This window comes from Phoca vitulina, unplaced genomic scaffold (assembly GCF_004348235.1).
Source record: "Phoca vitulina isolate PV1807 unplaced genomic scaffold, GSC_HSeal_1.0 scaffold9, whole genome shotgun sequence".
Taxonomy (NCBI): domain Eukaryota; kingdom Metazoa; phylum Chordata; class Mammalia; order Carnivora; family Phocidae; genus Phoca; species Phoca vitulina.
Window position 1 is genome coordinate 63382840 of NW_022589712.1, and position 144179 is coordinate 63527018.

The window sequence follows — 144179 nt, forward strand, 5'->3', positions numbered from 1 at the left end:
GTTGAGACTTAAAACCGTATATGCAGTTGTATTAATCAGAACACTTTCAGTTCCATGAATGAAATCTAACAAATTAGCTTAATCAAAAAGAAAGGTTTACTGACTAATGGAATGGAGCTGAAAGGCAGACATGGTTTAGGGTAGAATTTGAGGGTTCCAAATATGTTACCAAGGCTCCTTTTCTCCAACTCTTGCTGCCCTCTGTATATTTTTTTTCTCAGACCGAAGATTTCCATGTGGGACAAAATTTACCTATGGAGTGCCCCGAATCTATATTATTAGAGCACAACTGAGCTTGGTTCACTTGCCTGGCCCTGGAGCAATCACTGTAGCAAAGGGAGTAGATTCATTTGCTAGTTTATACCATATATTCAACCCAAAGATATAGGGATTAATAATCCCACCAGGACCACATAGAATAGGGAAAGGTTGTTCCTCAAATACAAAGGACAGACTTTTTATCCTAAGAGTTAAGGGACACTGGGCAGGCAGAAATGATGATTATCTTGTGAAGAAATTATTCTTTTGCTTATAACCTGTGAACTCCTTGGGCATGGAGATATTACCTTCATTTTATTTCCTCATTATCTAAAAGTGAGTACACTATATATGTGTGTTCAATGAAGATGGTGGGTATAATCTAAACTAAAATAGACTAGTCAAAGAAGGCCTCAATGGAAAGTCCTCACTGATATTTCAGCAAAACCTGAAGAAGGTAAGGGGCCACCATGGTATATTTGTCAAAACTAAGAAACTCACTCCAGTTACTTCAGACTTTGTATTCAGAGTTCAGCAGTTATTCCCTTAATGTCCTTTTCCTGTTTCAGGGTCCAGTCCCATAAATCATTTGCATTTAGTTGCCCTATTGCCTTAGTCTCTGCTGGCCTATGACAGCCAACCTTTCCTTGTTTCATGACCTTGACAGTTTTGTGTGGTACTGGTTAGGTATTTTGCAGAAGGTCCCTCAATTTGAGTGTGTCTGATGTTTTTTTCTCAGGACTAGACTGGGATTATTGTTTCTTGGAGAGGATACCACAGAGGCAGTATGTTTTTTGAAGTTAGAAGAAGACAGATCCTGTTTGCTGATGAAATGAGTCAGTAGAGAGGGGAGATTTAATGATGTTTGAGTAAGAGAATACTACTGTCAGAGTCACGCCTTTGAGCACACAAGAAGAAATAGGATTTAGAACCCAGAGGGAGAAATTGGCCTTAGATGAAACAAGGATGGTTTATTCATAATTAAAGGAAAGGTGGACAGCGTTTATGAGCACAGAGGGATGAAGGAGAGTACATGTGCTGGTAGCAGCTTAGGCACATTTTCTTTTGATTGTGTATTAGTTTTCCATTGCTATGTAACAAATTATCACAAATTTAGCAGCTTAAAACAGCAAATATTTTATTATCTCACAGTTTCTGTGAGTCAGGATATGTGGCATGGCCTACCTGGATTCTCAGCTCCAGCGTCTCACGGGCCTGTACTTAAGGTGTTAACTGGTGTTGAAGAAAATATAAAGCTGAGTCCTCTTCCCAGCTCATGTAGTTGCTGGGGGAATTCATTTCCTTGAAGCTGTAGATTCATGGTGGTTTTCTTCTTGTCAGCAAGAGAGTATCTCTAATGTCTTGACTCTAACCTCTGGACTTTTTTAAAAGAAAGGGGCCCACCTGATTAGATCAGCCCACCAAGGATTACCCTTTGATTAACTTAAAATCAACTGAATAGGTATCTCAATTATATCCTCAAAATCCCTTCACCTTTGCCATATACTAATTGCAGGAATGATAACCCACTAACTGTGCTGTATTGTGTTGGAAATAAATTATAGTTCCTGCTCACACTTATGGGAAGGGGATTACATAAGGGCATGGCTCACTGGGCATCATCATCAATTACTTCACCTTTTTTAGTTAAGGAGGAAGCAAGATCACAAATTGGACAGAGAAGGTGGTGGAGGTTTTAGGAAATGGGAAAAAGGATGACCTATATCTAAGAATGTGTACCTTTTGACTAATCTTTTCAAGATTTATCCAGCATGTGCTTTCCTTGCATAATGGCTTATTCAACCCAATCATCATACTTTTGTCAATTACTTAATATTCTGAATGGTATTTATGGGACTTTATCACAAATAGCAAGAAAAGAATTGACTCTATTTTTTTTTTTTTTTTTTGATTCTACTGTTTTAAGATTGAATGATCTATGAGGAATTATGATTAATGGAGAAATGAGGTTAATATTCAACACATGGTTTTCTAAATCTTAATATTGATTAAAAAGCATGTAAATATTTACTTTTTAAAAAATTTCTGGTGCATGTTCTCTTTTAATAGCTGTGTTAAATTTAGCAAAACATTTAGTGGAAAGAGCACCGGGATTATGCAAATAGCTCAGAAGCTATGACTATCTCAAACATTATACTGTTAGAGTAAATGACTGATTAGGAGTCTGTTTAATTGGGACACTTCTAGAATTTCTGCCACCAATGTGTTTAATCAACCAAATAGCTTTACTTTTATGTAAGCAATGGAGTTTTTTTTTTGTTTTTGTTTTTGTTTGCATTGTAGAACTTTCCTGAAATTTACTTTGACAAAAAAAACTTACAAGATACAACTACAATTTTATTTTTAATGTTTTAGTTAATGAAGATTAAAAAGAAATTATATATGTCAGTATTATTTGGTTATAACCATCACATCTTGGAACACATCTACAATTTTCTTGCTAGTAGCTCAAGAAGAATAGGATAACAATAAATGTTCATGAACAGAAAATTTTGTGTAACACATTGTTTTGTAACATGCAAAGCTTCATATATTCAATGAGTACTTAATTTGCATCTACTCTGTGTCAGACACTGAGAGTGTAAAGATGGAAAAGACATACTCCATGAGGTTTCAAACTTATGAGGAATGCTACATTTCATTAAATTTAGTGTTGGGTCCATGACTGCCTTTTAAAAAAACATAAATATCTATTATGTTCTCTTTTCAATGTGTGAAAAAAGTGAAACCAAAGATATCTCCCAGCCCCAGAAAGATACTCACTGATGAAGCTTATCTCAATACAAAGTAGTGAGTGCTAGGATAGAAGTATATTCAGAGTACCTAACCTGTGTGAGAACAGGGAAAGTGTCGGGCATAGGGAAATACTTCTAGATAAGTTGGCCCTATAGTAGCATGGCATGGTTTGTTCAGACCCATCTCTACTCAGTTGTGGGACATCGGCAACTTCTGTAATATAGTTTATTTAAATATAAAATAAATAAAAGCTACCTCAATGTTGGATGAATATTACATGAAATAACATGTATAACACTTTAACACAGCATTTGATATATATTAGATACTCGTTAGAGATATTTCCTTTCTTCCTTTGCTTTTCTGTTCCATTCTCATCCTTTTTCAAGTAGGAGTAAATAAGTGAGGAGCAATGAGAAAGACATCACACACACACATAACCTTTGTGGGGTTATGAAATAGCAAGTTGTGTTTGATAATCCCTTTGAAGTAAAATATTGTAGCAAAAATTTTGAGGGAAATAAATGATAGGAGAGGAGCTATAGTATGTTGCTATAGAACATACTGGGTAGAACAGTAATGGGACATCTTATATGCTTTGTGAAGTTTGTGCTTTATTCTACAGGAAATTGGCAGTCACTTAAAGGATTTGAAGCAAAAGAATGACCTAGACTCTGGGTCTACAGATTGATTTGAATTAAGCAATGCTATAGGTATATAAACTAGTTGAGAAGGTCTAACAGGCCAAGTGAAAAATGATGATGTCCTGGGTATGGTCAGAGGTTATACAGATGAAGAATAGCATAAATATTTAAGGAATATCTAGGGAAAAAATGTTGCAGTACTTATTGACTGATGTGGTTTAGGGCACTGAGAGAGTATGTTAAGGCAAAGAATGACGTCATGTTTTTGGTTGTATGGTATGAATGACAATGTTGTGAATTGAGATAGGGAAGAGAAAATGAGAGAAGATGAGAAATTCTACTACTAGTGAAAGAGACATTGGTGGCCATAGTGTAAAGATATGTTTAACTTTATAAGAAATGGCTAAACGACTTTTGAAAGTTGGGGAAATATTTTATACTAGCACCAGAAAAGTATGAGTGCTTTAGCATTGTAAGTCTTTTTAATTTTAGTCATTTGTATGAGTGTGTAGTAGTACCACATTGTAGGCTTCCAAAATACTAATATACGGACAATTCATCTGGGTTTTGTTTTTGTTTTTGCATATGTATATGTTGAGAGGAGTTGAATAGCTCTGTGGATTTTGGCAAATGTATAGTGCTGTTGAGTAATCAAAGATTTTGTGCTGCTCCTTTGTAATCAAGCCCCTGCCCCCAACTCCTAGACCTTGGGGGCCACCAATCTATTTTGCTTTTTTTCAGGATCATAGAAGTAGAATCATAAAGTATATACAGGCTTCCCCTGCTACCCAAAAGTTTGCTTTACCCATTTTTCTTTCAGGAAAGACCTACATTAGTATCTATTTTTGCTAACTAAAAGAAATTTAAAGAGGATTTTCACTTTTGTGAAATGGCCATTGCTTCTTTGCTTTACATGGATTTTAGCTCACAAAGGTTTCATAGGAATATTCTGCTTTCAGATAAGTGGGGGAAAACCTGTAATCCTTGGCAGTTGACTTCTTTCACTTAGCACAATGCATTTGAGATTTATCCACGTGGTTGCATGTATCAGTGTTTTGTTATTTTTTATTGCTGAGCAATAGTCTATGATATGAATATACCAGAGTTCATTTGTCCTTTCACTCACTGATGGCCATTTTGGTTGTTCTTGAGTATAAAAATGACATGAATGGCCAACATTTATTGAACATTAGCATGTTCTGGGATGATTTTAGACACTTTATTTGTATTAACATATTTAATATCCATAACAATGTTATTTGAAAGGCAAACATTAGAGTAATAAAATCCAGAGTGGATGACAGATGTTAATTTTAAGGTTTGTGTGATTTTATCAAATCCTCTTTTTCAGATAGTTTTTGTTTGTAGAAATACAGAATTTTTTCATTTTTTTTGTTTTGGTTTTGATGCTATTGATAACATAAAAATAGTAATAGTTCTAAATAGCAATCTTAGCTATTTCCAACCCAGTGCCTTCATTTTACTCTTTTTTTTTTTTTTTAAAGATTTTATTTATTTATTTGAGAGAGAGAATGAGACAGAGTGAGAGAGCATGAGAGGGGGGAGGATCAGAGGGAGAAGCAGACTGCCTGCTCGATCACGGGACTCCAGGATCATGACCTGAGCCGAAGGCAGTCGCCTAACCAACTGAGCCACCCAGGCGCCCCAGTGCCTTCATTTTAAAGGTATGGAAACCAGACAGATGAGTTATCAGTAAACATTTTGGTCTCCCGTTTTGTAAATGAATGGTGATCTGTGGCTAATATACTACTAATTCAGCAAATGTAAATCTTTTTCTGTATAAAATTGTGAGCTACATAATTTCATTTTCCCTTCCGGAATTAATATATATTTGACTCAGCCTTTCATTTTGATTATGTATAAGAAAACTTCTATTATGTATATAGCTGATTGGGTATGAGAGATCAAAAAATGTAAACTGCATCACCTAAAACATAATGCTTTGTTAAAAACTTTATTTTGAAAGCAGGAAGCTAGTTTCTTATTCATGTGTAATCCCCTTCACCATTACACTCTGGCAAAAATTCAAGAAATTTTAGTGAATATTCAAAAAATTGTGGGAAGAATTGCTTGAAAGATACATGGACTATTCACTTTTTGAGATAAATGGATGGATGAGTGGGTGGGTGGATAGATGGATAAATATATAAATGCTTTAGTGATTGTGCTTTAGCATGATACTGCAATCACATATTGTAAAGATATAAGAAAAAGCCTTATGAAATTTGGTCTTGGCATATTATAAGGAGGGTGTTGATAAAGACATTGTTTATTACAGTATCCTCTTTCTGAGAACTCTCAAAAAGAAACCCCTCTCTTAATACTAAGATATATATATATATATATATATATATATATATATATATATATATATAATACTTGACACACATTACATTAGTTTCAGGTGTACAACATAGTGATTTGACAAATCTATACATTATGCTATTTTACCACAAGTATAGCTACCATCTTTCGCATACAACACTGTTATACCATTGACTATATTCCCTGTGCTGTACCTTTCATCCTGTGATTTTTTTTTCATTTTATTATGTTATGTTAGTCACCATACAATACATCATTAGTTTTTGATGTGATGATCCACAATCGATTGTTTTCTTATAACACCCAGTGCTCCATGCAGTACGTGCCCTCCTTAATACCCATCACCGGGCTAACCAATGCCCCCTCCCCCCTCCCCTCTAAACCCTTTTTTTTTCTCAGGTCCATAGCCTCTCCTGGTTCATCTCTCCCCCCAATTCCCCCCCCCCCCCCCCGCTCATTTTTCCCTTCCTTCTCCTAATGTCCTCCATGCTATTCCTTATGTTCCACAAATAAGTGAAACCATATGATAATTGACTTTCTCTGCTTGACTTATTTCACTTAGCATAATCTCCTCCAGTCCCATCCATGTTGATGTAAAAGTTGGGTATTCATCCTTTCTGTTGGCTGAGTAATATTCCATTGTATATATGGACCACATCTTTATCCATTCATCTGTTGAAGGGCATCTTGGCTCTTTCCACAGTTTGGCTATTGTGGACATTGCTGCTATGAACATTGGAGTGCATATGGCCCTTCTTTTCACTACATCTGTGTCTTTGGGGTAAATACCCAGGAGTGCAATTGCTGGGTCATAGGGTAGCTCTATTTTTAATTTTTTGAGGCACCTCCACACTGTTTTCCAAAGTGGCTGTACCAACCTGCATTCCCACCAACAGCGTAAGAGGCTTCCCCTTTCTCCACAACCTCTCCAACATTTGCTGTTTCTTTCCCTGTCCATTTTTGCCGTTCTAACTGGTGTAAGGTGGTATCTCAATGTGGTTTTGATTTGGATTTCCCTGATGGCTAATGATGATGAACATTTTTTCATGTGTCTGTTAGCCATTTGTATGTCTTCTTCAGAGAAGTGTCTTTTCATATCTTCTGCCCACTTTTTGACTTGATTATTTGTTTTTTGGGTGTTGAGTTTGAGAAGTTCTTTATAGATCTTAGATACCAGCCCTTTATCTGTAGTGTCATTTGCAAATATCTTCTCCCATTCTGTGGGTTGCCTCTTTGTTTTGTTGACTGTTTCCTTTGCTGTGCAGAAGTTTTTATCTTGATGAAGTCCCAAAAGTTCATTTTTGCTTTTGTTTCACTAGCTTTTGGAGATGTATCTTGAAAGAAGTTGCTGTGGGCGATGTCAAAGAGGTTACTGCCTATGTTCTCCTCTAGGATTTTGATGGACTCCTGTCTCACATTGAGGTCTTTCATCCACTTTGAGTTTATCTTTGTGAATGGGGTTCGAGAATGGTTGAGTTTCATTCTTCTGCATGTGGCTGTCCAATTTTCCCAGCACCATTTATTGAAGAGACTGTCTTTTTTCCATTACATGTTTTTTCCTGCTTTGTCGAAGATTATTTGACCATAGAGTTGAGGGTCCATATCTGGATTCTCTATTCTGTTCCATTGGTCTGTGTCTGTTTTTGTGCCAGTACCATGCTGTCTTGGTGATCACAGCTTTGTAATATAGCTTGAAATCAGGCAACGTGATACCCCCAGCTTTGTTTTTCTTTTTCAACATTTCCTTGGCGATTCGGGGTCTTTTCTGATTCCACACAAATTTTAGGATTGTTTGTTCCAGCACTTTGAAAAATGCCATTGGAATTTTGATCGGGATGGCATTGAAGGTATAGATTGCTCTGGGTAGCATAGACATTTTAACAATGTTTATTCTTCCGATCCATGAGCATGGAATATTTTTCCATCTTTTTGTGTCTTGTTCAATTTCTTTCATGAGTGTTTTGTAGTTCCTAGAGTATAGATCCTTTACCTCTTTGGTTAGGTTTATTCCAAGGTATCTTATGGTTTTTGGTGCTATTGTAAATGGAATCGTTTCTTTAATTTCTCTTTCTACAGTTGCATTGTTAGTGTATAAGGAAGCAACTGATTTCTGTGCATTGATTTTGTATCCTGCCACATTACTGAATTGCTGGATGATTCTAGTAATTTGGGGGTGGAGTCTTTTGGGTTTTCCACATAAAGTATCATGTCGTCTGCGAAAAGAGGGAGTTTGACTTCTTCTTTGCCAATTTGAATACCTTTTATTTCTTTTTGTTGTCTGATTGCTGTTGCTAGGACTTCTAGTACTATGTTGAACAATAGTGGCGAGAGTGGGCATCTTTGACGTGTTCCTGAGGGAAAGGCTCTCAGCTTTTCCCCATTGAGGATGATATTCGCTGTGGGTTTTTCATAGATGGATTTTATGAACTTGAGGAATGTTCCCTCTATCCCTATACTCTGAAGAGTTTTAATCAGGAAAGGATATTGTATTTTGTCAAATGCTTTTTCTGCATCAACTGAGAGGACCATATGGTTCTTCTCCCTCCTCTTATTAATGTGTTCTGTCACATTGATTGATTTGCAAATGTTGAACCACCCTTGCATCCCAGGGATAAATCCCACTTGGTCGTGGTGGATGATCCTTTTAATGTATTGTTGGATCCTATTAGCTAGGATTTTGTTGAGGATTTTGGAATCCATATGCATCAGGGATATCGGTCTGAAATTCTCCTTTTTGATGGGGTCTTTGCCTGGTTTGGGGATTAAGGTAATGCTGGCCTCATAGAATGAGTTTGGAAGTTTTCCTTCTGTTTCTATTTTTTGAAACAGCTTCAGTAGAATAGGTATTATTTCTTCTTTGAACGTTTGGTAGAATTCCCCAGGGAATCCATCAGGCCCTGGACTCTTGTTTTTTGGGAGGTTTTTGATCACTGCTTCAATCTCGTTACTGGTCATTGGCCTATTCAGGTTGTCAATTTCTTCCTGTTTCAGTCTTGGCAGCTTATAGGTTTCCAGGAAGGCCTCCATTTCATCCAGATTGCTCACTTTATTGGCATATAGTTGTTGATGATAATTTCTAATAATTGTTTCTATTTCCTTGGTGTTAGGCATGATCTCTCCACTTTCATTCATAGTTTTATTAATTTGGGTCCTTTCTCTTTTCCTTTTTTTTTTTTTTTTAAATTATTTATTTGACAGTGAGAGAGACAGCGAGAGAGGGAACCTTTCTCTTTTCTTTTGGATAAGTCTGGCCAGTGGTTTATCGATCTTATTAATTCTTTCAAAGAACCAACTTCTAGTTTCATTGATCTGATCTACTGTGTTTCTGGTTTCTAATTCATTGATTTCTGTCATCCCACCCTGAGCGTGCCTGATCTTGTCTGCTCTAATTTTAATTATTTCTCTTCTAATGTGTGGCTTAGGCATCGTTTGTTGCTTTTTCTCTAGTTCTTTAAGGTGTAGAGTTATTTGGTGAATTCGGGATTTTTCTATTTTTTGAGTGAGGCTTGGATGGCTATGTATTTCCCCCTTAGGACCACCTTTGCAGTATCCCATAGGTTTTGGACCAATGTGTTTTCGTTCTTGATTTCCATGAATTGTTTAAGTTCTTCTTTGATTTCCTGGTTGGCCCAAACATTCTTGAGCAGAGTGGTCTTTAGCTTCCAAGTGTTTGAATTTCTGCCAAATTTTTTCTTGTGATTGAGTTCCAGTTTTAAAGCATTGTGGTCTGAGAATATGCAGGGAATAATCTCAATCTTTTGGTATCAGTTGACACCTGATTTGTGATGCAGTATGTGGTCTACTCTGGAGAAAGTTCCATGTGCGCTTGAGAAGAATGAGTATTCTGTTGTTTTAGGGTGGAATGTTCTGTAAATATCTATGCGGTCCATCTGGTCTAGTGTATCATTCAAAGCTCTTGTTTCCTTGTTGATTTTCTGCTTAGATGATCTGTCCATTGCTGAGAGTGGAGTATTGAGATCTCCTACAATTAACGCATTGTTATCAATATGACTATTTTGGTTAACAGTTGGCTTATGTAGATGGCTGCTCCCATGTTGGGGGTATAGATATTTACAATTGTTAGATCTTCTTGTTGGATAGACCCTTTGAGAATGATATAATGCCCTTCTGTATCTCTAACTACAGTCTTTAGTTTAAAATCTAATTTGTCTGATATAAGAATTGCTACCCCAGCTTTCTTTTGAGGTCCACTGGCATGGAAGATGGATCTCCATCCCTTCACTTTCAGTCTGGATGTATCTTTAGGTTCAAAATGAGCCTCTTGTAGGCAGCATATGGATGGGTCCTGTCTTTTTATCCAATCTGCAACCCTGTGCCGTTTTAAGGGAGCATTTAGGCCATTCACGTTGAGAGTGATTATTGAAAGATATGAATTAATTGTCATGTTGCCTGTGAAGACGTTGTTTTTATAGATTGTCCCTGTAAATTTCTGTTGTATATCACTCTTGGGGTCTTTCTCCTTTTATAGAACCCCCCTTAATATTTCTTGCAGGGCCTGCTTAGTGGTCACATATTCTTTCAGTTTCTGCCGGTCGTGGAAGCTCTGCATCTCTCCATCCATTCTAAATGACAGCCTTGCCAGATAAAGTATTCTTGGCTGCATGTTCTTCTCATTTAGTACCCTGAATATGTCTTGCCAGGCCTTTCTGGCTTGCCAGGTCTCTGTGGATAGGTCTGACGTTATTCTGATGTTCCTCCCTCTGTACGTAAGGAATCTCTTCCCCCTAACTGCCCTTAAGATGGTTTCCTTGGTTCTAAGATTTGCATGTTTTACTATTACATGCCGGGGTGTTGGCCTATTTTCCTTGATCTTGGGAGGGGTCCTCTCTGCCTCTAGGATGCGTATGTTTGTTTCATTCCCCAGATTAGGGAAGTTCTCAGCTACGATTTGCTCAAATACATCTTCTAGTCCTCTCTCTCTCTCCACTCCCTCTGGGATTCCAATTATTCTGACATTGGAACGCTTCATGGTGTCACTTATTTCTCTGATTCTATTTTCATGGCTTCTAAGTTGTTTTTCCCTGGCCTCCTCTTTTCCCTTTTTATCTATTATATTGTCTTCCAGGTCACTTATTCGTTCTTCTGCCTCACTTACCCTAGCTGTTAGATTATCTAGATTGGATTGGATCTCATTGATAGCATTTTTAAGTTCTGCTGATTCAGCTTTCATTTCTGCCCTTAGAGACTCTATGTTGCCATTAATCGATTTCTCCATTCTAACCATTGTCTTCACAATTGCTAGCCTGAATTCCATCTCCGACATCTTGGTTATATCTGCATCCATTTGTAAATCTGCAGCATAAGTCATAATCTCTGAGTCTTTTCTATTTTGGGGGTTTCTCCTCCTAGTCATTCTGTTGATGGGTGTTTGAGGGAATGTATAGAGTCCAAATTATTGACCAGAACCCAAGCAAGATGCACCTGTTTTGTTGGGACCTTAGGGTTGCTGGCCTCTTGTTTTCCCAGCCTGTCTTCTGTGGAGGGGCCTGCCGCACTGTTACTCAGGCAACTCTGTTTGGGCGGAGTTGCCCTGCCCCCCTGTGGTGGGGGATGGGCTCAGCGGGAATCAGTTTTGGGGGCTTTTGTTCTCTGACGGCTTTCCCTGGTGGCTTTCTGCGTCTCTTCCACGATTCAGAGCAGAAGAGACCGTTTCCAACCCTCTGCCTCAGAGCAGAGAGACCTCAGTCTGTTCTTCAGTGAGCTCTCCAGGCCACACTGTCTCCGTTTCTGTCTGTGCTGCTGTAAATTGCAGCGTCCTGGGTTTTGCACCCCTCCGCAGCGCCCCCAGTCGTGCCTCCAGGTCGGGGCACGTCTCTGCCCTTTGTGCTCTAGAACCGCCAGCCCTTCCCAGTTCGCACGAGAGACCCTGCCGCTCTGGGTTTATGCCTGGGGGCTGCCCTAAAGTCCTTTCCCTGCCGCTACCATTCTGCGAGTCTGTGCCCGTCTGCAGCACGTGAGGCTGTTGCTCACCGGCGGTGTAGGATCCCCACGGCCAGGCACCCTCCCGCTGCCGTTTATCCTCCGATATGTGCCCGCGGAATCAGGGCTCCCTGCTTCGTACCTTGAAACCAACCGCCTGCGATATTCTGTTTGTAGAGATCCAGATCTTCTTACATCTCAGGCTGGTTTCGTGGGTGCTCAGAGTGGTCTGGTAGATATCCAGCTCAATTCTGGGGACCAGTTGAAATAGGGTCCCCTACTCCTCCACCATCTTTCCTCCACACTCCCTGTGATTTCTTTATTCCATAACTGGAAGCCTGTTTCTCCAACCCACTCCCCTTTACCCATTTTGCTTATTCCCCCACTCCTCTCCCTTCTGGCAACCACCAGTTTTATGTGTCTGTTTCTGCTTTACTTGTTCATTTTTGTTTTTTAAATTCCATATATAAGTGAGATCATATGGTATTTGTCTTTCTCTGTCTGATGTACTTCACTTAGCATAATACCCTGTATGTCCATCCATGTTGTTGCAAATGGCAAGATCTCATTCTTTTTGGGGCCTAGTAGTATTACTTTGTATATGTTTACCACATCTTCTTTACCCATTCATCTATAGATGGACACTTTGGTTGTTTCCTTATCTTGGCAAATAATGCCAAATAAACAGGGATGCGAATATCTTTTCAAATTAGTGTTTTCATTTCTGTGGGTGAATACCCAGTAGTGGAATTACTGGATCATATGGTATTTCACTTTTTAATTGTTTACAAAACTCCCACAGTGGCTGTACCAATTTACATTCCCACCAACAGTGCATGAGGGTTTCCTTTTTGTTTGCTTCCTTGCCAACACTTTTTTTTTTTTCCTAGCCATTCTGATAGGTATAAGGTGGTATCTCATTGTGGTTTTGGTTAGCATTTCCTGATGATTAGTGATTTTGAGCATTTTTTCATGTTTCTGCTGGTCATCTGTAGATCTTCTTTGGGAAAATGTCAATTCATGTCCTCAGCCCATTTTTTAATCAGATTTGTTTTACTGATGTTGAGTTGTGTAAGTTCGTTATATATTTTGGATATTAACCCCTTATTGGATACATTGTTTGCAAATACCTTCTCCCATTCAGTAGGCTGCCATTTCGTTTTGCTGGTTTCCTCTGCTGTGCAAAACCTTTTTATTTTGGTGTAGTCCAATAGTTTAATTTTGTCATTTCCCTTGCCAAAGGAGACATATCCACAAATATGTTGCTAGAGTTGAGGTCAAAGAGATTACTGTCTACTTTCTTCTAGGAGTTTTTTTGTTTTTAATTTTTTATTTATTTTTTTGATGTAGTGTTCCATGATTCATTGTTTGCATATAACACCCAGTGCTCCATTCAATATGTGCCCTTTTTATACCCATCACCAGGCTAACCCATCCCCCCCACACCCTCCCCTCTAGAACCCTAAGTTTGTTTCTCAGAGTCTTCTAGGAGTTTTATGGTTTTAGGTCTCACAATTAGGTCTTTCATCCATTTTACTTTTGTGTATTATATAAGAAAGTGGTCCAGTTTTCCCAGCACCATTTATTGAAGAGCCTTTTTCCCATTGTATTCTTACTTTTGTCATAATTAATAGACCATATAAGTGTGGGTTTATATCTGGGCTCTCTATTCTGTTCCATTGATCTATGTGTCCATTTTTATGCCAGTGCCATACTGTCTTGATTACTACAGCTTTGTAGTATATTTTGAAATCTGGGAAAGTTTTCTTCTTTCAAGATTGATTTTGCTATTTGGAGTCTTTTGAGGTCCCATATATTTCTTAGTATTATTTTAGTTCTCTGAAAAATGCTGTTGGCATTTTGATAGAGATTGCACTGAATCTGGAGATTGCGTTTAGTATGGACAGTTTAGCAGTATTCCAATCCATGAGTATGGCATATCTTTCCATTTGTGTTATCTTCAATTTCTTTCATCGATGTTTTAGAGTTTTCAGAACACAGATCTTTCACCTCTTTGGTTAAGTTTATTCTGAGGGTTTTTTTTTTTTTTTTTGATATGGTTTAAATGGGATTGTTTTCTCTTTCTTATCATTAGCATACAGAAAGATTTCTATATATTAAGTTTGTATCCTGCACCTTTACTGAATTCACTTATTTCAAGTAGTTTTTTGGGGGAGACTATAGGTTTTCTGTGTTTTATATCATGTCATCTGTAAATAGTTTTTCTTTCTTACCAATTTATTTTTTTTAAGATTTTATTTATTTATTTGACAGAGAGAGATGCAGCGAGAGAGGGAACAGAAGCAGGGGGAGTGGGAGAGGGAGGAGCAGGCTTCCCGCCGAGCAGGGAGCCTGATGCGGGGCTCGATCCCAGGACCCTGGGATCATGACCTGAGCCAAAGGCAGACGCTTAATGACTGAGCCACCCAGGCACCCCTCTTTCTTACCAATTTAGATGCCTTTTATTTCTTGTCTGACTGTTGTGGCTAGGACTTTCAGTACTAATCTGAATAAATGTGGTAATAGTCAACATCCTTAAGACAGCTCTATTTTTCTTGAGAAATTTATTTTTAACTTACTCTATGGACATTGCACAATATGTAGATGATTAGATGTTTTTTCATATTGGCTACTTAAAAGCTTAAATTTGTGATCACAAGTATAGCAGTGTATTTACCATAATACTGTTTTCCTTTTAAAGCTGCATTCAGGGCGCCTGGGTGGCTCAGTTGGTTAAGCGACTGCCTTCGGCTCAGGTCATGATCCTGGAGTCCCTGGATCGAGTCCCGCATCGGGCTCCCTGCTCGGCAGGGAGTCTGCTTCTCCCTCTGACCCTCCCCCCTCTCATGTACTCGCTCTCTCTCATTCTCTCTCTCTCAAATAAATAAATTAAAAAAAAAAAAAGCTGCATTCAATGTGTATTCCTATTCTTGTTACACTTCAACTGAGACATTTTGTCACATGTTATATATTCTAACAGATCACTAATACCCTCTTTGAAACAAAGCAGATAAGAAAGGCAGGTATATTGAGAGTAAGAAAGAAAGGTTGAATAGCAGGCATCAAAAAAGGCATAAAACAGGTTACAGAAGTGGGGGCTATAACTAAAGGCAATTACTTACAGTGTTTTCTACTTACTTTTCAGGCTCCAAATATGGATCCGTATCTAATAAGCAAAAGAATAAAAGCATTCCAGGTCCTTCTCAGTAAATAAAATTAATTCAAATCTGCTAGTCAAAAGCCAAATTAGGATAAATAATAAATGAAATTTGGTCTTGGCATATTGGTCCTGGCTGAGATATGTATCTCATTATTGGGGTGCTTTATTTCTGATCTTCCATAGGATCTGGGAAAAGTTATCATATAGTCAGAACCCTCATGGATTCACTGTCATTGAGTTTTGTTACATACTTAAAACTATCCAATAATCATCACAATAACTAGTCATATGAAATCCCTTTGAGTGTAATGTTATGAAAAATGTTCTCAATAATTTTATATTCTATCAGAGGTCACAAATTAGTGACCCCAACCAGCAAATATTTTAAAAATCTTTTCTGGTATTTGCCAACATTTGTAATTAGAAAAATTTATGCACACATGGGCATACATACTTCCTCATTTTAGTGACCCATAACTACAAAATGAATTGACAGCTGATTAGCAACTACTCCTTTTAGGTGAGAGTAGTCCACAGTTCCTAGGACTCTCTAGGGTCTTAAACCTGGTGCATTTATTTACATTACATTACCTGACAGGTTCCTGTAGGTTTTTACATTTTTTAACTGTAGGTATAATGCCAATTTGAAAAATTTAAGTTTTTTTTTTTTTTTGTATAGTTGATACATGTTACATTATTTTCAGGTGTACAACATAGTGACTCAACTCACCATAAGTGTAGCTACCATCTGTCAGCATACAATACTATTACAGTACCATTGACTATATTCCCTATGCTTTACCTTTTATTTTAAATTGTGATGACAAGGTCAAGTTTACCTTGTAGAGGAAAGAAGTGCTTCTTTCCTGGCAAAAAACCCATATAACATCTTGTATTAACTATTCAGAAGCTCAATACCAAATATGTAGTCAACCATATATGCTAGCATTGTATATGTATATTCTTTTTAAAAATCCCATCTTTCATTGTTCATATATTTTTAAATTCTATGGAAAAACTACTTTAAATCCTGTTTTCAAAATGAGTACACATTTTAAAAAGAGGAAACATTACCTACACTCTATATAAGAATGACTCAAGTACAAAGAAAACAATGAAATATTATACATTAAAAGAATATTTTATTTGGGGATTATATTAAGTCTTTAGCTAAGAAGACATAATACTCATAAGGAAAGATAAAATAGAATTTGAGCTCAGCTACTATCCATAAAATGATTGTCAACATTTTTTTTTATAAGACAGCTAAAAAGTCAAGAGCATAATTTTCAAGAATGTACTTTAATTAAATATAACACCAAATTTTCAAGTAAGAATTTAGCAGCCTTGCAGTTAACTTTTTACATGAAGCCCAAGATTAGACTGCTCTATTTTAATATTAATGGCTTAATAGACTGCCACATGGCTAAGGAATCTAAGTAATTAAAAAACAATACATAGAATGGCAGCATTCAATAAATACAAACTTACTACATCCAAAAAACATTCTGACACACTACCCTTGGGTGACAGTGTTTAAATATATAAATTTCTAAACCTTACTGCATTTATTGCAATTGAATTTCTTCTAGGTATTTTTCTCTTTTGTATCTGATAGTTTCAAAATCAGGGTAAAGATCACATTACATTAGACATTATTATCAAATTAATAGTGTTTTCATAATGGCTTTTTAAAAACTGACTCACACTTTTATGCATGAACATAATTATAATTAATATATTTTAAATGTAATTGAATAGCTAAAGAGTCACTTTATTTCATGTTATTTACAATCTTTGCTCAGATTAACCAATTCTTTCAAAAAGTCAAAAACAAAGCATGAAGATACAATCATATACCATAGGTTAAATTATATATAGAATTATTTAACCATAGTACAGCATTGCCTTCTGTCATGAAGTACTTATTTCATGGGGTAGTTTCTGAAAGGCTCTTTAACTTTATGATTAAATTTATGGCTAATTTTTTAATATAAATTGAGAAACTTAAAATATATAAGACGCTTTTAAATGAAGTCTAGAACATCCAAAATAGTGCTACTATGTTTTAACTTCACTAAATTTTAGATCTGTGACCATTTACTTACTAGTTCTTTATTTTTTCTTTTGATATCATAACTTATGTAACAACGGAAACTAACCACATTGAAAAATGTTCCTCTCTTCATTGATGAAATATAATAGCACTACTGCTAAGTTCTTTGATTGGACTATAGTGAGTCTCTGTAAAGTAATTAAGCCAATGTAGCACTTGAATTCTCAAGAATAATAATCTTATAGGAAGCATACAATAACATTTAGACTTTATGTGGATATATAACAAAGTCAGCATAAAATTTTATCTGAGCTAAAAAACTTTTTTGCTTGTGGCTAGGTCTATTTTCCATTTTGAAATTACAGATATTTATAAAAATAACTGGAATTTTTCTGGTCATAAATAGTATTGCTTCTATACTATGGGACATGAGGGTGTTCGACCTTAATTCAAAATTTAGATACAGACTTTCAAGAGCTGTTTCTGTAGGCACTAGAGAGTTCAGGAACAGTCATCACGTTTAACTGATCAGTTTGAAAAAGTGATGGTTATAAATTTGGTAGATTCTCTGGTGGCTTGTTAGGGTAAGATCTCCCAAAGGAGTTAGAGCTAACGTATGATTATGCCCAAAGAATTAAAAAATAAAACATCTCTGCCCCCACACCCCCAAAAACCTTTGTTTTTTTGTGTGTGTTTAACAAATTCACAGATTTAAAAATGTATATACAGTTAAAGATACAGACTTTGTAAGTGCTACATATCTCAAATATTTCATAAATAGAAAGGGACACATTTTTATACCTAAGATACACTATTTCATGTATGCTTTTATTAAATGAAAGTTAATTACTCCATATAACAAAATAGTGTTTTACTTTTAAAACAGAAAATAGTTAACATACAACTTAAACATTAATAACAGCAGTTTCTGACAATATTAGTCCTTAAGAGGAACAATAAAACAAAGATTGTTTTCTATACAGTCAAAACAGACTGATTAAACCATAAAAGAATTGTGATTCATGCATTGCATATATTACACTAACAGTTATTTTAGCTTATTGAATTCACACCTAGATAGTTTAAATTAGGCAATCAGTTCTTTGCTTTTACTTGTGATAATGATCTAAAAAGTCAAATGATAAAGGCAGCTGTAATGAATACCTGAGGAAGATTTATGAAATTAGAGATAATTCCTCCTAGTTTTTAAAACAGGCAAAAAGACACAGATTTTCATATAATTATAAATTCTTAAACCATTATGAGTTCAGATTCCAAACAAACATTCTTCCCTTGAGAACGAATTTGTTTTATCTTACTCTGAAATTTGATCATTACTGGCTGGTTGGAGTAATGTGTTAGGAACCACAACAAAGTTCAGAGGTAAAGAGTGCTGTAGTAGATTATCTATGTCTGCAGTGGGAGCAAGATAGAAAGTGGTAGTATTCGCATTGAGTATTTGTTGACCTTGTTTTTATTCTCTTAATCTCAGAACTATTTCATAAAATTTTCTGTCACGGTAGGTTCAAATATACAGTATAAGCAATTATAAGAACTCCTCTGTAGTAGTAATTTCTCTAAATTTAATAAAATACGGTAAAAGTGATTATTAGGAATAAACTCTAAATGTGTTATGCCTATGATAATATAGAGTGGCCAAATGGATATAAGAAAAAAAAAAATCCACAGGTCATATCTGTATGAATGTTCCTATGAAGAGGCTTGGTTATATCATTATAGTGATTTAGTCTCATAACTTCCGCCAGAAAGTAGTTTACTACTATTGTTCTAATTTCTCAAGGCCTGATCATTCTCTGAGAAATGGCAAATTCTTAAGTTATAAGTAAGTTTAACATTAATCATGCCTCTTTTCAAAGAAAAGATTTTTACTTCAAAATCACTGGCTAAAATAAATTTCATCACCTGATGGGCTATGTTATGATAAATTCTACGGTTGCTTTATTTCTGAATGAATATCTCTAAGACCTGAAGATTTATATGTATTATTGTTTAATATTGCTTCTCTTTAGTAAATTAAATATTTAAGAAATAATACTCTTGTAATAGCATATATATATTTTATAGTTCTAGTTAACTATAAGAACTGAAGGATAACATATACTCTATTAAAGAGATTTATTTGTAGCATACAGGTGGATTAATTTGTCACAATATGACAACTGATCACAAGTATTGAATCTGATAGATACCATGAAAGTATAATGTTTTTACATGGGGATATATTGCCTTTTAAACGAGATTATTGCCATCATTGTGTTAAATTCATTCCTGAAGTTTGACTTGTAAGTTTAAGATATAAAAGAATTTTCGTTTCCATGTTCCTAAAATGCTAAGTAAATTTTCTCTATTTATTTTGGTAAAAATAGCTTAAAATATTAAGAAGGAAATCCAATGATAGTATCAACCTTTTTCTCCCTTAACATTAAATTTTAAAAACATGAATAGAATAACAAGTTAAAAATTAACAGGTTATCCAAAAACTGATATTTTGGGCATTTTATCTTCATAATTGTGAACCAACTATGTTTTCTTAATAGAGAAGCATGAAAGAAGTTTCCACAGCTTCTAGTATCTGGAATTCAGCACTGTAAAGCAGATACGTTAGACATGCAAAACACCTAGCATGCTATAAGTAATCAAAAAAATCCTCAAAGGATGATGCATATTGTGCTGTAGAAAGCAGGCCTTCCTAACACAATGTGATTCACAGGCTTAAGTTATGATTTTATTTTCCTTAAGAATTTTTATTGGAGACTTTATTAGTGAACAGACTCTGGATGACTGAATTATTGGAAAAAAATCTAAATGAAACATGTACACTATCTTCTAGGTCTTATTTTCTTCATTAGACATATTAAATATACACAATCTATTTCTTTGAGCCCAGAATACAAGAAGGATTTAAGTAACATAAACATTTTTGGGTGAAATAAAAATTAGTAGCAAAGTACAATTTCAATTTCAGTCAGAAATTCAGCATATTATGCCACAGGGAATGTAATTTGCATAATCTTTCTGATATTTTTTCAGTGCAGCATTGTGAAGGGTGGCGATGATATTACCATTTTTTTTATTATGGCGATAACTGCCAATTGGTATATACTTAAAAGGTACTTACTAAAATTAGGTGATTTCTATAATCATTAATGCATTAAGAAACAGGCAGCTTCTGATCTAATGCATAAGTTGCTCTTTCCTTACTGTATTTTTCAGACCACCTGCGAGTTAGTTCTAGATAAAGACTTGGTTTATGAGGCCGGTAATCCAGGTACACTGTATTACTGGTTCTTTTGGGAATAGCTTTTTCAATCTGAGTTCCTTCATGCCACTCATTGAAAGAGGTGATAGAAATCACACTGGGGTGGGCATGGAGTGCAGCACCCAGAGCAGTTTCATAGTACTTCCCGCTGATTCGGTTTCGAGTGTTTTGAGCATTCCATGGGCGGATGCTGGTATCTATATATCCCGGGCCCACACTTGGGATAAACAGTAGGTTGAACTGGTCACAAAAAAATTTTATCCTTGCCCAATTCTCATATGATGAGCCATAAGTAAAGCCATTTGTGGCAAAATATGTGTAAATTCCATCAAAACCACCTTGTAGAATATCATATCTATGTTTGCTTTCTACTAGAAGTGCAATAAACAGTGCATCATAAGGAGAGTTGCGGATGCTCTGAGACCCTGTGGTGGTTAACAAATTGGCCCATTTTTCAGGCTTTGTGATATAGGAATCATAGATATAAAACATAGGAAGAGCATTGCCGGTCTTAGTCTTGTACCTATAAAAGGCCGGATGATTTCCATATCTAGAATACAAAAATACATAGAAGTGAATATCTGTAACTCATTTTCCACAGACAATAACTGTTTCTATACTGAAAATGAAAGTAATCAGTGCAGTTTAAGCACGTTGTTCACTTTCTTTGGGGGATCAGTTATATTAAGGGTAATCATTAAAAATGCATTTTCAATTTTGCAGATAGGAAAATTGAGATACTGGATACATCAAGACATACTGAGGTTTACAAATGATGACCAACACCATAAAAAGCCCATTTTCTATATGAATAATGTCTCACTGTTGCTGACAAGTTTCTTTTTAAGAGTACAGTATCTGTCACAGGTTCTTATCAGTAAAATCCTTGAACAAAATGAAGCTATATTTATATATAAATGAAAATATTAGATGTGGGTCCACAGATATAAAAGCAGTTCACATTTCATAATTTGAACCTTTTAAAAAGACAAAACTCTGTATTCGTGATTTATAGAATATCAATTTAAAATGTCAGCCAACAAATCATAAATAGCTTATTAAACAATCTATACAGAAAGCGAATCATAAGGAATTTCAGAAATGTTCCTCAAAATGATTATTCATTACAAAATTTTATCTCAGACCATAAGTCATTCAAATCTCAAATATAATTTAAATGTACTCTTAATTATTGGGTTGTAAAACAGTAATTATAAACACAAGAAACTCACTTGTCTATAATATATTTGACATTTTTGTACATGTTTTGATCATCTCGATTGCTATATGGTTCGATGTGAAAAGTGACCTAAAACAAAAAAAGATTAGAGAAAAAATTATGATGTAAAAATGAAAGTGTATTTCATATTTTTAATAATTTAATCTTAATTTAGGATGAATACTTCTTGAACGTAAATATTATTATTTTTTTTTTTTTTTTAAAGATTTTATTTATTTATTTGAAAGAGAGAATGGGAGAGAGAGAGCATGAGAGGGGGGAGGGTCAGAGGGAGAAGCAGACTCCCTGCCGAGCAGGGAGCCCGATGCGGGACTCGATCCCGGGACTCCAGGATCATGACCTGAGCCGAAGGCAGTCGCTTAACCAACTGAGCCACCCAGGCGCCCTGAACGTAAATATTATTAACAGCGAGTTCTAGCAGAGAAAACTCCTAGTTAATGTTGTTACTGTGAAATAATATGCTCAACTGTTTATACTTTTTACCTCCGTTCTCACAACTCCCTTAAGGTAGTTACTAAGTGAGGCAGACTGTTGGAGGCAAAATAAGCAATCAAAATTCAGAACTCAAATGTTCAACCACTATGCAATATTTCTTCCTATATGTTTACTTCTTATAAAGAAAAAATAGGGATATATTCTACATCCAGACATGTTTCTTTAAAAAGAACATGGTCCAGAAAAATCTGGATTCTTTTCCCAAGTGTGACCAACAGCAAATTTTTTTTTTTTTTTTAAGATTTATTTATTTGAGAGAGAGTGGGCACATACCAGTGTGGGGAGGGGCAGAGGGAGAGAATCTCAAACAGACTCCTCACCTAGCGAGGAGACTGCCTAGGGCTGGATCCCACCACCCTGAGATCATGACCTGAGCAGTAATCGAGAGTCAAAAGCTTAACTGAGCTACCCAGGCTCCCCAAGAGCAAAGTCCTCTATCATTAAAACACCATTTCACAAAATAATCTACATTTAATGTGTAATAGTACTCAAAGAATTTATCACAAAATTACTGGAAAAATAATACTCACTAGTACCATGAAGTCTTCTTATTGATATGGTTTATAGATCTCTATCATAATTGTAGAAAGCAGTAACCAAAAGTATTTTTTTTAAATACTGTGCACAGAAGATTCATTTTCAGCTTATATATAAATCAAGAAAAACTGATTATGGCTAGTAAAACCATTTTGTATGATACTTCAAACTAATAGTGTAGATTGTCACTTAGATCTGTAAATCAAATAGGAGATTTTGCACTTTTATTACTAACTTTAACTGACTTACCAGTAGCCATTAAACATCATCTTTATGACCATCTAATAAACATCTTGATGTTATTCTAATCTTAGGGTTTAGTCTCTATGAAGCAGGTATGGAATTAGAAACTTCTATGCTACTGCAATATAAAATGCCTTTGTTTTGGGGCCACCTGGGTGCGACAGTTGACGGAGCATCCCACTCCTGGTTTCGGTTCAGGTCATGATCTCAGGGTGGTGGCATCAAGCCTGCCTGGGCTGCTGCTCAGCGCAGAGTCTGCTTGGGATTCTCTCTCACTCTCCCTGTGCCCCTCCCTCTCTAAAATAAATCCATCTTTAAAATGCTTTTGTTTTCAATTACCCAATTAAAGTAAAATGAATAAATAACAAATATGAGTACTATGAATAATGAATAATAAAATGGATTTTACTAGTCACAGAATTTTAAAGTCAGACAGCATTTAGTGAAAATATTCCCTACTTTGTATAATATTATTGAAATCTCATTTTACTAAAAGGAAGTTTTATCAGTAACAAAATAAGGTCAAATTCAATTCTGTATATTTAAGTACTGCTAGGACAGTCATAGTTTTCAGTAGCTCTAGTATTTACTTTTTTTTTTTTTTAAAGACTTTATTTATTTGACAGAGAAAGACACAGCGAGAGAGGAAACAGAGGGAGAAGCAGGCCTCTCGCGGAGCGGGGAGCCCGATGCGGGGCTCGATCCCAGGATCCTGGGATCATGACCCGAGCCGAAGGCAGACGCTTAACGACTGAGCCACCCAGGCGCCCCTAGTATTTACTTTTTAACTTCAAGTGAAAGCAGAATGGCAAGGGTATAGGTATTTTCATGTTCCTATATAATGTGACCTTGGCTAATTCTCCCTTTAGATGGAATGTTGTATTTTCTAAGCTTCCATTTTATATATAAAGGGTACCTTGTTTAAGCAAATAGCCTATGTCAAAATATAAATGTCATCCTTTCCTTCTTTTGTAAAGTACAGATCAAAAAAAGCCATTGATAAATATACAATATTTCATTTTCCCCTCCTATATTTTAAACTTCTTAATTATAATAAAATCACTTTGTAGGTTTAATTAATGATGTAATCTAGTTAATATTTCTCTTTCATTGGGAAAAACCTATTAGACCAATATTAAAGTAACCTGATAAATGACAGAATACTATATATAAAATCAAACGTTAGCTTCAGATTAGAAAGAGTCATAAATGTTCCCTCATTTCATACTGCTACACTTTTGACCTTTCCAGCTCTTCTCCACCCTGCAGCCAAAGTAAACTTTCTAAAGTGTACATCTGATGATCCTGGAGAGTGAGGTCAGCAACACGCTGGCATAAAATGTTCCTATTTATCCACCCCAAAAATCAAAGGATTAGACATTCATACATGAACAAAAGCACCCTCATGGGTGTTTTTAGACCCATCACCTTACTCCAAGGAACCTGGGAGGAGTGTCACCCACCAGAGGAGTGAGCCAAACTGCCTAGACCATTCTTGCCCCTACGGGACAAAAACTAGGTGAGTACAGACTGGAATAGCGTCAGAGAGTCTTCCCTAAGGCAGACTCTAGCACACCATTGCAAAGGGCCACCTGAGATTGTAAGAAAAACTTTCCTGGCACCACCCCTCTGCCCAATGAAACACTGAAGGGTGCTAATTTATCTGGTGGCAGTGACCTCTCCTGCAGGGGAAAAGGAAAGCAGTGAGTGCCTAGTTATGGCAACCAGAGAAAGCCATTCTCTCCCTCAGCACCTGGAGTACTAAGGTGGGAGATCTATAACCGGGGATTGGGAGGAAATTGGGAAAGCAGATAAGAATTTCAAATAGCTGTAATGAGGAAACTCAACAAGTTACAAGGAAATTCAGAAAGAATTCAATCAAATCAGGAATTAAAAATACAAAATGAGTTCTTTCCAAATTCTGGAGCAAAAATTCAGTAAATTAGATCCAGAATGTAACAGAGAGCATATACAGACCACATGAAAGAATAACTGCATGGAGGATAAGAATTTTGAAATAACATGGAAGAGGGAGCTTACAGTTAAAGTATAGAAAGCCTAAATGAGTGGTAATTATAAAAAAGACAAATATCAGAATAATCAGGATTTCAGAAGAAGAGAGGGAGAAGGGGATGGGAAAGATAATCCATGCAAGTGGAAACTGCAATAGAACATCAAATTTCAGAATATAAATTCAAAGAGGGCTGAAAAATTAAGTGTTCAAGTGAAAATCACTAATTTTCTCTGGAAATGTTTTCACATGCTATGGCAACAATGCTGTATTTTAGTGTTTCTTCTGGTAATACTTTCCCCCAAAATATCAACAGATATAATTTATTATACTTACACCGATTACTGCTAACTTTCCTCTTTACAAAATGTGTCTCTGTGTCAAATATTTTTCTTTGTAGTTTTACTTTATAATTTTGTTGAAATAAATATAACTGTACTAGGAAAAGAAAAAAAAAAAAAAACAGCTCCAATTCAAGATAGTGACGTAGGAACCTACAACTCACCTTACACGGACACACTGAATCTATAGCTATCTATGGAACAATTTCCTCTGAAAAAAACCCTAAAACTTGGCAGAGTGAGCTCTTCACATCTGGTAAACAAGGGGAAAACCACATCAAAGTGGGTAGGAAAGGCTGAGACACAATCTCACCATAAAACCGCACCACGGACTCATAATCGGATGGGGATTCAAAAGTTGGGAGCCTCTCCCTGAGAAGCAAAGTGCTTGATCCCACATTGGGCATCCTAACGTTTAAGACTGGCACCTGAGAGATGAGACTCCAAAACATCTGGCTTTGAAGACCTCCAGGGTTTACACCTACCAGATTGATGGGGCTATGGTAAACTGAAAAATGGCTCTTAAAAGGCTCATGTGCAGATTCACCTGCCCCAAGGCCCAGCACGGAAGCAGTCCTTTGCAGGTGACCAGACTTTATGTGAAACAGACTCATTTGCTAATGTGAAAGCATTGGTCTGAGGGGCAGAGGCCTAAGGAGGACTCTCTGGGGAGAAGGCTGGTGAGTGCCATCTTATTAATCTCTCTCAGTTATGCTATAGAGCACCAGGATCTCCTGGAGGAGAGCTTTTATCCATGCCTGGTAACCCAGTTTTTGTGGCTGCAACTCAGAAAACACCCCTTGATCACCTGGCTCTAGAGAATGAGGGGTTCCTGGGTCCCACAGGGCTGTAACAATCAAAGAGGCAGTTTGGCAGACTAACACTACCAAACTGCTTCTTCCTCTGCCTGCCACTCCACCTGCTTGTGCTCTGACAAATCTAAAAACAAAACAAAACAAAAAACCACCACCAACCACCCACATTTAAGAGCTGCTGTAAACCTTTTCTGAGCCCTCAGAGGGCAGGTACTATCTCCCGTGCTCCCTCTGCTGCACTCCAGAAGGTCAGCATCTCTCAGAGGGGAGGTCTTACATGTGTTTGGTGCCCTGATTTTTGTGGCTGCAACCCAAAGGATAACCCCTGATAGCCTGGCTCTGGTAGCAGCAGAGCCTGAGTTCCTGAGTCCCCCAGAACTATAATAATCAGATAGTCCTTGGTGGGGCACCACCCAGATAGCAGATTGAAACACAGCCCCATTCTGTCAAAAAGGTTGAGTTGCTTGTCCTGGAGCTTCAGCCTTAGGAGCAGGCTTCAGGTTTGGCACCCAGCTAGAGCCTACCGAAGTGCTCTCAGGGAACATAGGCCAGGGGATGCTATCTTTGTGCCTTCTCTCTGCCTCACTACAGCTTGTGGAATTTCCCAGAAAGGAGCTTATAAACTTGCCTGAAGCCCCAGTTTTCACAACTGCCACTCAGACAACACCTCCCGATCACCTGGCTCTGATGGCCAGTGCGTCTTATATATAGTCCAGTGGGACCACAAACATATCTGCATTCTTTAAAAGCTACTGCCTTAAGGGTCTGGCTTCTAATCAGCCTGAGTCTACATGCTGAATGAGGCCCTCCCCTGCTTTGGGTAACTAACTAGTTATTGGAACACCCCAATACAGGGATCTGTTAGAAATAATATAGGATGCTTGGACAAACACAAAGGATTGAGAGACAACCAAAAGCTAGGGCAGGGTTGAATGTTAAGGTTCATCTCCTGCAAAAGGCTAGCCATTCAAGACTGGGAGAGGTAGTTGTTTCATCTAATGTGTAGAAACCAACATAGAATCAAGTGACAGAGATAGTAAATAGAGATAGTAACTTACCTGATAAAGAGTTGAAATTAATGATCATAATTATGTCCACAAAACTCTGAAGAAAGGATTTAAAAAGTGAGAACTTCAACAAAGGAATAGGAAATATAACAAAGTACCAAACGGAAGTCAGTGCTAAAGAATAAAATAGCTGAACTGGAAAATACACCAGATGGATTTGATAGCATGAATCAGAAGAAAGGCTCAAACACAAGTCATAAGAACTTACCAATCAGAGCAGCAAAAAAATAAAAAATAAAAAAAAAAAGTGGAAAAACAGTGAAGCTAGATTAAGGGATTTATACGACAACATCAAGCAAACTAACAATTGCATGATAGAGGTCCAGGAGGAGGAGAGAGAGAGAAGGGGGCAGAAAACTTATCTGAAGAAATAATAACTGAAAATTTCCCTAACCTGAGGAAGGAAAACACCTCCAGATCCAAGAAGCTCAGAGAATTCCTAAAAAGATGAACCCAGAAAGACTCGCAGTTAGAGATTATTAAATGTCTTAAAATGTAATTAAAATGTCAAAAGTTAAGGACAAGGAAAGATTCTTAAAAACAGTAAGAGAAAAACACTTGTTACCATATAAGGGAACCTCCATAAGACTAATAGCAAATTTTTCAGCAAAAACTAAGTAGACCAGAAAAAAGTGTCACAACCAAGAACACTGCACCTGGCAAAGTTATCATTCAGAATTCAGAAGAGATAAAAGAGTTTTCCACACAAGCAAAAGCCAAAGGAGATCACCACCACAAACCCGCCTTACAAGAAATGTTAAAGGGACTGTTTTAAGTAGAAAAGAAAGGGCACTAAATATTTCACAACTTGTGAAAGTACAAATTTCACTGGTAAAGGTAAATAAATAGTGAGGGTAGTGAATTAATCACAAAGCTAGCATGAAGCTTAAAAAATAAAAAGAGTAAAAACTACAAATAAAGTATACACACAATAAAATGATGTAAAATGTGACACCACAAACATAAAAGAGGTGTGAGGGGAGTAAAACTGTAGAGTTTGGAATGCATTCAAACTTATCAATTTAAAACTGTTACAAATATAACTTGTTATATGTAAACCTCATGGTAATCACAAAGCAAAAACCTACAGCAGATACATGCACACACAAAATAATGAGAAAGGAATCTAGGCACACCACTAGAAAGCCATCAAACCACAAAGGAAGAGAGCAAAAGAAGACAAAAGAACAGAGGAACCCAAAAACAGCCAGAAAACAACAAAACAGCAAGACGTACAAACTATCAAATTACTTTAAATGTAAATGGACTAAATTCTCTAATCAACAGACAGGCTAAATGGATTAAAAATAAATAAATAAAAACAAGACCCATCTATATGGTACCTACAAGAGTATCAGATATAAGAACATGTAGTCTGAAAGTGAAGGGATGGAAAAAGGTATTTCATGCAAAAAGAAACAAAAAGAAAGCAGGAGTAGCTATATGTATATCCCACAAAATAGGCTTTCAAAACAAAGACTATCATAAGAGATAAAAAAGGGGATTACATACTGATAAAGGGGTCAATCCAATAAGAAGATGTAGCATTTATAAATATTTATGCACTCAGCATAGGAGCACCTAAATATATAAAGCAAATGTTAAAACACCCGAAGGGAGAAAAAGCAATACAATAATTGTAGAGGACTTAAATACCCACTTAAGTCAATGGATAAATTATTCAGAGAGTAAAAGAAATTATAGGCCTTAACATGTCAGAACAGATGAACTTAACAGATATTTACAGAAAATTTCAATCAAAGCAACAGACTGCACCTTCTTAAAGTGCATCGTCATTCACCCATCCTCCAGGATAGGTCATATGTTAGGCCACAAAACGAGTCTTAACAAATATATTAAGATTGAAATCATACACCATGTGGTCAGAAAAGATGCTTGATGAAACCAGAAAACAATTTTAAGAAAACTGGGAAATTCACAAACATGTGGAGATTAAACAACATGGTACTGAACAACTAATATATCAAAGAAGAAATTAAAAGAGAAATTTAAAAATTCCTTGGTCACAGCAACTTCTTTCAAGACACGTCTCCAAAGGCAAGGGAAACAAAGCAAAAATGAACTTTTGGGACTTCATCAAGATAAAAAGCTTCTGCATAGCAAAGGAAACAGTCAACAAAACTAAGAGGCAACCCACGGAATGGGAGAAGATATTTGCAAATGACATTACAGAGAAAGGGCTGATATCCAAGATCTATAAAGAACTTCTCAAACTCAAATAACCCAGTCAAAAAATGGGCATAAGACATGGACACTCCTCCAAAGAACACATACAAATGGCTAACAGACACATGAAAAAATGTTCAACATCAGTTGGCAACAGGGAAATACAAATCAAAACCACACTGAGATACCACCTTACACCAGTTAGAATGGTAAAAATTAACAAAACAGTAAACAACAAATGTTGGCGAGGATGTGGAGAAAGGGGAACCCTCTTACACTGTTGGTGGGAATGCAAGCTGGTACAGCCACTCTGGAAAACAGTATGGAGGTTCCTCAAGATGTTAAAAATAGAGCTACCCTACGACCCAGCAATTGCACTACTAGGTAATTACCCCAAAGACATAGATGTAGTGAAAAGAAGGGGCACATGCACCCCAATGTTCATAGCAGCAATGTCCACAATAGCCAAACTGTGGAAAGAACTGAGATGCCCTTCAACAGATGAATGGATAAAGATGTGGTATGTATATACAATGGAATATTAGCCATCAGAAAGGATGAATACCCACCATTTGCATCAATATGGATGCAAGTGGAGGGGATTATGCTAAGTGAAGTAAGTCAAGCGGAGAAAGACAATTATCATATGGTTTCACTCATATGTGGAACATAAGCAATAGCATGGAGGACCAGAGGGGAAGGGAGGGAAATCTGAAGGGGGAGAAATCAGAGAGGGAGATGAACCATGAGAGACTATGGACCCCGGGAAACAAACTGAGGGTTTCAGAGGGGAGAGGGGTAGGGGGATAGGATAACAGGGTGGTGGGTATTAAAGAGGGCACGTGTTGTGGTGAGCACTGGGTGTTTTATACACAACTAATGAATCATTGAACACTACTACATCAAAAACTAATAATGTATACTATACAGTGGCTAACTGAACATAAAAAAAAACGAGACAAAGAAAATAGAAATAAAAAATACAAAAACTTGAGGGGAGTTCATAGCAATACATGCCTACCTTCAGAAATAAGAAAAAAATCTCAAACGAACAACCTAACTTTACACATTAAGGAACTAGAAAACAAAGCAAAACAAAACAAAAAACCAAAGAGTTTGGAGCTATATGTGAAAATATATATAACAAAGTTTGGAGTTTTATATAGGGAATAGAGACTAAAATGACAATAGAAAAGAAGAAAACAGCTGTTTCTTTGAAAATTTAAACAAAATTGACAAACCTTTAACTAGACTCACAAAGAAAACTCAAAAAACAGAAATGAAAGAGATGTTACAAATAAACCACAGAAATACAAAGGATCATAAAAACTACAATGAACAATTATATGCCGACAAATTGAACAACCTAGAAAAATGGATAAGTTTCTAGAAACATACAACCTTCTGAGACTTCATCATGAAGAAAGAAAATCTGAACAAACCAATTATTGGTAAGGAGATTGAGTCAGTAATCAAAAACTTCCAATAAACAAAAGTTCAGGGACAGAATGCTTTGTTGGTGAATTCTACCAAATATTCAAAGAATTTATAGCAATCTCTACTCTTCCAAAATACAGAAGAGAAGCAAACTCTCTTGTAAAAATTAGCAAACTAATTTTACAAGGTTAGCATTACCCTGATACCCAAACCAGACAAGGATGCCACAAGAAAAGAAAATTACAGGCCAACATCCATGATGAACACAGATGCAAAAATCATCAACAAAATATTACTAGGCTGCATTATTGCCAATAGCCAAGACAACAGAACAACCTATATGTCTAGTGAAGGATGAATGGGTAAAGAAGTAGCAGTATGTATGTGTATATATACTCACACACACACACACAATGGAATTTTATTCAGTCATAATAAAGAATGAAGAATAAAATTTTGCCATTTGTGACAACATGGGTAAACCTTGAGGTAATTATGCTGTTTGATCTCACTTAAATGTGGAACAAACCAAGCTCACAAAGCAAAGGGCGGGAGGTTGAGGGATGTGGGCAAAGGTGTTTAAAATGTACTGATTTCCAGTTATAAAAAATGTCAGTCATGGGGATGTAATGTATAGCATGGTGACTACAGTTCCTAATACTTCACTGCACATCTGAAACTTGCTAAGAGAGTAGATCTTAAAAGATTTTATCACAAGAAAGCTTTATAATTATGTATGGTGGCGGATGTTAACTAATTGTGGTGATCATTCCACAATATATATAAATATAAAATCTTTACATTGTACACTGGAAACTAATATAATGCTACATGTCAATTATACCCAATTTAAAAAAAAAAGAAATCAAAGAATATCTCAAATGAAAATGGAAACACAACATACCAAAACCAATGGAATGCTGCAAAACTAGTTGAGACAGAAGTTTATAGTGATGAATGCACATATTAAGAAATGAGAAAGATCGTAAATAAACAGCCTTAACTTTACACTTCAAGGAACTAGAAAGAGAACAAACTAAGCCCAGAGTTAGCGTAAGGAAGGAAATAATAAAGATCAGAGCAAAAGTAAATGGAAACCAGAAAAGCAATAGAAAAGATCAATGAAACTAAGATCCTAGTTTTTTTGAACGATAACAAAATTTACAACTCTTAAGCAAGACTGAGAATATGAGACAGAAGACTCAAATAAAAAGAAATTACAACAGACACTACCAAAATAAATAGGATCATAAGAGACTACTATGAATAATTATATGACATCAAAGAAATGGATAATTTCCTAGAGACACAGAAATAGGAATGTCTGAACAGTAACATGTGAGGAGATTGAATCATTATCAAAAACTTCCTGACAACTGAAACCCCATGACCAGATAGATGTCTTACTTAATTGGGCAATTCTGTCAAATATTTAAAGAAGAATTAATGCCATTACTTTTCAATTTTTTTCTAAGAACTAGAAGAGGAGGGAACACTTCTAAACTCATTTTATGAGGCCAGCATTATCCTGATGCCAAAGCTAGATAATGATGCTACAGGGATGGATGGAAAACTATAGATCCTATGAAAAGAGAGGCAAAAGAACATATCTAATGATATTAAAGGCAAAATACAACAGACCCACAGCTAACACTATAGTCAGGGAAAAATTGAAAATTTTTCCTCTAAGATCAGGAACAAGACAAGTATGCTCACCTTACCACTCTTATTCAAAATAGCCCATGCAAGTCCTAGCTAGAGCAACCAGGCAAAACAAAGATATATAAAGTATCCAAATAGGAAAGGAATAAGTAAAACTGTCATTATTTGCAGATGATGGGACCTTATATATCGAAAATCCCGAAGACTCAAATTATTGGATCTAATCAGTGACTTCAGTAAAGTTGCACAAATTAAAACCAATATAGAGAAATCAGTTGCACTCTATTCACTAACATACATCTGAAAAGGAAAAAAAAAAATCTATCTCATTCACAAACACATCAAAAACAATAATAAATACAGAGGAATAAATTTAACCAAGGAAGTAAAAGATCTGTATAATGAAAACTACATAACTTTGCTAAAAGAAATTGAAGACAACATAAACAAATGGAAAGACATCTCGTGTTCACAGTTTTAAGAGATAATATTGTTAAGATGTTCATGCTACCCAAAGCAGTCTACAGATTCAATGCAATTCCTATCCAAATCCAATGTAATTTTTCACAGAAACAGAAAAAATAATGCTCAAATTTGTTTAGAACCTCAGAAGATCCCTAATAGATATAATAATCATGGGAAAGAACAATAAAACTAGAGGTATCACACTTCCTAATTTCAAACTATACTACGAAGCTATGGTAATTAAAATTTGGTACTGGTGTAAGATAGACGCATGGACCCATGGAACAAAATAAAGAGCCCAGAATTAAGTCCCTGCATATAAGGTCAATTAGGAGATCAGGAACAACCAGTGAAGAAAAGATAATTTCTTCAACAAATGGTGCTGGGAAAACTGCATAACCACATGTAGAAAAAGAAAACTGGACCCCTAATTTATACAACTCACAAAAATTGCCTTGAGAGGGACTTGAAGACTTAAACATAAGACCTGAAACTGCAAAACTCTTAGGAAAAAAATATGGGTAAGAACCTTCTTGACATTGGTCTTGACATGATATTTTGTATATGACAACAAGAGTACAAACGACAAAAGAAAAAAAAATCAGTAAGTGGGACTATATCGAACTTAAAATCTACACTGTAGAAGAGAAACAATAAAATGAAAAGACAGCTATGGAATGGTAGGAAATATCTGCAAACCATGTATTGGATAAGGAGTTAATATCCAAAATTTATAAAGAACTCATACAATTCAATTAAAAAAATCTGATTAAAAAATGGGCAGAGGAAAAGTAGAGACATTTTTTTCCAAAGAAGATATCCAAATGGCCAACAGGTAATCATCAGGGAAATGCAAATAAAAACCAAAATAAGATGGGCATAATAACAGATGTGAGGTGCTATCATCAAAAAGAACTGTTGATTAAGATGTGGAGAAAAGGGAACCCTTGTGTACCGGCAGTGGGAATGTAAAGTGGTGCAGCCACTACAGAAAGCAGTATGGAGGTTCCTTAAAAAATTAAAGACAGCACTATCATAATATAGAAATTTCACTTCAGAGTATTTATTCAAAGGAAATGAAATCACTATCCCCAAAGGATATCTGCACCCTCATGTTCCTGCCAGCATTATTTACAATAGACAATATATGGAAACAAGGTAAGTGTCCAATGGATGAATGGATAAGGAAAATGTGGTATATATACACAATGGAATGCTATTCAGCCATGAGAAAACAAGAAATCCTGCTATGTGTGACAACATGGGTGGACCATGAGGTCATTAAGATAAGTGAGACAGGTCAGACAAAGACAATTTAGGATATCTCTTACATGTGGAATCTAAAAGAAAATGAATGCAAAACAACAACAACAACAACAACACAAAAAACCAGTAGAATCGTGTTGCCAGGGCCTGAGGGCTGGAGGAATGGGAGTGATTTTGTTTAAGGGTATATACTTGGAACTAGTAGATAAAAACCATGGAGATCTAACACACAGGACAGTGGTTATACACAACAAAACCGTATTATAAAGACTAGATCTTAATTGTTCCCATCACTAGAGGAGATTATAATTATGTGACATGATAGAGGTATTAGCTAGTGCTACAATGGCAATCATACTACAGTATAAATTTATCATTGCGTTGTAAACCTTAATTTACATGCTATATGCTGGTAATATCCCAAAAAAGGAGGTAAAAATCAGATCAAGCTTTCCTCCTCCAGCTCCTCCACACCCCACCTTCACTCCTCTATACCTTTCATCTTCCCCTAGAATACAAATGAGGTCTTCCTACACCTATATGGTGCTATAATACTTAGTACTTTTCTCTTCCTGCAATTACTTGTGTTTGTCTCTGACCTCCACCAAACTGCAAAGCCCCTTAAGATACAGAGAGATTATATTATTCTTAATATTACCAGCATCTGGAATAGCACCTGAATGAATGCATACATGAGTGGAAGATTTCCATGCAAAACTGGTTAACAGTCAAATTAAACTCTAGGTCTGCCATTTATATACCCCATTTAGGTGAGATTTACCAAGTTTTCACCACAAATTCACCCTGTAACTTAAGAACAAGGAAGGAAAAAAAGGGGCAGGGGGAGGAGATCATTGATAGTATAACATCTTTCAAATGGAGCTGAAAAATAATCTTAAAAAAAACCACAAACATACTACATGCAACTTTTAACATAGCCAAAAATCTGCATGAGCCTGAGAAACAGAATTTTCTTATTTATTTATTTGGCCTATGACTCTAGAGCCATAGGCCAAATAAATAATGGATGCTGGTAAACTAACAGTATGAGAAATGTGATTTATATATAACATAGAAAAACACTTGCTATTTTAAAATACAAAATTATTAAAATGCAAGACCATCAGTGGCTAAGTTGGTTCTTTCACTGGATCCTCCTGATTTTCTTTTACCTAGATGGGTGGTTTAATTCAGTCAGATTGTGATGTGATGATGTTATATAGTTAACAACCCACAATCTCCGTGGCTTTCAAAGACAAGCATTTGTTTGTTGCACATAGTTATATGGACTGGCTATGATGGCTGTGCTCCAGACTGTGGATCAGGTTCAGATCTGCTCCCTGTGCCTATCATTCTGGGGCCTAGGAAGAAAGAGCACCTGAGGCATGCTGTTCTTATAGAAAAGGAATACAACCATGGAAGCACATATGGTGTTTATGCTCAGTTATGGTATATATTATGTTTTTTCACATCTTATTAGCCAAAGCAAGCCATGAGGCCAAGGCCAACATCAATGGGTCAGGAGGTACACTCACTCTTTTCCATGGAGGGGAAGGGAAAAAGGACTGTTGACTAAACAGTGACACAATCTACCAAAATGTGTTTCACTCAAACACTGTTTCACCACTGTGGTCTTTTTTTTTTTTAAATTTATTTCTTTTAGAGAGAGCGTGTGAACAGGGGGAAACGGCAGAGAGAGGAAGGAGAACATTAGATTCCCCACTGAGTGGGGAGCCCCACAGAGGGCTCCATCTCAAGACCCTGAGATCATGACTTGAGCCAAAATCAAGAGTCTGACGCTCAACCTACTGAGCCACCCAGGAGAGCCCCTCACTGCTATGTTCTTAAAGATACAGGAGGATGGCAAAGATACAGTGGATAAGACCCAGCTCTGATTTTTATTATATAGTTAAAAAGTGCTACAACAGTCCTTGTTCCAATGAATATGCTAACAAATATATCAAAGAGCAGATAACTTGAAACTCATAATTTATATTTTGCTTTACTCATTTACTCTGCTCCCCCAAGAAATTAATTAGTCCACGTTTGCTAGAGATAAAGCAAAACAAGTAACTAAAGTGTCAAACATTTTTGTTATTCCTGCTCATTTGTTTGACTTAAAAGCACTCACCTAAAATGACTCTTGATTGAAGTTAATAAATAAAAACTGCAATTACAAAGTGACTAATACTAGTTAAACCCTTATGTAATCAAAACTAATAAGCTATGACAAAAGCTTAACTGTGAGACAAACTCATTTCTTAACAAACTCTCTATTCCTAAACCAAAAAAAGAGAATAAAGGAAAAACATTTTTAGCTCAAAAAGTAGAAAGGGAAGAGTAAAACAAACCTGACGAAAGAATGATTAATTCTATCAATCAAGATTGAATAGAATTAATACACTAAAACTATTAGAATATTTTAAAAACCTATTAGAATATTTTAAAAATAAAACTGATAAATTGAAGGGCTGCTTTTTTGGCAGGAAGGGGCTAAGCAATTCTATACTAATCAAATTGTAGAAAAGGGAGATTATTTCCTTGTGCTGAAAATTAGCAAGGGCAAAAAGAGTTACTAATAAACCCACTTATTTTACTCTTAAAGTTTCAGGTGTGGTAAGTTATGCAGATTGTAGGCCCCAGTTTATTAGCACAGAACTCACAGTATTATTCATCTCTTCTATCAGTGCCTTAGAACTTTAATTTTAGTAAGTTATTGTCATTATTTAAGCATTAACTTTTCTTTGTATTAGCAGGCAAAGTTTCCATTCTTTATAAAAACAGGACATATTACACTTTATCTAATTATAAGAAATATCTGCTCAACACTACAGAAATCACATAAAAACTCAATAACTAAAACCATCTTATGGTTTCATCCTGTCATTTTACAAATGAGGTAGATAAGCCAAGAAGATGAAGTAATTAATATAAAATTCCAGAGCTGAGATTAACTCTAATCTCATGGTGCCTGGTCTATTTTTGTAAGCACTGCATAGTTGCTCCCCAGACACAAGGCCAAGAAATTATCCTAAACATTTTGTAAAATATTAGCCTGTCTGGTTCCAAATGATTCTGATCATTAGATATAAAAGCTGAAGCACAGATAGACCAAGTATGTTGGCAATTAGATATCTTTGCCACATTCTCCTAAACAGGAAGCTTTAAATTTATTTTATTTTATTTTTTTAAAGATTTTATTTATTCATTTGAGACACAGAGATACAGAGAGAGAGAGAGAGCATGAGCAGTGGGAGAGGCAGAGGGAGAGGAAGAAGCAGACTCCCCGCTGAGTCAGGAGCCCGATGTGGGACTCGATCCCAGGACCCTGGGATCATGACCTGAGCCGAAGGCAGATGCTTAACCATCTGAGCTACCCAGGCGCCCCTAAACAGGAAGCTTTAAAGAGGAGAAAACCAAACCTATCCTCATGCATCAGAACATCCTCCCTTTACCTTTAAACTCCTGAAAGTATATACTTAAAGGCCAGCTTTCTTGAGTTGTGAAGGCCTCTTCCCTCTCATCTCCCAGGATTACAGAATTTAGAATTACATGGACAGAAGAGTGGCCTTTGGACCTGTTTTGTGGAAGAATAATCATATTACTTATCCAGTTTCAGACCTGGTGCCAGAATTTGCAAGGTCTGTGTATTTGCAGATTTCAAGTGCCAATGAGAGCTTACTGAATGGTACTGGGGGACATGGCATATGACAGCTCTTTCCAGTCAGCTAATTTAGGTGATGCTGCTGCCTTAGGAGCTTTAGGATTATAAAGTAGAAAAAGAAGGCTTTATGGACAGGAATTGGGGGTTAAAAAAAAAAAAAAGAACTTGCCTATTTAGCTGATCCTGTTTGCCTAGAGTTCTAGTTCCACTCCCTGATAAATTGCTGATTCCTTAAGCTGCAAAAGAAGTCTTAAAACTCATTTTTCAGATTTTTATTTGAAAATAAATATTTCAACAGTGGTCCACATCATCTCTTAAAGACCTCACTTAACTTACCTGTACTGGACAAACCAGTCTGTCTTCCATTAGGATATATAAACTTCAAGACATTTCAGAGCAAATAAAAACCCTCAGTGATTTTTAAGAGTGGTAACAACCTGAGAATTCAGACTAAGTAGTCTCTAGTGAAAAGATACTCTGATTCACATTTTAAGATTTGCTAATACACTACCTTAAAAAACAGGAACAAACATGAAGAAAAATGAGCAATCTAAGAATTATTAGACATGAAAATTATTGCTTAAGGACAAGAACAGTAGAACAGATAATGAAAAAAAACTACATCAGTATCAGGAAGACAAGGTTATTAATAAACATTCCTTTTACACTTCATTCTAAATTATTCTTGAATTATATACTAGAATCTCATATGAAGTGCTTTGTTTTTGGACTATTATGTTTCATTGATCTCTTTCTGTATCCTAATGCTAATGCCATACTCCTAATATCTGTCATTTTATAGTACATTTCATTATTTGGAAAAACAAGTTTTCCTTTCATTAATTAACATTTTTTAAAGTCTATTTTTTTTTTTAAGATTTTATATATTAGGGGCTCCTGGGTGGCTCAGTTGGTTAAGCGTCTGCCTTTGGCTCAGGTTATGATCCCAGGGTCCTGGGATCCAGCCCTGCATTGGGCTCCTTGGTCAGCAGGGACCCTGCTTCTCCCTCTCCCTCTGCCTGCAGCTCCCCTTGCTTGTGCTTTTTCTCTCTCTCAAATAAAAAAAAAATAAAATTAAAAAAAATTATATTTTAAATAAAAAAATCTTTAAAAAAAAATTTAAAAAGGGTGCCTGCGTGGCTCAGTTAGTTAAGCTTCTGCCTTCTGCTCAGGTCATGATCCCAGGGTCTTGGGATCAGGTCCCACATTGGGCCCCTGCTCAGCGGGGAGTCTGCTTCTCCCTTTCCCTCTGCTGCTATCTGTCAAATAAATAAAATCTTAAAAAGAAAAAAAAGATTTTATTTTTTAGAGAGAGAAAGCACACATGTGGGCGAGTATGAGCGGGGGAGGGGCAGAGGGAGAGGGAAAAGCAGACTCCCGCTAAGCCCAGAGCCCAACAGGGGGCTCAATCTCAGCATGACCCTGAGATCATGACCTGAGCTGAAGTCAGACACTTAATCGACTGAGCCACCCAGGCACTCCTAAAAGTCTTACTTTTTTCTAACATTTATAAACTTTAGGATTAGGTGGTTAAATTCTGCATTTAAAATCTCATTAGAATTTTTCATTGGGATTAAATTTATATATTATATTAAAATATAAAATACAGGGGGCACCTGGGTGGCTCAGTTGGTTAAACATCTGTCTTTGGCTCAGGTCATGATGTTGGGGAACTCGAATGGAGCCCCACATCGGGCTTCCTGCTCAGCGGGGAGCCTGCTTCTCCCTCTCCCTTTATCCCTCCCCACCACTCATGCTCGCGTATGCTCTCTCTCTCTCAAATGAGTGGATAAAATCTTTAAAATGTATATATAAAATGCAAATGATCAAAAGAATGGCCACTTGGCAATTCTGACTCTTCACATTAAATTCATGTTTCTCCATTTATGCAAGTCTTTTATATCCTTTCATAAAATGCCAAAGATTTTTCGTAAGTCTACTGCTATGCTATTTTCAGTGTACATGTTTTCCATTTTTCCCTTGTTAATATAGGAATCCTATTGACTCAGATATGCTTTGGTTTCATCCACCTTACTGGACTCATTACATACAAGTTTTTAGATACTTTTCATGAGTTTTATAGATATTTTCTATTTGCAAAGAATGGTAATTTTACTTAGAACATTTTTTCTTTTTGTATTTTTTAGTTAAAATAATTTGTTCAGAAACACTATAACAGGGACGTCTGGGTGGTTCAGTCAGTTAAACTGCTGCCTTCAGCTCAGGGCATGATCCAGAGTCCTGGGATTGAGCCCTGCATTGGGTCCTTTGCTCAGTGGGGAGTCTGTTTCTCCCTCTGCCTCTCTCCCTGCTTGTGCTCACTCTGTCAAATAAATATATAAAATCTTTAAAAAAAAAAAAAAAAGATTCTCTATAACAGTATTAAATAATACTGATGACAGAGGGCATTCTTGATTGATCTTGGTTTAATGAGCATACCACTGTTTTTCCATTAAGGATGGTGTTTGAGGAGCGCCTGGGTGACTCAGTGGGTTAAGCATCTGCCTTCAGCTCAGGTCATGATCTCAGGGTCCTGGGATCTAGCCATCTGGCTCCCTGCTCAGTCTGGAGTCTGCTTCTCCCTCTGCCCCTCCCCCTACTCATACTCTCTCTCGCTCATAAATAAAATCTTAAAACAAATTCAATTCAGTTTTATTTACTTAATATAGTGCTTACTGTGTGCCAGACACTGAGTACTTTTCATATATTACCTCATGGAATCTTTATAATCACTCTGTAAAGTACATTTTCTTACTTCTTCCATTTGAGAAATGAGGAAACTGAGGCATACGAGTTACATAGTTCTTATAAATGGCCGAGTCAGAAGTGAATGCAGAGATTTGGATTCAGATTTCATACTCTTGAAACCATTCTTAGATTCTTGCTAATAAACACTTATCTAAGTTTTCTTCAGAAATTTTGCACATATTTTCATTAGTAAGATCAGTTTATAAATCTTTTTTTTTTAAAGATTTTTTATTTATTTATTTGAGAGAGAGAGAGAGCACAAGTGGGAGGTAAGGGCAGACAGACTCCCTCCTGAGCAGGGAGCCCAACTCGGGGTTCGATCCCAGGACCCCGAGATCACGACCTGGGCTGAAGGCAGATGCTTAACTGACTGAGCCACCCAGGTGGCCTAGTCTATAGATCTTTCTCATGCCATACTTGTGTGGTTGGTTTATCCAGTAGATAAACCAATAGAATAGGGCAAAAGTGATAGTCACTTCTAAGATTAGGTCAAGAAAACACTGCGGCTTCTCCACTGGACTCTCTCAGATCATTCACTATGGGGAACTAGCTGCCATGTCTTAAGGAGACTCAGGTAGCTTTGTGGAGAGGCTTAAAGAACCCAAACTCCCATTCCAATAGCTGAAAGGAACTGAGGCCTGTTAACCCTCACATGAGAAAGCTTGGAAGGATCCTACAGCCTTCAGAGATAATTGCAGCACCAGTAAACAGATTGACTATAACCTCTTGGGAAAACCTGACAAGACCCACCAGGTTAAGCCATTTCCAGATTCTCAACTTTCAGACAATGGGTGAGATGATACAGGTTTGTTGCTTTAAACTGCAGAATTTTAGGGTAATTTGTTATGCAGCACTAGATAATGAATAAACTTTCCATTATATTTCAGTATCATAAGAATCTGCTGTTTCTCAAAGGTTGACTAGAAGTGCCAGGTGAAATCTGATGCTCTGGGAAGACATGTTCAATAAACTTCTAGAATTTTTTCTAGGATACAAGTCAATTCAGATTATTTAAACTTCTTTCTACACATAAATTTATTTTTTTATATTTTCTAAGAAAATGGCCCATTTCTTATACATTTTAAATATGGTGATATAAAATCTAAACTCTCTTCTGCATCTATGGCTATACTCCCTTTTAATTTTTGATATATTTTCTCTATTTTTTTTCCTTTTTTAATCTCACCAGTGACTTTTCTATTTTATAAGTGAAAAAATGATGGATTTATCCAGGCTACTGATTTGAAGGTTTTGTATTCTATTTAATTGTTTACTTCATCCTTATTAATTCCTCCTCTCCCTTTTTAGCTTATTATTTTTTTAGCTTTTTAGCTTATTATCGCTATCCCACTAGTATTAATAATGCAGTAATTTTCTCAGTGCTATTTATTTTTATATCATCTTAAATTTCACTCTTGATTTTTCTTTTTAAGTGTTATTTTAACTAGAATTTTACAATTAAAATTTTTTAAATTTGATACCTTTTAAATGTTTCATTTGGCCTTAATTGTTCCTTAGTTATACTGAATATGGCCAAAGAATGCAGAATCTACGGTTATAGTTCTTGTGAATTTATTATGATTAATGTTGCCACCTTCTACATAACCAATTTTTGAAAGGTATTTGTGGATAAAAACAATGCTTATCCTCTTACTATTTAGTACAGAATTTGCAGTGCTACTGAAATCCTTTTAATTATCATTTCTGTTTGTTTCCATGATTCATTAATTTCCAAAAGAAAATCTTATACTGTGAAAAAATTTCTGCCATTTGTAACACACTTTAATATATGGGTAGAATATATTTGGTCTGGGACACCTGGGTGGCTCGGTCAGTTAAGCATCTGCTCAGGTCATGATCCCAGGGTCCTGGGATTGAGTTCCTGCATCAGGCTTCTTGCTTAGCAGGGAGCCTGCTTCTCCCTCTGCCTGCTGCTCCCCCTGCTGTGCTCTCTCTCTCTCTCTCTACCTGACAAAAAAATAAATAAAATCTTAAAAAACAAAACAAAACAAAAAAGAATATACTTGGTCTTACAGCTCTCTTCAGACTTTCATCTGCATCTTATATGTATATAAATAGGTGTGTGTTTGTGTGTGTGGGGGGGTATATGTGTTAAATACAGCTTAAGTAAATATCAGATTTTGACAAATTTTTGAGTGGCAGTTTGTTTTCCAATTACTTTGTAAATACTAAAATTCACATGGTGAACAACATTTGTTTTTAGTACATCTTTGACATCTAAAATATTTAAACATGTAAATCTAATTACTATATTATCTTCATAAAAGAACACTTCAATCCTTTTCTACTAAGTAAACAATAAGTAAATGAATGTAATATATGTATTTAAAATAGTAGAGATCTTTAATAAATTATAATGTACACAAGCTTTGGAATTCATGATAGAAATTTTTTTATGAAAAAATACAGTATTAGAAAAGATTCTCATTCATATTTTCATTTTTAATAAAAATAACTATTCCAAAAACTAATATACTCATGTCCAAAAGAATTAACTTAAGTAGCTTGATAATAAAATGAAATATCTTCAGAAGGTCCAGTTCAAGATGGTGACAGGAGGATCCTTAACTCACCTCCTCCTATGGATATACTAAATCTACAACTATGTACAGAATAATTTCCTCTGTAAGAAAATCAAAAAATAGCTGAGTTACTTCTATACATCAGGCTAACAAGAAAAAAAACCCATGTTGAAATGGATAGGACAGGCTGAGACACAATCTAACCATAAACCCCACTATCAGTGCAGCAATCCACAATCATGAGGACATAGAAGCAAAAACCTTATATTAATAAACTGAATTCAACAATACATTAAAAAGATCATACACCATGATTAAATGGGATTTATTCCAGGAATGCAAGAATGGTTTGACATCAGCAAATCAGTCAATGTGAAACGCAACATTAATTAAGAATAAAAGAAGAATGTTGAAAATGAAAACCAAAGCTGGTGGCATCACAATTCCAGACTCCAAGCTCTATTACAAAGCTATAATCATCAAGACAGTATAGTACTGGCACAAAAACAGACACATAGATCAATGGAACAGAACAGAGAGCCCAGAAATGGACCCTCAACTCTATGGTCAACTAATCTTCGACAAAGCAGGAAAGAATGTCCAATGGAAAAAAGTCTCTTCAACAAATGGTGTTGGGAAAATTGGACAGCCACATGCAGAAGAATGAAACTGGACCATTTCCTTACACCACACACAAAAATAGACTCAAAATGGATGAAAGACCTAAATGTGAGACAGGAATCCATCAAAATCCTTGAGGAGAACATAGCAGCAACCTCTTCGACCTCGCCACAGAAACTTCTTCCTAGACACATCGCCCAAGGCAAGGGAAGCAAGGGGAAAAATGAACTGCTGGGACTTCATCACGATAAAAAGCTTTAGCACAGCAAAGGAAACAGTCAACAAAACCAAAAGACAATCGACAGAATAGGAGAAGATATTTGCAAATGACATATCAGATAAAGGGCTAGTATCCAAAATCTATAAAGAATCTATAAAGAACTTATCAAACTCAACACCCAAAGAACAAATAATCCAATCAAGAAATGGGCAGAAGACATGAACAGACATTTCTCCAAGGAAGACATCCAAATGGCCAACAGACACATGAAAAAGTGCTCAACATGGCTTGGCATCAGGGAAATACAAATCAAAACCACAATGCGATACCACCTCACATTAGTCAGAATGGCTAAAATTAACATGTCAGGAAATGACAGATGTTGGCGAGGATGCAGAGAAAGGGGAACCCTCCTACACTGTTGGTGGGAATGCAAGCTGGTGCAGCCACTCTGGAAAACAGTATGGAGGCTCCTCAAAAAGTTAAAAATAGAGCTACCCTATGACCCAGCAATTGTACTACTGGGTATTTACCCCAGAGATACAAATGTAGGGATCTGAAGGGCCACCTGCATCCCAATGTTTATTGCAGCAATGTCCACAATAGCCAAACTATGGAAAGAGCGCAGATGTCCATGGACAGATGAATGGATAAAGAAGATGTGATATATACACACACACACACACACACACACACACACACACACACAATGGAATATTATGCAGCCACCAAAAAATGAAATCTTGCCATTTGTAATGACGTGGATGTAACTAGAGGGTATTATGCTAAGCGAAATAAGTCAATCAGAGAAAGACAATTATCATAAGATCTCACTAATATGTAGAATTTGAGAAACAAGGCAGAGGATCATAGGGGAAGAGAGGAAAAATGAAACAAGAAGAAACCAGAGAGGGAGACAAACCATAAGAGACTCTTAATCTCAGGAAACAAACTGAGGGTTGCTGGAATGGAGGGGGTGGGAGGGATGGGGTGGCTGGGTGATGGACACTGGGAAGGGTATGTGTTGTGATGAGTGCTGTGTATTTTGTGAGACTGATGAATCACAGACCTATATCCCTAAAACAAGTAATACATTATATGTTAATAAAAAAAAAATGTATCATCTCAATAGATGGAGAAAAAAAGCATTCAACAAGATTCAACATCCATTTATGATAAAACTATCAATAAAGTGGGTATAGAGGAAATGTACCTCAACATAGTAAAGGCTATATGACAAGCCCCCAGCTAACATCATACCCAATGGAGAAATACTGAATGTATTTTCCTCTAAGATCACGAATAAGATAAGGATGCCTACACTCATCACTTTATTCAACGTAATATTGGAATTCCCAGCCAGAGTAACAATGCAAGAAAAAGAAATGAAAGGAATACAAATTAGAAAGGAAGAAACAAAACTGTCATTATTTACAGATGACATATGACATAGAAAAGTCTAAAACTTCATCACAAAACTGTTAGAATAAACAATTTATTGTTTTATTCTAATTTAGTAAAGTTGCAGAATACAAAATTTAGTAAAGTCGTAGAATACAAAATCAGTATATGAAAATGTTGGTATTTCTATTCACTAATAATGAGCTAACAGAAAGAGAAATCAAGAAAATCCGTTTACAACTGCATCAAAAATAATAAAATACCAGAATAAATTTTACTAAGAAGGTGAAAGATCTGGACACTGACAAGCATGAGACATTAATGAAAACAAAGTGAAGAAAACACGAATGGAAAGATATTCCATGCTCATGAACTAAAAGAACTAATATTGTTAAAATGTCCATGCTACACAAAGCAATGTATAGATTCAGTACAATCCCTATGAATATTCCAATGACATTGTCAACAGAAATGGAACAAATATTCCTAAAATGTGTATGGAACCACAAGAGAGAACCAAAGCAATCTTAAGAAAGAAAAACAAACCTGGAAGCATCGAGGTTCCTAATTTCAAATTATATTATAAAGCTACAGTAATTGGGGTGCCTGGGTAGCTAAGTCGTTAAGCGTCTGCCTTTGGCTCAGGTCATGATTCCAGTATCCTGGGATCGAGCCCCGCATCGGGCTCCCTGCTCAGCAGGAAGCCTGCTTCTCCCTCTCCCACTCCCCCTGCTTGTGTTCCTGCGCTCTCTCTCTCTCTCTGTCAAATAAATAAAAATCTTTAAAATAAAAAAAAAAAGCTATGGTAATCAAAACAGTATGGTACTCGCAAAAACACAAACAAAAAAAACAAAACCAGACACAGATCAATGGAACACACAAAATAGAAAGCCTCCCTCCCTCCCAGAAAATTCCATGCAGATATCGTCAATTAATCTTCAACAACAGAGCCAAGAATACACAATGGGGAAAGGCCAGTGTCTTCAATAAATCGTGTTTGGAAACCTGGAGAGCTACATGCAAAAAAAATGAAACTGAACCACTAAATTACACCATATACAAAATTAACTCAAAATGGATTAAAATCTTAAACATAAGTCTAGAAAGTATAAAACTTTTGGAAGACAACATAGGTGATAAGCTCCTTGACAAAGGTCTTAGCGATGATATTTTGGATTTGACATCATAAGGCAAAGGCAACAAAAGCAAAAATAAGTGGGACTACATCAAACTAAAAGGCTTCTGCACAACAAAGTGAAAGGCAACCTAGCAAATGGGAGAAAATATTTGCATATCATATATCTGATAAGGAGTTAATATCCAAAATCAATTTAAAAAAGCATACAATCCAATTAAAAAAGGGGCAGAAGTTCTGAATAATTTTCCTAAGATGATATCTGGATGGCCAACAGGTACCTGAAAAGGTGCTCATCCTCACTAATTATCAGGGAAATGCAAATCAAACCACAGTGAGATACACCTCACTCCTGTTAGTATGGCTATTATCAAAAAGACAAGAAATAACCAGTGTTGGGAGGACCTGGATGGCTCAGTCAGTTGAGCATCCAACACTTGGTTTTGGCCAGGTCATGATCTCAGGGTCATGGGATCGAGTCCTGTATCAGGCCATGTGCTCAACGTGGAGTCTGCTTGAGATGCTCTTTCTCTCCCTCTGCCCCTAGCCCTGTTCATGCACGCACATACCCTCTCTCTCTCTCTAAAATAAATCAATCTTTAAGAAATAACAAGTGTAAAAAAAAAAAAAAAAAAAAGAAATAACAAGTGTTGGAGAGGTTGGGGAGAAAAGGGAACCCTTGTGCACTGTTGGTGGGAATATAAATTGATGCGGCCACTATGGAACACACTATGGAAGTACTTTAAAATATTAAAAATAAAACTACCATATGATCCAGCAATTCCCTTTCTGGTATTTATCCAAAGGAAACAAAAACAAATTTGAAAAAATAGTGATGCTTACTGCACAATTACACGCATACCTCAGAGACATTACAGGTTCGGTTCCAGACCATCACTATAAAATGAATATTGCAAAAAAGGAGTCAAATGGATTTTTTGGCTTCCCGGTGCATAAAAAAGTTCAGCTTACACTACACTGTAGTCTGTTAAGTTTGCAATAGCATTATGTCTAAAAAACAATGTATGTGTCTTAATTAAAAGATACTTTATTGCTAAAAAATGCTAGCCATTATTTGATCTTTCAGCAAGTCATAATCACTCATCACCGATCACCTTAACAAATATAATGAAAAAGTTTGAAATACTGTGAGAATTACCAAAACGTGACACAGAACATGAAGCAAAAGCTGTTGGAAAATATATTTGCTGTATGCAGGGTTGCCCCCAAACTTCAATTTTTTAAAAAAAGTGTAGTATCTACAAAGCACAAAATCTAAGCACAAAATGAGGTGTGCCTGTGTTTACAATAACCAAGAAATGGAAATAACCTAAATGTCCATTAATGGATGGATGGAGAAAGAAAATGTGGTATATATAAAGGCAAATATTATTCTGCCACAAAAAGAAGGAAATCTCGCCATTTGCTACAACATAGATGGACCTTGAGGACATTATGCTACGTGAAATAAGTCTGTCAGACAGAGACAAATATCCTAAAACACCTCATTGACACAGATAACAGATGTAATGGTTGTCTGAGGTGGGGGTGGGGAGGGGGTGAAATGGGTGAAGATGGTTAAAAGGTACAAACTTCCAGTCATAAAATAAAAAAGACCTAGGTATATAATGTACAGCATAGTGACTACAGGTAACATTGTATGATACATTTGAAAGCCACTAAGAGAACAGATCTTAAAAATTCTTAACACACACACACAAAAATAATTTGTAATTGTGTAATGAATGTTAGCTAGACTTACTGTGATGATCATTTCACAAAATAAACACACCAAATAATTATGTTGAACACCTGATACTAATGTCGATGATATCTCCAAAAAAAAAATAAAATTAAATACCTTCAGATTATATTTATGAGCTTTATCCAAAATAGTCGGTACCAAGTCATCAGTATTTTCTCCATTCTCATCATTTGTACCAGGTGGGTACCAAGATAGGGCTAGTACACCTAATAGAAAAGACCAAAAAGAAAAATAAATACAGAAACAGGAATGACTGGAGGAATTCTAAAAAAAAATTTAAGAAAGCGGAATAAAGACCAAATTGTTAACAACAGAAAAGAAACACATTCTCATATAAGTTGCTGTTTTGTTACTTTATTTAGATACTACCTACAGTTATTTAATTACTTTAGTCTATTTATGAACTCTTTATCAAGTATGAATATATTTTAGTTAATAGGTTTTACTTTCCAGATTAGGTTTACAGAAAAATTGCACAGGAAGTACAGTTTCCATATATTCTCCTCTTACAAACCCACTCCCCAACCCACATATGGTTCTTGTTATTAATATCTTGCCTTTATGTGGTATATTTGTTACATGTGGTGGACCAATATTGATACATCACTATTAACCAAAGTCCACAATTTACATTAGGGTTCACTCTTTGTGGTGTACAGTTGTACGGCTTCTGACATAAGCATATCTGCCCACCATTACAGTATCATGCAGAATAGTTTTACAGACCTCAGAACCCTCTGACATCCATCTATTCATCCCTCCTCCCTCACTCCCTCAATTCCCTGGATAATAACTGATCTTTTCAGTATCTCTATTGTTTTGTCTTTTCCACAATGCTACATAGGTGGAATCATAACAGTAACTTTTTCAGACTGGCTTCTTACACTTAGCAATACATAATTAAGCTTCATTTATGTCTTTTTGTGGATTTACAGATCATTCTTTTTACTGCCGCATGATAACTCATTGCATGGATGTACTACAGTCTATCCATTCACCTACTGGAAGATACCATGGATGCTTCTAATTTGGGGCAATTAAGAAGATTCAAGAAAAAAAATTAGTTTCTCCCTGTAAGAAAGGCCATTAGAAAAATGCTACTTATTTCTAAATCAACCAACATGCTATTTAAAACATGGAGAGAAATACGATGGTACCAAAAGAGAAGCATGTGGAAATATAGGAACTACAAGGTTAGAAACTGGCAGAAAACTAAATTATATGACTTTATAGTAGACCTGCCATGTACAGAGCAGCCCCATCTAGAAAAACAAGACAGAACTTTCCTTAAAGTTTACAGAAAAAAAAAAAAAAAAAAAAGATGTCTATGTCCTCTATCCACTCTGAAAATAAGAATAGCAATAAGAACACAAGAGGTAGAAAAAAATAATCTATAATACATGAAGTGCTTTAGGGAAGCTTATGGCTAGCCATGAAGGGAGTATATTATATACAGAAAAGTGCTGGTAAGAAAAGTGTCTGGAAACAATTGATCAAACATCTAAGCTACCTACTAGCCTAGCTTATAAGAAGAACAGTACCAATCAAGAGTCACAGTAAAAAAAATTCTCAACATGGAACTTATGAAAAAAATCCTACAAAAAATAAAAAAAAAAGTTGACACAAAATAGTAAAGGAGGAACATAAAAGAAAGATTATGCCATGAAGCCTAGAAAAATTGTAAGTATACCATTCTTCCATGAAATTCAAAACAAAAGATTCCTGTTTCTAGTAATAGATTAGGTTACATAGGCCAACATTTCCATGAAAAAAATTATTAAATAAAATATGGACTACAAAAAACTTCTTAAAGCCAAAGAGCTGGACAGTAAGGAATTACCTGTCCAAACTGAGGCAAAAACATGAAGAGGAAAAGTAAATGAGCAAGAAAGTCAGATTTCCCAAAACATAATTGACAGAAGTAAACCAACCATCAAAACCAGTGGATTAAGTCCCAGGTTGACGGTGCTTGGGAAATTCTCTAGCTTTAAAGTGACCAGTATTTTCTACTGTATTGAATAACACAGATAAAGAACATTATCATTATCACAGAAAGTTCTATTGGACAGCATTGCTATATTGTTGATTCTCCTAATACCCTAACCATTTCATTCTTACCTACTGATTTTTCTTCCTCCTTATCCTCACTGAAGTTATCCTCTAAGGTTTGAGGAGAATGTTCTTTGTCCCTCATTATTACTTTCTTTCAGCTTTTTATCGTATCAAATTATCATTTCCAAATGTCTATCTCCATACTGTGCTCCACAATCTAATTTATCTTTGTACAGTATCTTTTGGACTATATCACTCATGAGTTCTGAATAAGTAATGGCCTGGGAAATAAGCCAATGATGATCCTCCTCATGAGGATGCCTGGACCACTTAAAATGGTTATGAATCATCACAGCAACCAGAGGTTTCTCTAACACATATAAACTAAGTATCATTTATAAATAAGATTACTGCATATTTCTACTATTTCAATTGTGTAGTGAAAAGGGATATTCTTTGAGGTCTATTCTTAGAATATTAGCATTTCATTTTATTATTTTTAAAAAGATTTTACAGAGCACAAGACAGTGCAAGACACCAGGCACAAGTGGGGGGGGAGGCGCAGAGGGAGAGAATCTTCAAACAGACTCTGCACTAAGCTCAGAGCCCAGCAAGGGGCTCTATCTCATGACCCATGAGATCGTGACCTGAACTGAAACCAAGAGTCAGACATTTAACTGACTGAGTCACCCAGGCACCCCTAACATTTTATTAAATGCAGATGTCATATTGATCATGTTGTCTCTCCATAGCACATATCACAGGGCTTTCAATATAAGTGATACCCAATCCTTTTTTTTTAGGTGAAGTCAAATGATGAATCTAAACAGGGTAATAGTTAAGGACATAAGATATGAAATCAGACACCTGGAGAATCAAGTTCCCATTCTACTATTTGATAGGTGTTTAATTTTACTTAAGTTTCCATTTGTAAAACGGGGATAAGTTCAGTTCATTCCCTAAAAGCGTGTTTTAAAAAGTATAGAGAATGCCTTACATAGAATAAGACCCCCAAAAGTAATTACAAAGAAGGTAATAAAAAGATAATGGCAAATAAATTAGGATACATTTAACTCCACAGAGCTTATGATAGCTTCCCTTATATATAGGTAACTTACTGTTTCTTTCAAACATATAAAACATTACTTCAAACTAAAGATTTAGCAGAAAGGCAAGCCCAGTGCCAGACATAAACACTATTATCACTACACAAGATAACCCATGTTCAACAAAAAGTATAAGGCATATAAAAAAGCAAGAAAAAAATAACTGTCAAGAGGCAAAATAGTCAACAGAAGCAGACTCCAATACGAAACAGATATCCAAATAATTAGACAAGGAATATAAAATTACTATGATTAAAACATTAAAGGATCTAATGGAAAGACAGCCATCATATGTGGATCAGGTGGGAAATATCAGCAGAGATGAAAACTAAGAATCAAATAGTTCAGGGAAGATAGAGTAGGGTGATCCCAAGCTCACCTCCCCCCATGGACACACCTCTGAGATTATAGCTACATTTATGTAACTAGCTCTGAAAATGATCTGAAGACTGGCAGAAAAGACCTTCCACAGTTAATCATAGACAGGGGGTCACATCAAAAAGGGTAGGAGCCGTGGAGACACAGTTGGGAACCAAAACACTGGGTGAGATTAACCACAAACAGGACTTACACTACAAGCAAAGAGAAGGGAGAGGATTAAACCTCACACCAGGCACCCAAGACACTGGGAAATGCACTCTGAAGATGAGTCCCCACAACATCTGGCCTTGAAAACCAATGGGGCTTAACTTCAGGAGCTTTTGGTATCAGCAAAACTTAACTCCACATACTTTAAAAATTAGCTGGGCTTAACTCCAGGAGAGTCAGACAATAACAGGAAACAGAGTCCTGCCTTTAAAAAGCCAGAATAATAAATAACTCAGCCAGAAACATAGCACAATAGTAGCAGTTTGAAAAGTGCCTGGGGTATACATGAAGGAGATCTACTTAGTAATTTCAGAACATATGCTAGAGGGGTAGGGATCATCAGGAGACTTCTCTAGAAACAAAAGTACTGGTGGATGCCACTTCTCTTCCCCTCCCTGATCCTAGATAGCTGGACACTTGCAGGAGCCAGCATAACACTCTCTACCTATCTTGCTAGCACTATTTACATGCAGATCTGCCCATCCAACCCTCCTGCATTGACAAGCATCCCACCAAAGTGGTTCCTGCCCCCACCATTACCTGCAAGCAGCCCCAGCAGGGACCAGCACCACTCAAAAGTGATGCCTGCCCTGGGGAGAGGGGAAGATAATCCCACACACCAGAATGCCCACAGTTCCAGCATCAGAGCCTCTTCACTGGCTGAGCAAAAAGTAAAGTTTGCTGTTTGGTATCCCACAGCTGTGGCAGACAGGCTAAGTTCAGACAGCCTGACTGCTGACCCCACCCACCTACGAGATTGCAGAGGCCTCAAACAGACTTCTCAATTGCACAAATTCTTCCTTGTTTGCCCAAAGCAGGCAAATCAGGTCATTGCAGTTGGCTGGACTGAAGGCAAATGCAGTTCAGCCACATTAGGGCACACACAGCATGCAGAGGAGACACCCCTGGAGCACTTGTTTCTGGTGACCAAGGAAGGACTTACAGGGTACCACAGGATCTCTTCTACAGAAGGCACTAGTTTTAAGACAAGGAGACACAGCTGACCTCCCTAATATAGGGACATAAACAGAGAGTCAGACAAAATGAGAAGATGGAGAAATATGTCCCAAATGAAGGAACAAGACAAATCACATCAAAAGAGTTCAATGAAATTAAGATAAGCAAATATGCCTGATAGAGAATTCAAATCAAAGTAGTGGTCATAAAGACAGTCACTGGATTTGACAACAGAGTGGATGAACTCAGAACTTCAACACAGAAATGTAGAGAAAAAGAACCAGTCAGGGACACCTGGGTAGCTCAGTCACTGGGCATCTGCCTTTGGCTTAGGTCATGATCCCAGTGTCCTGGGATCAAGTCCCACATCGGGCTCTTTGCCCGATGGGGAGCTTGCTTCTCCCTCTCCCTCTGCTTGTGTGCGTGCACTCTCTCTCTCTGTCAAATAGATAAATAAATAAAATCTTAAAAAAAAAAAAGAGCCAGTCAGAGATAAAGAACTCAACTGCTGAGATTAAAAAAAGAAAGAAAAAAACATTAGAGGGAATCAAAAAACTAGAGGATGCAAAAGAACAGATCAGTGATCTGGAAGACAGGGCAATGGGAAGCAAACCAAGCCAAACAACAAAGAGAAAAGAGATTAATAAAAAAATAAGAATGGGTTAAGGAAACTCATCACCAAGTGTAATAGCATCCCTATTATAGAGATAACAGAAAAAGGAAAGAGAGAAGTGAGGAGAAAATTTATTTGAAAAAATAAAGCTGAAAACTTCCCTAATGTAGGTAAGAAAACAGATATCAGATCCAAGAAGCACACACAGCCCCCAACAAGATGAACCCAAGGTCCACATCAAGACACATAAGTAAAATGGCAAAAAGTAATGATAAAGAGAGAATTTTAAAATCAGCAAGAGAAAAGTAAACGGTTACATACAAAGGAAACTCCATAAGGCTATCAGCTAATTTCTCAGCAGAACTGTGGAGGCCAGAGGAAAGTGGCATGATATATTCAAAGGGATGAAAGGGAAAAACAAACAAACAAACTTGCAACCAAGAAGACCCAGCAAGGTTATCATTCAGAATAGGACAAGAGATAGTTTTCCAATCAAAAGTTAAAGGAATTCATCACCACTAAAACAGCCTTACATGATAAACATACTTTTTCAAATCAAAAGAGGCCATAATTACAGATAAAAAAATTATAAAAGAGAACATTTCACAGGTAAAAGCACACATATAGTAAAAGTAGTAGATGAATCACTTATAAAGCCAGTATGGAGGTTAAGATACAAAAGCAGTAAAATGAATTATACTTACAAAAATCATTCAAGGCATACACAAAAGAAAAAGATATGACTATATATATATATATATATAAATAAAACAAAGGGGGAGTAAAAACTTAGTGCTTTCAGAATGTGTTTGAATTTAAGCAAACATTAACATAGACTGGTATGCATGTTACATATGAACTAATGGAAACCACAAACCAAAATCCTATAATGGATACACACACACACACGCGCGCGCGCACACACACACACACACACACACACAGAATCCAAGCATAACACTAAAGAAAGCCATCAAACCAAGTTAAGACATAGAGAAAAACTAAAACAACAAAAAATTAACAAAATGGCAATAAGTACATACCTATCAATAATTTAAATGTAAATGGACTAAATCAAAAGACACAGGGCTACTGAATGGATAACAGAACAAGACCCATCTATATTCTGCCCACAAGAGATTCACTTCAGACCTAAAGATACACACACACTGAAAGTGAAGGAGATCTGGAAAAACATACACCATCCAGAAAAAAAAAAAGAAAAGAAAAACTGTGGTAGCGATACTAATAAGAGACAAAATAAACTTTAAAACAAAGACTGTAGCAAAAGACAAAGAAGGGCATTACATAACGATAAAGGGATCAATCCAACAAGAAGATATAATGATTGTAAGTATCTATACACCCAAAATAGAAGCACCTAAAATATATAAAGCAAACATTAACAGACAGAAATGGAGAAATTGACAGTATTACAAAAATAGTAGAGGTCTTTAAAACCCCACTGTATCAATGGATAGATAATCCACACAGAAAATCAATGAGGAAAAAGTAGCTCTGAATGACACATTAAACCAGATGGGAATTAAGATATATAAAGAACATTCTATCCATAAACAGAAGAATATACGTTCTTTTCACATGCACATGCAACATTCTCCAATACATATCACAAAAAACAAGTCTCAATAAATTTAAGAAGATTAAAATCATATATAGCATCTTTTGACCATAATAGTATGAAACTAGAAATCAATTACAAGAGAAAAATCTGGAAAGAACATAAATACAGGGAAGCTAAACAACATGCTACAAAACAGTGAATGGGTCAATGATGAAGTTAAAGAGGAAATCAAAAAATACATGGAGACAAATGAAAGTGAAAATACACCAGTACAAAATCACTGGGACACAGCAAAAGCAGTTCTAAGAGAGAAGTTTATAGCAATACAGGCCTATCTCAAGAAACAAAAAAAGGTCTCAAATAAATAACCAAACCCACACCAAGAAGAGCTAGCAAAAGAACATAGCCAAAAACAGTAGAAGGAAGGAAATGATAATGTTTAGAGCAGAAATAAATAAAATAGCGACAAAAAAAAAAAAAGAAGAAGAAGAAGAAGAAGAAACAGAAAAAAGAAAGAAAAAGATCAATGAAACCAGAAACTGGTTCCTTGAAAAGATAAAATTGATAAACTTTTAGCCAGACTAACCAAGAAAGAGAGGACTCAAATAAATGAAATCAGAAATGAGGGAGAAATAACCACCAACACCACAGAAATGTAAAGATTTTTAAGAGAATATAATGAAAAATTACATACCAACAAATTGGGACAGGGGGCGCCTGAGTGGCTTAGTCAGTTAAGCACCCAACTTGATTTTGGCAGAGGTCATGACCTCAGGGTCAAGAGAGCAAGAACCACATGGGGTTCTGCTCTGGGTATGGAGCCTGCTTAGGATTCTTCTTCTCCCTGTGCCCCTCCCACCACTTGCACTCTATCAGAAAAAAAAAAAAAAAATTTGTCCAAACCCAATGGATTCACAGGTGAATTCTACCAAACATTTAAAGAAGAGTTAATACTTATTTTCAAACTATTCCCCAAAACAGAAGAAGTAAAACTTCCAAATTCATTATATGAGGCCAGCATTATCCTGACACCAAAACTAGACAAAGACAACACACAAAAAGAAAACTGGAGGCCAAAAACTCTGATGAACATAGATGCAAACTCCTCAACAGAATACCAGCAAGCACAATTCAACAATATATTAAAAGGATCATTCACCACAATCAAGTAGGATTTATTCTAGGGATGCAAGGGTGTTTCAATATTCACAAAACAATCAATGTAATACATCACATTAACAAGAGAAAGGATAAAAATCATATGATCAGCTCAACAGATGCAGAAATAGCAACTGACATAATAATATACTCATTCATGATAAACTCTCAACAAAGTGCGTTTAGAGGTAACATAACCTAATAATGGCCACATATTAAAAACCCACAGTTAACATCCCACTCAATGGTGAAAAATTGAAGGTTTTTCCTCTATCAGGAATGAAACAAGGATGTCCACCCTCACCATTTTTATTCAATATAGTACTGAACTCCTAGCTGCAGTAATCAGACAAGAAATAAAAGGTATTAAAACTGGTAAAGAAGAAGCAAAACTGTCACTATTTGCATATGATGTGATTACTAAGAAAAAATGAAAAAGTTAAAGTTGCAAGATAAAGAATAACATATAGAAATCTGTTGCATTATCTATGTATTAATGACAAAGTAGCAGAAAGAGAAATTAAGAAAACAATTTTATTTACAATAACACCAAAAATAATAAAATATCTAAGAATAAACTTAACCAAGGAGGTGAAAAACCTGTACTCTGAAACTATAAAACACTGATGAAAAAAATTAAAGAGGACACAAATAAATGGAAAGATGTTCCATGCTCATGGTTTGGAAGAATTAATATTGTTGAAATGTCTGTATGAACCAAAGCAATCTACAGACTCAATGTAAACTCTATCAAAATATCAACAGCATTTTTCACAGAACTGAAACAAATAATGCTAAAATTTGTACAGAACCACAAGACCTCAAAGAGTCAAAGCTATCTTGTGAAGAAGAATTAAGTTAAAGGTATCATAATCCCAGATTTCAAGGTATGCCACACAAAGCTGTGGCAATCAAAACAGTATGGTATTGGCCAAAAATAAGACATATAAATCAATGGGACATAATAGAGGGCCCAGAACTAAACCCATGTTTATATGGTCAATTAGTCTATAACAAAAGAGGCAAGAATACACAATGGGAAAAAGAAAGACTCTTCCATAAATGGTGCTGGTAAAGCTAGATAGCTACACGCAAAGAAATGAAACTGGACCACTTTCTCACAGTATACAAAAAAATAAACTCAAAAGGGATTAAAGACCTAGATTAAAGACCTAAATGTGAGACCTGCAGCTATATCTCTCCCTATAAGGAAACAGCAATCTCTGACATTGGCCTTAGCAAAATTTTTCTAGTTATGTCAGCAAAATAAACTATTGGGACTATATCAAAATAAAATCTTTTTCACAGCAAAGGAAACCATGAACAAAATTAAAAGGCAACCTACTAAACAGAAGAAGATATCTCTAAATCACAGATACAACACTAGTACCACCACCACCAACAAAAAAAATTAAAAAATAATTTGATTAAAAAATGGGCAGAAGACTTGAGTATTTTTTCCAAAGAAGACACAGATGACCAACAGACACATGAAAAGATGTTCAACACCACTAATCATCAGGGAACTGAAAGTCAAAACACCTTACATCTGTCAGTATGGCTAGAATCAAGAAGACAAGAAATAACAGGTCTTGGCAAGAATGTGGGAAAAAAAGGAACCCTTGTGCACTGTTGATGGGACTGTAAATTGGTGCAGCCACTGTGGAAAAAGTATGGAGGTTCCTCAAAAAATTAAAAATAGAAATACCATACGGTCAGGGCACCTGGGTGGCTCAGTCAGTTAAGCCTCTGCCTGCAGCTCAGGTCATTGAACTCAGGGTCCTGGGATTGAGCCCCACATCAGGCTGTTTGCTCAGGGGGGAGTCTGCTTTTCCCGCCCTTCTGCCCCTCCCCCATTTGTGCACACGCTTTCTCTCTCAAATAAATAAATAAAATCTTTAATAAAAAAATACCTTATGATCCAGTAATTCTACTACTGGGTATTTAGGCACAGAAAACAAAAACACTAATTTAAGAAGATACATGCATCCCTATGTTTACTGCAGCATTATTTACAATAGCCAAAATATGGAGGCAGACCAAGTGTCCATCAATAGATAAATTGCTAAAGAAGATATGGTGTGTGTACATATGTATATACATACACGCAATGGAATATTACTCAGCCATAAAAAGAATGAGATCTCGCCATTTGCAACAACATGGATGAACCTAGAGGATATTATGTGAAGTGAAATAAGTCAGGCAGACAAAACCATGGGACTTCTGTCATATGTGGAACCTAAAAAATAAAGGAACAACAAACAAAGCAGAAACAGACTCATAAATATAGAGAACAAATTGGTGGTTGCCTAAAGGGAGGGAGGTGGGGGATAGGTGAAATGGATAAAGGGTATTTAGAAGTACAAACTTATAGTTAAGGAATAAATAAGTCACAGAGATGAAAGATAACAGCATAGGGAATGTCAATAATATTGTAATAACATTTTATGGTGACAGATGGTGACTACACTTATAGTAGCACTGAGTAATATATAAGATACATTGAACCAATGTTTTGTACACCTGAAACTAATACAACATTGTATGTTAATTATACTTCAATAAAAAGAATCAAATAGAAATGCTGGAAATGAAAAACATGTTAAAAGACGGAGAATACCTTCAACAGACTCATGAACAGACTGAACAGAGCTGAGGAAAGAGGCAACTTCAAGCAAGTCACAAAGAATGACAATAATTAAAATATAAAATTAAAACAAAACATCCAACAGTTCTAGGATAAACATCAACATTCTACCATACATGTAATTAAAAACTCAGAAGAGGTAGAAGGTATACGTGTCAAAATAACTGCTAAGAGTTATATAAAGTTGATGACAGATACAAAACAACAAATTCAAGAAGCTCAGAGAACACCAAGAAAGATAAATACCAAAACCAACACATATACATATGTTTAAACTGCTAAAAATCAAAACCAGAAAAAACATTTTAAAGTCAGTGCAAAATGACAGAAACATACAGGAAAGTAAAGATACGAAAAGATTTGTAAAAGTTACAGTATATTTCTCATCATAAACCCTGATAGAAGACAATGGAGTAACATTTTTAAAGTTCCAAAAGGAAAGTAAAACCTCCAAAATCTGCCCACTGAGAATTCTATAGCAGAGGAAGCATCATTCAAAACAAAGAGTATAAACAAAATTTGAAAGAATTCATTGTAAGCAGACCAGCATTACAAGAACATTGAAAATGTAATAAAGAGAAAATTAATATTTGTCCTTTAAATACTTTATAAGATGAATGATTGTTTAAAGCTGTCATCAACAAACTATGGCCCATGAGCCAAATCTTGCCTTTTATGTCTTCTATACATTTGTTTACATATGGCTACTTTTACACCATAATGCAGACTTGAGTGGTTGTAAAGAGACAATGTGGCCCACAAAACCAAAAATATCACTGGTTCTTTAATGAAGATGTTAGCCAACCTCTGATCTACAAGAAAAAGAGTAGTAATGTACAGGGTCTTCTGTGACAATTATGACAACAATAGCAAAAGATATGGGAGGGAAAAAATTGGGAATATATTGTGGTAAGGTCCTTATACTACGTACAAAGTATGTCTTATTTGCAAGTGGACTGATGATAAAAAGGTGTATTTGGTAAACCTTATGTCAACAACTAAAAAAGAAAAAATAATAAGCAAATAGTGGAGAGTAAATGAATCATAAAAACTATTCAATTAATCCAAAAGAACACAGAAAAAAAGAGGGAACAAAGAAATGAAATAAATAGCATGTGGCTAACAAGACAGATTTCAATCAATCTAATCATATTAATAATCACACTGAGAACAGTCTCAGCATACCATTTTAAGGACAGAATTTTCAAACTGGATTTAAAAGAAAGCAAGACCTGACCACAGACTGATTTCCTTGAACACAACTGAAGTATGAAAACGGATAGGTTAAAAAGAATGAGAAAAGATTTACCAGGCAAACAGTAATCAAATAGAGCTGGAATTGTCATATTAATGTCAGAGAAAGTAGACTTTAGAAAACAAATATTACCAGCACTAAAAATGGAATACTTCATAATAAAGGACTTTATCCAAATGATGTAACAGTCCTAAATGTTTATGTACCTAACAAAAGACCTTTAATATATAGAAAACAAAAAAACGGCAGACCTGAAAGGGGAAATAGATAAACCCAAAATTACACTTGAATACATCGATATTGCTTTAACAATAAGTGATAGAACAAATAGATAATTGGAAAACATATAGAAGACCTGAACAATACTATCAAGAACTTTAACTGACATTTATAAGATAATTTCACAGCAGCACAAGCAACCTTTCTCCAGATTATGAAACCAAGTATTGATTTCCTGAAAGGATAAAAAATTTTAATTAGATAAATTGACCAAGGGAAAAAAAAAAAAGAAGAAGAAAAAAAAAACTATCAAAAGCATGGAGAAAGAGGTAAAACATACAGAATATACAGACCCCATATATTTTAAAAGCTTAATAAAGGGATAATACAAACAACTCTTTGTCCATAATACTGAAAAACAGACATTGACCAGTTCTTTAAAAAATTAGGACCAAACTCACTCAAGAAGAAATAGATAACCTGAATAGTCCTATTAATGCACTTGAATTTATAATTAAACAATGAAACCACTAGACCAAGATAGTTTCACTAATGAATTCTATCAAATACATCATAGAAATACTACCATCTCTACTCAACCTCTTCCAGAAAAAAAGAGGGAAGGTTTCTTAACTAGTTTTATGAGGCCAACCAGCACTACTTTATCTTTATATTATTTTTATTTTTTTAAGATTTTATTTATTTATTAGGAGAGAGAAAAGAGAGCACTTGCACACATGAGCAAGGAAAAGGGCCGAAAGAGAGGGAGAATCTCAAACAGACTCTGCACTAACCATGGAGCCTGATGTGGGGCTTGATCTCATGACCCGGAGATCATGACCTAAGCTGAAATCAAGAGTTGGACGCCTAACTAACTGAGCCACCCAGGTGCCCCACCACACTACTTTAATAACAAAAAGACAAATATATTTCAAGAAAAGAAACTACAGACTGATCCACTAGCTGAACATGGACACAGGCAAAATCTTTTTAAAAAATTAGCAAATAGGATTTAGTATTATATAAACAATAAATCATCAACAAATGGAGTTAATTCCAAGAATGAATAAAATTCAACATTTGAAAATAAATCCTCCTAAGTCACTATATTAAAGCCAAAAGGATTAAACAACCAACAGATCAAACAAGAAATCATAAGCGAAGTGTTTTCTAAACACTTAAAAATGAATAAAACAAAAACATGACATATCAAAACTTGGATATGGACAAAGTGGTGCTACAGGGATAAACTAACAGCTATAAATGCTTACATTTTAAAAATGAGAATGATCTCAAAACCACCACATACCTTTACAACTTAAAGAACTAGAATAAAAAAAAAATAATCCTAAGGCTTGCAGAAGGAAGGAAACAATAAAGATTAGAGAAGAGATAAATGAAATAGGAAATTAAAAAACAACAGGAATCAATGAAAACAAAAGTTGGTTCTTTGATGAAATCATCAAAATTAACAAACCTTTAGTAAGATGGACTGAGAAAACAGGAAAGAAGATACAAATTACTAAAATCAGAAAATGAAAATCTAATAACAGAAATAACCATTATCAGAGAGTACTATGAATAAATATATGTCAAAAAATTGGATAACCAGATTGAAATGTACAAATTCCTAGAAGCTCAAAGCTACCAAGACTAAACCATCAAGAAATAAACAGGATAAACTTATAACTAGTAAGGAAAGTGAATCAGTAATCAAAAATCTCCCAAAGAAAAGCCCTGGACCCATTAGCTTCATAGGTGAATTCTATAAAATAAGTAAAGAAGAATTAAACCAATTTTCTCAAACTATTCCAAAAAATTAAAGAGGAGGGAGAACTTTCTTACTCACTGTATGAGATCAGCATTACCTTAATACAAAAGCAGACAAAGACACAAGAAAACTAGACTACTACTATCCCAAATGAACACTGATGTAAAAATTCCTCAACAAGATACAGATGGTACCAGATGTAAGATGGTTCAAGATTTTTCAACTTTATGATAATGTGAAAGTGATAGGCATTCAGTGGAAACGATATTTTGAATTTTGATCTTTTCCTGGGCTAGCAGTATGTGGTACAATACTCCCCCGTGATGATGGGCAGCAGCAATGAGCCACAGCTCCTGGTCAGCCATGTGATTATGAAGGTGAACAACTGAAACATTTACAATCATTTTGTACCCATATAACTATTTTGTTTTTCACTTGCAATATAGTATTCAGTAAATTACATGAGGTTTTTAACAATTATAAAAGATTAGGCTTCATATTAGATGGTTTTACCCAACTGCTGGCAAATTAAGTGTCCTAAGCACATTTAAGGCAGGCTAGACTAAGCTATGATATTTGTTAAGTTAGGCGTATTAAATGTATTTTTGACTTACAATATTTTCAACTTACTATGGGTTAATCAGGACACCAACCCATCATAAGATGAGGAAGAACTGTTATTACTAAAACAAATTCAACAATATGGTAAAAGGATTACACCTGGAATGCAAGGATGGTACAATATGTAGAAATTAATAAATGTAATATAACACATTAACAGAATGAAGGGGAAAAATTATCTCAGTTGATGCAGAAAAAGCATATGACAAAATACAACTTTTCCCTGATAAAAATACTCAAAAATCAAAAACTAAGAATAGAAGGAAACTACCACAACAAAAGCTATATATATATTTAAAAAACAAAACAAAACAAAACACAGTGAATAGCCAATAGTGAGATTCAAAGTTTTTCCTAGAGAATCAAGACCAAAGCAGGATGGCCACTTTTAGGACTTCCATTTAACATAGCACTGAAACTACTCAGCCATCAAAAAAAGAGAAAAAAAAAAGAAAGAAAGAAACCTTGCCATTTGCAATGATGTGATGTGGATGGAGCTAGATTGTATTATGCTAAGTGAAATAAATCAGTCAGAAAAAAGACAAATACCATATAATTTCCCTCCTATATGGAATTTAAGAAACATAACACATGAACATATGGGAAGGGGAAAAAAAAAAAGAGAGACTCTAATGATTGAGAAAAAACATGGTTGATGGAGGGAGACAGGCAGGGGATGGGCTAAATGGTTGATAGGTATTAAGGAGGTCATGTGTTGTGATGAACACTGGGTATTGTATGTAAGTGATAAATCACTAAATTCTACTCCTGAAACCAATATTATAGTATATGTCAAATAACTAGAACTTAAATAAAAATTTGGGGGAAAGGAAAAGCATAACATAAAAACAAAAAAACAAAAAACATAGTACTGAAGGATCTAGCCAGAGCAATTAGGAAAGGAAAGGACACCCAAGTTGGAAAGAAAGTAGTAAAATTATGTTTGCAAATGAAATGACTTTATATATGGAAAACAAGACCCAACAATGTGGTGCCAGTAAGAGATCTATTTCAGCTTTAAAGATGTACAGAAGACTCAAAGTGAAGGGATAAAAAGATAATCTATGCAAGTGGAAACCAAAAGGAAGTAGGGATAGCTATACTTATATCAAAATAGCTAGAAAATCTACAAATACATGGAAACTAAACAAACTCCTGAACAACTAATAAGTGAAACAACAGACTAAAAATAGACTGAATCAGTAACTTCAAACAAATGAAAATGGAAACAGAACATACCAAAACAAATGGGATGCTGCAAAACATTTCTAAAAGTTTATAGCAATATATGCATATATTAAGAAATGAGAAAGATTACAAAAAACCTAACTTTACACCTCAAAGAAGTAAAAGAACAAAGCTTAGAGTTAGCAGAAGGAAATAATAAATCAGAGTTGGAAAAAAAAAAAAAATGAGTAAGAGACCAGAAAAATAGAAAGTCAACAAAAAGCTGGGTTTTTTTGAAAGATAAATTTGACAACACTTTAGCGAGAGTACTAAGTAAATAAGAGAGAAAACTCAAATAAAATCAGAAATGAATGAGAAGAAATTGCAATTGACTACAGAAATACATAGGCTCATAAGAGACTACTATAAACAAGTATATGCGAGCAAATTACATAACAGAAGAAATGAATAATTTCCTACAATTCTACAATCTTCCAAGACTGAACCAGGAATAAGTACAGAGTCTGAAAAAAAATGATGACATGTAAAGAGAATGAATCAATAATCAAAAACCTCCCAACACAGAAATATGCAGACCAGATGGCTTCCCTGGTGAATTATAGTAAATGTTTAAAGAAGAATTAAAGCCAATTCTCGAACTTTTCCAAAAAGCTGGAGAGAAGGAAACACTTCTGAAGTTACTACATGAGGTAAGCAATACTCTGACAACAAAACAAGATAAGGACCCTACAAGAATAAAAAACTAGAGACCAAGATCCCTGATGGACACAGATGCAAATAATTCTAAACAAAATATTAGCAAACCAAATTCAAGAATTCACTGAAAGGATTATACACCATGACCAAGTGGGATTTATCCCTAGGGTTCAAGGATGGTTCAACATACATAAATCAATAAATGTGATACACCAGATTAACAGAATGAAAAATAAAAAGCATATGGCTCATCTCAAAAGATGCAAAAAAAAAAAAAAAAAAAGACATTTGATAAAATACAACATTCTTTCATAATAAAATCCCTCGACAGATTGAGTACAGAAAGAACATACCTCAACATAATAAAAGTAATATAAAACAAACCCACAGGTAACATCATACTCAACAAAGAGAAACAAAGCTTTTCCTCTAAGATTAAGTATAATACCAAGGTGCCCACTGTCACCACTCTTACTCAACATAGTACTGGAAGTCCTACAGGCAAGACAAAGAAAAAGCATCCAAATAGGAAAGGAAGAATTAAAATTGTTGCTATTTACAGATGATATGATCTTATATATTGAAAATCCCAAAGACTGAAAAAACTGTTGGGTCTAATCAATGAATACAATAAAGTTGTAGGATATAAAATCAAAACACAGAAATCAGTTGTTTTCTATACACTAACCATAAAGCATCTGAAAAAAACTAAAGAAAACACCCATTCACAATAGCATCAAAAATAATAAGATACCTAGGAATAAATTTAATCAAGTTAAAGACCTATGAAAACTACAAGACTTTGCTAAAAGAAACTGACGATGACATAAATAAATGGAAGGATATCCCATGTCAAGGGTTTGAAGAGTTAATATTGTTAAAATGTCCATGTTATTGGGGTGCCTGGGTGGCTCAGTCAGTTAAACATCTGTCTTTGGCTCAGGTAATGATCTCAGGGTCCTGGGATCGAGCCCCAAGTCAGGCTCCCTGCTCAGCAGGGCGTCTGCTTCTCCCTCTCCCCTTTCGTTCTCTCTCTCAAATAAACTTAAAAAAAATTTAAAAATGTCCATGTTATCAAAGCCATTTATAGATCCAACACAATCACTATGAAAATTCCCATAGCAGATGGTGGGGGACCGGGGAAGATGGCAAAGGAGTAGGGGACCCTAGTTTTGTCTGGTCCCTGGAATTCAGCCAGAGAGCTATCAAATCATTCTGAACAGTGGCGAACTCAGCCGGAGATCTAAGAAAAGAATTGCTGCAATTCTACAAATAGAAAAGGATCTAAGAAAAGAATTGCTGCAATTCTACAAATAGAAAAGGGACAACTTTTGGCAAGGTAGGAGGTGTGGAGAAGTGAATCTGAGGCGGTATGTTGAAAGATAAACCACGGGGGAAGGACCCTCTGAAAGCCAACTACCAGAAAGTGATATAGCAGCAGAGTCCAAAATTGGAACTTTCAGAAGTCTTCTCCAGTGAGGGATGTCCCCGCCTGAAAGGCGCTCAGGTGGTGAAGCAGGGCAGAATCCTAGCTGGAACAGTGTGGTCTCAGGATCCACTGGGTCACAGAAAGAACGGGTGTGACTGAGTGCGGCAGAGCTCCCAGGCATCAGAGCAGGGAAGCTGGCTGCAATCAGTGAGCCCAGGAGTGGGCTTTCAGCTGGGTGTTCCCGTAAACCATAAACCACAGCACAGTTGGTAAGGCAACCACTCTCCAATCAAGGCCCAGCAGGTGGCAGAAGCACGGCAAGACCCTTATGCTTGGGGGAAGCACAGGTGCGTGCTACAGAGTCTGCAGGGTGTGCAGACTCCAAAAGGGGTGGCAGCGTGACTGAAATCAAAACAGTTGGTCACAGGCTGGGCGAGCACAGAGTGCTAAAAGAAACCAGGGAGATAAACGTGACTGACTGCTTTTCCCTGAGGGTGCACTGAGAAGTACAGCTCCGCAATCTTTCAGCTCTGGAGATCCGGATACCGCCATTTTTATTTTTATCCTCTAAAGCGAGGCAGAAAGGCTTCAGGGAACAAAAGCGACATAGAGCAATCCACAGCCACCTACAGTGAGCCCAGCCCCCTGGGAAGGGCAGTGCAGCTCCGCCCGGGGCAAAGACACCTGAGAATCAGTGCAACAGGCACCTCCCCCAGAAGATCAGCAAGAACTAAGACCAAGTTTACCGATCACACAGAACTGCAAAACTCCGGCACTAGGGGAAAACAGTATATAGAATTTGGGGTATTTTTCTCATAATTCTTCAGTCTTTCAATTTTAATTCATTTTCCTTTTCAACTAATTTCTTATTTTATCAACTCTTTTTAAGTTTTTAATTTTCTTTTTTAGTTATTCTATCCTTTCATTATATATTTTTGTATATATGTTTTTCTTGCTTTACAATTTTGAGATGTAGTTTCTTCTAACAAAGAGACCAAAATACACCCAGAATCAAGTGTAATGCTCTGTTCTGTTCACCTGATATTTTTAAGTCTCTTTTAATTTTCATTTTTACAGTTACATTCTATCATTTCAATGTATTTTATTTTTGTATATATAGGTTTTTCTTTCTATACAGTTTTGGGACCTAGTTTTCTAACAGACCAAAATACACTTAGGATTTAGTGTATCTAGTGTATTGCTTGGTTTTGTTCACGTGTCTGATTATTTTCTTTTTCTTGATGGTTTCTGGTCTCTGAGTTTAGTGTATAATTCTCTGGGGTCATTGTTGCTATTTTACTATTTTGTTCTCTTGTTCATCTATTCTTCTCTGGACAGAATGACAAGATGGGAAAAAACCCTCCAAAAAGAGAACAAGAGGCAATACTGACTGCCAGGGACCTAATCGGTTTGGATGTAAGATGATGGAACAATCAGAATTGTTATTCTGATTATACAAAAACTATCTGGGCTTGAAAAGTCATAGGAGACACTAGAGAATCCCTTCCTGGAGAAATAAAATAACTAAAATCTAATCAGGTTGATATAAAGAAGGCTACCAATGAGATGTGATCAAAAACTGAGGCTGAGGGCACACGGGTGGCTCAGTTGCTTAAGCGTCTGCCTTCGGCCCAGGTCATGACCCCAGGGTCCTGGGATCAAAAGCTGCATCCAGCTCCCTCCTCAGCAGGGAACCTGCTTCTCACTCTCCCTCTGCCCCTCCCCCTGCTTGTGTTCTCTCTCTCACAAATAAGTAAAATCTTTAAAAAAAAAAAACTGAGGCTCTAACTGCTGGGATAAATGAGGCAGAAGAGAATATTAGTGAAAGAGAACACCAAATGATGGAGAATAAAGCTGAGAAAAAGAGAGATAAACTACCAGATCACAAGGGGAGAATTCGAGAAATAAGTGATACCATAAAGCGACAACAATATTAGAATAATTCGGATCCCAGAAGAAGAGGAAAGGGTGTGGGGCAGAAGGTATATTGGAGCAAATTATAGCAGAGAACATCCCTAATCTGAGGAAGGAAACAGGTATTCAAGTCTAGGAGGCACAGAGGTCCCCCCATTCAAAAAAAAAAAAAGGTCAACACTCTGACATATAATAGTGAAACTTGCAAATCTCAGAGACAGAGAGAAAATGCTGAAAGCAGCTCGGGACAAGAGGTACGTAACGTGCAAGGATAGAAACATTAGACTGGCAGAAGACCTATCCACAGAGACCTGGAAGGCCAGAAAGTTGTGGCATGATATATTAAGGGTCCTAAATGAGAAAAATATGCAGCTAATACTTTATCCAGAAAGGTTGTCATTCAGAATAGAAGGAGAGATAAAGAGCTTCCAGGACAAAAAGAAACTAAAAGAGTTTGTGATTACTAAACCAGCTCTGCAAGAAATATTAAAGGGGATCCTTTAAGCGAAGAGACAGTCCAAAAGTAACACAGACCAGAAAGGGACAGAGACAATACACAGAAACAGTGACTTTACAGGTAATACAATGACACTAAATTCACATCTTTCAATAGTTACCCTGAATGAAAATGGGCTAAATACCCCAATCAAAAGACACTGGATATCAGATTGGATAAAAGAGCAAGACTCATCGATATGCTGTCTGCAAAAGATTCATTTTGGACAAAAATACCCCTCCAGATTGAAAGAGAGGGTGTGTAAAATCATTTATCATGCTAATGGACATCAAAAGAAAGCTGGGGTGGCAATCCTTATACCAGACAAATTAGATTTTAAACCAAAGACTGTACTAAGAGATCAGGGAGGACACTAGATCATAATTAAAGGGTCCATCCAACAAGATCTAACAACTGTAAATATTTATGCCCCTGACTTGGGAACAGCCAATTATATAAACCAATTAATAACAAAAAAAAAAACCAACTAATAACAAAATACACAAAACAGTAACAAAAATAATAATAGGGGTCTTTAACACCCCACTCAATGCAATGGACAGATCACCTAAGCAGAAGGTAAGGAAATAAGGGCTTTGAATGACACACTGGACCAGATGGACTTCACATATATTCAGAACATTCCATCTGAAAGCAAAAGACGACATATTCTTCTCAAGTGAACGGGGAACCTTCTCCAGAATAGATCACACACTGGGTCACAAATCAGGTCTCAACCGGTACTAAATGATTGGGATGATTAACTCCATATTTTCAGATCACAATGCTTTTAAACTTGATCTCAAATCACAAGAGGAAATTTGGAAAGAACTCAAATACACGGAGGCTAAAGAGCATTCTACTAAAGAATGAATGGGTCAACCAGGAAATTAAAGAATTAAAAAAATTCATGGAAACAAATGAAAAGAAAAACACAACTGTCCAAAACCTTTGGAATGCAGCAAAAGTGGTCCTAAGAGGGAAGTACCTCCCAATACAAGCCTTTCTCAAGAAACAAGAAAGGTCTCAAATACATAACCTAACCTTACACCTAAAGCAGCTGGAGAAAGAGCAGCAAATAAAGCCTAAAACCAGCAGGAGAAGAGAATTAAGATTAGAGCAGAAATCAGTGAAATAGAAACCAAAAGAACAGTACAGATCAACGAAACTAGGAGCTGGTTCTATGAAAGAATAAGATTGATAAACCCTTGGCCAGACTTATCAAAAAGAAAAGAGAAAGGACCCAAATAAATAAAGAACCCAAGTAAATAAAATCATGAATGAAAGAGGAGAGGATCACAACCAACACCAAAGAAATACAAGCAATTATAAGAACATATCATGAGAACTATATGCCAACAAATTAGGCAATCTGGAAGAAACGGATACATGCCTAGACATACAAACTATCAAAACTGAACTAGGAAGAAATAAAAAATCTGAACAGACCCATAACCAGCAAGGAAATTGAAGCAGTAATCAAAAATCTCCCAACAAACAAGAGACCAGGGCCAGATGGCTTCCCAGGGAATTCTACCAAACATTTAAAGAAGAATTAATACCTATACTTCTGAAGATGTTTCAAACAGTATAAATGGAAGGAAAACTTCCAAACTCATTCTATGAGGCCAGTATTACCTTGATCCCAAAACCAGACAAAGACCCCATCAAAAAGAATTACAGACCAATATTACTGATGAACATAGATGCAAAAATTCTTACCAAGATACTAGCCAATAGGATCCAACAAAACATTAAAAGGATTATTCACCACAAGCAAGTGGGATTTATTCCTGAGCTGCAAAGGTGGTTCAACATCCTCAAATCAATGTGATACACTACCTTAATAAAAGGCTAAGAACCATATGATCCTCTCAATAGATGCAGAAAAAAGCATTTGACAAAGTACAGCATCCTATTTTTTTTTAAGATTTTATTTGAGAGAGAGAGAGAACAAGCATGGGCAGAGGGAAAGGGAGAAGCATGCTCCCCGCTGAGCAGGGACCCCGACGCCAGGCTCGATTCCAGGAACCTGAGATCATGACCTGAGCCAAAGGCAGATGCTTAACTGACTGAAGCACCCAAGTGCCCCAGCAACCTTTCTTGATTAAAACTCTTCACTGTGTAGGGACAGAGGTAACATACCTTAATATCATAAAAGCCATATATGAAAAGCTCACAGCGAATATAATTTGTCAGGTCAGGAATACCATAGGGATGCACACTCTCACCACTGTTCAACATAGTACTAGAAGTCCTAGCCTCAACAATCAGACAACAAAAAGAAATAAAAAGCATCTGTATCGGCAAAGAAGAAGTCAAACTCTCACTCTTTGCAGATGACATGATATTCTATGTGGAAAACCCAAAAGACTCCACCCCAAAATTGCCAGAACTCATACAGGAATTCAGTAAAGTGGCAGGATATAAAATCAATGCACAGAACTCAACTGCATTTCTATACACCAACAATGAGACAGAAGAAAGAGAAATTAAGGAGTCGCTCCCATTTACAACTGTACCCAAAACTGTAAGATACCTAGGAATAAGCCTACCAAAGAGGCAAAAGATCTGTACTCAGAACACTATAGAACACTAATGAACAAAATTGAGGAAGACACAAAAAAACAGAAAAACGTTCCACGCTCATGGATTGGGAGAACAAATATTGTTAAAAAGTCTATGCTACCTAGAACAATCTACACATTCAATGCAATCCCTATCAAAATACCATCAACTTTTTTCAAAGAGCGGGAACAAATAATCCTAAAATTTGTATGGAATCAGAAAAGCCAAAGGAATGTTGAAAAAGAAAACCAAAACTGGTGGTATCACAATTCCAGACTTCAAGTTCTATTTCAAAGCTGTAATCATCAAGATGATATGCTACTGGCACAAAAATAGACACAAAGATCAATGGCACAGAACAGAGAACCCAGAAATGGACCCTCAACTCTATGGTCAACTAATCTTTGACAAGGCAGGAAAGAATATCTAATGGAAAAACAGTCTCTTCAATAAGTGGTGTTGGGAAAATTGGACAGCCACATGGAAGAATGAAACTGGACCATTTCCTTACACCATATACAAAAATAGACTCAAAATGGATGAAAGACCTAAATGTGCGACAGGAATCCATCAAAATCCCAGAGAACACAGGCACCAACCTCTTTGACCTTGGTGCAGCAACTTCTTGCTAGACAGGTCTCCAAAGGCAAGGGAAACAAAGGCAAAACCATTGGGACTTCATCAAGATAAAAAGCTTTTGCACAGCAAAAGAAACAGTCAACAAAACCAAAAGACAACCGACAGAATGGGAGAAGATTATTTGCAAATGACATATCAGATAAAGGGCTAGTATTTAAAATCTACAAAGAACTTACCAAACTCAACACACAAAGAACAAATAATCCAATCAAGAAATGGGCAGAAGACATGAACAGAATTTCTCCAAAGATGACACACAAATGGCTAACAGAGACATGAAAAAAATGCTCAACATCACTTGGCAACAGGGAAATACAAATCAAAACCACAATGAGATACCACCTCATATCAGTCAGAATGGCTAAAATTAACAAGTCAGGAAATGACAGATGTTGGCGAGGATGCAGAGAAAGGGGAACCCTCCTACACTGTTGGTGGGAAGGCAAGCTGGTGCAGCCACTCTGGAAAACAGTATGGAGGTTCCTCAAAAAGTTGAAAATAGAGCTACCCTAGGACCCAGCAACTGAACTACTAGGTATCTACCCGAAAGATATAAATGTAGTGATCCAAAGGGATACCTACACCCCAAAGTTTATAGCAGCAAAGCCCACAATAGGTAAACTGTGGAAAGAGCTGAGATGTCCATCAACAGAGGAATGGATAAAGAAGATGTGGTATATACATATACAATGGAGTATTACTCAGCCATCAGAAAGGGTGCTTACCATTTACATCGACAAGGATGGGACTAGAGGGTATTATGCTAAGTGAAAAAAGTCAATCAGAACAAGACAATTACCATATGATTTCACTCATGTGGAATTTAAAAAGGAAAACAGAGGTACATAGGTGAAGGGAGGGTAAAATAAAACAAGATGAAATCACAGAGGGTAGGACACACCTGGGTGGTTCAGTCAGTTAAGTGTCTGCCTTCAGCTCAGGTCATGATCCCAGGGTCCTGGGATCAAGTCCCATATCGGGTTCCGTGCTCAGTGAGGAGCCCGCTTCTCCCTCTGCCCGCCACTCTCCCTGCTTGTGCACGTGCTCTCGCTCTGACAAATAAATAAAATCTTAAAAGAAAAAAAAAAATAAATAAATCTACAGAGCAAAGCAATCCATAAGAAACTCTTAATCATAGGAAACAAACCGAGGGTTGCCAGAGGGGAGAGGGCTGGGGGGATGGGGTAACTCGGTGATGGACATTAAGGAGGGTGCAGGATGTAATGAGCACTAGGTGTTACATAAGACTGATGAATCACTGAACTCCACCTCTGAAACTAGTAATACCCTATGTTAATTAATTGAATTTAAATAAAAATTATTAAAAATCCCTCCACTGTTCAAGCCAAAAAAAATTCCTATAGCATTTTTCATAGTAATAAAAGAAACAATCCTCGAATTTGTATGGAACCACAAAAGACTCTTGTATAGACAAAGCAAAGATAACAAAGAAAAACAAAACTGGAGCCATCATATTTGCTGATTTCAAACTATACTACGAAGCTATACTAATTATACAGTATGATCCTGGCATAAAAATAGGCACTTAGATCAACAGAACAAAACAGAGTACTTAGAATTAAACCCCCATATATACAGTCAATTAGTAAAGGATAAGGGAGCAAAGAATATTAATATTAAATGGGGAAAGGATCTCTCTTCAACAAATGATGCTGGGAAAACTGGATAACCACATGCAGAAAAAGAAAACTGGACTCTTACACCACCTAGAAATGGATCAGAATTAAACATTTGGATAGGACACCCAGAGCACAAGTAAGAAAAAATTAACAAGTGGGACTACATCAAACCTGAAAGCTTCTACACTGCAAAAGCAACAATTAAGAAAACGAAAAGGCAAATAAATTATTTGTAAACCATTTAACAGATAATGGGTTAATACCCAAAATATACACAGAATTCCTATAACTCAATAATGAAAAAATCCCCACAAATTATCCAATTAAAAAATAAGCAGAGGAACTTAGCAGGCACTTTTCCAAAGAAGACTTGCCACTGTTGGCATGAAAGGTGCTCAACATCATTTACCACCAGGGAAATACAAATCAAAACCACAGTGAAACAGCCTTTCATACCTGTTATAACAGGTATTACCAAGAAAACAAGAGATAGTAAGTATTGGCAAGGATGTAGAGAAAAGAGACACCTTGCACACTTTTGGGTGGAATCTAAATTGGTTCAGCCCCTATGGAGAAGAGTATAAAGCTTCCCCCCCCCCCAAAAATTAAAAATAGAACTACTATATAATCCAGCAGTCACAACTCTGGGTATAAATCCAAAGGAAATGAAATGTTATCAAAGAGATATTTGTATTCCTGTGTAACTGCAACATTACACGACAGCCAAAATGTGTCCATCAATGAGTGAATGGACAAAGACATGGTGATAAATACAGATAAATAGATGGATAGATATAGATAGATGCACTCGCATGCATACACACACATATATGTAAATACATATAGAGTGTGATATATATACATATATAAAATGGAATACTATTTGGCCAGAAGTAGTGAAATCCTGCCATTTGCAGCAACATGGATGTATCTTGAGGACATTATGCTAAGAAGACATAGACAAAAACTGTCAGATAGCTTATATGAAATGTAAACAAAACAAAGAAATAGAGTGAAATGGTGGTTACCAGGGGCTCAGGAGTGGGGACATAGAAGAGAGGTTGTTTAAGGTACACACTTGCAACTAGTACATAAATAAGATGTGGAGATCTCATACACAGTACAGTGATTATAGACAAAAAGGCTATTAAAAACAGTCAACTTGCTAGGAGACTAGATCTTTATTTTTTCCACCACTAGAAGAAATGATAACTATGGGATGTGATAAAAGGGCTTGCTGATGGCTACAATGGTAATCATATGCAAACATATATATCAAATTACTGCGTTGTATACTTTTAATTTATGGAATGTTAAATGTATTTCAATAAAAATGAGTACAATATTTAACTGATAAGAAAATAATTTATAGATGGACTGCAATGTCACTTTTATTTCTATCAAAGGATATAAAATATTTGCATCAATAGTGAACAGTCAACATTTAAAATTAAAATAATTGTATTGTTGACAATGTTTTGAAGTAACTCATGTTCACACATATTATGTAGTAGTAAAATAATATATGGGGGAAAGGTCTTCATAAACATAAGACAGCATAAAACTACATATGATTTGAAAGTTTTCTTCCTAATTACAAATAATAACATACAAAGTATGTCATTTACGTATTATTTCTTCAGATGAAACATACCTGGGGGTGGGGGGGGGGGGAGACACTCATTGCATAAAGTTCAGTTCGCATTAAAGAAATCTGAAACTTCCATGGATATGCATTTTTTGTCAAGCATAGCAGTCACAAACAAGCCAACCTTGTAATAACAAAAAAGCCTTAAATGTGATATAAATTCTTTGTACAAAATAGTAAAGTCATTGAAAAGTCCTCTCCCCAAAAATAAACTGTAAACAGAGACTGTAGTCAATGATCTCTGGATTTACCAATCCTATTTCATGTCATATTTTATATTATAGAACATAGAAACTGGAGCTATAAGTATATACTAGAAAATTAAATTTTTTTAAATAGTTGGAAAAAAATAATTACAGAAGAAAAACGAAAAACAAGTCATCTCGCATAGTTGATGCAGATTCACAGAATCCTACAATGTTCTGTTCATGAAAAAGCCTTGCACATCTCTATATACCTATTAGCTCAATAGTGAGTTTGTGCCTTTTGTACAGCTATAAAAATGTGAGAACACCCAATTTGTTCTTGTGGCCCTAGTGTTAGGGACACTAACAAGACAGAGGAAACATAACAGAGACTTTTTTATTTTAAAGGGTAGATTAACAATTTGAAGAATTCTCAGGCATCCAATTATGTATTTTTTTATTAATTACCTGTGGGATAATGACTCTATGTAAATGTGTGCAGTTGGAGTGCCAGAAGTTAGAGGGAAGACAAAGTTGAGGGAAAAGGGGAATAAAAATAACCAGAGACTTCTCATCAGTTAAGTTAAAGTGCATATTGTAAATTTTAGAGCCATCATAATATAAATAAAAGGAATATATAAGAAGAGAAAAAAATGGAATAAACATATCTTACACACGAGAAGGCAGAAAAAGAAGAAAAAGGAATAGAACAGACAGGATAAACAGAAAACAGCAAACAAAACATTTAAAATAAACCATATCCTTATTAAATACAAATAAACCCAAATTTAAAAAGCAGAGATTGTGGGGTGCCTGGGTGGCTCAGTCGTTAAGCATCTGCCTTTGGCTCAGGTCATGATCCCAGGGTCCTGGGATCGAGCCCCACATTGGACTCCCTGCTCCGCGGGAGGCCTGTTCTCCCTCTCCCACTCCCCCTGCTTGTGTTCCCTCTCTCACTGTGTCTCTCTCTGTCAAATAAATAAAATCTTTAAAATAAATAAATAAATAAATAAATAAAAATAAAAATAAAAAGCAGAGATTGTTAGACAAGTTTTAAAAAACAGAAAACCAAGACCAAATTATATACTACATGCCTAAAATTTGAAATAGTCCAAATGTTCATCAAGATGAATGCAGAAACAAATTGCTATAATCATACAATGGACTACTACTCAGCAATAACAATGACTCAACTACTGACATAGTTAACAACAAAGGTAAACTTCAGAATGATATGCCAAGCAAAAGACCACACACACACAAATGCTAGATGATTCTATTTTCATACAGTAAGAGAACATTCACAACTATTCTACAGTGAGAAAAATCAGATTCACAGTTTCCTGGGGAAGAATATAGGGGTGCATAAGGAAGAATGACAAAAGTTTCTGGGTTATAGAATATTTTACTTCATGTTGGGAAGAGAAACATCATTGAGCTGTATGCTTGAAATGGGAGAATTCATTGTATCTTATGTAGATCATAATTTAATTCAGAAAGAATATTAAATTAGAAATCAATAAAAATATATCCAGAAATGTTCTAAAAATTAGAAATTAAACAATGTATTTTATAGTATTAAAAGGTAGTTTCCTGGATGTTTAAGTACATACATACAGCTTAATTTAGAGTTTATAAGCTTAAACTTGTAATTAATAACAATGTGAAGAGTAATTAGTAACTTAAACGGTCTACATTTCTACACACACACATATACACACATACACGCAATCACGTATCTAAACACACACCATAAAAATAATTACCAATTGAAGCTGAGTACATTTGTTTCATGTGAGTTTCAATGACAGAAGGATCCCGAGAGCTGTAAATTCCCAACTCAGGGTAAAAGCTGGAGCCAATGTCATCCGGGGGACTGTGTTTCCCTTGTGGATAATTCTTGGTTAGTCTAGGGTCCCAATGCTTCAGGATTGGATGGTTCCAATGTATATATTTACCATCAAATTGTGGATTTCCATACCAACTGTAATAAAATACATGTAAATAATAATTCAGAGGTTGCAGCTCTTCCAGGTAAGGTTCAGAGGCTTTGGAAGGCTTCATAGTGATTTCAACACTTTTTAAATTCTTGTTATTTGTTTCACTGTTGATTTTGTCATTGTTTTGGGAATCAAAACTTTTCCCTAAGTGAGTTTGTTGATGAAGTACTGGAAGAAGTTCAAGTCCAAAAGGATCTCCAAAAGTAGCTTTATTTGGTCTCAGCATTTTTAAACCCATCATCAGGGAGAAAATAAATAGAATAAAAAGTGACAAAATGATGCAAGTCCTTCTTCGAAACTTTGCCATGATGACATACTTTAAACTCCAAAATGGTAAATGTTTAGCTGTAATTTGTTGAAAAATGGTAATTAGTAAATGGTATTGACAATATTTCCCAATGTATTCGAAATGAAAACTAAAATCCATAAAGTTCATTACACTGAAAAGTTTTAAAAGTGCAACATATTAGTTCTATCATCAAATACTGATGTGTACAAAATCTATATATGGCTAGACTAAATAGCAGTATTTTATTTGGAAATAGCAATTATATCTTGTCAGATAAACATCTTAGGAATTTTATTTAAGAAAGTATTTTGCATCATTTGAACAGATTTTGTGTGTGCTGAATATAGGAAGGAAATGTTCTATGCAAGTGGACTAAAACTTTCCAAATATAAAATTAAAGGCTCACAGTTTAAAAAAGGAAATACTTATGAATGGATTAAAAGCCTCGTCAGTAAGTGGATTTTCAACAAACTTTTTTTTAACTAAAATAATGATTGCACAAGAAGGGAGTAATCACACATATTATTTCATTTCTGAAATGAAAAGAATGAGAAATAAAAGAAGAATGATCACAAGGGAGGGGTTCCTAATTTAAAAATATATTACTTTATAACTTTGAACACCTTATTGAACAAAGATTATGAACACAGACTTGTAACTTCTAAAATGGTATTGTGTATGTATTTTTATGTTTCAGTAACTGTATACACATATATGTGTAATGTGTATATATGTACATAGGTATATATACATACATAGGAATAAAATGTCTTTACAAATTTCTTATTAGAAAGGTATTTGGGGAAAAATTGACATTGACTTTATTTATAAAATATGACTTTTTATAATAAACCATGCTGTTGTTATTCTAGAGAATTAAGTTACAATAAACTTACCCTAATACAAAAGACAGATAAGTAAAACTTAATCTAACCATAAGTAATTCTGTCTCACACACACAAACCCTCTCTACAAATTGCTACTTCCATTATGCATATATGCAAGAATTACTAAGATGAGCAAGCATATTTCTTTTAAGACTAAAATCACAGATTCCTCTCAAAGTTAACCTTAATTGTGAAATACATTACACCTAAAGATCAATATAAAAGTCATATGTCTAGGTTGAAACACAAACATTCAAAAAGGAAAGTGCCAGTTTAAATGCTCATTTCCATCTTTTGGGCCCTTTGCCAATCACCAGCCCTGCCCCTTCTCCTTAAGAAGGACTTGACTTTTGTATTTACCATCCCCTCACCTTTCTTTATAGTTTTTCCAAAACATAAACATACCTAACCAATCTTAATTTTGTTTTGCCAGTTTCAGAATTTTAAGTAATTATATACACATTAATATGCATATTAATCTCCTACATAGATTTTTGTATGCTTTACATATACTTAGATATGCTATAAATATGTATAATTATATACAATTCGATATACATAAAATATACAAAAATATTGGGGAACAACATTATTAAACCTTCTCTGACACTTTACTTTGTGTCTTACCTCTTTCCCATCCCTGCATTCCATCACATCAGTTCTTCCACTCCCATACAAAAAACCATGAAAATGGAAAGGCGTAGGTAGATAGATCTGGAGAATTTTATTTTACAACTGTATTAATCCACTGGTTTGATGAAAATGTTTTCATGTCAAGTATTCTCCTTCTTAAACTTTGGAAATAAAAAGTAGCCCTTTCTCTATTGTTCCTTAGACTCTAATTTAGTGACCCCCCCAAAGTTATTATATTTTATTATTAAATGGAGACATTGTGACCACACCAACAAACTAGACTCATTTAAGTTTTTCATATAGCCAATCGTTAACATTACACATAAACTAAAACAAGCATTATGAAAGTAGACATAGTTTAAGATGAGAAACAGTTAAGTCCTTACTGTTGTTTTTCAACAAACAAAAATTTCATTTGGTTGAAATACCAAAAAAAGTCTAGAAAACTAAAAAGATGTATAACTCAATTGAGCAACTCAATTGTGTAAAAACTCGTATGCTAAGCGCGACATGAAATAGATGGATTAGATAGATTAGTAAAACATAGTTCTTATGTTCAAGGTACTTAAGAGTCCATGAGGAGGGCAGAAGACGCACGCAAGTAACTATAATTCAAAGAAGAAAAGTGCCAACAGAGAAGTGAAAGGCATATATAAAGCAATAAAATGCTTATATAAATTAAGGAGTTGAAGAAAATGCTTTAGGAAAAAAATAGTAAGAGCTTAGAAGAATGAGTACAATATGCATAGGCTGGTGGAAAAGGAAAGGAAAAAGAGATGGCCATAGTGTTGGAGAAAGTGTGCCCAAATATATGTTTTCTGGACATGAAAGACACATTGTGAAACAAAAAGGCCTCTGCAGGCCGCATGCAGCCAAGAAAACAAGATGAGGAGGAAAAATAAAGCTGTAGTGCCATGCTGAAACCATCCTGTACCAAAGAAAGAGGACTTTCCCGGTAAAGAGGGGATCACTGAAGACTTGTAACAAAATATTGGCATGATGAAAGTTCAGAGTAGAAGGATGGAGCACTTATAAAAAATATTCAAGACATCAAACTTCACTATTTGCTCAATCTAATAATCTCCCATTCATAATAATTTTAACATAACTCTCTTCCCACATTACTATTTTTAGTGACTCTACCAACATGGATGATCCATCCAATAGTTTAGTCTCCCAATTCTTTGCCTCACTTCTACAGATCTGTTCTTCCACCCCCACTTCACCAACTGAGGTATCATACTCCTACTATTGATCCTGTCTTTTAAATCTTTTACCACTCCAAAATCTTTTTTTTTCCCCTTTTCCAAACAAAACCTCTTGCGCTTTGAGCCCATCTAGTTTAGTAGTCTCATTTTGGTAATTTCTTGACATTGAGATGTCCTATCTACTTAGTCCACTGTTTCTGCTATTTTTCCTGTTCTTCATGTTTTGTCTCTAGTGACATAGTTTATCCTCCATAATCCAACATTTTAATTCCTCACTTCTCTCCTTTCTTGATACATACCTGGTAAAACTTCAAATAAATGACGTGTGTCTTGACTTTGATTCAGAACTACGGAACTATACTGGACAAAAACACGCAACCAGGCTGATTTTTCACTATGAATTCATGACCATAAATTTCAAATGAACACTCAAGACCGCTTAACTATCCCATTACCATACTCTAGTATGTTCACTTTTCTAACCTCAGAATGTCATTTTCATTTTTCATCAAACCTACTGCTATGTCACCAACTCCCTTTATTATCTTCAGATAGCTATGTCTTATAGTTGACCCTTCAACAATGTGGGTTTGAACGGTGCAGATTCATTTATATGTGGATTTTTTTCCCCATAAATATGGTACAGCAGTAAAAATGCATTTTCTCTTATGATTTTAATACCATTTCTTTTCTCTAGCTTACTTTATTGTAAGAATACAGATATAATATGTAGGGTATACAGAACACACGTTAATGAACTGTTTGTTATCAGTAGGCTTCCAGTCAACAGTGGGTAATTAGTTGTTAAATTTTTCCAGTCAAAAGTTATATGCAGATTTCCAACTGCACAGGAGTCAGTACCCTTAACCTCCAGTGCTCAAGGGTGAACAGTACTTCATAGAGAAAAAAGAAACAATCATACAGGAGCTCCCTTATCTTCCCATTAAGAAATTAACTAAGCTATTGGCATCAACTTTTGTCAGCAAATGTTTCCAATTATAATATTTGTTGTTTCACTGCTTTTTCTTCTATAGAAAATTTTATTTTGTTGAATTTTGCTCAATTTTTTCAACTGCATTTTCTCTCAGTTTCTTTACCCTCTTTCTCGTAAGGCCTGATCTGTTGTGTTTATCTTGTAGTCATTTATGAAATAATTAGCTCATTTTTGACTTTTCATAGTTGTAATTTGCTTATTCATTCATATCTCATAACGATTTTATTTCTATGTAAATATTAGGCTACAGTAGTCCTATTTTGTGAACATGTCTCTCTGGCATGCCTTCAGTGTTTACAAGTATGTTGAACTTTTTTGCCTATACTGACTTTGTATGGGATTTGACTGATCTTTTTCTGTTACTAAATATTACATGAAATAATTTTCTCTCAATTTTTAGGAGTGTTTTATCGTGATAGTTTTTCTAGTTTCATGCATTAGAGAGAACTTCTATTGTTTTTGTGAAATCTTACTATGGCCTCGAATTTTTTTCTGAGATCAGCTGGGTTTTTCTCCATTCCCACATTTATCTGGATGTTTTTATTTCCTTGGCTTCTATTTTGTTATTCTGCTCCATTTGAAAGTTATTTCCAGAAGTTACTCTTCTATATGTGGTTTTGTCCTGAAAACCAAGATGCTCTAGCCTCTTCAGATAGAAGACTTCAAAGTTCCCCTCGCCCCTTGCAGCTATTATTCTCAGACTGGGCGGTCCTTCTTTCAAATTAACATCTATGTTATATTTAATATATTCTACATATAGAATATCTATATTTATTCCTGTTATCAGTTGAAGCAGATGCACTATTTCTTCTCCTTCCTCCAGCACAAACCAAGTTAGAATACAAGTCTTATAGCTGTTACTGAGCTGTCCCCTTCCACTCATACCTTGGGGTCCATGGGGATAACTAGTCATTTCAGTTTTGTTACAGATATTTGTTTTAGTTTTACTATTTAATGGTCTGTTTTTAGGATTTCAGAATGATTTAAACACTATACCACTGCTGTTGCCATCACATCTTTAGCAGTATCTTAGGAGTTTTGCACCCCTGTATTTTTATGACCACTTAGTTCAAAATATATTCACATTTCCATTATTTCTCCTCCAATGACTATTTATAAATGTACTATATTTGGGAGACTTTCTCATTTTATTGTTGTTGATTTATAGTGTGAATGCACTGAAAACATCCCCTGTATGATTTCAGTCCTTTGAAATATGTTGAGACTTGTTTTAAGGCTTAACCTATGACCAATTCTGTTAAGTGTCCCATATACACCTCAAAAGGATACATATTCCACAGCTAGTGGTTACAGGTATCTACATGTGTCTACCAAACCAAATATGCTAACCATTTTGTTTATATTTTTCATATCCTCATTCATCTTTCTTCTGTGTTAAAAATCCCCCACTACCGTATTTATATCTATAGTTTACATTATATAATTTTAATGTTATGTAGAGACAAATTTGCAGACTATTTTCCTGAAATATTAAATCTTGTTTTACAAAGAAATGTCCTTTCCTTCTCCACTGATGGGTTTTGTCTCACATTCTACTCCAATATTAATATAGCTACAATGGATTTCATTTGGTTCATGCTGGAACAGAGTATCATTTTCATCATTTTATTGTCACCTTAAATGGTTAGCTTTTTTGAAATAGGACACTGTTTTATTATTGTTGCTGTTTTTAATCTAATCTGATAGTCTGTCCAGTAATTGTAGTATGCAGTATATTTACAGTTCTGCAAATATGGGTATTTAAATCTACTTCTTACATCCTTGCTTTTCCTTTTGGCCTCCTTTCAAGCTCCGTTTTTCCTCTTACCTTTTTGTTTTATTTTTCCCTATTTGTTAATTTTACATTTACATTGTCTTTGCTATTATTTTTATCTTTGTGATTATAGCATGCATTCTTATCAAAATCCAGGATGAATTAGAACTTTACTATGTCTCAACAATAAAAGCACACTTCTGCCCCAACTTTGTGCTCCTGTTTTGGTGTATTTTATTTTTTACACAAATCTTAAACCCCACCAGATGGGATATGGTTTTACACAGTCAACATTCATTACATTTACCCTTTCCTTTGCTCTTCACTTCCTCCTGCATCCCCCTACTTCCATTCAAAACAATTTTCCTTATGGTGAAGAAATTATTCCCTCTAATAAGGCTTTTAGTATCAGCCCACTGCTGATAAATCCCATGTTAATTTGTTTGAAAATATATTTTGCCTCCACTGTAACATAGATCTATAGACTTCTATATTGGCAGTTTTCTTTCGGCACAACCCATTATCTTTGTTTCTGCTGAAAACTCAACTATTGTTTTGTGGTTCTTTTCCTTGATTTTTTAAAGACTTTAAGGATATTTTCTTTTTCTCTGGCTCCTTTTAATATTTTTTTCATTTTGGTTTTCAGCAGTTTTGCTATGGAATATGGTTTTCTTAGTATTTGTCCTGCTTTAGGTCCAACATGCTTCTTCAGTCTGTGGGTTGATATCTTTCCTTAGCTTTGTAAAATTCTTGACCACAATCTCTTCAAATATTGCTTTTGCTCCATGATTGCTTTCTCGTTCATATCTCATTTTGGAATACAATACTCATGTTAGAATTTTTATCCTCTTTTTTTAAACATTTTAAAATTTCCCTCATCTCTCCTTACCTCAGTCTGAGTCCTTCTGAACTCTTCCTGTTTCCTAATTCTCTTCAGCTGTGATTTAATGTTATAATTTTACTTAGAATTTCCATTTAATTCTTTTCAAAGCCATCAGTTCTCTGCTAAAATTTTCTAATTCCTTGAACATGTTAATTCCACTTATTTAAAGTCCACCTCTACTAACCTGAATTGGATCTTAGGGATTCTGCTTCTATTGCCTGTTTTTTTTGTTTGTTTTGTTCTCTCTCAATATCTGGTTACTTTTTTTGTACGCTAAGTAATTTTTTTTAATTGAATGGCAGTCATTACAATGAAAATTTTTAGAGACAATGAAGCTCTATATATTATTTTCCTCCAGAAAAAAAATATGTTTGCGTCTTGAGGACTGCTATGGTAGAGGAAGATCATCTTAATCTAATCAGAGTAAAATCTTCGAAACTGGTTTTAAGTCCTTGTAAATATCTGACTATTTCTGATTAATCCTACTCCCTTACATGCATGGGTACTGAAATTAAAGCCATGGGTTTTATCAAGATCCTGCCACTTTCTATTTTCTACTCATGTTCTTAGCTTCTGTTATTCTTGAATCAGGGGTTTTAAACAATCCTCCCCTATTTCCTCCACAATCTCCCAAAGAATAATACATGTTGTAGGGCTCAAAGCCACTGAAATGGAATTCCACCTGAATTCCCTTATAACCTGAGTGCAATGGAAGGCTTTATAACAATGACTCAAAATTCAGATGCAATATATAAAAAGGCAAATTAACTACATAAATTTAAAGATATACATATCAGAAAACACTATTAACAAAAGACAACTGACAGTGAAAATACTGGCAAGATCTTCTACCTCATTCAAAATTTTTAAAAATGCAAATTAAAGTGGCTCCTGGGTGACTCAGTCCCTTAAGCATTTGACTCTTAATTTTAGCTCAGGTGATAATCTCAGGGTTGTGAGATGGAGCCTGCTTGAGATTCTCTCTGCCCCTCCCCCCTCTAAAATAAACCTTTAAAATAATGCAAAATAAAACTACATAAAAATATCATTTATCTACGAGACTAAGAAAACAAAAACAAAAATACATCCTGTTGGCAAGACAGTGGGAAAACAAGCACTTCCAAACATTGCTACCTGAATGTAAACTGGTACAGCCTTTTTGTAAATTTGGCAATAGCTAACAAAATTACACATCCATTTATCTTTGGACTCAGAAGTCCTACTTCATGAAAATTACCTTAAAAATACAGAACCACATAAATAGCACATAAATCCATATACAGCACTATAATTGTAAAATACTGGGGTGTTCAGCTGAATAAAATGAGGAAGAACTCTTTGAAATGACATAAATTGATTTTCTGTATATAATTCTAAGTAAAAGAAGGAAAATACAAACAAGAAAATATACATTTTCTCAAGTGCACAAAAGAAACACAGGAAGAACAAACAAGAATCTTGAGGTTGATTATGTATGGGGGTAAGGACAAACGGGACCGAGAATGTGGAGGGAGGAGAATGGGTAGAAGGGTTGGAGAATAGAAAGGACTCTACCTTTTTGTTGTACAGCTTTGGCTTTTTGAGCCATGTCATATTTCACATACTCTAAAAAAACAAGTATTAAATGTTAAAGCCCAGTTAGTAAGCTGTTTTTTGCAATGGTACACGTTAGCAATTTTTTTAAAAAAAATTATTTATTTGTCAGAGAGAGAGAGAGCACAAGCAGGAATGGCAGGCTGAGGGAGAAGCAGGCTCCCCGCTGAGCAAGGAGCCCAATGTGGGACTCGATCCCAGGACCCCGGGATCATGACCTGGGCCAAAGGCAGAAGACACTTAACCGACTGAGCAACCCAGGTGTCCTACAATTCTTAATGTGTATTCCACACGTAAGCAAATGTATGCCGGAAACTGGGGCCCAGGTTTTTCACGGACAAAAAAGTTATGTATAAAGTGGGAAGCTAGAATAAAACTTGTGTTGTCAGATTGTAGTTAGCAGTATCTGTATGAATGTGTGGCTTTTATCAGTAAATAGGGGTGTGTTTGTGTGTGTATATACATTAATATATTAACATTTCCTAGTTCTGTATGCTGACAGAGTCTAGACCCCAAGAAATCCCACAGCAATGAACACATCTGATGCCAATATTTTGGTTTTTAAATATCCTTCTCTACCTAGAAGAACCAGGTTCCTTGGAGAAATGTTGATTCCCAGACTGTGGCTGGGAAAGTACAGAATGAGCCTTGATCATCTTACCAGAAAGTAAGAAGTACTCAAAAAGTGTTGGGGACATGTCCATTGGACACAGGAGCCAGCCTGAAGGGGCAACTACTGGCTAAATCCTAGACAATTTCAGCAAAACAACAAGGAGTAATAAATGATAGGTATTAAAATAAGAATTCATGAATCCATACAGGTATTTTTTCATACTGATATATTTTTTTTTTTTTTTAAGATTTTTATTTTATTTATTTGCGAGAGAGAGAATGAGAGACAGAGCACGAGAGGGAGGAGGGTCAGAGGGAGAAGCAGACTCCCCACTGAGGAGGGAGCCCGATGCGGGACTCGATCCTGGGACTCCAGGATCATGACCTGAGCCGAAGGCAGTCGCTTAACCGACTGAGCCACCCAGGCGCCCAAAACTGATATTTTTTTAAATGCAAAAATAAAAGGAATAAAGAAGACTCATATTAGAGTGCCAACTAATAAATTTAGATGGAATAATGAAATATCACTATTTGGCAACTACCATAACCACCATACTAGGCAAAAATCATCAATGGATATTAAATGATTTGATGAGAAACAGGATATCTATATATTGGCAAAGAATCTCCCCAAAAGACACCTAATTAATACAAAGGGAACAACAGTAACTCACTGCAAAACCTAGCAGACACCACCTTAAACAAGCGATCAAAATGAACTCTGAGGATGCCGTAAGAAGGAAACAATCACTGCTATGGTATTTGTCAAAATTTAACTTGACTCTAAACATGAGGAAACATCAGATAATATATTAGACACTCACACATATATCCACACATACATATATACCTATGTACACACATACATATTTCATGTAATGTATATAATTATATACAATGTAAAACATAAAGTGTGTACATGTGTATAATGATAAAGCAAATATAGTAAAATATTACCATTTGGTGAATATCCAGGAAAAATATACAGGAACTGAGTTTTTTGTACTCTTTTTGAAATATTTAAGTATAAAATTTGAAAAGAAAAAGAAAAAAAAGAAAGAATCCCACCAGCAAACTGGAGGACATAAGCTGGTAACCTAACACTTATTTCTGGGAAGGGCCAACTCATACCATCCTACAAGCTCTGCAATACAGGACTCCAGAGAGTGAATTTCTAATGTATGGAATGTGGCAGCCCCACAGAGAAGAATAAAGAGATGATACAATAATTTTGGCCTGCCTCTATCATCTCTTGTCCTGAAAATTCCAAATTATCAAGATGAAAACAAATCCCTCCCTTAAAGACAGAAACTTGACAAGCCATGAAGTAGAAAAAAGAATTATGGGCATAACAGGATCTCAACTACATTAAAGATGCACAAAGGAAAGAAAAGCACTTAAACATGTAAAATGATTACCTCTGGGTGATAAAATCTAGTGATATTTTCCTACTCTACCTTATAAAATTAGAACATAATACTTCATAAGAAAAGTTTAGGAAATAACAGTAATGAACATTGCCAAGTCACAGAGAACAGGAGCAATGACTACAGGATTTAAAAATATAGCAGGAGGGGAAGAATGAAGGGGGGTGGGGAGATCGGAAGGGGAGACAAACCGTGAGAGACTATGGACTCTGAGAAACAAACTGAGGGTTTTAGAGGGGAGGTGGGTGGGGGGATGGGTTAGCCTGGTGATGGGTATTAAAGAGGGCACGTTCTGCATGGAGCACTGGGTGTTATACACAAACAATGAATCATGGAACACTACATCAAAAACTAATGATGTAATGTATGGTGATTAACATAACAATAAAAATAATTTAAAAAAAATTAGTAAGACCTTGCTTTTTGAGAGGCTGAGTGCTGAAGTGTGTGGAAGAGTCAGGATATAGAACAGAATATTGGCCTTGCAATCTAAAAAAAAAAAGTCCAAATCAGCCATGTTTACCTCTTAAAAAAAGAAACTATTATCTGTTGTGTTTTCTGACAAAGCTGTTCCGTGAATCATGCAAGATAATGTATGTGAAAGTGTAAAAGGATAGTATTTTAATCATATGGTAAATACCAATTAGATTTAAAAATAAAGGTGAAGTTAAAGGTGAAAAAATATAGAAGGCAAATAGTTCTGAAACTTTTATATTTGTTAGATTCATTTCTCAGATCTATACAAGAACACAAAACAAAATGTCCATTTATGGAAGCTGCCTCGTCCCCGTCCTTGCCTGTAAATGTAGTTTAAGTGGGTCCCTCTCTTTTTACATTACTTAACTCACTTAAAATGTTCATTTATTACATCATTATAGATGATTCACTGGCTCTATCCTAACCTCCACATCTCAATTAACGGTAAGTCACCTCAACCTAAAGGCTGAGCACTGTGATTAAAGGCAAATAACCTACAGCTGTGCCTTTTAAAGCTTTCACCTATTCAAATGACCTCATCTTTCTCTGCTTTTCTCATCTATACAATGAGTTATTACCTCATTCACAGATTTTTGAGCATGAAATGAATTATAAAACTTTTAGAATCATTTCCTGTTTAGAGTAACACTGAATAAAAATGAGTATTTATTATAATGGTTATTAAATATGGGCATCTAGCAAGCAATTAATAACAGTTAATTCTCTCTAAACGTCTATTCTCTACACGGCTAACTTTTAAAATGCTACTCATCCTTCAAGACAAAGCTGGAATGTTGCCACTTCTTGATACCTTCCCTAATGATTCCAGACTGAAAAGTACTCATTTTCTCATACATTCTATTGTTACAGCATTGCCTACTTATTAAAGTGGCATTTCTTTACCTACTGCATCATGCTGTTTACTTACATGTATTGTATCCACTACTAGATTGCTCCTTGACGTCAAAAAATGTTCTTGTATTTACACTGCAGAAGAGCCCCACACATTTTATACACAGTGACCATTAAGTGTTCAGCTTAAACAATTTCAGGCCCTTTTGTTTTTGACATTAGTATATATTTGGGCAGTATGTGTATAAACAGATTCTACTGACTATATAGATGGTTGACCATTAACCTATATTGAACATATTATATAGGAAGAAACATCCAATAATTTAAAAATTCATTTTAATAAAAATTATCATGTTCAAGACAGCAAAACCACAGTGACCCTTGAAATGCTAACAGGTCTAATGATCTAGGAAGAAAGGAGTGGAGGAACTATTTATTTGGCTTCAGCAAAAGGAAGAAGTTTCAGAAGTCACCTGAGAAAATAAAATTACAAGTTAATTACAGATGTATGGGTTCCCAAAGTAGGAATCTACTCAAAGTATTGGCTATTGAAAACCTGTTTTCTTCAAAGGGCAGTATACATTACATAATAATACACAGTAGTTATACCTAATAGGTTCTCTTGAAACTCTATGGTTTCTACTTTTGTGTTTTATGCTTTTAATCTTCAAAATGCTAGTTTTTGACTTAGACGTCTAAGAGATCCAGAGCATTGGGACATCAACTTATTTCAGAAAGTATTTGCTGTCAATCCAGTTAGGCCAAAAGATTTCACCTTTTAATTACCTATTATTAAATTATACAGACTCCTAGTGCTTTTTTTCTTTTAGTACTGTTTTCTAATTTTATTTTCTAAGAAGCCATTATAGATAAATAACAGAAGATACACCTGGAACGTTCAAAATCAGTTTCTATACCAAGGCTTCCTTGCCCAGGTGGTTTTAGTGTAAACACTTACGCCCTCTGGTTAACAGAAATTCAGTTACACATAATCTTATCCTTCCATTTTAGTCTTCATAACAACCTATGAAGTAAAACTTCTTTTTAACACCATTTTGCAGATGACAGATGTAACAGAGGTACAAAGCAAATGGTAAGTTTCCAGTGGGCTTAGTGAAGGGCTAAGTAACACTGAGGTTAAGCACCAGCAAGAAGCAGAGCAAACTTGGCTCTAGAACTCAAGCTCTTGCCTTCTATTCCACCGTCCTACATACAACCTACTACACAAATTAGGTTTAGAGATTTCTTTTTTAGACAGATGGAAACTGCTGACATGTGGTCATGTTTTCATTTAAAAAGTATGGGCTTAGAAAATAATTATCTGTTACCTACTCATAAATTGCAACTCAACTTTAATCTGAGGACAGTTTATTTTCTGATCTTACGCTTACTGATCATCACGTGACTACCAGAAACGGGTCTGGTAATGTTTTATGCACAGAGCCCAAAAGTCTACAAGATTCACTGCACCCCACCGTTTTTTCCTGAGCTTACATATAGCTCAATAAGAAGGAAATCACATGGTCATGAAAATGCTCTGTAATGTGACAGTATTACCAAACCTGTATTTTGTATTTTTCTTTCAAACTACTATCGAAAATACTTTAATATAACCCCTTCCAGTCCTATTTGTCTTTTTTAAAGTCCTATATTATCCTCCCTTGTTTTATTCATCTTTAAATACCTCCACGTTTTCTTTCAACATTTATCCATGGGTCTAACAATAAAACGAAAATTATCATAAATGCCTGAATTTCAATTTGCTCCTGTGGAAAATGGAAAAAGACATTAGTCCGGCATAGCTGCATCCTGAAACTTAGCAAAAGATAAAAGTCTACGCTGATAGAGCCAAGCGTGTTGACAAATGAATGAAAAAAAAAAAAAAAACATCTCTGGGGTGGCTTCGCCATCCCTGATCTCCTCGCCAGAGGCCCACAGGCGCCAGGAGGCAGGCGGCCGCGACCCTCCTGCGACACCCCGAGCGCAGTAGGCCTCGATCCTCCCCCTCTCTCCGCAGGCTCAAGGCGCAGCAGCAGTCTGGCTACAAAAAGGACAAGGCATTGAACGGCTTCCGTCACTCCCGGAATTCCCAACTTGCTGGGGAGAGGAGGGAAAACCGAGGCGACGACGGAAGGTTCCGCTCCAAAGAAGCGGCCGACACAAACCCAGCAGGGTGTGTAAAAAGCAGGCAATAAAACTAACCAGACACAAGAGCTAAGATTAACAGTGAGGTACCCCGGGGTCCCGAAAAACGCAGCTCGACGCCTCTCGCCCGCCCGAGGGGCGCGAGGTTAAAGGCCATCTGCAGAAGCTGCAAGCACATTGGCTGACGGACAGGCGCGCAGGCGCTGGGGGTGGGTCCCGTACTCGCCGCAGCCGCGTCTGCGGAACCCTGAATCTTCCAGCTACTCACCGGGGTCTGGGAATCCGGCCACAAGCAGACGTTTCAGCCAGAGCCGCAGGTGTTGAGAGGCGAGGGAGAGCGGATGCAGACAGCCCGCGACCTCCCCGCCGCGAGCCCTTCCAGCCCCGCCTCCCAAAAGGCGCGCGCAGAGCGTTCTTGCAGCCCCGGGGGGCGGGGCCTGGCGCAGGGCTCTAGAAGAGGGCGGGGCGCTGGCTTTCCATGCATGGGCTCCCCCTAATCTGTGAGCGTCGGGAGGGGCGTGGATAAAGGAGAGGAGAGCTTTTCCGGGTGTCCCGAGCGGATCGAGAAAAGGGGCGGAGCCGACTCTGGCTGGACTCCCCGCCCACCTCTCCGACTAGAGAGGACCCACCCCTCTCTTAAAAACTGTTCTCCTGCGGTTCTTCTGGGAAGCTTTCACTAATACAGGACAGCTGGTTTTTTGTTTTTTTTTTAAAGATTTTATTTATTTATTTGACAGACAGAGACACAGCGAGAGAGGGAACATAAGCAGGGGGGAGTGGGAGAGGGAGAAGCAGGCTTCCCGCGGAGCAGGGAGCCCGATGCGGGACTCGATCCCAGGACCCTGGGATCATGACCTGAGCCGAAGGCAGACGCTCAACGACTGAGTCACCCAGGCGCCCCTCAGGACAGCTGGTTTTGATGGGAGGCTTTCCAAAGTTGCTTTAACTCGAGTACACCGGTTGTTTTCAAACTCTTTAAGGAACAGTTAAAAAAAAAAAAAAAAAAACTTTTCTTGAAGGCCCTAAGTAAATAAAGATGACATTTAATTTGCAAATGTATAAAATCACATTTGTAGTGGAGTATAGAAATAATTGAGAACAATGAGACAGGTGTAAAGAACAAGAACTTTCGAAATAGGGGTTACAGCTGAAGGTTTCTATCTTACATCAGCCTGAGAAGCCAAGAGAATTCTCTATTTTGTTTGGTTACATAGTAACAAGGAAATCCTGGCTCACAGTCTAGAACTTGCTGACGTGAACAATTTTTTAAGGGCTGTCCTTAAAATTACACTGGATTTTTAAGAGGAATTTTAGTTGTGAAATATGCGTATATGAATGTATCCCGAATGTGCACATTTTAAAAAATAATAAAAAGAATACCCTGGTACCCACTACAGAGCTGAAGATGAAGAATACCAGTATTTTTGAAGCCTTCTCAAAAGCCCTCACCATCTCGCTCCCAGACAGAAATAACCATTATGCTAAATTTTGTATTATTTATTTCCTTGAATTTTGAGCATAGTTATATATGTGTGATTCCCTAAAAATATAAGTTATCCTGGTGTTTTATTTTTTATAATGAATCATACAGCATTTTCCCCTCCAGCTTCTTTTTTTTTCGCTACACATTTGGGTTTTGAGATTTATCTATACACAGATACATTTCACATAGGCTGGCACATCACCATAACATCTGTTATTGTTAAATTTTAAAATTTTTGCCTGGCAATAGCATCTCTTAATTTGCTCTTTTAATTTACATTAACCCCCTTGCCAATGAGGTTGTGCATCTTTATAAATGCTTAGTGGCCATTTGGTTTCAGTGAAATGCCTGTTCTCAATTTTAACTCACTTTTTATAGGCTTGTTGCTTTTGGAAATTAATTTGTAGATAATCTTTATTTTTAAAGTTCAAATACGTCTCTCTTGTTGGTTATATGTGTTTCAAATAGCTTCTCTCAGTTTATGGATTGTCCTTTAACTTTCTGTGGTATCTTTTGATAACCAAAAGCTATATATTTTAAGTAATGCTAGTTGAATTTAACAAATTTTTTCATTATAGTTTCATGCGTTTTGCTTTCTTGTTTAAAAGAGTCTTCCCAACCTGAGACCATAAGATATTCTCTTTTATTTTCTAAAAATTTTAAAGCTTAATTATGAAACATTTTTAGACACAGAAAATATAAATAAAATGAGTATGTTATAGGCTTTGTTGCTTTTGGAAATTAATTTGTAGATAATCTTTATATATGTTTAAAGTTTAAATACTTCTCTCTTGTTGGTTATATGCACTCAACTCTACACATTGAAAAATTTAGCGAGCCCCTCTTTCTTACAATTCTTCTCTAAAATTGCCTTAACTACTCTTGGCTGTTTGCTCTTTCATATAAACTTTAGGATGAATCAGCCAAGATCCATAAAAAACCCTATTTGGATTTTGATTGGAATGGATTTGACTTTATTGATTAATTTATGCACAGGCCTGGGAAATAAGGACAAGGATCTTTATTGCTAATGCCAAAAAAGAAATGGATGCTGTTTTGCTAGTAGCAAGACAAGATCAACCCCAAGGATCTTGTGGGGGTAGAGACTATTATAATAATAAATGGGAATTAGGAGAAGCCAAAGGCTACTATTAGTTTAATTCATTAGAATAGTTTCAATAAGAATTTGATAAGCAAAATTTGTATTTTTTCCCCATTCTTCCCTGTTTGGATCATTTTTTTTTTTTTCCTTTGGGATCTCAGTGACCACCCTGATGCAACACATTTGAAATGTCTATTTACTACACAAAATCAATTTATCTGCAGCTCTCCCTTTTTTTCCTTCTGGCAATCCATCTATTAGATGAATGGCATATTCCTCCAGTGCTAGTTTTTAGTTAAAATACATATGAAAAATAGACAATTGAATTTGGCAGAAATTATAGCCATTCTGTATTTGAAAAATGTCAAGATTTAGTATGTAAAAATATATGTGATCATTACAACAAAACATTGTTCCCATACCTCCCAATAATTAAGTAATCCACACAAAAACACTTTGAAAAAAAAAAGTGATGTGGAAAAAAAAAAAAAACCAATGACAACATTGTCTCTATAAGTGATATTTCAACATTTCTTGCCATTAGCAAGGGACCAACAGAACAGTCAGAGTTATAAGATGAGGCATTAGTTGCAATCCCAGTCCAATTTATAAATACTGTTTTGCATTGAATCTGATGGGTAGAAAAAGTCATGCAATGAGAATCTACCCTAATTTATTTATGTTGGCAGACATAATCAAACAGCTTTTAAGAAGTAGGCAAGCACCAATATAGTTATAAAATAAAATACCCTTTCTTTCATTCAACATCAGGATATTTATTAATATAATAACTCCCATAAACATATTAGAGTAGGGAATAATGATTATTTCAAAAAATGCAGGAAAAAAAACTAGGCCCTCAGGACTGATACTCTCTTATTTTGATTTACTAGGATTCTATGATACTGGAAATATTACTTTAGAATTTCTATTTCTATCAATTTTTAAAATTGATAAACTGGTGGCAACAATTGACTATAGAGAGAGAGAGAGAGTTATCTAAATGTTTAAATTGAAGCAAGAAAGGAATTTGTATCCTGAAATCCCCTACTGCACTGTAAAAGATTAGCGTCTCCTTGACAGCATGGATTTTGCCCTTTTTATATGTCCAAAGCCAACAAAAGTTGTTGACATATAACAAGAATGCAACAAATAATTTATTCAGGGGATAAAAGAATAAAAGACTAAGAGGTTACTTACTCATTATTATTTAATCCTACTTTCTGATATGTACTGTTTGCTCTAGTCCTAGAACTGTCCTTACTGTCTGTCACCTGAATACTTTATGTCTTTTTTTCCCCTCCAGGCCCTGCAGTTAATTAGAATCTCCTAGACATATTACGTCATTTCATACCTTTGTTCATCTCTCCATTCACCTGACATGCCTTCTCAGTTCCTGTCCATATCCTCTCCACTCACGTTAATCAGAGTTCTTTTTTGCCAGCAATAGAAACTGAATCTGGCACACTAAAGCACAAATAGACCTCATGTGAAAGGTTACAGAGTATAGCAGGAAGGTGAAGCCTAGTAAATTAGGCAATGGGCGGGAACCCAGAAGGGCTGGACAACTGGGATCACAGCCTCATGCAATGGTACAGAATAAGGCACTGATACTTTCAAGTATGCACTGAACTCTCAATGTTTTTGACACCACCATGAAGAATTTATCCATTCTGCCTGCATTGTTTGCCTTACTTCTTCAAGATTAAAATCTTTGGTTGGAAAAATGTGATTAGCTAAGCCTAGGTTATATGTCTGTATCTCCTTAGCTTCCTTGAAAAGGAAGTTGGTCCTTTTGGCTTCCTTAATGGGAAGTCAGGTGCAAGACACACACTATGGTATTCCTCCCAAACCAGGATTTTGGGATTCTAAATAGCCAACAAACAAACAAATGCAGTAAATCTCAAAACAAAAGTTCAATTATCTACTACACTATGCTTCAATGTCCATGTCAAGTCTACCTTCTCTAATGCTATTGTACTACGTACAATGTAATTATTACTACATACATACATTAATCACTATTACAGTGAGTACAGGCAGTGCTATGAAACACAGCAATGATTTCTTCATTAATTAAATTGTCATACCATTCTTTACATCATGTTTTGCTTTATAAAGGTATAACTCTTGACTAGGCTATCTCTTGACATTATTTGGGATGCAAAGAATGTAACTCCCAAGAAATCCCCTGAATATAACACCAAAGCCTCTACCAGCTGATAGCAGCAGATAATTCAGAGATCCAAACTCTTACCCATCACCCTACTGCTCTAATTTTTCACCATGTGTACCCAGAGAGCTTGAGTACCTACCAGTCTTGACAACAAAGAATACAATCTAACTCTATCTTACATAAATTCATGAATTGTGACACAGGTCAAAGAGGAAAGTAGTGTTGGCAGGTCATGTCTCTAACTCAAAGCCGTGTAAATTCCCTGGCCTTATAGTGGCCACAGGGGCTAACGTGCCTTCTTTACTCATTATAGAGGCTGATTTAGGATTGACTCACACCCTAGTATTAAACTCAGTGTAGGTAATTCTCAACTGCTATGGTCTCAGTGTTTGCATTCCTTCAAAACATGTTGAAACCAAACTCCTCCAGTGATGGTACCAGGAGGTGGAGACTTTTGGAGGTGGGGACTTGTGAAGTGATTAGGTCATGAAAGCAGAGCTCTCATGAATAGATAATAGTGCCTTTAGAAAAGAGGATCCAGAGAGACCCTGGCCCTTTTCTGCCATCTGAGGATAGAATAAGAAATCTATGGCCCAAAAGAGGGCTTTCACCTGACCATGCTGGCACCTTAATCTTGAACTTCCAGCCCCCAGAACTGGGAGAAATAAATGCTTGACATTTATAAATCGTCTGGCTATCATATTTTGTTATAGCGGCCCTAAGCAGACTGAGAAACCAACCTAATAGGCCAAGTCCCTCTGACAGAAGCTCTTTTCATTTCTGATTGAAGCACTTGGCCAGGTTATGGCACTGCAAGTGATGGAGATGGGAGAGAGTTCCAGTGTCATTACTGGCCCACACAGAGGTGGCAGAGCATTCACCTCTGGCTAATTGGTGCGGCTAGATTGAATGCACTGATGACTGGGTATGGGCCATCTCTCCTGGCAAGACCCTGTTCCATGTGGCAGTTGAGACAGATGGTTGTCTTTAGTTGAAATCTGGGCCAGCAGAAGGATACGGCACTTCCTGAGTGGGACAACTACTCCACAGGTTGATACATAGCCTGTCAATGTTTAAAGGGAAGGAAGTTTCATGTATTGTGATTGAGCATTAATTTTATACCCTAATTAGCCAACCCCCAAATGTGGTACTACCTAAATCTACTACAGATTTTACAGAGTTATTTTCTAAGGCATTAGGTTTTTTTTTTTTCTTTCTTTCCAGGATAACATAGATTCCTTAACCAAATTGACCTAACCTTTCTTCTGCCATAAAACCATCATCATCTCCTGATGTTAAAAAAAAAAAAAAAAAAAAAAGGAGCAGTTTGCAAAGTTACTAAAGAAACAAAAAAGGCCTGTTACTGCTTAAGATAGATGAGCCCACTCATCCTCTATTTATATAAGAGAGAGCACAAGTAATTTTTCTCAACAGTGAGTGCTGCAAGGTGATTTTCTGTGCCTGCTTATTCTAAGAAGTAGCTGGCAATTTCTCTTGCTAAAAGAGTAAAAGAAAGAACATGCACTTATTCTCTGATAAAATATCTCTCTATTAGAGAACCCAATTAAAAAGCAGGTCTGTGCCTTGTACATCTTTTCTACCTCCCCTAATGTCAAGATCCATGAGCACAGATACAAAGATGTCTAATTCACTGCTGGGTCTCCTATATCCAGCACGTAGTAGGTGCATGTAGTAGGATGAGTAATGGTCCCCAAAGAGAACTAGCTCCAAATCCTCTGAAAATGTTAATGTTACTTTACATGGCAAAAGAGACATTGCAGATGTGATTAAGTATCTTGAGATGAAGATTGTCTGCGTAGGCCCTATCATCACAAGTGTCCTAATCAGAGGCAGGGAAAGGGAAATTTGACAGAGAAGGCAGTGTGGCTGCTGAAGCAAAATGGTATGCTGCCAACTTTGAAGACTAAGGAAAGGGCTACAAGGAAAGGAAGGAAAGGAATGAAAGGAATGCAGCTCTAGAAGCTGGAAAAGGCAAAAAAACAAATTCTTCCCTCAGCCTCCAAAGGGAGAGAGACCAACAAAGCCAACACCTTGATTTCAGCCCAGTGAAATTGACTTCAGCCTTCAGAATTCCAGAATTGCAAGAAAATAAATGAATTTTTTTTTTTAAGCTACGAAGTTTGTACTAATTGGTTCCAGCAACTAAAGGAAACTAATATGGTGCTCAAGAAATGTGTTGAATAAATAAAGCAATGAACAGTAGGGATTCAGTAAATGTTACATTAATTACAAGATACGAGGTTGGTCTAAAGATAGTGTGTGAGAAGAAAAACGGTAGATGTACCATTTATTCTTCTTTTTATTGTGGACATTAAAATGGTTTTTTGGATGTGAGAGAATTGTCTTTCAAATATATGCACGGAGTTAAAATTAATCACACTAATCTAACCTGGGGTTTTCATTCATCTGGTTGTTTTGGTTGTTTTGTTTGCTCAGTATGTTAGTTTTATGATAATTGGTTTTGATTATGCATTTATTCATAATTTTTGGGGGGGTGCCTACTGTCAGAATACGTCAGTTCAGAAGAAATGTCCGCCTTCTAGAAGCTTGTTATCTAGAAGATACAGAGATACACACTGTGTGGTTTATATTAATTATCCACTTACCACTGTATGGGCTACTTCAATTATATTCAAGAGTTTGTGTTCCTGTAAGGCGGGCTTTCCTTCATTCATCTTTATATTTTCATAGCCTCTAGCTCAATGCCTTTCACATAGCAAGTCTTCAAATATGTTTCTTTAATTGAATGTATCTAGTGGCCAGAAATTCATCTTTTATTGACTAAATAAGAAATAAAGCACTGTGTGTGTGTGTGTGTGTGTGTGTGTGTGTGTGTGTGTTTATTCATGTGTGTGATAACTTGGTGGTAACATTTTTATGTTCTTGCTTCTTTCAAAATAAATTCTTTGAGTATGATGCTTAATCATCTTTTAGAATAAAAAAATACAACAATAAAAGCAGAACTTACCAAATTACCATTTATGATTCCATAGCAAAGAAATACACATATATTCTCTAAACGCTCTTTTAATATTTTATGATTCATTAGAAAAATATTAATGTGCTCCCAGAAAGATTAGAAATACAGTTTAACACATATATTTTAACTGCTTTTATATGTTTAGAACTTGTTTCAAGGTATGACATATCTTTATTTTGCAACATTAATTTTTCAACTTTGTACAACTTGTTCAGGAAAAGTATAGAAGAAAATATCAAAAGAATGAGGAAACATTGGCTTCAAAAACTATTTTTCAAGTGAGTGTCAATGATATTTAGTCCATTTAAAAAAACAAGGTAAGGAAATTTTAGATTGGGCTTACCAAAAACAGAATATGTTGGCTTCCCCCAAATTTTTCTCCAAACTTTCCGGTTCAATTTTGATTCTCTCCTATGTAAGTTCAAGCTCCCCAGATGATTCTTATCTTCCTAGTTCTCCCTGGGGTATCTTTGTCTCCAAGCCTGAGATTTCTTTTCCCTCCAGCTCTTACCGTGGGCAGCTCTGTAGTTCTGAAAATTCTGACTAGAGGTACCTGGCTTGGGCTCATTGGTTCCGCTTGGATTACATCAGGCTCGCATCTACTGGAGCTTTGTTGGAGTTACGGCAACTCATAGAATTTTAGAGTGTGAAAGGATATTAAAGTTCAGCGAGACAGCATTTCTCTTAGTAGAACAATCTCTTCTACAACACTCCGAACACATGGTTAATCTAGTTTGCTTGGAAACAGCCAAGAAGAGGCAACCGATGCCCACAAAGTCAGGACAACTTGCTGCAAAGTTTCCCTCAAGTTAAGCCAAAACTAAGCCTATCCCTTCCATAAATTGATCCTAGCTCTTTTTTATGGAGCTAAAGAAAATACTGTAATCCCTCTTCTATAAGAAGGCCCTAAAAATAAACAAATACGTTTCTAATTTTCTTTCCAAGTTTTTAGAGGGAAGTATTTGACCTCTTTAAAAATTCTCTGTGACTTTGCAGCCAGAATAAAGAACTGAGTTGCCAGTGCAGAATATACTCTATTTTTCTGTCAAGTTAGCCTGAGATGTTGGTATCAAGAGGACAAGGAAAAGCTCTAATTTTTCACATCCACTTACTTTCAATATCAAGTTTCTGGTGAACACAATGGTGGGTGAACTAACCAACGTAGATAGTCCCCTTCCCACACACATAGAAATGCTGGGTAAAATGTAATTCCGAACTATTTGCATTTAATATATAACAGGACAGAGAAAAAGAGAGAGAGAAAGAGAGAGAGAATACTTTGTGTCAAAAACGAAGAGAATTTGAAGCCAAACAACAAAGGCAACAATACAATTAATAACAGCAACAACCCATTAGGCACAGACTGTTTTAGAAGAGCTCCTGAAAACTGTTCAAAGAAACAAGAAAGAAAGATTGAAGACTCAGGCAAATATTACTAAATTTTAGATGGACGGTAGTTACATGTATTTCGGATTTTTGGACATATGAAAATATTTTATGATAAAAGATCTAAGGATATATGTTTAATATACTTAAAAGATGAGATGCATGGACCCACAGTCTTCCTCTGCTTGCTCCCCAAGTCGTCTGGATAGGACTGTTGCACTCACGGGGATTTTTACAACCTTCTGGTGGGTAGTGACTGTTTATGTGCTGAGCAACCTTAACCAGTTCAGAAGAGAGTAGGTGCAAGAAGATGTAGAGCAGCTGCAATGTGCAACAAGATTTCAGAAAAAGTGAAATGACCAAAAATACTTATTTGGGCTTAATGATGCAACCATTGTGGGTATTGAGTTTCATAACCCTATGTTTATGGCAAACATTTTGTACTTTTTTAGTACTGTGCATTATACAAAAATGAGTTTGTATAGTCATTTAAAATGTTAAATAAAGCTGAAACACTTCAAAACACAACAAAAATCTAAGGAGAACCCTACACTTAACTCTGGGGCGCCTGGGTGGCTCAGTTGTTTATGCATCTGCCTTCAGCTAAAGTCATGATCCCAGGGTCCTGGGGTCCAGCCCCGTGTCGCTGGGCTCCCTGCTCAGTGGGGAGTCTGCTTCTGCCCCTCCCCCTGCTCCTTCTCTTTCTCTCTCACTCACCCTCTCAAATAAATAAATAAAGTCTTAAAAAAAAAAATCTAAGGAGAATCTCGGAGGAATCTGGGGAAACTTGGTAAGCAGGTGAAGCAGGTGTAATTTTGTTTTCTTAAATTTTTTATTATTAAGTTTTTATTTTAAATTCCATTATAGTTAACAGTGTTATATTAGTTTCAGGTGTACAATATAGTGAGTCAACAATTCTATACATTACTCAGTGCTCATCATGATAAATGTACTCTTAATCCCCTTCACCTAATTCACCCCTACCCATCCCCATGCTGGTAACCATTAGTTCTCTGTAGTTAAGTCTGTTTCCTGGTTTCTTTTCTTTTTTTTTCTTTTTTTCTCCTTTGCTCATTTGTTTTGTTTCTTAAATCCCACATATGAGTGAAATCATATGGTATCTGTCTCTCTCTGACTGACTTATTTCACTTAGCATTATACTCTCTAGCTCCACCCATGTTGTTGCAAATGGCAAGATTTCATTTTTTTTAAAAAGATTTTATTTATTTATTTGAGAGAGAGAGAGAATGAGAGACAGAGAGCACGAGAGCGAAGAGGGTCAGAGGGAGAAGCAGACCCCCCGCTGAGCAGGGAGCCCGATGTGGGACTTGATCCCGGGACTCCAGGATCATGACCTGAGCCGAAGGCAGTCGCTTAACCAACTGAGCCACCCAGGCGCCCAAGATTTCATTTTTTATGACTGAATAATATTCAGCACGTTAGTTTTATACCCTCAACATTACTGAATTCATTTATCAGTTGTAGTAGTGTTTTGGTGTTTAGGGCTTTCTATACACAGTATTGTGTTATGTGCAAATAGTCAAAGTTTTACTACTTCCTTATCAATCTGGATGCCTTTTTATTTCTTTTTGTTGTCTGATTGCTGTGGCTTGGACTCCCAGCACTATGTTAAATAAAAGTGGTGAGAGTGGACATCCTTGTCTTGTTCCTGACCTTAGGGGAAAAGCTGCCAGTTTTTCCCCATTGAGGATGATGTTAGCTGTGGGTTTTCATATATGGCCTTAATTATGTTGAGATATGTTTCCTGTAAACCTACTTTGTTGAGGGTTTTCATCATGAATGGATGTTGTACTTTGTCAAATGCTTTTTCTGCATCTATCGAAATAATCATATGGTTTTTATCCTTTCTCCTGTTGATGTGATACATCACATTGATTGAGTTATGAAGATTAAATCACCTTTGCAACACAGGAATAAATCCCACTTGATCGTAGTGAATGATTTTTTTAATGTATTGTTGGATTTGGTCTGCTAATCTTTTATTGAGGATTTTCGCATCTGTGTTCATCAAAGATGTTGGCCCATAGTTCTCTTTTTTTGTGGTGTCTTTATCTGGCTTTGGTATCAGGTTAATACTGACCTCATCGAATGAATTTGGAAGTTTTCCTTCTATTTTCTTGGAATAGTGTGAGAAGAATAGGTATTAACTCTTCTTTAAATGTTTGGTAGAATTCACCTGTAAAGCCCTTTGGTCCTAGACTTTTGTTTGTTGGGAGTTTTTTGATTACTGATTCAATTTCATTGCTATTAATCGGTCTGTTCAAATTTTCTATTTCTTCCTGCTTCAGTTTTGGTAGGTTATATGCTAGAAATTTATGCATTTCTTCTAGGTTGTCCAATTTGTTGGCATATAGCTTTTCATAATATTCTCTTAAAATTGTTTGTATTTCTGTGGTGGAGTTGTTATTTCTCCTCTTTCATTTGTGATTTTGTTTGAGTCCTCTCTCTCTCTCTCTCTCCCCCTCATACTCTCCCTCTCTCTTTCTCTTTCATGTGTCTGGCTAAAGGTTTACCAATTTTGTTAATCTTTTCAAAGAACAAGCTCCTGGCTTCATTGATCTGTTCTTTTTGTTTGTTTGTTTGTTTCTGTATCATTTATTTCTGCTCTAATCTTTATTATTTCCTTCCTTTTGTTGCATTTGGGTTTTGTTTGTTCTTTTTCTAGCTCCTATAGATGTAAGGTTAGGTTGTTTATTTGAGATTTTTCTTGTTTTTTGAGGTAGGCCTGCATTGCCATAAACTTCCCTCTTATGAATGCTTTTGCTGCATCCCAAAGATTTTGGATTGTTGTGTTTTCATTTTCATTTGTTTCCATGTATTTTTTTAAATTTCTTCTTTGATTTCTTGTTTGACCCATTCATTGTTTAGTAGCATGTTATTTAACTTCCATGTATTTGTGCTCTTCCAGATTTTTTCTTGGTGGATGATTTCTAATTTCATGGCATTGTGGTCACAAAAGATGCATGGCATGACTTCTATCTTTTTTAATTTGTTGAGACTTGTTTTGTGGCCTATTATGTGATCTATTCTGGAGAATATTCCATGTAAGGTTGAAAAGAATGTGTATTTTACTGTTTTAGGATGGGATGTTCTAAATATACCCGTTAAATCCATCTGATCCAATATGCCATTCAAAGCCACTGATTCCTTTTTGATCTTCTGTTTGGATGATTTTTCTGTTGATATAAGTTGGGTGTTAAAGTCCCCTACTATTATTGTATTACTATAGATTACCTCATTGATGTTTGTTATTAACTCTTTTATGTATTTGGGTGCTCCTATGTTGGTGCATAAATATTTACAATTGTTATATCTTCTTGTTGCATTGTCCCCTGAATGATTATATAGTGTCTTTCTTTGTCTGTTGTTACAAACATTGTTTTAAAGTCTATTTTGTCTGATATAAGTATTGCCACTCTAGCTTTCTTTTACAATTCATTTGCATGATAAATGTTTCTCTATTCCCTGATTTTCAATCTGCATGTGTTTTTAGGTCTGAAATGAGTCTCTGGTAGGCAGCATATAGACAAATCTTGTTTTTTTTTATTCACTCTGTCACCCTATGTCTTTTGATTGGAGCATTTAGTCCATTTACATCCAAAGTAATTATCGATAGATATATATTTACTGCCATTTTGTTACTTGTTTTGTGTTTTGTTTTTTTTTTTTTTTTTTTAGTTTTTCTCGATTCTTTCTTCTCTTTCTCTCTTTCATGGTTTGTTGGCTTTCTTTAGTGGTATACCTGAATTCCTTTCTCTTTATTCTTTGCCTGCAAAGTTGCTGCTGAAATTCTGCTGGTAGCCTTATGGGATTTTCTTGTATATAACTGTCTTCTTTTCTCTTGCTGCTTTATAGGTTTTTTCTTTATCACTACTTTCTGCCAGTGGATCTCCTTGGGTTGATTGTGTTGGTGGACTTCTGTGCCTCCTGGATCTTGATGTCTGTTTCCTTTTCCAGATTACGGAATTTTTCAGCTATTTTTCTTCAAATAAATTGTCTGCCCCTTTTTCTCTCTCTTCATCTTCTGGGATCCCTATAATGTGAATGTCATTATGCTTGATGGAGTCACTGGGTTCTGTAAGTCTATTCTCATTTTGCATAATTCTTTTTTCTCCTTATGCTCAGCTTCATTACTTTCCATTACTCTGTCTTCCAGGTCATTAATCAGTTCCTCTGATTCTTCTAGCCTATTTATTCTATCAAGTATATTTTTAAATTAATTTATTGTGTCTCATCTCTGATTGGCTCTTTTTTTATCTGATTGTTAAGGGTCTCACTGTTATCCTCCACTCTTTTCTCAAGCCTAGTGAGTATCTTTAAGATCATTACTTTAAATTCTCTATCTGGCATATTACTTATCTCTGTTTCCTATAGGTATCTTTTTTTTTTTTTTTGTCTCTTACTACGGTTGGTCCTGTTCTTTCATTTGCAAGACATTCCTCTGTCTCCTCATTTTGTCTAACTCTATGTGTCTGTTTATGTATGTTAGGAAACTCAATTACATCTCCTGCTCTTGAAGATAATAACTTTATGAAGCAGAGGTCCTATAGTGCCCTGCAGCACAGTGTCCCCTGTTCACCAGAGCTTATGTTTCCAGAAGTATCTCCCCTGTATGTTACATGTGCCCTGCTATTGAGTCCTGGCCACTTTTTCTTTCAGTCCAGTTGTCTGCAGAGCTTCTCTCTGCCTGTTGTGGGCAGTGCTTGGTACCTGGCTGGGTGGGGTGCATTTTAAGAAGGTGTGCACTGGTCTGCTTACAAAATGAGACCTGCCCTGCTGCTGCCATCGCTACTGGAACTGGGTTCCACAAAATGCACAGGTTGGGAGATGAGGTGTTGGCGAGGTCTTCTAGGGAATGGGGCCCACATTGCCAGAATTGAGGCAAGCATGGCCGAGAAGAATGGACCCACTGAAGCAAGGTTTGGGTGTGGGGGGGTGGTATAAGCAAGTTAGGTAATAAGTGTGGAACCTACACCGGTTCTCGCAGGTGGCTATGTGTTCATGCTGGGAGGTGGGGAAGGAAAGGGCACCTGCCAACTCCTTTGTTCCTGGAGGGTCTTCTTTGTGATCCCTGCCTCTCTGGGCCAAGCTTTGAGATGGGTAAATAACTTCCCTCCCCTCTGGCCCTGGCATTTTTCAAAGTGCTACTTCCAGGCTATATCCCCGCAGGCTATTTGTCATGCTGTCTCTTTAAGGTTGAGGACTCCACTTTTTTTTTAATTAATTAACTTTTTTATTTTTTTATTTAAATTCAATTAGCCAAGGTATAGTACATCATTAGTTTTTGATATAATGTTCAATGATTCATTAGTTGAGTGTAACACCCAGTGCTCATCATTCTAATACCCTCTGGGCTCTCTCAGAGCCAGACCCGCCAATTTTTAAAATTCCAGGCTTTAAGTCCTACTGGTTGTAAGAAATCACAAGATTTGGCCCCCTCGCTTTCAAAGCCAAATATTATAGGGATTTGTTTTCCCTAGATGGGCTCGCTAGTATGATAGTCTGTTTTCCTGCCCTTCTCTGTATCCTGTGGGGTAGCTCCTTACCTACCACAGACAGCCATGGTTCTTTTCACTCCCAAACAGTGTCTTCACACTTCCTACTTTCTTTGATATGGCCTTGTCTCTACCTTTAGTTGTATAGTTTGTTCTGCCAGTCTTTGAGTCATTTTCCGGATTATTTACACCGACGTGAGTGTTATCTAGTTGTATCCATGGGACAAGGTGAACTTAGGGTCCTCCTACTCTGCCATCTTCCCAACCTCCCTAAGCAAGTATAATTTGAAAGACATTCTTTATGAAAGTCTTCTCTGATAAAGTGTATCTACTCTTTGTCTGAGCTCTTCTATTTTCTTATGAATCCCCAAAGATTTACCTTAATCTCACTACATATAAGCTGTTGTGCATTCAGAAAATGCACAAATATCCTAAGACACCTCCTATGTTTTTATTTAAGTTATTTAGAAATGAATACTCTCAGAACTTGGGGTGGAAATGGTTGTAGCGGTAGGAAGAGACTGGAGAGTGACATTGGAATCTGGTAAGTGCTGCTAACATCATCAACTGAGGTACATAAAGTATCTGATTGAATGTAGACAGTTAACTACCCTTCAGTTAAGTCCAAACACAAAGATTTGAGACTCAGTAGTATGGACCTTTTATTCAAAATTATCTAACTATTTTCTGAGTTAATAATGAATTTTATACTGCCAATTCCTTACAGACACTAAGAAAATATACCAGGTTAAGAGGCCAGTCTTACAAAATCATGTGTGGGCTTCTAATATGTCACATTGGAATCCGTGTGAGATTCAGACAAAGAAAAAATAATGGCATTCAATGGTCACAAAAGCAATTTTCATTCCCGCAAAAGACAAAGGCCATGACATTAAAATGACTGATAATATCCAGTTCAGGAAAGGACACAGAATATGGACACTCATATATTATTGGTGGAAATATTAGTTGAGAGAACTTTTCCAAAAGGCAATCTGGGTACACCTGGTAAAGTTTATTCTTTGCGTGAGCTATTTGTAGCAGTTTCTCCTACAAATTACACCTATATTGTGCAAGCTATACACATAAGTAAATGGCATGAAAAGGTGTCCATGTATATTTTTTAAGAAAAATGAAGTTGCCAAGCTATGTAGATGGCTATAGAAATACATTTATGTCTGTATAGTTTTCTATCACTATCCTATCAAATTACCATAAATTAGTGGCTTAAACAACACAGCTTTTTTATTTCACAGTTCTTTAGGTTAGAAGTCAGACTTGGGTCTCCTTAGGGTAAAGTCAAGGTGCCAGCAAGTCTGCCTTCCTTACTGGAGGCTCTAGGGGTTATTTAGTTTCTTTGCTTATTCAATTGTTGGAAGAATTCAGTGTCTCACAGTTAAATGATTTGAGGTCTGCATTTTTCTGCTGGCTGTAAACTGAGGACAGGTTCCAGTTTCTCAATCCATTGCAATTTTTGGGTCATGACCCCCTTCCTCCATTGTCAAAGCTAGCAAAGGCAGGTCAAGTCCTTCTCATGTCACATTCATCTGAACCACTATCTGCTTTCCTCTTCCACTTTTAAGGACTCATGAGATTGTAGTGGGCCCAAGTAAATAATCAGGATAATCTCCCCATCTCAAGATCCTTAACCTTCATCACATGTACACTTTTGTCACGTAAGGTAACATAGTCACAGGTTCTGGGGAATAGGGTGTGAACATCTTCAGGGGCCCATCATTCCACCTACCACAGTATCTATAAGTGTGTTATATATATATATATGTGTGTGTGTGTGTGTGTGTATAAATTCTTTTGTGTGTATACATATGCATATATTTGTATGTATATTTAAATACATACAACCACAGAGGTGAGGAAAGAGAGAGACTGAGGGAGGACAACACTGACAACAACAAAAAAATATGTATTCATGTAGAACAAGTTTCTGGAAATAAATATACCAAACACTTTTAACTGGTTATTTCTAGGAATTGGGGTTTCAGTTTCTATGTATACATTTAAGAGTAGTTTGCATATATACAATAAGTGCACATTAATTTTGTACTGAAAAAAGTAAAAAAGTAATAAATTGATCAATTGGCCTCAAGATACTTGATGTAAATCACTTCTACATCTCCTAATATAAACACCTAGGGAAAGAAACAGTCTCTTAGTAAAATCAATGCTCCTTGAATTATTCATCAAAATAAACTGACAGACACTTCACCACAGGTGTTATATACTCTGAATTGAAGAAATTAACCTTTAAACTAGTAACTGGCTGATTTGCGACATATCTAAATATTCTTAGTATAAAATGGTCGTATTAGTATTGCTACTAATAACACTAACTACTCCTGCAATGGTAATAACAAGGCAAATATTAAATTGTTTTATATTTTAATGATTTATAATGCTATATTTCCAAATATTTTTTTAAAAAATCTGAAAACTATCCTATAATATTAAGTAGGGAGAACAGATAATATTATCATCACTTTTTCAAAGGGAAAATATTCAAAAGGCCTAGGTAAAACTTCATGAAGTTCCACTAACTCAAAATTATGCAGAACAAAAATAAGTACTTAGGTGTTCTATTTTGGGAACTATGTGTAATGTAAAAATAAATATAATTTCTTCCCTAATGAAATTAACAGTGTAGAAAGGGTGGTAAGACATGTATGTGGGTGGTCATACTCAAGGCAGAAAGTCATTAGAATTATAAAAAGAGTACCAATGAAATGTTATAAGAGTTCAGAGACAAGTAGATTGCTTGAGCATGAGATCATTAGGGAACTTTAATCAAACAAGCAGTATTTGGATTGGGCCTGAAATAATACATATTATATGATTTTCCATAAACAGGAACTGAAGCAGGGGTGTGAGAGTATAAGCCAAGGATTGAATAAGAGTGGTCCTATTAAAAGCAATGACAAGGAGAAGTGAGAAAGAAGCAAGAGTAATTGTGCATAGAATTAACATCAGAAGACATATGAGAGAAAAGAATCAAAGATGACTCCATGTTTTCTATTCTGGATACATAGAATAGTAGAACTGTTAGCAATACTCATGGGAAACATTTCCTCACCTTCCATTACTTCCTGAACCTTCTGTATGATGGTTACTGCTCCCAACACTCCTTAGGAATTGCTTTTTCAAGGTCTCCAGTGATTTCCTTGCACTAAATGAAATAAAAAAAATTTAGTCTCTACCATATTTGATTTCTTGGCTACATTCAGCTCTTTAGTCAGCTCCATCTGTCTTGAACACTTTCTTCTTCTGACTTTCTTGACTCCATACTCTCTAGTTTTACATAAGGCAATTCATGCAAAGTGCACTGCACTTAATGCTCGGTGCCCACACGTGCTCAAAATATGTTAGCTTTGTCCTGTGATTATTCCTATTACTTTTTTGATGACCCCATGATCTCCTTTGTAGGCTTTTCTTTCTTGGTTGAACCCTTGAGTAGACTCTCTTCTGTCTGGGTCCTCTCTCTTCTCATGCAATGTACTCACTGTTGGCAACCTCCATTCAGTTTCCTGGCTTTCATAATCATCAGTATCCTAAGAATCACCAAAGCAAAGTTTCTAGTTCAGATTTTTCTCCTAAACTCCAGACCCACTGACTTTTCTTTGACTATTTATGCTTATAAATACTTTAGGAAACTCAAATGCAACATGTCCAAGATTGAACACAAGTTTTCTTCCTTAACCTGCTCCTCTCCTTCTGTCCCATTTCTCCATGGAAGGTTGCAGTATAATAAAAAAATAAATATTTGGTATTTGTCCCCAGTCCCCAGCATACAGATCCTAGACCTCTTGAAATCGCCTCAGTGATAAGAGTTCTAGGGGCATCATTTGTTCTATGAGATGACTTGGATGTTGAAACCCCCATAAAAATCCCTAATCAGCAGTGTTCGGGGAGCTACTGGGTTGATGAACACACCAAGGTGCTGGGAGAGAGGTGCACTCAAAGAGGGCATGAAAGCTCCATGTCCCCTCCTCTATAGGTTATCTTATGCATCTCTTCCATTTGGCTGTTCCTGAGTTGTATCCATATAATAAAATAAAATAGTAAGTAAGGTATTTCCCTGAGCCTTGTGAGTTATTCTAACAAATTACCAGACCTGAACAATGGAGGGGGTGGGGATTGTAGGAACCCTTACCAGCTTAGCAAGACTTTTTAGCTTAGTGGAACAGAACTGCAGATAACCTTGTGACTCAAAACTTGCAATTGGCATCTGAAGTGAGAGCAGTCTTATAGCCTGAGACTTTAAAATTGTGGAGTCTGATGCTACCTGCAGGGTAGTTAGTGTCAGAATTTAACTGAATTGTAGGACACCCTGTTAGTGTCAGAATTGATTAGTGTCATGACAAAAAAAAAAAAAAAAAAAATACCCACAAAGATATCTTTATCCAACCCATTACTCAAGCCAGAAATCTTTGTCTCTTTTTTCCTCTAGGGTCCCAATCAAATAAATCACCGAGTCTTTCAAAATATATTTTAAACCTCTCAGCTGTCTCCATCTCTAATGTCACTACTTTAATCAAAAATTTCATCACCTCTCATTTGATTCTAATTGATCTTTCCCCTGCCTTTGGCCTTTCAATGCCAACCTCCACACTGCAGTCAAAATGTTCTTTCTAAAATTCAAATCTGACATGTAACTCCCTTCCTTATAAACTTCAATACTTTCTCTGTTTCTCAGGAAATAAAGTAGACTCTTTCTACACAACTTAAAGAGCCCTAAAGACTTTGGCTACCAATTGCCTTTCCTGTCTCAAAACTCACTACTCTATACCACCTGTACTCCAGCTATAATAAACTATTTTCTATTCCCAGGCTTGACGTATGCCATGATCTTTCTTACTTTCATACTTTTGTTCTTTCTGCCTATAATACTCTCTCCTTCTCCCCTTTACAAGGCTAAATTACTACTCAAGCTTTAGGATTCAATTTACATGTTATTTCCTTTAAAAAAAAAAAAGCTTTTCCTGACACCAAGTCAGGATTAGGTGACCCCTTTGTTCTTTCATCTTATCACAAGCTCATCATAACTTGGCACTTATCATGCCATCTCCTATTTTTCTGCTAACTTGCATGTATGAATGTCACTTAATTCTGCATAAACTACCTCAGAGAAGAGCCTTGTTTACCATCTTCACCAATATACACTCAGCAACAGAACCTGACACAAAGAAAGTATTCAATAAATACAACGATGAATGAATATATAAGTGAGCAGATGAATGAACAAGTAGAGAAATAGATTTGGGAAGGTAGAAAATGATGCACTCAGATTTGGACATGTTGCTTTGACTTAAGGTCATCACCATAATATCCAAGGCAGGAGCAGGTCATCTGGATGGTTAAACCAGAGTTTATAGAAAATGCAAATGTAGGTAGTAAGATCTGGAAGTGATCCACAAAGTAGAAATAACTGAAGCCACAAAACTTGATGAGATTGTATATAAAAAATACAGTGAAAAAGGGAGAAGAACCGAAGATAAAACATTAGGGAATATCCACATTTATTTTTAGGTGAAAGTACAGTACACCGGAAATCAAGTGAGTAAAAGCTCCATTAATTAAGGACTCTAGACAAACACAATTTGATGAGGATTTAAGTTTGTGAATGAGAAGCTATTGGTGATGACTTCCAGACAAGTAACTGCCTTGAGTATTGGTATATCTACCACCTTTGCCAACCCAACATTCTCAGTTACCTAGTAATTAATAACAAAATGCCCAAAGAAACATAAAAAAAATGGTGAAAAGCTTGTGTAGTTTTAGGAAGAATGACTAATCAATATACCTCAAACTGAGCTAATTTATCTGGAAACACATCAAGGACTCATTACTTCTTCTTCCTGAGATTGTAGTGTAACATCACAGAAAGTAAATTTAGGAGATTCTGGCATTCACAATTTCCAGCAGAGAAGGATAAAGGCAATGGCACAGCATAGAATAAGCAGGGAGCACCTTTCTCAGACCCCTTTACTTGTTTTCATCAGCAGCATTTGGAATTATCTGCAGTGAGAGGCGTATGAGAATGTAAGCTACTCAAGGAGGAAGCCAGTAGGTGGTGGTTTTCTCCCTGATCTACTATGATTCTTCCCAATGATTGGGTAGTACTAACACGGGAGAGGCAACAAGATACACCATATCTGTAGATTTAAGACTGGGGCAAATGGAGGGCGCCTGGGTGGCTCAGTTGGTTAAGCGACTGCCTTCGGCTCAGGTCATGATCCTGGAGTCCCGGGATCGAGTCCCGCATCGGGCTCCCTGCTCGGCAGGGAGTCTGCTTCTCCCTCTGACCCTCCTCCCTCTCATGCTCTCTGTCTCTCATTCTCTCTCTCGCAAATAAACAAAATCTTAAAAAAAAAAAAAAAAGACTGGGGCAAATGGAAAGTGAGACACAGAAAGCTGGGCCCTGGACTAGCAGCCTCATAAATTACAGAGAGGAAATTAAGCACAAATTAAATTATCCCACTAGGCCTGCCCATGTCTTATCATCCTTCCAATTCTTTTTAGAATGCTGGGTTACTAAATTTATGCTAACTGCCTTTCTATTTTAAAATGTTAAGAAATATATTCTGAAAGATATATTAAGTGTACAATAAAGATACCAAAATGTATCCTCCCATGTGCTACTTAGACAAATTCCAGGCCACAAACGACCTTTCTACATTAAAGAATAAGAAAACAGAATGAAGAAATTAGAAGTAATAGTTTGTTTTAATAAAAGGAGTAGAATCCAACACTAAAAATTGTTCTGAAAAAAAAAAAAAAGCTTTCCCCGAGAAACAAAATTTGTTTTAAAGTGCCTGTTTCAGAAAAAGATATATACCATATGATCTCACTTATATGTGGGATCTAAACAAACAAAAAATAAAAACAAAAAAACAAAACCTGAGCTTACGGATATAAAACAAAGATTGGTTGTTGCCTGAGGTAGGTGGGGAAAAGGGGCTCAGGGGGCCAAAAGGTACAAATTTAAGTTATAAAATGAGTAAGTAATAGGGGTATAATGTAGAGCATGGTGACTATAGTTAATAACACTGTATTGCATATTTTAAAGTAGCTAGGAGAATGGATTTTGAAAGATCTCATCACAAGAAAAAAATGAGTAACTATGCATGGTGATGGATATTAACTGGGCTTTCTCTGTGATCATTTTGCAATATATACAAACATCAAACTATTATTTTGTATACCTGAAACTAGTATAATGTTAGATGTCAATTATACCTTCATATAAATCAATCAATTAATTAATTATTCACAAAAGGAAATTAGTAGTACATTAAAAAAACAATACACCACAACACATTTAATTTATCTCCACAGTGGAATTATAGTTCAAAATTTGGAAATTTACTAAAATAGCATGTCTTATTAATTGAGCAAATGAGATTAAAAAAATAAAAGTGTTGGTCTTATACTATCAAAAGAATTCACATGGACTCTTGAAGCAAAAAAAAATATGATGAAATGATAATCAAAATACTAAGTTCAAATCTTGTAACAATCATTAATATCTCTTAGTTTCAAGGAATTTGGACTGAAGTTGTGTGCTGTAATTGAGGCCTCATTCCCTGCCACTGTCAATTATAAGAGACTACTGACCTCAGACAGTTAAAGGTAGCTAGACAGAAAAGTACCCACAGGGAAACTTTTTGTCATGCTTTTCTCTTCTGGAAGTTGGCTAATAGCAAGGTATTTCATTAGATGATGGATGTGTAAAGCCTGGATGGGAGGGTTCATCCAAATTGCTTAAAAGACCAAATTTCATTAATGGAGGCCTACAGGTGAAAAAGTGCAGAGAAAATATGCATCCACGTCACAAAGACAAAGCTATCAGAGAGTTTTTTTTTTTTTTTTTAATCTCTTCTAAATTCTTACCAATGTGGCAGGTTCACAACAAAGTAGAAGAACAATCTATAATACACATTCTTGCAGTAGGTGGTGGATACAGTACCTGATAAATATTTTAAAAATAAAAATTCTTTGGCTTTAGTGATCTGAGAGTGTAGCTCTCACTCTCTTCAGGCAGCTAAATATTTGAATAGGTAATAAAACCTTACACTCTGCCAATCCCTTAAAATTAAGTTTTGTGTAAATGATCAAATGAGACCCAGTAAATAGAAGATGACTTAAGAAGAATTCAACCAAATTCTTGTAGCGCAAATTAGAAGTGATATTCTCTCTAGGCTGACAAAATATTAAAATATATCCTTTCTTTATGATTTCAACTGAAAGCCAGAACAGAATACAGGGAACCTGACTGATGCAGTACACGGTGGACTTTGTCCTCTGACACATCACAGTGTGGGGGAAAAACAGATCATAAGAAGCGAACAGCATAGTGACCACCAGCAAAATTAATGTACACAACTAACAGCTTTCTTATCCTTTGAAAAGATAAAATATAAAAGCAGAATAAACTTAAGAATGCGCAGGACCTCTATGAAGAAAGCTATATTTTACTGAGATACATGAACAAAGACTTAGATAAATGTAAGCTCATACCTTGTTTTTAGGTGTAAAAGTTCATGTTTAGAGGCAGTGATTTTTCCAGCTGGATCAACATATTCATTGTTTTGGCAATCAAAATCTCAAGAATTTTCCCAACTTGATGAAACAATTCAAAAACAGGTTAGAAAATTAACCAGTAAGAAAATCACCAGAAAAATTCTGAAGGAAGAAGAATAAATAGAATCATAGAACTATAGTAGTTAAATTAGAGTATATTTGGGGAAAGATCACTCAGACCAATGAAAATGAATAGAAAATCCAGAAATTGATCCTACATTCTTACTGACACATGAAAAATGTGGCATTTCTAATCACTGGGGAAAATACAGATTACAAGATAAATGATATTAGGTCAAAAGAATAACCAGTTTGGTTAAAAGAAGATGCAGTTAAGATCTGACCCCAAGTAGATGCGGAGAAAGGGGAACCCTCCTACACTGTTGGTGGGAATGCAAGCTGGTGCAGCCACTCTGGAAAACAGTATGGAGGTTCCTCAAAAAGTTGAAAATAGAGCTACCATATGATCCAGCAATTGCAATACTGGGTATTTACCCCAAAGATACAAAAGTAGGGACCCGAAAGGCTACGTGCACCCCGATGTTTATAGCAGCAATGTCCACAATAGCCAAACTGTGGAAAGAGCCAAGATGTCCATCAACAGATGAATGGATAAAGAAGATGTGGTATATATATACAATGGAATATTATGCAGCCATCAAAAGGAATAAGATCTTGCCATTTGCAACGACGTGGATGGAACTGGAGGGTATTATGCTGAGCGAAATAAGTCAAACAGAGAAAGACATGTATCATATGACCTCACTGATATGAGGAATTCTTAATCTCAGGAAACAAACTGAGGGTTGCTGGAGTGGGGGGTGGGGTGGGAGGGATGGGGTGACTGGGTGATGGACACTGGGGAGGGTATGTGTTCTGGTAAGCGCTGTGAATTGTGCAAGACTGTTGAATCTCAGATCTGTACCTCTGAAACAAATAATGCAATATATGTTAAGAAAGAAAAAAAGAAGAAGAAGAATGTAGCAGGAGGGGAAGAATGAAGGGGGGGAAATCGGAGGGGGAGAAGAACCATGAGAGACGATGGACTCTGAAAAACAAACTGAGGGTTCTAGAGAGGAGGGGGTTGGGAGGATGGGTTAGCCTGGTGATGGGTATTGAGGAGGGCACGTTCTGCATGGAGCACTGGGTGTTATGCACAAACAATGAATCATGGAACACTATATCTAAAACTAATGATGTAATGTATGGGGATTAACATAACAATAAAAAAAATTAAAAAAAAAAAAAAGAAAGATCTGACCCCAAGTAAAAAACATTGTAAGATTAAATAAACATAATGTAAATATAAATAAAAAACCTCATAAAACATAAGAAAAATTAGATAATGTTTTAGTAATTTAGGTATAAGCTATATAAAAAGTTTGTACAAACCAATAAAAAGATATACTAGAATTTTTTTTTTTTTTTTTTTTAAGATTTTATTTATTTATTTGACAGAGACAAAGTGAGAGAGGGGAACACAGCAGGGGGAGTGGGAGAGGGAGAAGCAGGCTTCCCGCTGAGCAGGGAGCCCGATGCGGGGCTCGATCCCAGGACCCTGGGATCATGACCTGAGTCGAAGGCAGACGCTGAACGACTGAGCCACCCAGGCGCCCCGATATACTAGAATTTTTAAAACTGGGTGAAAACCACTTATAAACAGGAGTCAGAAATTAAATAAAAAGGGCTAATATGCATTTGAAAAGCTAAGCCTGGGGTTAGTTTCCTGAATGTGAAACTTTTAGTCAGTAGAGTCCCAAGCTTATAAAGGCCCCATGCTCAGTGTAATATTCTGTTGTCATGCTCTTGAAATTCTTAATAATTTTGAAAAAAAGGGCCCTGGACTTTCATTTTGCATGGGATCTTCCAATTTATGTAGCCAGTCCTGATTTATTTTCACATATAGTCCATGAATTACAAATTAAACCTGAATTTTAAAAACTGTTTTCAGATTGAAAAAGATAAAAAACTTGATATTTTATTATATTAAGAATGTAGATAAGGGGAGAGGCGCACCTGGGTGGCTCAGTCGGTTAAGCTTCCGACTCTTGATTTCAGCTCCAGTCACGCTCTCGGGGTCCTGGGATTGAGCCCCGTGTCCAGCTCCATGCTCAGGGGGGAGTCCGCTTGAGGACTCTCTCTCTCGCTCTCTCTCTGCTCCTCCTCCTGCTCATTCTCTCTCACTCCCAAACAAATCTTTAAAAAGAAAAGAGTATAGATAAGGCAGAACTCTTATACACTTTTAGTTCAGCCAATTGCAAACACTCTAGAATCATATGCCAAAACTTAGTGATCCAGCCATTCTTCCTCCAGAAATAGATCTACAGAAACTAACTGAACCAATATGTAAAAATAAGGATATTCATCACAGTACTGTTTATAATAGCAATCTAAATGCCCATAAAATCGTTGATTATAAATTGGAAGATACATTTATATAGCTGCACATTATATACAAATTGTATAATCAAATAAACACATCCATATGATATATAAAGATATACAGTGATATGGAAAGATATCCATGATCTACTGCCAAGTGAAGAGCAGGCTATGTAACAAGGAGAGTGAAATGCTATACGTACCTATAGAAAACTTTTTGTGTATATGTATAAAAAATTTTGAAAAAAACAAAACAGAGATATTTTTGTCTGGATTACATAAAATTTCATTTTCATTTTGTTGTTACAGTTTTTGGTAGCCTTCTTTTAAACAATGACCTTTTATTCCTATTAAAATCAAGAAAAAAACATTTCATTTTAAATGACTAAGAATCAGTCTATTTCATTTTGTCTGTGATCATTAAAATATGGAAATACAGGTCTTCCTCCACTTAAGATGGGGTTGCATCCCAATAAACACATCCTAAGATGAAAGTATCATGAATTGAAAATGCGTAATATATCTAACCTACCAAACATCATAGCTTAGCCTAGCCTAACTTAACTGTTCTCAGAACATTTACATTAGTTTATAGTTGGGTAAAATCATCAAACACATCAAACACTTTTATAAAGTGTTGAATATCTCATGTAACTTACTGCATACTGTACTGAAAGGGAGAAACAGTATGGTTGTATGGGTACAAAATGGTTGTAAGTGTATTGGCTGTTTACCCTCATGATCATGTGGCTGACTGGGTTCTGTGGCTTGTAGCTACTGCCCAGCATCATGAGAGAGTCCTACGGCGCTGGCGTGGAAAAAGATCAAAATTCAAAATTCGAAATATAGTTTCGACTGAATGCATGTCATTTTTGCACTATCATAAATTTGAAAAATTGTAGGTTGAAGCATTGTAAGTTGGGGGCCGTCTGTATGTAGTTGCAAAAATAATTTTAATTTGGCATCAAATAGGGCAAATGACATAAAAAGTTCTGAAAGAAAAGAATCAACAATATTTAAAAGTTATGGTAAATCGTTTCAAACATGCAGATTATACAACTAAAAACTGGAAGGTGGAACCACAAGTGTACTGATTTCTTCATCTTAAAAGGAAGCAAATAAATATACACTGCTTCAGTTCTGACACAGATAATTAAAGAAGTATAGGTTTAATTTTGTTTTTGCAAAGCATAATTGTAGTAGAATTTATAAGGATTTTTAGAAGCATGAAAAATTATACCAGACAGTACAGGATTATGAGGTAGAACATAAGTCGGTATATCTCGAGTTGGAGTGAAGAATAGTACTTAAAGTGAAAAATAATAATGGATTTCAATTCAAATTTAATTAAAAAGAGAGGAAACAATACCACACTTAATGAACCAAAGAAAATTTCAGTCTTTCATCTAAAAAAGAAAGCACACAGAGTGTAGCTGAATCCAGATGATGTATTACATCCATTGAGTTAATTCTCCCTGTTGATTAAAATAAATACATAATCTCCAATAAATTGCTTCCTGATATTCCTCTAAGTTGTTTTACTTGAAAGAGACTTCAAATGGAGAAAAATAGCAGACATTTGAAATAAATTCAGGACCACCTGCAGTTTGACTCTTAGAAGTCTGATGAGTAGAGATATTTTAGTCAAGTGTCTGGTGTAAAACATCACATTTCTATCATCATTTCTGATTGGAAAGGGGATTCTTGAAAGTAATCCAGCACAGTGTGGTAGTCAAACTGAAAGATAACATAATGCTAATTTTATCTGTATATCTGAGCTGTTAAAACTTAATTTTAAAGAACTTAATTAATGGATGTTTACTTTTCTTGCCAAATTCACTTAAAGTTCAAGTCATTTCTTTTTTCCTTTTTGAAAAATATTGAAACCTATGCTATCAAAGTGGTAGGATAAGAAAAATTACATAAAATTAAAAATCTAATCCATATTGTCTATATTCATTATATTGATAGCTGGATAAAATGAAAAAATTGAAGAGCTTAAGCCTTTTTAAACATTAGCTAAAAATGCATATGTTATGTCAAAAGTAATACTAAATTAATGAATGCCAATTTAGAGAAAACACTGTTCTCTTTAAATAAGTCTGACCCTATACAAAGGCAAATGCTTTAGTGACAAAATTTGGCCACCTTAAATAACAGAATGTTTGTGTCCCCTTCAGAAAATAGGTGACCAAATGAAAAACAATGAAATAGCAGCTGGTTGTTTTTCAACCTATTTTCTGTAGACCATCAGCATAAGGAATATCTGCTATGATTTTTAAGAATTCAGATATTTAGCCCTGGTTTAGAATGACCAAATCCAAATTTCTGAGGTAAAACTCAGGAAGATGCATTTTTGCCAAAACCTTACTAATGACTTCAGGAAGTCTTCTACATTAATTTCTCTTAAGTCCCTGCTTATAGGGCGAGAGGCAAGAATCTGGAAAGGAAAAGCATGGGGACTACACAAGGGCCACTAGTTGATTCTCTGAGAGCAGCTGACTTTGCTAAGCTAAACTCTGTAGGTTCTTTGGAGTCTGCATTAAGAAGACAGATGTCAGGAGAGTTAGGTGCAGAGAACAGAGTGACTGTGGAGGGTGCAGGACTTAGGAATGAAAGTTAAGAAATGTGTACTTATCTTCCAACCTGCTGTATGAATTTTGGGAAAAACACATATTATTACATCTATTTGGCCATCAGGCATAAAAAAATAAAAATAATGTATGACCCCCTTCCAGCCCCAGATAAATATTTATGTGAACAATTAAATGTTTCAAAGAGTTTTGGCCTGTCCATAGAACTGGTGCTCTCTTAACCAGGCTCACTACTTGTCACTAAATCATTTTCTTTTCCTGTCATTGAACTATATCCCACCCCCTTTCATCGCCTCTTTTTTTCTGTATATGAAGAAAATATTGCTAGACTTCCGTGTAGACTAACATTTTAATATAACACCTAGCACTGTCACCAGGCATATAATTTATTAGTAAAGAATATTTAGTATTGTTGGTAAATTGCTAACATTTAACTTATGTTTCACGTTCACCTTTTTTTTTTTTAATTCACTGATCAAGTATGTTTGAGTCTCTACTTGCAGAAGTCACTGCTAGGCCCTATTCAGGAAGTGATGTACCCAATAGACACCATTATGAAGTTTGCAGGATAACAGAGGAAACAAATATCAGACAAGTATTCAAACAAATTCATTTTTAAAAAGACGGAAATGCAACCGACAAAAAGTATAGAGTATTATCAGAGAATATAATACAGTAATTAACACAGTAATTTAATTAATTAATGCAGGAATCTAATAGGGAGGTCAGTAAGGGCCTCTTGGGGGGTATCCTATTTGAGGAGGTGCTGGGGCCTGAAAGATAAATTCGCTAGCATTTGTCCACAAGACTGAGGGTGAAAGGGTTCCAGACAGCAGAGAGGATACACAGTATCTTCAAAATCCAGAAAGCAGTCTAGTGCGACTGGAGCATAATGACAGAGAGGGAGAGTAGCTGGAAAAGTAGCTGAAGGTGGGGGCATGAGTCAAAGCAAAATCTTAAAAGCTTGTGCTAAAGCAATTCTAAGCCCCTGAAGGGTTTGGAGCAGGGGAGTGACTGGATCCTCTTGGCTGCCTCCATGGAGAAGAGATGTAAACATTAAACATGAGGAGAACATTAGAGGCTAGTTTATTCTGGGTAAAAGATGACAGTGACTTGTTTAAAGTCATCTAGTGAAGTGGGTGAGAATTGGTTAGCTTTAAAATGTATCTCACATGTGCTACCACCTAATTAGTGCTAGGTTAGCTGTGGGATTGGCTGGAATGAGAGGAAAGAAAATGCCAAGCTAACTCAAAGATAAGATCTTGCTTATCTGACATTTTCTCATTTTTGAATTTGGTATGGTCTAGGAAGTAAGGCTTGGATAATCCTGGAGAAATGTTGACCTAGAGCTAGGTCTCACCATAATGGTGAAATAGGACTTGCTGCCAGGAGTTAGGAAAAATGCATTTCAGGAAGTAGAGTACAATGTTGAAAAGCTAATATATGTTAGCTCTGCGGTATCAGAGGAAGCCTACTGAGGGGAACAGGTTTGGAAATTCCAGCAGGGAAGCAGAGGCAGCCAGGCAGCAGCCAGGACCCAGTCCTCAGACTGGGCAACAAGTTTTGAACTTCAGGGCAGAATTACAATCCCTCACTTTGTTCCAGGAGTAAGTAAACCCAGAGGATCTAAAGTACTGGGTAGGTAACCAAGAGAGGGATTTGAACTCACAGAGGAAAAGGCAGAGCTCAGTCTTCAGAACTCATGTGTAAGAATGAAACCAAGGCAAAATTTTCAAAACTACAGCAAGACCAGTGGTACAGGTGACAATGCTTAGTGTCAGAAGGTTGGGCTAGGAGTCAGCAGGCCAGGTTTGTCCTAGAACCCACAGTGCTGCGGAGGAGGCTTAGGAAAGTCCAGCTGTGGAACAGAGGCTGGTAGGTACCTCCAGGTAAAAACGCTTTGTGTTTTAAATCACTGGATGATATGGTGCAATGTGCATTATGGAATAAATGTCACTACAGAAACCTAAAATGTGATAAGGATGTATGCTGCACATTTAAAGTGAGGAGTACAAGCATCAGAACCACCTTGGTTAGCAGTGCTTGATCAAGTCTTTCCTAACTTCCAACGATAATATCTATAAAAAATATTAAAACATAAACATTCATAACTCCCAAAATCAATACAACCAATATTATATACGCAAATTACAAGTTTCTTTGAACTGAATGAGAAACTATAATTAATGGGTGATGCTGACACATACTTTGACTTTTTGAGGGATATATTCCTCTGAGAAACAGAACCAACACCTCAGATAGAAGTATATGGGTAAGATATAGCTGATATAGATGTAGATTGATTGTGAGGAATTGGCTCATGTAGTGATGGAGGCTGAGAATTCTCACAATCTGCCATCTGCAAGGTGGAGACCCAGAAAAGTTGCTGGTATCAGTCAGTCTAAGTGTGACAGCCTGAGAGCCAGGGGAGCTGATGATGTTAAACCCCAGTCCAGGAGTAGAAGAAGATGAGATGAACTGTCCCAGCTCCAGCAGTGAAGCAGAAAAGGTGCACATTTCTTTTTCCTCTTTTTTGTTTTACTCAGGCCTCCAATAGATTGGATGATGTGCACTTGGGGAGGGCCATCTACTGAGTTCACAGATTCAAATGCTAATCACATCTGGAAACAACCTGACAAACATATCCAGAAATAATGTTTAACCAGAAATCTGGGCATCTCCTGTTGGGTTGACACATAAAATTAACTATCATAAAGAGGTAACAAATGTGTAAATCTAAAGATCATTCATCTTCACTGTTTGCCATGTATGTATCTGTTAAATTGAAAAAAGATATATGTTTTACAAAGCACTGGGAAAAAATATAGTAAAATCATAGTCCATGAAGAATTAGACAAGAAAGATAAAGACGTATTAAAAAAGGTCAAAATTGAAAGGGCAAATGAACAAGCTTTTCAGGGGCATAACAGGCTTAAAAGAAGAGTCAAACTCTTCTACTAAAGACAAAGTCCAATCATATGTTATTCCCAAGAGACATAGCTACGGGAAATATGACATAGAAAAGTGAAAGAAAAAAGAACTGCCAGAGATGTATTGGGTAAAGCAAACAAAAGAAAGAATATAATGTTAAAATCAGTTATATTGGATTTTGAGGCAAATAAGTCATCATACAACCAGAAAAAAATGACTATCATTTTATACTAAAAATTATAGATTTTAGATCTATAATTATAGAAGATATTCAAAGCACATACCTTTGTATGACAAATAACAAAGCTACAAAATATTTAAAGTAAAAACTACCATATGAAACTTTACAAGGAAAACTTGGAAAAGAAGAAGAAAGTAGCTTTGAAGACACATCTCTCAAGTTTTAAAGAACCATGTAGAAAAAAGCAAAATTATAAAAGCTATGTAATACTTTAATTTATAATTTACTTAAAAGAGAGTCCAAATATGTTTCAAATATGCAGTACATACAATTTCTTCTAAAAGCCAATGGATCATTTACAAAAACTGAACATCTAACAGGCCACAAAGAAAAGTATTTTAAATAAATTACAGAAGAGCTGAAATTGTGCATGTCATGATATTAGATCAGAATGTAATAATAGCCATTAATAACAAAAGTTGAAAATTAATTATTTGGAAATAAACAATGCATGGCTCATTAACATGGATCAAGGGAGATGGATTACTGATTGTTTACAAAGCAATACAAATGAGAATACTTTAATAAAATATTTGACAGAAGCTTTATGTCCACAAACTCTTTGGCTTAAAATCAGAAGATGGGATGAATTAGCAACTAGGTAGACAGTGATTAACACTAGGGCAATTCACCTATGATGTTTATGGTCAACTACCATATGTGAATATTCTTTTATCATGGAAAATAAACAGGCTTTTTAAAAATGATTTTATTCATTTATTTGAGAGAGAGCGAGCACACACAAGTGGGAGGGGAGTGGCAGAGGGAGAGGGAGAAGCACACTACCCACTGAGCAGGGAGCCCGACGTGGGGCTTGATCTCAGAACCCTGCGGCTCGATCCCAGGACCCTGGGATCATGACCTGAGCCGAAGGCAGAGGCTTAACTGGCTGAGCCACTCAGGCGCCCCGAAAATAAGCAGATTTTTAAAAAGGAAAAATATGCATGGGTGTAGTTAAAAATGTAGCAATCAGCCTGCAGCCAAAACAAAGTTATTTTTAAATTATTTTTAAATTTAAAAATTAACGTAGCCAAATTATTTTTAAAACCTTTCAATGCCAAAAAAACAAAAAAACAAAAAAATAAACAAAAATAAACAAAAAAAAACAAGAAAAAAAGGAAATAAATAAAACTGAACATAAAGAAAATCAATCATTCAAATCATCTGCTTGTTTTAAAAGGTAGGTTTGATTATTCCGTATTGTGAGCCCAACAGAAAAAGAGATGAATGCTATGAAAAAGAGAGTTTGTTACTCACAGTTCCCAGGACAGGGGCATGCCTTGCCATACTGGGTCACACAGGGAAGCACCAGGGTTGGTCAGGAAACAAAGGTTGCAAGCGAAAAACATGGGTAAGAAGAGCCTTTTGTGTGATTTCCGTGGGAAGGAACAGACATGGCAGGGTAAGCAGGTTTAGGATTGACTGGTCTGAATAATTTCAGTAGGCTCTGAGGTGCAGGGGCTGTCCCAAACTGTCTGGTACCTAACTCTGGGGTGGTTAGAGCAGGGAGATAGTGGCCCTGAGAACGAAACAAGGTGGTGGGGTGGGAGGACTCGTGATTGGTTGGTTTGCATATGAAAGGCATTCTCCTGGCCCAATCATTTACTACCTCTGGGAATTGGGAGTGCCTGCAAGGCACAATCTCTCCAGGGTCAGTAGGGCTTCAAGATGTCAAAGCATTGGAATTACAGAAAATAAAAAGGTGTGATTGATACACTGTTGATCCCAGCAGGTGGTCAAAAGCAGGCTTCCTTATCTCCCTTACGCAGCCACGACAGATGCTGTGATGCACTGCTGCATTCCTAGTTAGAGAGATGGATGACTTATCCCAACTGCTGGACGTGCTGTCAGCAAACACCTCGCAGCTGCATCACTCTCGCTTCCTAGGTGGGCCCACATCCAGTGACTGATCTGTGCGGAACAGGGTTTCTTAACTTTGGTATTATTAATATTTTAGACAGAATAATTCTTTGTTGTGGGGGTCTGTTCTGTGCACTGTAGGATGTTTAGCAGCGTCTCTGGCCTCTACCCACTTAGATGCCAGTAGTACACACCCTCAGAGTGTCCCCAGACATGGCCAAACATCCCTGAGGGAGCAAAATCACCTCTAACTGAGAACCACTGACATAAGAGTATAAAAGCCCACCCACTTCTCCTAATTCTGGTCAGCTGTAATGTGTCATTCTTTCTTCCTCACAGACCACGGAGTTCCATATGAAGCCCAGGACTCTGGTCACACTACCCACTCCTTCAGGGCTAATTCATCCATTTCCACGCATCCATTGTCATGTATATTACTGATAGCTTCTAGATCCATATTTCCAGCCCAGATCTCTTGCCTAACCATCAAATCTGTATAATTAACTGTCTATTGGCTGTGTCTTTTTATCAAAAGACATTATATTTTTGTGCTTAAGAACATGAGCTCTAAAAAAATAAGAAAGGAGAAAGAAAAAAACAAAAAAAGAATACAAGCTCTCGAAGCAGTTGCTCATGTAAGTACCTTGACTCACCTACTAGTTTTATAACTTTGGGATACCACCAAGCCTCTCTTTGCTTCTTCTTCATCTATAAATTGGACACATGAATATGATCTACTTTATAGGTTTGTGTGGGAATCAAATGAGTTAATGTAGATAGAGAATTTAAAACAGTTCCTGGCAAATTGTAAGTTCTCAGTAAATGTTAGCTATTACTATTAATCACTAGAGTGTCTTGCCAGTACCAAAGGGAGTATGTACAAGTCCAAACTAAATTCTCTGTTTCCCAACTCGGGTCTTCTGCATTTATTTCCATAAATGACATCACCAACTACCCATTCAAGCCAGATGTTTATTCAATGATGTTATTATTGATTGTTCCATCTCCTACAGCAACTACTTCAAGTTAATCACCAAATCATAGTGAATCTACATTCTTAGAATTGGTTGAATCTGAGCATTTTCTTCATCTCAAATGCCACTATCTTAGTGTCATTCTATATCTCTTGTTGCAAGAGCCTAGTGAAGAAATGAAGAACATGGACTCCGGAGTCATAGCTGGGTTAAAGCCCAGTTCTACCAGCTGAACGATATTGAGTAAATTATATTTCCTCTCTCTATCCATCTTTCTCTTTGCCTGAAAAACAAAGACAATCATGCTTACCTTAGAGGATTGCAAAGAATATTACAAGAGAAGCATTGTTTGTTATTAAAATAACACAAATGACCATTAATAAAAGACTGGATTAAATAAATCATAACATTTTCATAAAATAGAATACTACATAGCAATAAAAATAAGGAAAATACCATTGCACAGTACAACATGATTGAATCTTGGAAAGATAATATTGAGCTCACTCACCTACAAAAAAAGGGAAAAAAAAGGCAAGACACAAAAGAATACATACAGAATTTATATAAAATTTAAAACAGGAAAATCTTAACTGTTGTTTAGTGATATATACCTAGTGGTAAAACTGTAGAGGAACACATGGTTGTAATTACCATAAAATCAAACACATGGATGGGGCAGGGAAATACTGAGGAGGGCTGATTTGGGAAGTGACGATCTGGTGGCTTTTGAGGTGCTGACAATGTTCATTTTCTCAATCTAGGAGGTGGTTGCATGGGTATTTATATATAAATATTATTTATTATATTATGGATTAAGATTTTATGTTCTTTTTTGTATGATAGTTATATTTCACAAATTAGAAAAGGTTAAATAAAAGGAATATAATAAATGAAAACTAAGTATAAGCACAGAAATAGAAAAGTGTAACATGACACACAAACACATACATATATATTTATATATAAATATATATATATATATATATATATATATAACTTTTATAAATAAAGGGTTACTATCAGCCTGAATTTCAGGCCTGTTTCAGAGAGATCTCCAATTCTCATAGCACTGTTTCCTAGGAAACAGTAAAGATAAATGAAGAATATTTTGTTTGCCTCATTGGTGTGTGGAACACACATCTGCCTCGGATTAGGGAGCTGTTAGCTGGCATTGGGCCTATGTGTAAGTATGGTATAAAAGCTTGGTGGGAAATAGAGGTTGAGGTTTCCAAGTATCAACATGACTCACATGTACCCTGGCTCTTATCTGTGGCAGTCATAGGTCTATGTGGGTGAGGCTGCAAATGAAGCCTCCTCTTTCGTGTACTTAAGTAGCTGCTGAGATGAGATGAGGAGATGAAGATCCCTAACCTACGGCATGAATGGCTTTCTTTTCTTCTATAATGCCAAGTAAACAGAGCTTTATGTTAAATCCTGCCTATGTCTCTGGGGCGCCTGGGTGGCTCAGTTGTTAAGCGTCTGCCTTCGGCTCAGGTCATGGTCCCAGGGTCCTGGGATCGAGCCCCGCATCAGGCTCCCTGCTCCGCGGGAAGCCTGCTTCTCCCTCTCCCACTCCCACTGCTTGTGTTCCCTCTCTCGCTGTGTCTCTCTCTGTCAAACAAATAAATAAATAAAATCTTTAAAAAAAAAAAAAAATCCTGCCTATGTTTCTTGAGCGTGATTGCCAATTCACCCATAACCACAGCTGTGGTGCTAGGCATTGGTGTCAGAAATAGGCTTGGCTTTCAGACCCTTGAGTCAAAACACTGATGCAGGAAGCAGAACTGGGCAGGGGTAGGAAGGAGACTCCGGTGAGAATCTGATGCCTGGGTGGCTACATTCTATAGATTTATCTCCTGGGTTACTGATAAAACAGATAGTCAAGGAAAGGCAAAGTGAGGTGGGGGGAAGCTGAAGAAATAAGGAAATGGTGAATCAGATCCATTATCAGGTGGCAGTTAAGACAAGGGAAGAAAAGCGAAGAAATTTAATGGATTCTTTCAAAAGATTTATTAGCTCATTATCAGTAGTTGGAAAATCTGTTCCATATTGGGCAGAGTCCGCCCTTAATGAATCCCACGAGACATGTTCCCTTTAACCCAGCCTGGATGAATTTAAATCCAAAGATGCTGTTAGGGAACAATAATAACAAGTGCTAACTGAGGCTGCTAAATGTACTCTGTAGGTTGAGGTAGTAGATACCAAAGAGGATTAACCTAAAGGCTGGGATATTTTGCCCTGCCCCTGGTGGAAGCTCTAAGGCCATGTGCTTTGGTTAAAGTAGAATATCCATATGGTGACTAACATAATATAAAAAAAAAGGAAAAAAAAAAGTAGAATATCCTAGGGTTGGTAAAACTTTTGGGTTAAGTGGATACTGGCACATAATGCACTATACATTTCCAGGGAGGAAGATAGTATTACGAAGCCAAAAATGAAGCTAAAGGGGATGGAGATATCATGATAGGATGTATCATGGTTCCAATAAAACTCCAGCTAGAAACATGGTAAAGGAGGAGATATCCAGTAGCCGTATCCCCTTTGCTTGAATGTATAACTAGAAAGGATGTGATGCATGAACAGAAGGTCTTGCCCTTACTGGTCTGCAGCTGAATGTTAGGGATATCTGCCCTTTGCTGGGTCTTAACTGGATCAGCTAAATGGGAACCCTAACAATTGCCCTAACCTTCTTCTGTGTTAAGACTAAACTGTACTACCTTTCAGGAGGGTAATAGGCAATCTTAGTCCTGTTTAAAGAAGTCATAGAACCAGTTGTCCTTCTCTAATACCAATTCTTTCCACCTTTACCCTGTCTGGTCTGGAAAAAAGTCCAAAGCTTCTATTGTTCCAGACGTGGTAAAAACTATCAGGAAGTTCAGAGGACAATGGTGATGGTATGCTGTCATAGACTCAGAATCTTGAGAATGTCAAACACAGGAGAAACTCCATTAAAAACACTTTTACTGTCTTCCTTCAAGTTTACTCATGTTCTCCAGGATTCAGTTACTGCCCTTCTGTTGATTCATGAAGTTGATAGTATAATGATACTTCTCGTCTCAGAAAGGAAGCTGGGACTGGGGGGGGGGGGGGGAGATTTAAAAAGCTGTATTTGCAATAGGACTAGCCAAGGATGCCTGAATAATCTGGCTGAGGAATCAGGACCCAGCTCAGTCAGACCTTTTTCCAGGAATAATCTGGGCTAGGGCCACTAGAGGATTTCACAAACAATAAAGAGAAAACTCTCTCCCTTCAGGTCTTTATTGATAATAAAGAGGAACAAAGCCTCAAAGCGCTGTTTGGATTCTAGAGGACACCATATTTGGGAATCCTGTTGGCCCCAATATACAAAGAGAGTAGAAAAAGAAATGGGTTTGAATGCAGTCCAGAGCAGAGGGTAGCCCAACCTGTCCCTCTGGGATTTTATAATCCTGACATAACCAGTGTATTTAGAGAAGTCTACTGCTAAAACACACACAGACTCAAGTCCCTAGCAAAAGCCTTCCAATGCTACTTATAGGCAACTGTTAGACTTCTGGACGAAAATCTCCCTGATACATTTTCTAAGAACAGCCCACATGAAAAACAAGTACTGGCACACTATTTAGCTCTAGTAAAAATAACAGTCATACCTAAGAGCATCAGATTATGTTGAGGCTTAAGTTACCTATGACATCATGGGTGATATATCAGGAAGAGACTCCAGGAAAGAAGAAGCTATACAAGTTCCCTGATAAAACATAAATGGTATATTTGGTAACATGCTAGAGAGATGAGCTCTGAGGGGAAACATTGTGTCCATGAGTAGATAGCATCTCTGCCTCTACAGTGGAACTCCTGAGCTACCTACTCTTGTTGTCCAAAGATCTGAAACCTGCTGAAGGAAAACATCTGCCTGGGAGTTCTTATAGTGAATAGTGGGACTCTATGGAAAGGTTGTTGATATCTGACAGTGGTCTGTAAAAATCTTAGCTGCAGAAGGCAATAGGTATACCCAGTGGGCTAAATTGAGAGCAGTATATCTGAGAGTGCATGAAGAACTTGGTTCTTAGCATCAGGGAAATATCTGAATATATAGAGACTCCTTGGCTATGTTGCATGGACAGGCAGACAAATGGTTCCTTGATGAATAGATACATAAGAAAAGCCTGGTGTGAAAGGGTAAAATTGTGGATGTTCCTATAGAAACTCCTAGGGAGAATTCCATCCATAGATATTCATCAAAAGAACCTATTTATGGCTCAGAGAGACATGGGATAGTCAAGGCCTTTGCCTTGGTCTGCCCCTGGGGAAAAACAGTTGGGTATATGAGATGAGCTGGCAAAGTGGTGCTCAAACAATGCCATAGTGGCTGAAAGAATGGCATATATTAGTATCACTAAGAACAGCCAATAATATGGTGAGAGACTATCCTGAATGCTAAAAGAGAAAAAAAAATGTCCAAAAATGGCATTAAGGGAATTACATGAGGTCAAGGATCAGCATATCATAGGCAAGAGGATTACATAGAACACTGCTCATGGCTCCTGGAGTATTCCAATGGGTCTTTTCAGGAATAGACAAGTGTTTGGGGTCTCCTTTATATGCCTTGTAGGAAATATATTTCACCATAGCCAGTTCACCAAAATGGGACAAAAACCACAACACAGAATGGACATATATTCTTAGCAGTGACGAGGGACTGACTTCATTGAAAATTGGAATGGGCAATTAAAACATTCATTTTTGAGTGACAGGATGCTAAGGATGATAAGAATGAGAAAGCCTGGATAGTAAGTTCAATGAGTGTGTGCTTCATTTGAATATGAGAGGTATTGAGAGAAGAATAGCCTTAGGGAAGGTTCTGTGTAGTGGGAATAAGGGGGTCAGAAAGGAAGCTGTGGCACTAATCTTTGTCTTCTGCACATCACAAGTTTTTCTTCGAGGTTTTCTGATCTAATGGTTTAGATTAAGATTGCATTTGCCCTCCTTCCAGCTGAAGCGAGAATTACTGCTTAAGATACTGTATTCCTTTGAAGCTGATTATATTTATTCCTAAGGAAATCCTAGAGCAGATGGTCACTAATCTGGCCAGGCTAGGACTAACTCTAAATGCTGCCTTAGTGGGAGAGAATGACCTCCTACCTTTTATTTTTACAAACCTACCATCTATTCTTAAGAATGGAGAAAGAAGGACTTGGTGATGCTCTATTATTACCTGAAGGGAAAGGAAAAAAAAAAAAAAGTCATTTGAGATACTATGCCCTGCAACACCTCTGGGAAGGATCTGTATCTTCATCCAAGAAGGGCTCTCTATTGCGGATGATTGCTATTGTGTTTAAGAAACACAACATTCCTGGGTGTTTTAGAAACCCAAGCCAGGGAGACACACCTACTGAAATGCTAAGAACCATCTAAATTATAGCAGGATGTCACTAGAACGTGAGGCCCTTATCATCATTCCCCTTATTGCATATGTGCCAGGAATTTAAAAGGAAGTGTCATTTCTTGCTATATAGTTAGTGGGTACTAAGCCGATAAAAGGCCAACATATCCTCTTTATATATATATATATATATATATATATATATATATATATATATATATGGGTTGTACTCTACATAGTGGGAATCAGTGTCAATAAAAAGCTGTTCTTTCATAGCTGGGTATAATTAGTCCCCCAGGCCAGAAGGAATCCTGAATTTACCAAACACTCTAGCGACCATCCCTCTTGCTGAAAATATATGTTATAGAGAGGTAAGAGATGATTCTGTTGGGAAGGATGGAGAAATTACACTTGTAATAAAAACAATTATTTGGTGTGCTAAGTATTACTGTAATAGTTACTGCTATATGGTGTAATATTAGCAAGTAGTTTGTATGCTAAACATTATTTTAATGTCTCCTTTACTGTTATTTGATATAATAGAGTACTTTATGGGCTTTTATATAAAAATTAAAGAAAAATAAATGTATACTGATGATGGCCCCCCAGGATGAAAAGATATTTTGGGAAACTGGTTTAAAACCTCCAATTGATATTAACCCCATGGAAACTGATTGTCCAGACAAAATGGTAAATTTGGCCTTAGAGAAACTAAACATAAATATAAATGTCTCTAATAACTTTTTTTTTTTTTTAAAGATTTTATTTATTTATTTGAGAGAGAGAAAGAGAGCACATGAGAGGGGGGAGGGTCAGAGGGAGAAGCAGACTCCCTGCTGAGCAGGGAGCCCGATGCGGGACTCGATCCCGGGACTCCAGGATCATGACCTGAGCCGAAGGCAGTCGCTTAACCAACTGAGCCACCCAGGCGCCCAAATGTCTCTAATAACTTTTTAAAGATATAAGTGATAGTGAGTGAGAGGGAGACCTGTGCAATTGATAAGAAAGTAAGAAAAGACTTACGAAGCATGTTGGACAAGATGAACATGTTTTAGGAAGAGGATACCAATACTTTATTAGATAGTACAAACCTTGGTGGTTGCAGGCACATTAACTTCCTTTTCCCTCTGTATAAAATTTTAGAGATGTGCCTGTCAGAAAAAATATCACAGAACATTTAAGGAACTTGTTTTGTGAAAATATTGACTCAAGGTCAAGGGGTGAAACTGTGAGAAAGAATTTAACATCAGTTTGGTCTGATTCAACCTCTCAGAGGATGACCTTAGTTTCCCTCAGCACTTTTTCTTTGGAAGGAGTGGAGCTAAGAAAAATGAGAAATAGTGTTTCTGTTTGTTGGGTGAAATCAGGACTAGGTTGGGAGAGCTACAAGTTGGCAAGGTGGTTTGGGGCCTATGGACTTGAACAGTATAACAGATTGGTAGAAAATACGGCTCAAAGCTTTTATGTGTCAAGGTGGCCCCCCTCACACCTTGCTTTTTACTCATGGAATCCTAACACCCATGTGGTGGGAAAGACAAAAGAACCTATGAACTCGGGAGTTGTTGAGAGAGGGGAAGATGCTGTAGCTGCTGTGTTTCCTGCCTTGTATCCTGTCATAAAACTAAACGAATGTAAAACCTATTGATACCTTCAGGAAAACATCCAGACTCTTTAGTACAGTTTCCATTCACTAGATGACCAAGCTTCAGCCTCTCTTATTCTCATTCATAATGTCTGTATACCTATCTATTAATCTATACATAGATATTTTAAAATACTTGTATTTCTAAGAAATAATTTTCTCTTATCTCTGATTATCTGCAACTTTTTTTCTCCTTTGTTTACAATCGCCAGTGTACACTGTAAACCTTATCCCATTCCTACTCACCTCAGTCTTAAAGGGTATACTTTGATATAAGACAACAATAATTATTCAGGCTTTATCATGGCAAAAATGAATTACACCCCACGACCCACTACTTCTCTTAGATCTTATATCATGGTCATTCTGAAATCTTCTAATTCTCTTTGATTTATTTTTCAAATCTTTTTTCTAAGCACCTTGATGTAATACAGAAGAACCCAGAAGGTGGGCACTATAATTCTGGTGACTAGGCTGGTATATCAGTGTCCATGTATTAACATTCCAAATTAACCATCAGTGTTTCAGGACTTTATTAATGTCAATCAGTGCCTGAGGAATTTATAAATATAAAGGCACTCAGAAATTTAAGTTTCTTTCATCCACACACCTAAGGACCATGCTACTAACACTGAAGCACTGCAGCTAGTGAGGCTACCTTTTTACTGCTCTGTCTCACTGTAATAATCAAGCTTATGTTTTGATTAATGCATCTCTCCATAACCACAATAATATTTTTTTCTAAAATAAAATTAATAATGTTTTTTATCCAGTTAACCTAGGTCAAAGAGAGCTTTGCAAATAGGTATATATAACTTGATGCTTAAAATAAATAATTACTCAAGAGATGAGAAGATAAGTCACAGATGGGGAGAAAACACTTGCAAAAGACATATCTTATAAAGACTGTCATCCAAAATACATGAAGAATTCTTAAAACTCAACAGTAAGAAAACAAAGAGCAGTATTAAAAAATGGTCTCAAAGTCCTTAACATACACCTCACCAAAGAAGATAAACAGATGGCAAGTAAACATGAAAAGATACTCCACATCATATGTCATCAGAGAAATACAAAGTTAAACAAAAATGAGATACCATTACACATCTATTAGAGTTGTCAAAATCCAGAACACTGACAACTCCAAATGTTGATGAGGATGTGAAGCAATAGAACCCTTATACGTTGCTGGTGAAAATGAAAAACTGTACAGCTTTGGAAGACAGTTTAACAGTTTTTTACAAAACTAAACATACTCTAACCATATAATCCAGCAATCATGTTCCTTGGTATTTACCAAAAAGGGTTGAAAATTTATGTCCACACAAAAAACTTCACACAGATATTTATGGCTGCTTTATTCATAATGGTCACAACTTGGAAGAAACCAGGATGTCCTTCAGTAGTGAATGGATAAATAAACTGTGGTGTACCCAGACAATGGAATATTATTCCGCATTAAAAAGAAATGAAAAGACATGGAAGAACCTTAAATACATATTATTAGGTGAAAAAAGGCCAATTTGAAAAAGCTACATATTGGGCGCCTGGGTGGCTCAGTTGGTTAAGCGACTGCCTTCGGCTCAGGTCATGATCCTGGAGTCCCAGGATCGAGTCCCGCATCGGGCTCCCTGCTCGGCAGGGAGCCTGCTTCTCCCTCTGACCCTCCTCCCTCTCATGCTCTCTCATTCTCTCTCTCTCAAATAAATAAATAAAATCTTAAAAAAAAAAAAAAAAGAAAAAGCTACATACTGTATACTGCATGATTCCGACTGTACGACATTCTGGAAAAGGCAATACCTTGCATAGACTTCTACCATAGCAGCTATAGTGTTCTATTTTAACTATTTCTTTATGGCTTTTACTCTCATCTAGACTGTCAGATCCTTGATCAAGAGGCAAAATCTCCTCAAACCTATCTTTGTATTTTATGGAGAACTTAATCATTTAACAAGTACCTGAAGAAAGAATGAAGGAATTTATGCCATTCAGTGCCAAATCATCATCTGTTAGCAGAGTTGAGAGAAAGACAGTATGTGGCTATAATTCCAATTTTAGGGTTTCCATTGACAAATATTCTCTCCTTGACCAAACTTCAGCCAGGCTCCTATAAGCTCTCTTCTCATCTAGGCCTCAACTTTGGCCCATAATGACTTGAACAAACACCAACATAGTTTCTAAAAGCTCAAGATTGTATCCCTAGGATGACCCTAGTCCCCCTTAAAGTGCCTACCTGAGAAACCTCAAGGCTACCAAAAGAATTTAACTATTTGCTCCAGCCAACATCTGAAGATAGGGCCCCTGTCTCCCAATTTCTGTGGAGAGTAGAAGCCTTAACTTTGATAAATCTCAGTTTGCAAACCCAGATAGGTTTCACATGGGCCAACTCTCCTTCCCATTTTTGGTCATTTTTCACTTACCTAACTCTACTGAGTTTTTGTTCTACCCTCTCTTTATTCCCTCATTCTCATGTTAGAACTCCAAATTACTTCTATACAAATAGAAGTTGAGTTCGATTCATGTTGAACTCTTTTGCCTATTGAAATATTTACTACTCATTAAAATCTGTCCTTACCACTTTTAACTAATACTCAAGTTTTCTAAAATTTTTGACACCATGATAAATTTTTAAAGGATCACTTATAATGTATTCAGTATTTTAACTATGACCTAGTACAAAGACTATAAACTTTATTCTTTTTCCAGTAAGTAAAACATTAATTTTCTTAATCAAAACTTGTTTCATCTTAGACAAAAAATTCACCCCTTCTCAAGATAACAAAGGGAGTCTTGTAAATGTTAGGAAGCTTTCATTCAATATTAATTTGACCATTTGTATATTATTTTTATTTTTTAATTTTTTATTATGTTCAGTTATCCAACATTTAGTACACCATAAGTTTCTGTTGTAGTGTTCAACGATTCATTAGCTGTGTATATTTTAAAACATTTTTTTAAAAGATTCATTTATTTATTTGAGAGAGAGAGCACGTGCATGTGCTCAAGCAGGGGGGATGGTTGAGGGACAGAGAGAATCCCAAGCAGACTCCCAGCTGAGTGCAGAACCCCAACGTGGGGCTTGATCCCATGACCCATGAGATCATGACCAGACCCAAAACCAAGAGTCAGACACTTAACCAACTGAGCCACCCAGGCACCCCCTATATTTTAAAACATTTATTGATTGCCTAAGTTATCAATATATAAAATATGCATATGATGAATTAATTAGTATGTGTTAATTTCTTAATGTGGGTAAAGCTCTTGACTTTCTAAATACTGAATTGTTTTTTAAAATATATATACTTTGCTAATGTGTTGCTCTATAAAAGGAAATATCTTGGCCATGTCCCTGTGAAGCACTTGCCTTTTATAGATATGGCCAAGAAATGAGATCATATCTAACTTCCCTTCCAGTGTTATAGGTATTCCACTGAGGTGTAGTATAATAGCTTCTTCTTTCTCCATAGGGATACTGAGTTTTCTCAATGATTCTTTTCAATTTAACAGGTAATTCAACTGCCATTACACAGTTTCTTCTGGCCAACACTCTCAAGAGAGTCTGCTTCCAAAAGCTACTGCCTCTTACAACATCACAGACTATGTATTATCAACAATTCATCACATATTTAATAACAACAGTACTTTCATCTTGTATACTTTAAAATGATTCTTTTTTTTTTTTTTCAGTAATGCTAAAAGCACCCTTATGAGGGAGAGATGTTTTTCATTATTGTATCTATTTGACAAATGGCAAACCTCTGGCCCAGAGGTTCAATTAAGGTCACAAAAGTCACTGGTGCACTAAGACATGGAATTCCCAAACTGATGACTTCAAGGTTCTTGCTCTAAACATTCAGTTGTAAAGGATATAATTATATGTGCTTGAGGGGAAAAAGAGAAAAGGGAGAATACCTTTCATCAGAAAACTGTTACATTTTCTAATCTAAGCTTTATTTACAACAGTTTTATGGGTGCTAAGAAGAGGGGGCCAGTATTTGATGGCAGTCTTCGATGTGCTCATCACCGTGTTGGGCATTTTATAACAGTATCTTGTTAGATCTAGTAAAAGACTGCACAAGGTGGCTATTTTTATCTCTATTTTATAAGAAAGAGCTAAGTCATTCACTTAAAGTCACACAGCTATTAAATGTCAGATTTGGGTCACAAACAGGCTGAGCAAATTCATTCTACAAGGCCTGCATTACCCTGATAACAAAACCAGATAAAGACACTACAAAAAAAGAGATCTATAGGCCAAAACTCTAATGAACATAGATGCAAGAATCCTCAACAAAATATTAGCAAACTGAATTCAGCAATATATTAAAAAATCATTCATTATGATCAAGTGGAATTTATTCCTAGGATACAAGGGTGATTCAATATTTGTAAATCAATAAACATGACACATCACATCAAGAGAAAGAATAAAAACCATATGATCATTTCAATAGATGTAGAAAAAAGCATTTGACAAAGTACAACATCCATTCATGATAAAAACCCTCAACAAGGTAGGTTTAGAGAGAACAAACCTTAACATAATATTGGTCTTATATGAAAAACCCACAGCTAACATCATACTCAATGAGGAAAAACTGAAAGCTTTCTCTTTAAGATCAGGAACAAGGCAAGGATGTCCACTCTCACCACTTTTATTCAACATAGTACTGGAAGTCCTAGCCAAAGCAATCAGACAAGAAAAAGGAATAAAAGACGTCCAAATTGCTAAGGAAGAAGTAAAACTTCATTATCTGCAGATGACATGATACTACATACAGTAAACCCTAAAAACTCCACCAAAAAATGACTAGACCTGATAGATGAATTCAGTAAGGTGACAGCATACAAAATCAATGTAAAGAAATCTGTTGCATTTCTATACACTAATAATGAAGCAACAGAAAGAGAAATTCAGAAAACAATCCTATTTACAATTACACCAAAAATAATAAAATACCTAAGAATATACTTAACCAAAGAGGTGAAAGAACTCTACTCTGTAAACTATAAAACACTGATGAAAGAAATTGAAGATGACACAAAAAATGGAGAGACATTCCATGCTCATGGATTAGAAGAACAAATATTGTTTAAATGTTCATACTAGCCAAAGCAATCTACAGATTAATGCAATCCCTATCAAAATAACAACAGCATTAATCACAGAACAAAAATTTAGAACAAAATTTAGAACAAAAATTCTAAAATTTTTATGGAACCACAAAAGACCCCAAAAACAAACAATCTTGAAAAAGAAGAATAAAGCTGGAGATATCACAATTCCAGATTTCAAGTAATACTACAAATCTATGGCAATCGAAATAGTATGGTAATGACAAAAATAGACACATAGATCAATGGATCAGGATAAAAAGCCCAGAAACAAAACCACAGTTATATGGTCAATTAATCTTTAATAAAGGAGGTAAGAACATGCAATGCGAAATAGTCTCTTCAACAAATGGTTTTGGGAAAACTGGACAGTTACATGAAAAGAATGAAACTGGACCACTTTCTTGCATCATACACAAAAATAAACTCAAAATGGGTTAAAGACTTAAATGTGAGACCTAAAACTATAAAAATCCTAGAAGAAAGCAGAGGCAATAATTTCTCTGACATTGGCCATAACAATATCTTTCTAGATATGTTTCCTGAGGCAATGGAAATAAAAGCAAAAATAAACTATCGGATGGGGCACCTGGGTGGCTCAGTTTGTTTAGTGTCTAACTTTGGCTCAGATCATGATCTCAGGGTCCTGGAATCAAGCCCTGCATCGGGCTCCACGTTCAGTGGGGAGTCTGCTTGTCCCTCTGCCCCTCCCCCACTCATGCTCAAATAAATACAATCTTAAAAAAAAAAGCCCTATCAGGACTACATCAAAATAAATAGCTTATGCACAGTGAAAGAACCAATCAAGAAAACTAAAAGACAACCTACTGAATGGGAGAAATATTTGCAAATGACATATCCAATAAAGGGTTAGTATCCAAAATATATAAAGAACTTATACAGCTCAACACCCAAAAACCAAATAATCCAATTAAAAAATGGGCAGAAGACATGAACAGACATTTCTCTGAAGAAGACATACAGATGGCCAACAGAACATGAAAAGATGTTCAACATCACTTATCATTAGGGAAATGCAAATCAAAACCATAATGAAATATCACATACCTGTCAGAATGGCTACAATCAGAAACATAAGAAACAACTATTGTTGGTGAGGATGTGGAGAAAAAAGAATCCTCATGCACTTTTGGTGGGAACACAGGTTGGTGCAGCCAATGTGGAAAATCATATGGAAGTTCTTCAAAAAATCAAAAATAGAACCATCCTACAATCAGGTAATTGCATTATGGGTATTTACCCAAAGAATACAAAAACAGTAATTTGAAAGGATATACGTTTATTGCAGTATTATTTACAATAGCCAAACTACAGAAGCAGCCCCAGTGTCCATGGATAGATGAATGGATAAAGAAGGTGTGGTATATATACATACAATGGGATATTATTCAGCCATAAAAAGGAATAATACCTTGCCATTTGCAACAACATGGATAGAGCTAGAGATTATAATGCTAAGTAAAATAACTCAGTCAGAGAAAAACAAATACCATATAATTTCACTCATATGTGGAATTTAAGAACAAAACAAATGAACAAAGGGAAAAAAGAGAGAGAGAAAGAGATTGAAACCATGAAACAGACTCTTAACTATACAGAACAAATGGTGCTTACCAAAGAGGAGGTAGTGGGAGGATGGGTGAAATAGGTGATGGGGATTAAGAGTACACTTGGGATGAGCATTGAGTTATGCATAGAATTATTGAATCACTATACTGTACACCTGAAACCAATATAACACTGTATATAAGTGTACTGGAATTAAAATAAAAAAAATAATAAAATAGAAAAGAAGAATCTGTTATATACTCCAGGTCACAAAACCCTTTATTCAAATAACATGAATTATCATACTATGGAACACACTTTGGGAAGAGATTGGTTAATTGTTCTCTTATTTATGATCTCCATATTGTTTGTGAGATGAATATACTTGGGAATACCAGTTTTTTCCATAATTTGGGTTATATTCTTAAAATAGATTTCTTAAAATTGAAATAATAAGTTGAAATTATAGATACTTTTAGAGGATATATATGGATATTGCTTATGCTTCCAAAAGGGTTCTTCTGGTTACAATGTATTTGAGTGTGTTTCCTTCCTTGTACATTTGCCTGCATTTGTATTGTCATGTTTTAAATCTTCGCTAATAGGAAAAAACATATATAACTTGATTTCAGTTTATTCTATGAAATATCTGAGATGTTTGAAAAAACTATATAAATCATAACTTCTATTAATCTTAACATATTTATATTTTCATACATTTTTATTCAATTTGAAAACTATTTTAACATCTGTTTAAGGCTTAGTTACTGTGGTCTAACAAATGTTAATATTTAGTTGTGCTACATTCAAGACAAAAATATACTACTTTCTTTTTTATCCTTCCTAATAAATTTCAAGGTCATTTTCAAGGGTCAAAAACAATTCAAGTGAGAATTTTGTTTGAACTCGATGTTAGCAGTCCTGTTTGCTCCAAGGAGCAAAAACTGACATGAACTATTTTAAGGAAAACAGGGGGTTTCAAAGAAACTACAAGGTATTAATAATTTGGTGGATTGCTGGAGTATCTCTCAGAAGTCCAAGTTTTTGAACAATCAAGCCACAGAGAGGCTGATGATAAGTCAAGGTCACTACATTCAGACTTGCCATTCTGAAAGTAAGTCAAAGCTTTAAAAAGACTTTGCATCAGCCACTTTATACTTGGGACTCATTCCAAATTTCAGATTTGCAGAAGAGATAAACTGATTAATCCAGCTTTGGAAAGATGTAGCTGACAATAGACAGAATATTAGTGATACCTTTCTGACCATAACTTTTTGGGTTTCCCATGAAAACTCCTGGCCCTAGAAGTCAATGGATCAGGTCTCAGGTCATCAGAAAAAGCAGAAAGAAGTGATGTGCCAACTACAGCAGCCCTACTTTGTGGTTAGAGTCCCATCCTCTTCTTGTGTTTTTTTTTTTTCCCCCCAACCCTTCACACTCTGAGCCCATCACCAGAAGTTGGAGCCTTTAGTTGGAGCCAAATCAGTTAGGGTCTGATTTGAACCAGTTTAATTAGCTTCATTAGAGATCTGATAATATTAGGGAGGCAATTTTTATAAATGCTTATTGAATATCTTAAAAAGAAGCAAATCTTCTATAAACATTCCATATATTTGGTATATGACAGTTTGGTTCTTTATGCCTTCACTCATTCATTCATTGTTTAATCTTCCACAGAAAATTAGTTGTATGTTAAATCTTTTACTACAATTCTGTTTCTTTTTTTTTTTATTATTATGTTATGTTAGTAACCATACAGTACAACATTAGTTTTTGATGTAGTGTTCCGTGATTCACTGTTTGCGTATAACACCCAGTGCTCCATGCAATACGTGCCCTCCTTAATACCCATCACCAGGCTAACCCATCCCTCCACCCCCCTCCCCTCTAAAACCCTCAGTTTGTTTCTCAGGGTCCACAGTCTCTCATGGTTTATCTCCCCCTCTGATTTCCCTCCCTTCATTTTTCCTTTCCTTCTCCTAATGTCCTCTATGCTATTCCTTATGTTCCACAAATAAGTGAAAACGTGATAATTGACTTCCTCTGCTTGACTTATTTCACTTAGCATAATCTCTTCCAGTCCCATCCATGTTGATGTAAAAGTTGGGTATTCATCCTTTCTGATGGCTGAGTATACAATATTCCATTGTAAATATGGACCACATCTTCTTTATCCATTCATCTGTTGATGGACATCTCAGCTCTTTCCACAGTTTGGCTATTGTGGACATTGCTGCTATGAACATTGGGGTGCATATGGCCCTTCTTTTCACTACATCTGTGTCTTTGGGGTAAATACCCAGTAGTGCAATTGCTAGGTCATAGGATAGCTCTATTTTTAATTTTTTGAGGAACCTCCACACTGTTTTCTAAAGTGGCTGTACCAACTGGCATTCCCACCAACAGTTTAAGAGGGTTCCCCTTTCTCCACAACCTTTCCAACATTTGTTGTTTCTTGCCTTGTCAATTTTTACCATTCTAACTGGTGTAAGGTGGTATCTCAATGTGGTTTTGATTTGAATTTCCCTGATGGCTAATGATGATGAACATTTTTTCATGTGTCTGTTAGCCATTTGTACGACTTCTTTTGAGAAGTGTCTGTTCATGTCTTCTGCCCATTTTTTGACTTGATTATTTGTTTTTTGGGTGTTGAGTTTGAGAAGTTCTTTATAGATCTTGGATATCAGCCCTCTGTTTCCTTTCCTGTGCAGAAGCTTTTTATCTTCATGAAGTCCCAAAAGTGCATTTTCGCTTTTGTTTCCCTTGCCTTTGGAGATGTGTCTTGAAAGAAGTTGCTGTAGCCAATGTCAAAAAGGTCACTGCCCATGTTCTCCTCTAGGATTTGGATGGATTCCTGTCTCACATTGAGGTCTTTCATCCATTTTGAATTTATCTTTGTGTATGGTGTAAGAGAATGGTCGAGTTTCATTCTTCTGTATATAGCTGTCCAATTTTCCCATCACCATTTATTGAAGACACTGTCTTTTTTCCATTGCATATTTTTTTCCTGCTTTGTTGAAGATTATTTGACCATAGAGTTGAGGGTCCCTATCTGGACTCTCTATTCTGTTCCATTGGTCTATATGTCTGTTTTTGTGCCAGTACCATGCTGTCTTGGTGACCACAGCTCTGTAATATAGCTTGAAATCAGGCAACGTGATGCCCCCAGCTTTGTTTTTCTTTTTCAACATTTCCTTGGCGATTCGGGGTCTTTTCTGATTCCACACAAATTTTAGGATTGTTGGTTCCAGCATTTTGAAAAATGCCACTGGTATTTTGATTGGGATGGTGTTGAAGGTATAGATTGCTCTGGGCAGCATAGACATTTTAACAATGTTTATTCTTCTGATCCATGAGTATGGAATATTTTTCCATCTTTTTGTGTCTTCTTCAATTTCTTTCATGAGTGTTCTGTAGTTCCTAGAGTATGGGTCCTTTACCTCTTTGGTTAGATTTATTCCAAGGTGTCTTAAGGTTTTTGGTGCTATTGTAAATGGAATCAATTCTCTTTCTCTTTCTACAGTTACATTGTTAGTGTATAAGAAAGCAACTGATTTCTGTGCCTTGATTTTATATCCTGCCATATTACTGAATTGCTGTATGAGTTCCAAATTACTAGAATTACTCCCCTAGCAGGGGAAGTGGGAGAGGGAGAAGCAGACTCCTGGCTGAGCAGGGAGCCCGATGTGGGGCTCGATCCCAGGACCCTGGGATCATACCTGAGCTGAAGGCAGATGCTTAATGACTGAGCCACCCAGGCACCCCTGAGTCCCTGATTTCAATTCTTATGGGTATATACCTAGATGTGGAATTGCTGGATCATATGGTAATTTTATGTCAATTTTTTGGGGGTACTGCCAAACTGTCTTCCACAGCAGCTGTACCATTTTATGTTACTATTAGCAATGTGCAATGGTTCCAATTTCTCCACATCCTTGTCAACACTATTACTTTTTTATAATAGCTATCCTAGTAAGTGTGAAGTAGTATCTAAATGTGGTATTGATTTGTATTGCCATGTAATGTTTTGAAATATTTTTAAAAAGTAGCCAATATTGAAAAATCTACAGATTTCACATAGAAGCTTAGAATTGGAGCTATTTTTGAAAAACCAGTAGGTATGATAATATACAGTTCCTCCTGGCAGCTATGATCTGGAGCCGAGAAGTGGCAACTCCCTTTAGACAGAACATATGCTTTCCTACACTAGGTAGGCCTTTGTTTCAGGCCACCCTCCATGGCCCATTAATTTATGTTTTTGCATAGCCCTTAAAAATAGTAAGTTCGTAGTCCTTGTCATCAAGTTGTATTAGACAATATATGCTCTCATCTGGATTTAGCCCATAAATATTCTGATGCTCAGCTGTTATGGTGTTGAGATGCCAATAACTGACTCAGAAAGAGGAATTGAGTAGGCTGAGTGAAATGACTATATTTCTGTTGTCATGACCAGCTTAGCTCTACAAACATGGAGTCTCTGGGAAGGATTTAATTGGGAATGTGTCCTAAATTAAAATGATCTTCATAAGTGTTGCTATTTTGAGTGTTCTAAAAATTTAATTAAATTCAAGAAAGATTTGGAAATTGCCTTAAGGTACTTATGCAAGCAGTTCATAAAAACAAGAAAAAGTAAATAGATATTTTAATGGGAAAAACATCCAGCCATGATGATTATTTTTCTTTTAACTGTAACAAGGCACATTTAGCTGGGGTCTATTCATGGCTACTACATCTCCAGTATCAGTACCCTTACCCTCCATATGGTGTCTGCCTGAATCGACTGAAATGTTTCCTTTTTAATAGGGAAAGGAGAAAGGTTAGAGCATGACAACAATGATGTGGTGCATTTTGTTCCCCTAGATGGCTTGTTTTTGAATCCTGATTAAGGGAGGAGTTAAAGGCAGAAACATACAGAAAAATTTGGGGCAGAATTAGATCTGCATTGGAAATGAGGAAACCAAATATGGTACAGAATTGAAGAGAATGAGTTTGGCTTCTGTACAAAATGCAGCAATGCAGCTGGAGGACTGAAAACTTGGCAAGGTTCCAACATGGCAACCTTTACAATTGTTGGTTTCCTGATGGACATCATCAATGTTGATACTTCTCTGTGCAGTTTAGTGGGAAGAGGAATTGGACAAGCAGAAACCGAACCTGAGTAAGTGCCTGTGCGGTGACTGTAGTT

General features: G+C 36.2%; 1 protein-coding gene across 3 annotated transcripts; it reads right to left on the minus strand.

Annotated features, from left to right (window-relative positions):
* Positions 1-16257: 16257 nt before the first annotated feature.
* On the minus strand, positions 16258-91550 carry MANEA (mannosidase endo-alpha). 3 transcript variants are annotated; one of them, XM_032408225.1, is made up of 6 exons: positions 85505-85586; positions 79086-79172; positions 77049-77627; positions 48401-48510; positions 21674-21750; positions 20334-20991 (listed from the first exon to the last, which is right to left on the minus strand). In XM_032408225.1, exons 2-6 carry the CDS (start codon positions 79102-79104, stop codon positions 20334-20336), a joined length of 1443 nt encoding a protein of 480 aa, XP_032264116.1. In that variant the 5' UTR covers positions 79105-79172; positions 85505-85586. The 3 variants fall into 3 exon arrangements, with proteins under 3 accessions (XP_032264115.1, XP_032264116.1, XP_032264118.1); XM_032408224.1 differs by lacking the exon at positions 85505-85586 and having other exon boundaries at positions 16258-20991; positions 79086-80981; XM_032408227.1 differs by lacking the exons at positions 79086-79172; positions 85505-85586 and adding an exon at positions 91328-91550.
* Between the last annotated feature and the right edge of the window lie 52629 nt (positions 91551-144179).

Bases quoted from the DNA above. Each gene is read 5' to 3' on its own strand.
- MANEA (XM_032408224.1), bottom strand. The intron at 48,511-77,048 runs GTAATTATTTTT...CTTTTCTATTAG, and splicing joins AATGTACTCAGCTTCAATTG to GTGTACTAGCCCTATCTTGG. The intron at 20,992-21,673 runs GTGAGTTTCTTG...TTTGTATTCTAG, and splicing joins GTCAAATATATTATAGACAA to ATATGGAAATCATCCGGCCT.